Genomic DNA, 125,032 nt, shown 5'->3' on the forward strand with positions numbered 1-125,032 from the left:
CCCTGTTAAGAGATATTTTCAACCATTAGGTTTCATTCCCTTAATATGTTAAGATTTGTATTTGCTGGCAGCAACATCCACCAACATTCTTCCCCAGATTTTATTGATAGATTTTGCTGTTTTATTCTTTATTTTTGCTTACTGCACTGATTGTATTCCCAGGATAGCTTTAAAGTAAATTTAAATATCAAATCATAGCTGTTTGCTTAATCCTGGTTTTGTAGTAGGTTTTGAAGAGAACTAATATGCTATTTTTGTACTGGCAGGTTGTAGCTTTTGATGCACAAAAGATCAGATAGATATAGGTTGATAGGAATAAACACCATGAATTAAAACAAATCAGCATGAATAATCTATATGTGTGGACTACATGCAGGTGTTACATCCCACCAGAATACATGTTAAATATTTATAAATTAAATTCCTATTAATTAGCACCTTATATCCAGAAGACATCAAGATCCCAGTATTACTTGTACAATATATTATGTTTACTCTTTTGTATAAAATAAACAGATTGTAGTTCATATAGAATCTCAAGAATTCAGAGAGATTAAAAAGCAAGAAGGAAATAAAGGCTCTAAACATTCTTTATAATCTTAAACGTCAAAAGATACTAAATACGAATAGAAATTTTTAGAATATGGCCATATTCCACTGCTTTTATAACATTTCAGAATAAACTCCTCTAGTTCATGCAGCATATTTATTCCAAGAAATGTGCTCCATATATGTTCAACTGCCATCAATGTACTGTAAAAACAAAATCACAGGTATTGGCCTAAAATACTGAGCTTAGAGTTCCTAAATTTGGATAACCTCGAATGTACTTTAAAGTATCAAAATAGCATTTGCTTCAATTTTGGAAGCTGGAATTGGCCAGTCAAAATAAATGGTTGAAAAGATGGTTTCAGTGCTCTGTGTATGTAGTTTACTGCCCTTTGATAGAACTGTTAATTTTGAATGCACTATAAGATTACTAAGATTTGCAAAAGTTATGCAGATAGAGCAAATGCCACTACTGATACATATTAATTTTTTTTCTGGCTAAAGTATTGCTAGCATATATCATTTTAATAGTGCAGAATTCATAAGATAGTAAATGTGGGAAGGAAAAATGCATAGTGGATTAGATAACTGAGTTTTCTCATTCATGCTGTTACAATGCTGCTCAAATCAAGGGTAATCAATATGCAGACCCCACATATTTTTTTCTTGAAATGTTTATTCCAAAATCCACCCCATTGAAACAAAGTCTCCCTTCAGAGGCTGGTATCTTTTCTTCCCCCTTTCACTTGTGCCTCAGATCTGTGGTAATATGTTTGAGGAAAGATTCTCTAAAACCGTTATTGGCAAATGATTAGAAAATGAAAAATCCCAACTAGCTTCCCTCCCCTTTAACCCCAAATATTCCCCAACCCTAAACATGTCAACCGTGAGAGCGCAAGACTTGGTTTCTTTTATCCTTAATGCTTACATTTAATTTTGAAGCACAACATTGGAGATTGACTCTAAATTAGCAACAAAAAAATATATATTTACAATTTCTTCAAACAAACAAACAAACCAAAGAAAAGAAAAACACAAAATAACAACCAAACCCTTTTAGACAATAGTGACTTTCTTAGGGAGTTTTATTTAGGGAGCATGTTTTGTCTTCTTTTGTTTCTTTTTTAAATCACCAAGTGATTTTATATATAATTTTTCTTTCCTTTGTGTCACCACTTGCCCTCTGAAGTGATGATCAGTTTAGGCAATGAAGTTTCACAATTACTTTAAGTCTCTTAAGCCACAGTCATTTGAGGGCCATTTCTGAGAAGGCTGTAGGATAATAAAGCCTAAACTCACAAAAATACCCTCCCCGATCAGTCTGCTGATGCTTTTTCATCCCTCTTGCCGCAGGACGAGATTCCTCCCAGACTAATGCTCCTGTCATGCCAACTTGCTGCAGTTCAGCACTTCTCAGGCTGATCAATGCACATGGAGAGTTATGAAGGTGCTCCCACTTTTGAGAAAACAAAAACACAAAATACCCAGAGTGTAGAAAACTCAATGTGGGAGTTATCTGGGCAGATGTACTTGAATCTCCTATTTATGGCTATTCTCACCTTCCTCTTGGAAACAAACAAACAAAAAGAAGCACAAAAAGATTGGTTCTACAATTTTTTTTTCCACAGGAGCCAATACAACAAGGCAGAAAGTTTCCACTTCTAGGAGATCAGTGGGCATTTTTGCAGAAAAAAATTCAATTTGCAGCAAAGCTCCTGTATATTGAGGCACTCTGGAACTCATCACACTAGCATTGTCCTCTTGGCAAAGAAGCCTGCTCCTCATATGGAAGTGAGGGGGGAACCATTGGATTTCAGTAGATCTAAATGTGTCTCCCTCACCCCATCCCCAATAGTGCAGGGGAAGTCAGTCTTCCCCGAGGCTCAGTTGCCACAGCGTTCAATGCAATTAGGCTGGGCAATTTGGAGAGTTATGGGTGGATTCCTCCCCCTCCCTTATTGCTTCAGAAGCAGCAGCAAGGGTGCATTGGGTCTTCCTCCAATTCTGCAACCACTCTCCTCTTTTCCCTTGCTGCACAGACACTGGAGAGCTGCTTTTTTTTTTGCCATTTGAAGATCAGAGGGGGAGGCAAGGGGGAAGGGCAGTCCAATTTGTGCTATCACTATGGGGAAGAGAGCAGAGTGCAAAGTGTGCATTCAAACCCTGACAAACTCAGACAGCTGGAAGGAGTGTCCAGTCACTCAAGCAGGGGGAAATAAAATAGGGATCCAAAATATTACCTTTCTTTCTAAAGTGCAAAAAGCTCTCTGCTGCCCAAGAGAGAAGTTCTTTGGACCGGCCATTCATTGCAAAGGAAGAGAGGCAGCTAATGGAGCATTAACCCGTCTCCCAGCTCAAGAGCCAACAGCTATTCACCCCCCAGGATGTAGGCATTTGTTCTAGCCAGCATCTCTAAGGATGCTAATTTCAGCAGACATACGGAACAATAGAGACCATTTCTGCTGGTGTTAAAAATCCCAAAAGATGCCCCTGAAGTCTTCAAGCTATACTGCAGCTTTTTCTCTACACAAATGCTGCTATCTTTTCATAGCAGGAAAGGTAGAACATGCTTGTCTGACACCCTCTCCCTTTTCTGGGATAATCTAGGATAAGAACATGGCTCCCTTATTCTGAAAGTTCCGCCATCCCCTCACTAGCCTTACATTGGGAGATGCCTGCAAGCTGAACCGAGGGCACATGGAGAGACCCTCACCACAAAGCAGGCATCACTACTGCGGACACTGCAGCTCTGAGTAATCGGCACAATGCAGTAGCTGCCCATTCAGCTGCTGGTGAGTGAAAAAAGGAAGCTTAGCAGAATGTGGTGGGCAAGAGCAGTTACTCTCAAGTCTTAGTAAATCTGAAGACTTAGTAACAAATTGCATACCAAGACAGTAAAGAAACAGGGAGCAGAAATGCACCTGTTTTATACTATCCAGGTCACGTTTCCCATAATCTGATGAGGAAGTATAATCTGTTTTCACAGGATTTATGAGAAGGGAAAAAGGTGGAGAGAAAAGGTCATGTTCCCCCTGAAAAAGCGACTACAAAAAATTAAGAGCATGTAGCTGATGAGCAAGTACCCCAACAAGAGCAATTGTCCATCTCTTCTTGCTGCCACTTACTCAACTGCCTGGTGGGATTTTCTGGTTTACAGAAGTCCCAAGTAGAGGAGGGTCATTACAATCACAATCAGGCTGGCATCTCTCCTGACTGCAGAGATGGGGTAAACTGAGGGAGGATCTGCTCTCCAAGAGGGGTTGTCTGGGATCTTTCCTTCTCTTCAGTCTTTCTGTGGCAAATTTCTAGCTGATTTTTTGGATCAGCTTTTCATCTGACAGGCAAAAGAGGCTGTTGATTGACAGGTCTGAAATGAAGTGCTCGCAGGCTTTGCGGGTGATCTGTTTGCAGCCACGCAGATCTATCAGAGTGACGTTAGAGATGCGTCGCAGGTACAGCAGGGACTGGTCTGTGAGCTTATTGCAACCTATGGAAAGTAAGGCAGTATGATACACATAATATTCATTTCTTTGTTTTTATCCTGCCTTTATTATTTTATAAGTAACTTAAGGTACAAACACACATAATACTCCTTTTACATCATCTTTTCCCCCCAGAACAATCCTGTGAGCTGAGGTGAGTTAACAGAGTGACTGGCCCAAAGTCACCCAGCTGGCTTTCATGCCTATTTTGGGACTAGAACTCACAGTCTCCTGATTTCTAGGTCAGCACCCTCACCACTACACCAAACTGGCTCTCACACTCACTTCTTCAATGTGCAAAAATATTACAGAGAAGAAGAGAGATAAATGCACAAGAATACTGAAGCATACATTTAAAGGATAATTCTCCATTAGCGGTTCTTAATCTTTTATACAGTCTGATCCCCTGATCAGTTAAGCATGTAACAGAACAGTTCTTCAAGCTGACACAATTAACAATTAGACGAGCTGTTATGGAATAAGACAAGTACTACTGAACTCTGACCATTTTCTGAAGGATTATTTTCCTTCTGGTGTATATGTCAATTTTTATTGAATGTGGATGTGCAACAATCAATAAAATGCTTGTACTATATATAGGATTTAATTTTAACATACTTCAAATGCATTTCTTAAAAAATATTTTTAATGGAATACTATCCAAGTTCAAATACATGCAAGGTAATTTTTACGTCTGGTGACTGCTTTGCTCTATCCACATTTAATAATGCTGGAGGAAAAGTTTTTTGCCATATGAAATATGGAAGATAAGCACCTCGATCTTTCATAGGACTTTGGGTTCAGAAAGATACCATGTTTGTGACTTGGGAGTAAAAGAGATCACTATCTACTTAAAACTGCCCTCTTCTGCAACCACAGGGCAACAAACCAGATGTCATGCAGGTCAGTGGTTCTTGCCAGGGTAGAATGCAGAGATGTATTTAAAAAAAAAACAACAACAATGCAAGTGCACATACCTGCCATATTAATTTCAGTGAGTGAGTTTCGTGTGGAAGATCCCACAGCTGTTAACAGGTTGGCTGACTGGTCTGTAAGGTGATTGCAGTGACTAAGATCAAGTCGTGAGAGCGCAGGCATGTGGCGAATGATGAGCCGGAGTGTGGCATCAGTAATATCTAGCCCAGCCAATCGGAAGTCTATCATGTTACGGAGTTTGCTGCGATTGTCTTGACCTATTGTATGATACACAATAACATTGAAAGGGCACAAAAAACAACTATTGTATATTTCAGCTCCAAATTTGCCTTTTTAATTCTACTCATTATCAATCTGTCTGCCTCCCACAAGTGCTCCAGAAATTCTTGCTTTATGCAAATGGAAAACAAACATACTGGGTTTATCTGATGGAGGTGTCAGCAAGTCCCGAATCTGAGGATCCTTGATTCCTACTGCCCACCGAAGATCGAGGGTCCTGAGAAGGGGGCAGGTAGAGGTACTGAGAGCAGATACTGCTGACCAGGAGCAGCCTGCTAAGATGAGGTCTTTGAGGCCTGTTGAATGATAGACAGATGTGAAAATCTTTTAAATAATTTTCTGTATATATTTCCAGGACCCTGGCTACTGGACTTCTACTTTGAACCTTCATTCCAAATTATAAGTGTGAGGCAATAGTTGACCATTGCTGAGGTCCACAGTATAAGAACAATATCCATAGTATAAGAACAATGCTTCTTTGATAACCCATTAACATTTACCTCATAACATGTTAAGAGTTAGGCCAAGTAACAAAACTAATCTAGGGTTATCTTTGGGAAAGCAAAGGAATGCCATATTATTATATTCAGAATCCTAAACTGTATTCACAAACAACCTTAGTGATCAACTATCACAGGAGATTAATCTGTTCAATGGGAAACCTTTAATGTGAGGTTTTAATGTCATAATGCTATGACAGAAAGATGCATCCAACCCGATAAAGGTACATACCTGGTAATCTGTTGATGAGCCAGGTAAGCTGTTTTCTAGAAATATTGGTCCAGCTGAGGTCAAGGCTGACTGGTTGCCTCCTGATTACACCACCAAGAGCCATGGGTGTGATGGACTTATATCTGCTTAAGTCAATCTTCGTCCACAATCTTCTATCACCGCACCTATCAAATATATTGATTTAGATAGAGAACATACTTTCCTACATCACTTATATATACTTAAACAGTTCCTGACAAGTCTCTCACAGCTATCTTTTGGGGCAAGACTAAGGTTATTATAGTGTAGTGAATCAGTATATACTCTGAAACAAAGTCTAGACAGGAAAGTTATAGCTTAAGATATCACATGGGTATAAGTAGCTTATTTTTTCTGTCTTGGCCATAGTTACCTTCCAATTCTTCATCACATATATATCTTTATGCTTTTATTTTTTAGATGAAAGTTAACTTTTTCTATTTACAAAGGTAAGTTTGGACATGGCTTTTTACAGTAGTTAGATCACTGCTGTACAATAATCTTTCAAACAGTGCATTTGGATCTATGAAACTTTGCAATGATTAGAACAATTTTTCTGGATAATCATTGACACATTTACTCCCTCCCAATTCCTATAGACAGATGATGTTCACTACATATGAAAATATCTCATTCAAAGCACAAAGACAGAGAATCAGAAAAAAATCCAAATGATGGTTCATGCTTGCTATTTGACTTCAACCATAAACCAGTTCCTATGGCAGGCCGAGGTAGGATTTTTTTCCACAACAAAGAGACTGAAGAGGCAGGTATGAAACTTATGCAGAGACCAAAGAATTGCGTAGCAATACACACAAGATTGAATATTTCAGTTGCAGAGATTTGTAATGTGAACTCATACATATTCTCAGTGTATACCTACATATTCCAATATTAAGTGTTGTACACTTAAAAGCTCATAGTCTTTTGCACTGAAAGAAGATATGAACAAAGAATCAAAGCAAAGTGCTTTAAATATAATTTACTGATAGAACAGATCTTTACTTTGATACATAAATGCTTGAACATAAAACTCAGAATGCAGGGATTTTAAAATGCACCAGATGGCAGTTCTCTTTAGAATATTGTAACATACTTAAGTCATGCCCAGATTGTGGTGTGTAAAATATTACACCAGATCAATCCAGAATATATGCTTCCAATGAACATGATTCCATATTTAGCTATTACTAGCAAAACACTTGATTATAATCTGTACATTTATTCTTTTTCTCAAATTGTCACTTGAGCATGGAGCCAATATCTACACGCTAGACATTCTGTATAGACAAATATTGTTGCATAAATATATTTATTCCTTTTTTGTATCCCCATTTCTGCTTATTCATAAATCTGTCAGTTGAGGTCCAGCAAATACAACCTGATCTAAGTTTTTTGGGTGGTATGTAAGGATTGTGTAAGACACTGTGAAAAATAAAGGTATTGTAGAAATGAGCTGTAAAAACTGCTCTGGCAGTAATTTCTGTACACTTACCATTTGTACCAGGTTTTGCATACACGCATACATTCACAAAGCTCCTTGCGAGTAAGGTATCGGAAGACAGACATCCATACTTCCTTTTGCATCCAGATTTCCTCACCATCTGATGCCCTGCCCCCCTGTCCATTTAGCCTGGCTGCCCCATTTTCCTCAGCACTCTCTTCTTCATCATCTGCACTTTCCTCTTCCTCTTCCTCCTCTGCTACTTCTTCATCTCCACCCCGCTGGGGTGTCCTGGCTGAACTTTGGCGCATGACCACACGGGGGGAGTGTCTCAGATTAGTGGAGGCAGTGATTGCCTGCAACTTGGGTACAATTGAAGTGCCATGCACGTCTTTGGTAGGTCTTTGCAATGTGACTGTGAGATATGAACCATGAAGCTTGGCTTTTTCTACCTCTGAAAGCTCTTTCTTGCCACTAGGGTTGTTTTCCTTTTCCCGCACAACTGTACGTTCTGTGCCCTGCAGTCGAAGCATCTGTCGTCTCTTAAAGCGTTCATCCCGACTGGCACCATGATGGTCACTAGGACCTGCCCCTGGAGAGGACCGCGTCACTATACTTCGAGGTGACACGGGATCATGGATCAGCTGCAGCATTGGGGTAGGGGAGTGGGGTGGTGGAGTCAGAGGTTCCTCACAGCTACGCAAGGGACGTAGGACTTTGGCTTGAACTGTGTCATCATCACCATCATCCATTTTCCGTTTCTAAAAAAGTGAACGATATTAAGTTACCATTTAAATATCAAATAGCAGGAGTTTGGGCCTTGGAATGAATACCATAGATCAGGGATAAATATGATACTCGAAAGCTCTCTCTTTTTCTTTCTATGGTTGCCAAGCAGAAGCCTACATTTTTTTCAACTAGAAAAATAATTGAGAATGGGAAATATACACTGATTTACTACATTAAAAGGCTGACAGTCGGGACTTTCGGTGGCTCCGCGTTCCCCGAATGGACGCTCCTTTAGGAGCTCCAGCCGCGTGATTCCGTTTGCCGCTAGAACAGCGAAAATCAGCTGTCTAGCGGCTCGAAAGTCTCCCCCAGGGAAAAAGGGAGAGAAAAGAGCAGAAGGGTCTGGGTAGAGCTCCCCTAGACCCCCAGGTTTGTTTGTTTTTTTTAGCCTGAGGTTTGTAGGGTGAGAGCTCCCTGAAAGCCCTTCAGTGCTCCGGATCTGGGACGATTCTGCTTTATGCAGAACAAGGGGTCGCGACCACACCAGCAATGCAATTTTAAGGACTATGAGAAAATTTGACCCTGGATGCTGGCAGAATAAAATCAGGAGAACAAAAAATGCAAGTACTGAACTTTAACTCTGTTTAAAAGAAAAAGAAAAAAGATGGCGCTTAAGGGCGTTAAAACGAAACTTATTACTAGTGAAAGTGATAATTAAAGTTAGCAACATTGTTAAAGCTACTGGATTACACAAAAAGATTTAAAGTGGTAGTGTAATGGAAAAGACTATGGTATTGACTTCAACTAATTTATACTTCTAAATTGTGTGGAAAATAATTGGACTTATTGACCTGATAGCTGAATAAATTTAAAGTGAAAATTGAAATATGGCTGATATCAAGGATGGAGGATCATTATTATATGAGCCAACAAATTCACAAGTTGTGACTGTAAAGGTTTTACAAGAACTTTTAAATTTTCATACTTCTGTTATATTAGAATCAATTAAAAGGACTGTTCAAAATCAAAATCTGGAGAACAACAATGATTTGCTGGCTGGAAAAGAGGAAGAAATTAATCAAACTGATGTAACTTTGGAGCAGGGAAAAGACGCTGTCAGGATCAAGATGGAAGTTAGCACACTGGACACAGAGGTTTTGGCAGAGGCTTCTATGCAGTTAATTGAAAAGCAGCAAATAGACTCTTTCCTGCAGACTGATAAACTTTACTGTGACAATTTTTGGCTTTACAGTCAGAATCAATTTTTAAGGAATGAAGTGACTGATTATATAAGCAGGAAGAGTCGAAATGGAGGTTTCAAATTAAAGGAGATAACTCTTAGAACAGAACGAATTCCGAAGATGCATCAGCCTCAAATCCATATTCAAAAATTTTCGAAAATAAAAGCAGGGGGAGGAGCAATGCTGAAGAAGAAAGTATTATTGAAGAAGGACTGGAAAAATATAGAAAGAAAGGAAGAATTGAAGATTAATTTCTTTTGGGGAGGATCTTAATAATAAATTTGAAAAGCTTACTGAAATTAGTATTTTTTAAGTTTAAGTAAAAATGTTTAACTAAAAATGGATAGCTTTTTAAAAATTATCGAGGTATTAAAATGGTTAACTTTAAAGTTAATGGATAGCTTCCTGAAAGTTTTGAAATTGATATTTTGAAGAATGAACTCAAGAGTTAGAAATAATTTAACTCAATGGATTAATAGTATCTTTAAGGTTATATTCTGAAGAATGTTTTATTGAAGTGTTTTTTAAAACTTATTGAAGTATTAAAATGGTTAATTTAAAATTGAATGGATAGCCTTTAAAAAAAAAGGTTTGAAACTTATATCTTGAAGAATGTCTTATTGAAGGTATTAAGAGATTTTAAAAAGTTTAACCTAAAGTAATATTTTTTTTTCTAAAAAGATATGCTTTAAAGAAAGTTTTAAAATGTTTAATTTAGAATTTTAAAAGGGGAGGCTGATGAATAATTTTTAAAAGAGCAGTTAAAGAGTGTGAGGGAGTTTTGAATCTTGTAGTAAGTTAGTATATTTTAGCTTATGCTTGTTTAATGTTACACCCCGTTTTTGCTCTGGGAAGTCGGGGGTGGGGGTGGGGAGGGAGGGTTGAAGGTTGTTGAGGATAAAATTGTTGTCTAATTTTTAATAAAATTAAAAGATAGATAAATGTATTAACAGAGAAGTAAGAAAAGTGGGGGAAATGTTATAATAAAGAAAATGATATTAAGATGATAAATATTGGAAGAGTAAAAAGAAGACACAAAAGATGTATTCAGAAGATATATTGAATGATTATGTATTGTTTGTTTGTTTATAAAATAAAAAAAAAACTTTTTAAAAGAAAAAAAAAAGGCTGACAGTCGGAGGTCCCTGTGCAACACTTAGTGTACTAACGTCTCAGCAGAGATTGAGAACTCCTCTTTGCACTCTTGATACTTTCAAATTAAGAAAAACATAAAACGTGTCTTTTCCCTTAGGGAAAGTGCAAGCATAGCAGCATCATGTGAGATATTGAGAGCAAAAAGAGAAAAGACAGGCTGTGTCATCACTCTTCACTTCCTGTGTGGCATAGAAAGGAAGCAGAGATGAAGTTATGTGGATGGAACATGAAGAAAAGGAAGCACAAAGGAAAGAGGGCACACTACAGCATTTAAGAGGCCGGTACTGCCTCAGTGGAAAGAGTTGCCAGTTTCTTAGCAGAAACAACCTGCTAAATTACTAATTATGCAAACATAGCTGCTATAGAATTTTTAGATTTTTGAGAATGCTTGATTATAAGTACAGAAGAAAGGGTCTGTATTTTTTGTTGAGAACATTATTTTTATCCCTTTCATTCCTTAATTTTTTCCCATTGTTCCTCCTTATCTCCACAGGTTTCTACTGCAGTACTTTTTTATTTCTCTCCTCATCACTCCCCCCACCCCTGGCCTTTTTGTCTGGGTTTTTCCTCCCTTCCCTTCCTGCTATTCCCAGACAAGAAGTTAGAGTGCAAAGCACAAAATTGTTTCCTTCCTTCTTCTTTTGTAACTGGTAATATTCATGAAAGTGATTCAAGTTGCTCCTTTACTGCTTTGACCCTCTGAAATATATGTTTAATGCATTATTAAAATTGCTGTTCTTCACAAAGTTTGCCTTTCTAGCTTATATAATTTTCCTTTGTGAAATAAAATGGAAACAAATTGGACTTCCAACCTGGACTATTGATTAAGCATCAGGATGTATAGATATAATGCAAATTATGTTATTTCTGTTTCATATTAAAATTTGGCATTTAGTTCTATGGGGAGAAGCTCAGAGAAACACATTGAGATCTATATTACTGCAGTCATCATTTATTTAAAACACTTCTATAGCTGCCCATCTTTCAGCCAACTCTGGGTGGCTCCCGATCAAAAATTAAAAGGCATATAAAATCACTTTATAAACTATAAAAAAACAACAACAACCAGTCAATACATAAAACATCACAACAAGAAAAATCTGGTACCAATCCTTGTTAAAGTGCCATTATCTAATCCTCTCCCTACACTTGGGGGAAAAGCCTTACAGAAGGCTAAAAACATGGAAGCCTGTGAAACTTCAGGTGACAAGATTCCCATAGGGCAGTGATGGCGAACCTTTTTGGCACTGAGTGCCGAAAAGGGAACGTGCACGCTCATCTGGGTCAGTTTCCGGCGCACGCATGCACACCGGACAGCTAGTCTTCTGGGTTTCTGACACGCATGCACGCTTGACTGCTCATGCAGGAAAAGGGAAGACCAGCTCTTTCACTTTCCTGCACTGCCACATGCATGAAGGCCAGCTGATCATCGTGTGCGCATGTGCGCAAAAAACCTGGAAGAGGAACAGATGACGTCACATATGTTAGGCGACATGGCTCTGTGTGCCACTTTGGGCACGTGTGCCATCACAGCCATAGGGTAAGGGCTGCCATGGGAAAGACATGCTTCCTAGCTCCTATTAAATAGTATTTAGGGGAGCTTCCTGACCTATCTGACCTGGTCTGACTGGTAAATATCCTTAGGGAAAAGTGGTCCCTGCAGATAACTTGGCTTCATGCCATCTGGGGCTTTCAAGATGATGACCAGTACCTTTATTCCACCTGCAAATGAACTGGAAGTCAGCGCAGCTTGCACAATAGAAGTGTTATGTTGGCAAACCTATGAACCCCCATTACTATCCACACTGCCACATTCTGGACCAGTTGAAACATTGTGGTAATCTAGATGGGAAGTGACCAAGGCATGAGTGACTGTAAGCAAAGCCTCTAGGACTAGGAAAGGTTGCAATTAGCTTGATCATGTAGCAGGTAGCAGTACCTGTCATCTGGGATGTGGTTCTCCCTCTGAGATTCAAACAGCCCTCACTCTACTGATATTTCAAAGGGCCCCCAACATATGGCCCATTGCTCAGATCTTTGGAAAGATGGTTGGTGCTCCTTTCGTTCCTTTTCCTTGTTCCGATCCAAGTTTTTCTCTGCTATCTTTCTTTTCTTTTGTGTTTCTTGTTTTGTTACTTTTAAAATGTTTTTAACAATTTGTTAATCATCTAGTTGCTGGGAGTTGAGTGTCCTATAAATTTAACTGACTGTAACCAGAACAATCTTTCTTCCACAAACCCTTTAATCCATTTGAATGCAATATATTTTCTTCTTCCAATTGGCCTCAAATTATCTGTACCGATTGTACAAATGTGTATTTTATCATTTTAAACCAAAGTTTAAAGCAATATATGCTCAAGACTATCTATGCCAAGGTACAAAATATAACTAGGAAGTTTTAATAGCGTATCGCATACATGTACCAGAAGAAGCAGATGAGTGGATGTGAAAAGTAAGCCAATTATTCTTCCAGACTGAAATAAAACACAGCTTCTTTGAGTTGCTAATTTAACATACAGATTAGGAAGATGCTACTTTTTTGCCAAGATTTAATTCTCCAGCAAGTATTCAGGTTATGAGTCAAGTTCTTCCCTTGCTGAATAATATTTCACATATAGTACGTCATAATCAATGGCTCATACAAGGACTCCTTATTACTATGATCTGAGTTACTTAGGACTTTGCACTTTCTGCAAATTGTTCTCAATACACATAAACAAATCAAGAAACTGAGATGCTGCACCAATCTCACCTTCCCAGTCATAAAAGCTACATGAAATATTGAGCCCCTCCGCAAACAAGAGTTTGTCTCGTTACTCAAGAGCAGAATACTATGCACAACCAATAAAAAAATATCACTTCTTTACCTGGCCTTTCTCTGCTTCATCTCCCTTGTAACACTTTGGACATTCCCAGCAATTTGGCAATTCTTCATTCAGTAGCCCTTCCCCATCCATCTGCAGAAAAGAGAAACTCAGCAATAATTTCCAATGAGACTCATGTTGGTGTCATTTTTATAGCAAAGTAAATCAAGGTCTGTATGGAATTTAAATCTCCTCACCTGTAAACAGCCAGGATGAACGATTTCATTGCAGATGCAACACTCCATTAGTTTCTTGTCAAAGTCCTGGGAATCTTCGTTCTTATCTACCTCGCCACAAAGTGCGCATGTGACAGAATGGGGCAGTCTGGGCTACAAAGTTAAAACAAGAAATCATATCAGAAATTTCTATCTGGACTTCAAGTATAGCTTTGGGTTTGGATTCAGGGATATTTTCAAAAAGAATCACAGGCTTCATCCCTTTCATTTGCACAAATCAAAGTTTATTTCTTTTGTGAACACAACTGGTTTTTCTCCTGTAGCATCACTTACCGCCAAACATTGCCTTAAGATACAAGACTGTTTCATGCGACCAGGCCCTCCAAATTTCTTCATATCCTTGCAGTAATGACACAAGCCACATTCACCCTGCAGGCAGGCCTTGCATTTACGACATCGCACCCGCCTCCTTCGTGCACCAGATACTATAGGAGAGACTGTGGGTCTCACAGTTGCAGGTCGTGGAGCTGGTTTCATGGTATGGGGCTTGGTGATAGGGATGGCAGGTAATCTTAACTTTGGCCGAGTCTGAAACTTGAGCTGTCAGTGGAGGGGAAAAAACGATATTAAATCTAGAGATTCATAGAATACCAAAGATTCTTTTTTCAAAAGACCACAATGCAATAATAAGACATTCAATCGCAGAAAAGCTCTAAATATGAGAACAGAAAAAAATTATGCATGGAAAGGGAAAAGAGTTAGGAGTTTGCTCCCAAAGACAAGATGTCTAAATAACAGGATTTTATCGTTAACTAATTCTGAGTTTGGGCAATGATAATTTCTAGAAATCAGCACTTTAAAAATACTGCTATGTACATTATCCTTAATTAACTTTCTGCAATGCATTTCCACAGTCGTACATTTGTAGGAATAAAAGCAGTAGCAAGAGTCTGTTTCTTGGTTCTTTAGTTGAAATAAGAGGCTGGATTTAACACAGTGGATTTGTATTTTCAGCACAAATTTTCCAGTTATTAGAACAAACACAGAGAACCATTATTTACCTTATCCCTCTTCGGCCACTGGACAATAGGGATTCCAGTAAGTGCCAGTTTGGGATCACTGTTTGAATACTCTTCAAGCAATAGCTATAGCAGAACAGAGAAAATAAAAATATACCTTTAAACTTCATATAGAAATTTAAAATTATTCAATACATTTTTAATCATCCTTACAGTAATTTTCTGTAAAAATAGTCCCATTTATTAATGAAGATTTTGCATATTGCTACCGGTAATCTACTTCAACTACCAAAAGCATATACCATCTTCAGTTAAAAAAACAAAAACAAAAATTTGTGCAGATATATGGACTTTCTTTACAATTCAATTTTTATTGTTTCCATACTATTACAATATCCAACTCATACAGAAAGGAATGCATCAGTGCTGAACTATGGTGATTACTTACTTTTAACCTTAAAGCAGACAATTTGGTCCTAAAATTCAACAGCGGGGTATTAAGGCTATTTTTTTTCTAATAATGTTGCTTTAATGTTCATGTCTTTCTTTCTCATATACTGTAGCACTAAATAACCTGAGTCACCAGTCTGTTGCTCAGTGTTAGCAGCACGTGGCTAAAATCATAGGTGATTTTGCATCTCTTCCTAAATGTTTTTCCTCCTCGTTTCTGATGCTCCTGCTGTCCACCCCACAACCGCCCACTCTTGATTGCCGTTTCAGATGTGCTTTATTTACTTGGGGTTACTATGGTTACATTACTGGCATTGCCTTGTGCAGGGAGTGCAGTGTTTCTTGCTGCCAAGATGGAAAGAACACTGCATGGGCTGGGCTTGCTCTTGCTGGCACTTACCAATGCAAGGAATTCATATTCCCGTATGAAGCTTCTGCTGTGAAATGTCTATTAGTATGAGAGACTTTAAAATTGCCAAAAATTAGGGGAAACCAACATTGAGGATCTAAACCAAATATAAAAGTATCTATCTAATTAATAAGATTGCTCTAAGTAATGAACATATATGCAACAAAAGAAACTGAATTCTCCTACTCCTGAATCTGTAATCATGCAGACTATCATCTTTACACAATGACAAATACAAATCTATTCAAAGAAAGAATTTTAATAGCACATTTTATTTACAGATGTAGAAATAAGCAACAATTTAAGTGATGTTTAAATGCGAAGATGGAACTTCCAAAAGCAAAAACTAGAAACCAATCAGACAGAGCTATTTTCCTATGACACAGAAACTGTACATACAGTACTGTTTTGATTTAGCCCAAACCAGTAATTCTTAAGCAGGTCACTTTCCACCTAATAAAGTAGAAGACAGGAAAAAGAAACGTTCCTTTTCACCCTTGGTTGACTAGTCAAGGGGAAGAAACCTCTATCTTTTTAAAATTTTGGAAGCTCCTCACATAGAAAATTAAACATACAAGTGAAGAGCTTCAAAATTAAAATAAAATTGCACTTCAGCAACAACACAGGAACAGCAATAAAATCTGCCAATCAGATAAATAAGCATGGTGGTAGTTATCTGCTTCAAAGATGTATAAAGTATTCTTGCAACATGCATGTATTAAAATCATGTGCATGTCAGAATAAAGTTGTATCACTTGGATTGCCACACTGATAACACCATTTTACTAGTGCACATCCCAGATAGCAATTAAAGGTCAAGAATCACTACCCACTTCAACATTTGTAATTTAAATAACAGAATTGCAGCCTTTTATGAGAGTTTTATGAGACCTACAATTTTACTTTGGGTTTATTTTAGGAAGTTACAATGCAGTTGACAAGAATGCTTTATAGAATTCCTTTTAAAAGCGAAGGTAAACTTCAATATAGATCAAGCGTCCATTCAAAAAAAAAAAAAAAAAGATCTGCGTGTTTTAACAAAGCTTAATTGGGTTTAATTTTTTTAACGGATTTTTAACCCACCCTGCTTTGCAGCTGTTTCCCCACCCTTCAAGAAGAAAAAAAAAAAACCGTGGGTGGAAGGAAGTGACTGTCGCGGCTAGCCCAGCAGAACGTGCAGTCTCCAAGCCCCGCCCTCTTCCTTACGGCACATATTTAAGAGGAAAGGTCGGCATTTGAGGGCATGAACACACATGCTGCTCAGGGGGAAAAAAAAAAAGGGAGGGGGGGGACGGATACGCAAACTCCTTCAGTCAGAGGCACTTTCGGGGTAGCCGCAGAGGCGTGTAAGCTCCGAGGACGACAACACCCAGTTCCACCAATTCCCATTCGGGGAACCCATTCGGGGGCAGAAAAAGACTGTACTCGCGGAACTACTCTGAGAACATGCTACTTTCAAATACCCAACAGATCGCAGGCAAACTTGTTTAGAAGTAGAGTAGAGGGTCTTGCTGCCTTCTAAAGCCAAGCTAAGCGGCCTTGCATTTCCCCTTCAATCAAACACCCCCCCCTCCTCCTCTCCAAATGCAGACAAGCACCGTGAAAGGAAATGCCGCCGGTAAACCCCGATCAAACGCTCTCCAAGGGAACGCAAGGATCCGCTCATTCAGCATAAATCCACTTCCCGATCCTGAACCCAGCCCCCCAGTTCCGGATTTGCCTGACCTTGCGCGCTCCGTTCCACCGAAGCAGCCGAGAGTCTCGCAAGGAAGTTTCCTACTAGTCTCTTTGTTTTCTATTCTGCCCAGTTACCGCTTCGGTTTCGATCTTTTCCCCAAGGTGTACAAGTTTGTTCCCATCCAATCCTTCGTTCTCCCAGGCGAGAATCTCGGTGAAACGGGGCCACTTTTTACAACTCTTGTCAGCCCGAGCAGCTGCCTCGCCGGAGCATGCTCCTTCCAGAACCCTTCAGCGGAAGCTTCCTCTGCCTGCAAACAATGCTGCTGCGTCACCCACATGCAGTTCCCAGCAATGCTTTGCAACGGAAGATGGCAGGAGAGAAAGGAGGCCGAGCGAGCGAGCGAGCGAAGAACAGAACGGAAAGCCGTTCTGCTGCAGAGTCGGGAGGAGGGGAGAGGGGGGGGCTGGACTAAGCGGTTGGCTGCTTGCTGATTGGTCGAAACGGCCGCCTAAGCTGACGCCTTTCCCCCTCCCCCACCACTGCAATTGGAGAATCCAGGGCCAGCAGCCCCAAGGGCTGAGAGACTCTGGCAGACTTTAGAGACCAGAACAGGAAAGCTTTATTAACCCGTTCTCGGGGGTTGCTGCAGCTACGGCTCTTTTCTCCTCCTCCTCCTCCCCCCCCCACCACCACCGCCCGCCCTTGCATCACTATTTTTTGATCACAAGCAAATTCCTCTCAATAAGGGTGCCTTTGAACAGTAACAATGGCTTTTTTTCTTTTCTTCTTTTAACCGCCTAGATTAGAACGTGAAAAAAAGGTCTTGAGATCCGTGAAACGGTAATGCCGTCAACTACCCATCCGCTTCCTATTTAAAATGTGAGTTTAAAAGACTGCACGGGAAGCTCGTTGTAAAAGTGAAACTTGTACCTGATGTCCCCCCCCCCCCCCCCAGTGTTGTATAATCTTGCTCATGAATCACCGTTTTCGGAATTCAGCCCAAACTTGCGACAAGTTGGTGCTGTGTGTACTAACCAAACAGGTATTGCTGGATGCTACTCTTGTATTACTGGTTCCCTGATCTAGGCGTTTAAAATGTTTGCTGGTATATATAGAAGGCTGAAACGGATAAAAGTGATTTAACAAACATTAAAGATAAGGACTTATAAAGTTTCTATCACAACCGATAGCTCTGAAATGCCTATGTTGCAGGGGCTGATGTTCAAAATATGCAACTACGGTAACTATTGTAGTACAACAGATAGTTGGTGTATTTTACATACATAAATGTTTTAGTTTGCATGTATATGAACTATTAACAGATGACTGCATTCAAACTTACTAACATTTTAAACAGCCTTAAGCAGAATTGTGGATATATCACATAACTTGCTGAATACAAGAGAGCAACCTACAGATGCTGTAAAAAAAAGAGAAAATGCCTGCAGACTGTAATGCAAATTTTCCCATTTCAAAGAGTATATTTACACAATTGTTTACAGGTATATTGGAACAAGCCACAGCATTTTAATTAACACATAAACATTAGGGGAATAATGTTTTAACATTTTCATACTTTTATTTATTCATTTTTTTTACTATGAATTGTTTGTGGGTTCCACCAACAACATTACCTGGAATTATATAACTAAGCAGTATTTCTAACTGAGCGCTCACTCTATTTTTATCAGACTACACAATGTAATTGGACACTACCATTTCTATGGAAACTTCTGAATTTGTCACCATTTTTCAGTAGACGATCAAATGACATGCAGTACCCATAAAACACCAACTGAACAAATGGCAGCTGTTATCTCTAGGAGACATAATGGCTTGTGGTTCTATATACACATACACATGCATACTTCTAATAACTCTCCAATAAGGAAACATTTTTCAGTCTTCTCTTTCAAGTTGGATGTTGTGGCTTTGCTGATCATTTGGATTAAATAAATCCTTTCCCCCTTCAAATAACCACAAGAGGAAAAAAAAATCCAGAGAGAGAGAAGGAGCAAAAATACAGAAATCAAGTTATTGTGCTTTGATTCATATAATGCACTATACCATAATGTGATTTGACTGGGTTTGACTTCTATTATCTGAATCCAGATACTGGTTTGTAAATTAGGATTTATGGTTTAGCATATGAGGCAAATCCAGACAATTCAGCAAACTTTTCATAAGCAAGTTATAGTCTTAACAGATGGTGAATCCAGTCTTAAGAGGTTATCAGAAGTTAATGGAGCAGTGAATACTCGACTATATTCTGCTTTCTTAAAAACTTAATTGGCTTTCAGGCAAATGACAAATTACTAATTTGTAGTAATACTTCACACTGTTTTATGTTCATATGATATTTGTGCTTATGTGCTGGCTGGCTGGGAGCATATATTTAGTATTATTGAACCTAACAATGGCAACTTTTAGCATAAATAAAAGTATTTTTTACCAAGGATTCTGTTCCAACAAATCCTTCCAGAGATATACTCAAATTATTCAGGGACTCTAAGTGACAAATATATAGAAGATACATATTTGCCTTACTATAGGAAGTATTTCATACTGATAAAATTCAGGAACTTCCTTGTTTCATTTCCATGAAACAACTTTGTAACAGTAAGTATCATATATGAAACACTATCAATACATGTTATAAAACAGGGCTGTCAAACTCTCGGCCCATGGGCTGGATGCGTCACGTGCTGGCCACGCCCATGCCCGGTTTAAGGACGGGGAAAAAAGTCCCGATACGTCACGTGATGCCGCTGTGATGACATGAGTTTGACATCTCTGTTATAAAATATTACCAAAACGTAAGTTGGTAACAACTGTGCCCATATTAGGGATGTGTAAAATTTTTTGAATCTCCTCTTGGGATGCAAATTAAATGGTATGGGATATACCTTGTTTCCCTGAAAACAAGACCAATCCTGAAGATAAGCTGTAGCATGTTTTTTACGCCTGTGCCTAATATAAACCCTATCCTCAAAATAAGCCCTACTTAACAGCCTGTGCAGCTGGCCACCCACCCATTCCGTCTGGTTGTTCGTGGTGCCACGGTCACGAGGCGGTGCAGCTGCACCATGTGCCCCGCACTAATTTACTTCAGCCCCTGCAGCCAGGTCATCCACGTCCCGACACCTGCCCTGTGGTGGCAGCACTAGCAGCCATGTGCAGCAGGATCCCGTGTGGCCACTGGCCCACTATTGCTTGCTCATGGCCGCAACGGAACAGGAGGCCAAGCGGTACGGTGGTGCCGTGGCCACAAGGTGAGGCAAGTGTCAGGGCATGGATGGCCTGGCTGCGGGGGCCCTGAGGTAAGCTGGTGAGGGGAGCGTGCGGTAGCTCCACCCGCCTCACTTTGTGGCTATGGCATTGGTGCGTTGCTTGGCCTCCGTTGCAGCCACGAGCAATCAGAAGAAGTGGATGGGCAGCCATACAGGGTCCTACTGGATAGGGCTGTTGGTGCCCTGGCCGCAAGGTGAAGCAGGTGTCAGGGCATGGGTGGCTTGGCTGCGGGGGCCCTGAGATAAGCCCGTGCAGGCGCATAGGGCAGCTCCACCCCCCCTGCCTCGCGGAGGTTGCATTGATGTGCGAGCAAGCAGAAGTGGGCTTCCCATACATGGAAGAAAATAAGACGCCCCCAAAAATAAGCCCCAGTTCTTATTTTAGGACCTAAAAGAAAATAAGACTCAGTCTTATTTTTGGGGAAACACAGGTATTATTCTCAGACTGACAAATCTGCATTATTTCTAGTTAGTACTGCAGGGAAGGCAGAAACATTTTCAAAGACAAATTGAATAATGTTAGGAATTTTGATAAGTACAAAATAAAATAGCTATTTTGATTCCACTGTTAAACCAGGTTGCAGTAGTGCAGCAACCATCCAGTCTTGGTTAAATATTTCAATTTGATTATTACTGTTCCTTTGTTCGTTAACTTGGTGGTGCTATAGAAAAAGACAATATTTCCATCTTACCTTAACATCTGCAATCAGAGCATCCTCATCTTCTATGCCTGTGGGTACACACTTCTTGTGTAGAGGCAAAGATTCCAGCTTGTCTACAAGACAACGCAGACCTTCAAGCTCAAACTGTGTTAGGTGCACCTTCTTGTCTTTAAGTGAACAATTGCTGTGAGAATCCCATGCTTGGCCATTTTGGGAACCTCGACTGGATTCAGAATCCATGGAGAGAGTTCTTTTAAGACTTGGCAAACTTCGACAGCCTCTACTTATTTCATCATAGTCTAGATTAGCACCATTAGCTACTGGGCTGGTAAGGATTGACCTTCTGGTGACTGGGCGACGTGATTCCTTTTCACCCATAGCATCGTCTTCATCCACATTTCCTGACTCTGAGTTGCACAGTTCCATATCTGCATACAGAGGAAGGAATAATCATTATCAGATTAAATGTCTGATTTTTTTTTGGACACATTAAATAAATAAAGGTGAACATATAGCTAGGTTTAAGTCATACTATAATCTCTTAGATCACTTGGTGATTGGATGTGTGACTCTTTTCTGGTTATGGCATTACCTTCAAGGGTTATCTGTTAAAATTAGAAGTGTGTGTGTGTGTGTGTGTGTGTGTGTGTGTATAAAAATCAGAAAAATAAAAAGCTAAAATAGCAGCTCTTACCCATGTTAAGTGATTCCTTCTGAAAGTCCTTGGTCAAATGGGAACGGTTAGTGATGCAGTAGACATAGCGTTCTAGTACATACCAGCACATTTCATAATAAAAGGGATAACGAAATTTAATTGGGACCTGTAAAGGGGCAAGATACAAGAAAACAGCATTTCTTAGACTATTAGTTATGCAATTTTCTTAATAACCCCACCTTTTTCTCACTTAGCCCTATAGGGAAATCAAAATGCCCCAGTATGTAGAAAATTGCTATCTTGTAGCTCTCTCAATATTAATTCACTCATACTTTACAATTCAGTGTGGGGCCAGTGGCATTTTTTCCAGATCCTTAATTAAAATATAAACTTATTAAAATTAGCTTTCTTATTGAGGACTTCAAAAGAGCCTATATAATCTTTAAAAAAGATCTAGGTCATCTTAACTTCTGTCCCATATAAACTAAAGAACTCTATTAAGGATAGCTCAATGTGCATAAAAGTTAAACATTAAAGAGTGATGAAGATTTCTGACCTGAAGAGCAACCAGAGTATCAGAGGGGGAAAAAAATTCCCAGCATGGCTTTTATAAAGGAAAGGCCTTGTTTCATTAGCTTTTTAGAATTTATGCAATTGCTGAGTCTTTCTACATGGAGACACCCTTTCTACAAATAACATTGCTCTTTCATGTTCACAGGAGGCCTTCGATCCAACAGTTTTGATAGAAGGTGAACTATTTTTTGTTACTTGCCCTTGTTATAATTTCACACTCTTCTGAAAGGCTTCTCAAACATCATGAACAAATGAGATGGAAAGGGATTGTAAAACCTGTCCTTTTCTGTGTGAAAGAAGATCTTATGGATAAAACTGCCCTCGCCAGTAGAAATTATCTAAGCTTGTTAACTTGGTTGTGTTTAGACATAAAAGTTTTTTACAGACTTCAGAAATGGCATGCTAGCTTATAGACTGGTAAGTTATTGAATGGATAACAGAATCTACTAAACTACACAATGAAAAGTAATTTATCTGAAAGGATTTGTCTTGAAGTCAGTGATTATTATAAATAATTTGGAATCAAAGATAGTCCCTGAGATAACTAACTTGAAGTGAGCCTAGATTACTTAGCACAATAAAGCCTAAGCAGAAACATCAATTCGTGGCATAATACAGCAGTGAAAAATAAGGGAAAGATTTAAAAAAATCATATGGTGAGTATCAGAATTCAGTTAAACATAGACAAAGTAATTTGAACTCTGTATTTCAGATCAGTACTAGACACTGGATAATAATCAACAAAAGCTGATTACAATAATGCTTCATTTCTGACCTTTTAGGACTAGCTGATATGATAAAAACTGATTTGGTGATTACATGACATCTTGATTTAATCCAGTTAAGTGGATCATCTGTGCCTGGCCATTATGGGCATTGTAAATAAAAATCAGAAAACTATTAAAAGTATTAGAAAAGAATGTAACTACCTATTGTAGACATCTATACTGCTGTTTCTCTGATTAAGTCAGTGTTTGTCCTATCCTTGAAATTTTAGGGTTTATTGGTTTACCTAGTGCTTTTGTGATTGAAAAACTGAATTTTAATAGGGGTAGTAATATTCTGTAATATGTTAAGTTATACAATTTTGAAAAATGCTTCTGAAAACCTCTTACCCGTGTACGGTCTTCAATACTATAAATCCGTAGCTGCATAGGGATATTGAAGCTGTGTAGAAAGTTTCCTCCAAAAACTAGGGTATCCATAGGAGTATACACAGCATGGATCCAACCTAAGGACCAAAGCCCATCTTTAGATAACCTGAGTCTCCATAGCTGAAAATCTTGTATTTTTAAATTTGTAATTTACATATGTTTACATTTCCAAGAGTTGTATTTATTGAACCAAATCTTCTCAGAAAAAAATGTATTCTTAATTCCAATTTATCCTAGGATTACAGAAAGGTACAAGATCCAACCTGGCTTAAGCAACATGTCATGCAGTTTATAAAGATGCAATGACATTTTTTACCTGAAATTGGAGGAAGGGAAGGTTTGGTATTTTCTGGTTTCTTAGAATAACTGCCTATTGCCCTTCCCTTATTATTTTCTACAAGATTTGCCAACAATGCAGATTGCCCTGTTGACCTAAATGGGTAAATACTATCTAGGTCAGAATCATGTTTAGGCCTCTGAAGCAAAGGGGATAAACGGCTTACATTACCAGAGAGATATCACCAGAGACTTATGAGGCTATTTTAAACTTAATTTTATTTCCAACATCTCAGAAAATCCAAAAAGATAAATGTCAAAGGTTATGCTACTAAAAATTGGGGATTCACTGAGTGCTAAAGCAAAGTAGATAGGTTGAATTGTCCATTCAGGTTTAAGCATATCCCAGGCTTAATCAAACCGTAAGAAGTACTGTATTATTCTAATACTTCAACAGACATATACTTTTTTAGCAATTAAAAAAAAAAGATTGAGAATCTGCTGTTTAGAACTGTTTCTTAGTGGCTGTGTTTTATCTATGCAACACTGTTTATATATACCTGAGGGAATAACAAAGGTATAGCCTTGCTTTAGTTCAATACGCTGACAATCTGATACCCTGTCACCAAGGAAAATGTCTCCTTGTTTCCCTGATAGTAGCCAGTTTTCATATAATTCTAAATTCTGTGGAGTGGGTGGGATTAGCCAGAAGACCTGCAAATAATAATAATAAAAAAGAAGAGTTAAAGAAGGTATCCTTCAGAAAAATCAACTATTAAATCCAGATTAGTATTCTAAATTATGCAACACCTTGCTGAAAATTGGTAACCTACATATTCTACCTATCAGCTTCCCAGCTAAAAATTATTTCACACTGTATGTATCGCTTCTGATAATATTCATACATGCAACAGTAGATGGATTAAGTGCGGAGAAGAAGAAACATAAGACTCTACTGCATGTTCGAGAGTTTGCTAATTTATTCTAATTGTGGATGTTTAGTGGATATTCAACTTTTAGGAGAGATCACCCATCTAAACTACAATAATGCTCAAGAATTAGAGATAAATACAGTAAAAAAAAAAAAGGTAACTGAAACCACCTAGCATTTGTTCCAAGGTCTGAACTTACATGTTGCTTACCACATTCCACTAATCTGTCCATCTCTTTCTTCAAGTACCCCCCCCCCCCCCTGCATACTGGATTCTCAGGATAGAGCTTTTCTTTCCAGATAATTATTCTGAAATATTATTTATCAGCATTTCATCTGCAGCCTGGTCCTGCCCTAGCTATCCAGGGCGATACACAAATCTTTTAGTTTATAATTTTCTCTTTTACATGTTACTAGATACCAATAATCACTGCCAGCAGTTTGAATTATATGGAGATTGCAATTTGTATGATTGTTATTATACTACAAATAATCCTCAATTTATGACCATAATTGGTACTACAACTTCCATTGCTAAGTAAAGCAGTTGTTATGTGAGTTGCATGAGTTGTGCCTGTTTTTACAACCTTGACTCATGCAGTTGTTAAACAAATATGGCTTCCTCCACTGACTTTGTCAGAAATAAAGGTTGTAAACGGTGATCACATGACTCCGGGATGCTGCAACCATCGTAAATACATGCCAGTTGGCGAGCGCCTGAATTTTGATCATGTGACTGTTGGAATTCTGCAACAGTCGTAAGTACAAGGACTCCTTTTTTCAATACTGCTGCGATTTCAGATGGTCATTAAATGAGTTGTCATAATTGAGGACTACTTGTATATTATATTTAATAACCAAAACAAAACATCACATTGCATATGCAATGAAAAGCCAGTAGCTCTCAAAGATTCAATGTAGCAAAAAGATATTCTAAACCGGGCAGAGCAAACTAACTGCTTTTTTTTTGGGGGGGGGGGCGGGGGCAGAGTAGATTAATTTTTGTGTCCTCCATTTTGTAATAGTGCTCTCTGTGTTGTATATATTATTTATTTCAGTTTTAGACTGGCATAGAAAACTAACCATTTGGATTTTACTCATTTATGTATATTGTAGGAGTTCAATGAAGTATTGAAGAATCCTTATACATTCCTTAATTTCTACAGTTAATGCAACTAATCCAGTTAACTTAAATGGGAGAGATCATTTAGTGCACTTTCTCCTCATTCAGCAACTGTGTTCCATTCTAATAACTTGGTTGTGAAGTAAAATAATTGCTAAGTGAATACATGATTGAAAGAGATAGAGAGAGGTATGAAGATCACTGGTTCCTTCTTTCCTAGGGTCCTGTGCCTGATCTATTTTGGTTCCCTTACAGATTGGAGAAATTGCTTAATTGGTTAAATAACCTTTCTTCCTGGGCTGCTTTTCTCCACACAGCAGTGTTTCCCTAAAAACTGTAACAAGCTCAATTCTGTAATCTTAATTAGTTACTTAGCACTCTTAGCTGCCTAAAAGTAACATGACTTTAACCAATTTCACTCTGAAAGCTTCTATTGTCAGGCCCAAATGCATGGATTGGTTGGAAAATGAATTTTTAATCACCATTTATTATTATTGTAATAGTTATGAATGGTCACTAACTGAGGTAGTCACTAAATGAGTAATGGCTGTACAATTAGCAAAGCAAATTAAAACAAGAGAACGAAAGGAAAGTTTTGCAGCAGGATAAAACAGATATCTCAATTTTTAAATTTTCTTAAAAATAGAATATTAAATGATTCAAGAATTAGGCATATCAAAGTCCTCAAATCAGCCTAAAAACTCCTGGAAATTTCTGCTTTTTTAATAAGACCAGGTAAAAATTCTAGTAACATCTCTGTCCCAAACGGGTAATAAAATAATGCTGTTGAATAGCATGAGCAGATGTGTAAAGTGTTATTTTTCTGATCTTGAACATTTATACCTGAAAGCAAATTCTTTAGAAAAAATGGTAACAATTTAAAAAGAATTAAGTAGATTCACTGATTTTGTAGATCAGGAGTGTCAAACTCGTGGACCACAGACTAGATGTGTCAGGTGCTGGCCACGCCCACACCTGGTTTACTGAAGGGAGAAAAAAGTCGCAATACATCACGTGATGACGCGAGATTTTCTCCCCTGTAGTAGATTGATATTTTCAATCTACTTAAAAAAAAAACAATTTACTGCATATATCCTATTTTCCAATATAAGCTATTACAATCAACTGGCTCAGGTATATAATTAATAAAACACAGTTATTTCATTAACTATTCCTCATTGTTAAAATTAGCTCTCATGTGCTATTAATTACATACTGTGTAATATAAAATATATATAACAGTTATATAGTGTAAATTACTAGTGACACTAAGGAATCCTGTTAAAACAGCCCAATAAATTTGATTCTAGAGTGAGGTGTCCAAATGAGTTGCAAGTGACTCCTCGATTGAAATGAATATCTGCAGGCAGCCCTCATTTAGCAACTGCTGTGCACAGTGACCATTTGCAGTTATAACCTCTTTACTCAAAACTTCTCACAAAAAGCATGTTGCTGGAAATTCCATGATACCTTTCCCCCTCTGTGGATGTGATACCATACTGATGTGCCACCAAAATCTACATGGAAATCTGTGTAGCATCCTTTAACACTCATCAGGCAATATCTGAAATAAAACCAGAAATTATGAAAACATAAATTTCATTGAATTAAGTTGCAACACTCTGTAGATGGAATAAATGCTTATTGTTAGTATTTAGTATACCACTGACACATTGAATGATAGTATTAATTACCAGAATCTATGTACTAAGAGTACTCTCTACTGTTGAAAGAAAAGGGGACAATAAGATTAGTATCTGATTGTTTGGTTTTTATTGTATCAGAAAGCCAGTAATAGGAATCTATATCCCTAAGCAGGAAGTTCTTCCTGCTGCAATTCCTGCTGTTTAAAACAAATCTATTTTGCCATTCAACAATACAATGTTAATAGATGTTATCCATCCAATTAGCATTGTTGGAGGACTTAGGTAGGAATGATGTTAGCCTGTCTGGCCCAGACTGCTGACCTTTGACAATCAATACAAACATAGAAGGACAGGTAGCAGTATAGAAACATCTTCCTTAAAACTCACATCAATGAAAAGAAAGATCTATATACAAATTTTTACTTACTTTTGCACTTTTGGATACTGCATATCCAAAATAGCATTTGTTGATTCTGTCTGGCTTTCCTTCAGATGCCTTGGCCACATATTGTCAACCCAATCAATTAAATCCACCTGGAAATATGTATTAAATCAAGATTTATGTTTGTCACAAACAAATGTTCAATCCTTCTGCCAAACAACCCAATTCCAAAACATTAAATAAGTATCAAAGATTATACCTTAAGGTTCAAGATACAGGATATTTCACTAAGTATCAGTTAGTGAGGCTCTACTCACTCTTTCAACTAACGATCTAGTATTATTACACTGATATATTCTGTATTCATGAAGAATTATCTATGAAATAAGATATACAATAATATCTTAGAAATTAAACACACAAATAACAGAATCACAACAAATGTCACAAAACAAAACTGGTTAGTCAGGAATCTCTCACCTATACCGGTGAAATATTACCAAAAAGAAGATCATCACTTTACATGTAGTCCTCACATAAAGATCCTAATTGGAATTGGAATGTCTGTTGCTAAGTGATGCAGTCATTATGGGAAACATCACATGACTGCACTACTTAGTGTTGGCAGTTTTGGTAGTCCCACTGCGGTCTTTAGTCCAGAACTGCACTGTCATTAGAAGATTTCACACTTTTCCTTCACTGTAGCACTCAGTTCTGCTTTAGTCCTTCCATCTATCTATCTCCCCCCCACATTTTTTCCCTTTTATCCATCCTGCACTCTGCCATCCCTGCTGCCTTGCACTTCCCTGTCCCTGCCATTCCAATGGCAAAAGTCAGCTTGGGTTGGCAGGGATGCAGGATGAAGCATGGGGGATGAGTGGGATGGCAGAGTGCAGTCTCTTGACCTCCCAACATAGTTCAGTTCCTCTTTATGGGAGTGTTGTCAGTATAAAAGACTGTTGATTCATGAGGCAAATTCTTTGGCTGGATTTACTCCAGTTTCAATTGGCTCGCTTGTAAACATGCAATAAGGCCCTAATTGGCTCTCTTGTAAACATGCAGTAAGGTCCTAATGACTAGCCATGAGATGACTTTACCATAGGCCCGTGATGGCCAACCTATGGCAAAGGTTGCACACAGAGCCCACTCTGTAGGCATGCGCACCGTCGCCAGCTGCTCTTTTGGTTTTCGGCTAGCTGGTCTTCGTGTGCACCTGAGTGCCAGGAACTGGAAGATGCGTCAGCCACCTAGTCTTCCGGTTTCCGGTGCATGTTCTGGTTTGGGCACTCAGTGCCGAAAAGGTTCGCCATCACTGCCATAGGGCCTTCATTTGGGGTAACTGAGCCATTGTCTAAAGAAGAGTCAGGTGAGAGTCTTGTTGGAGGGAAAAAAAATAATCTTGGCTTGGCTTTCTCCCTCTTTATAATTTTATATTACTCCAGTCTTTAATCCTAGTCAACAATAACCATCTCTTGTGAGGGCCATTTTAAGTATTTAAATAATAATAACAACCTTCCTACCCATGTTTGTAACCATACTTCCATCCTCCTACAGTTAGTACTCTCAGCTTTACTAACTGGCTGCCTGTATTGCAGTTGGGAGAAGTGAAATGAATTTTGTGAGATAAGATACTTGGAGTTCCATCATTAGTTTATGTTTTTTGTTACTGGTGTGCTGCAGTAAATTTAGCTTGTTGTGGTCAAGCCACAGCTGATACTGAGGCTGTGTGCGTCAATTAAAAAAAAAACCTACCCAATATTTATGGAATAAAATTTAAAATTATCATTTGGAGCTCACGTACGTGCAGTCTCATACATCACCATCTCACTGGAAGTCGAATGGACTTAAATATACTTTAGTATTGCTAATGAAAGGATCATTTTTTTTATTTATTTTTTTTTGCTTCCAAGCATTTTTCCTGCAGGTACAGGATCCACTTTTTCAGACCAACCAAATGCTGACCCATTGGCTGCAACAGGAATTGACTGATTGGCTTGTTGCCTGATGTTGTGGGCTGAGAGGGAATCACTGGTCCAAAGTCATCCAGCAACATATGGATGCCTAAGGCAGGACTAGAACTCAGAGTCTCCTCGTTTCTAACCTGGAACCTTAACAATTAGACCAAATTGTTGGCTTGCTGAAGGAATCAGAATTAATACTTAAGTACAGATTGATTTCTCATACACATAAATGTAATTAATGCCACCTATACTGCAAGCTTGCAGTCACAACTTATCATAGGTTTTATTTTACAATGAATAATTTCCTCTAGGGACAATATATTGTTCTTTATACAGTGAGGGTTTTTTGTTTTAAGAATTATAATTACAGTAATGCCTAGAAATATATTTTTAGTTCGCTCCCAGTTTTCTTCTGGATGCAATTAATGGTGCTAGTTATCATCTTTAACACCCTACATGGCATGGGATCTGGTTATCTGGGACTGCCTAAGACTATCCACCCATTCCACAAGATCAGAGAGAGTGAGCATGCTCCAAGTCCCCTCCTTAAAATTTTGCCATCTAACAGGACTTTGGAAGCATGACTTTTCCATGGCTGCTCTACCTTGTGGAACACTGTCCCACAGAGGTTTGCCAGGTCTCCACCCTTCAAACTGTTTGGAAGGCTGCTAAGACTTGGCTTTTCACTGGGGTGATGGGATTGTATGGGTAGAAGGCATGGAAGGAGGATAGTTGATCCTGCTGTGGGGCATCCCAATGGGGATTACTATGGCACAGGGTATTGTTTTATTGTTTTCTGTTTATGATTATTTACCGGTTTTATGGTTGTTGTAAGTCACCCAGAGTTGCTTAAGATGGATGGCCATATAAATCTTTTAAATAAATAAAAAATCTATTGTATATAAACAGGGAGCAAACACTACTATACTCCCTAGCACTGATGATGTTACCTAATCAGATAATAAAACATCTGCAAGCAAATAACTAAACTCAGCAAGCAAGATTCGAGATATCATACTATCAGCTACTCTATAAAATCAGCAAATGTTAAGACATAAAACACATTAAAAACCCCAGAAAAATACAGCCAAAATAAAGCACACCAATATGAAGAATAATTGCTAAGAAATTATAAAGGGGAACCACCATTTTTACCATTGTTTTTTCCAAAAGCCAAATGGAATATAAGGCCTTAACTAATTTCTTAAATGACAGAAAGGAGGTGGTCATGCTAACCTCGGGGGAAAAGAGAAGCCGATAGGATCACACAACCATGTAAAAGGCTCCTCTTCACGCTCTTGTCCCCAAACTCAAGCTTAAACTGATACTGTACTCAAAGCAGATGCAGCCAGGCAGAAACACTTCCCATTCCACTTCCATCATGCATTTATTCACTCACAACTTTACTCACAAGCATCTATGCGAGCGTATTCCAGCTGCCTGTAATAACTGAGCCACACCCTGTTGTTTTCAAGGATGTCCTAACTTCCAGAGGCAGCCGTACCCCACCCAGGCTCTTGGCTTACAAAAGAAAATGCTATAACAAAGGGAAGTGATGTGCAGGAAAACGGGATAAGTTAACGACAAGCCGATAGGGAAACTGAAGCAGACAGGGAAGCTGGAGATAGGTAGCTCTTCCAGGCAGTCATGAGGACTACCAGTCAATTGCTCTTGTCAAGACAAGAGCCTTGGTAGTACAGTGGTTTAAAGCACCCTGTCATTAACACAGCTGCCTGCAGTTACTGCAGGTTCAAATCTTACCAGGCTCAAGGTTGACTCAGCCTTCCATCCTTTCTAAGGTAGGTTAAATGAGGACCCAGTTTGTGGGGGCAATAAGCTGACTTTGTATAAATATACAAAAGTATGAAGGCTATTGCTTAACGCATTGTAAGCCGCCCTGAGTCTCCGGAGAAGGGCGGCATATAAATCAAATTAAAAAAAAAAAATTGCTAGGACAACAAGCTAAGGTGAGCCATGTATCCTAGCAGAATTCCTGCCTGGATCCTGGAGCTTTCCTGGGAGCCTGATAGCAACCAGAAAAGCAGCAACCACACTGAGGCAGCATTAATGGCAATTAACGTAAGAACTTTTGGAAGAAGGTAAAGGCTGTATGGCACTTTAAAGACTTTGGGACTTTTACTTTGACTAAGTATTAAATATTAGAGGACTGAGTATTAAATACATACTTACATGGAAATATGTTACATGGAAACATCCCCTTATAAAATCTTTAAGGGGAGCAATTGCGTATTGTTGGGAAAGGTGTGTACTGCAATAAAGCATTGTATACAGATCTGCTCTGCTGTGATGTGTCCAGACCTTAGAAAGCAAAGAACCCTCACCTAGGGGTAACCCTCCATTCTTGAGTCCAAGATTTCCAGCAATCTGGAAATTCAGGATCATAGGTAGGACACTATGATCACAAATAGAGAGAAAAGCACATTATCCTCCTCCCTTCCCTTACAATGACAAATTTGATAGTTCCCATCAGCATTTCTCTCTTTTTATTGCTATTATAGTTTAGGTACAAAATTAAAAATGCATGTATGCTGGATGATGAACCTTCAGCAATAATAATATCAATTGATATTGTTGCTTTTGGCAGCACAGTATAAGTTATTCAGATTCTGAACCCATGACTTAAACCATGACCCAAGTTAATACTATGGACTCCTTAATTCGTTTAAATGACCTTCAAAATAAAATTTTAAAAAATGATACTATCAATGGAAAGAAGAAATACCAAACTAACCGTATTTGGCCTTTGCACCAGATTCTCAAGCCGGGTATGGCTGAATTCTAAGCTGATAACATTGTATAGCTTCTCTCGGTCTTCCTCTGGTGTTTCATAGTAGCGTGCCCACTGAGCCATGGTCATCTCAATATCCCTTTGTGTGTTTACATCCATGACATCCACCATCCTACGACTTCCTACCGGTTGATAAGATAAATAGATAATTAATTAATTTCCTGTAATAAATCTAGCCCAAGAGAGGCAGGATAACACATAAAACATGGTTTTTAAAAAGGGGTGGGGGGAGATAAAGGGCATATAAAGGACAAGATATAGAATAATTATCCAAGGCCTTCTGATTTAGGGGTGCTTAATCTTTAAACAAACATTTTTCATTTTTTTCTCTTCAAGACCAGGGACTACTTTACAATTAAAATTAAATTCTACACGTAAATTACATATCAGTTTTTATCTTGACATGCCTGTTTAATTCAGAAGAAAAATGCATAATTACCTACATATTGTCGTACATCACTCACACTAAAGTCTGGCTCTGGCATCCTGAAACAGAAAAAAAATGTGTAGCAGTCACACTATCAGTATTCCCTGTGCACAGTTTAATGCTGTGAGTCTTTTATCTATCTCTCTTACAAGTCTGCTTCAAAACTATCCATCATGTAAAACTAGAGATATAACCAAGCCCAATTTCTTACTTTTCTTTGAAGCCTCCAATACAATTTACTATTTTATTTCTCTGAACAAACTGAGTAAAGATGCACTTGAACTGTGGATAAGTGGTTTCATACTTCGCTGCAGCAGCTCTTGCTGAATTTTGAACAATTCTGAAATATTTATACTACCAAGCCCTGTAAAATTTCACATTATCTTATTTATTGATTGAGCACTGACAACATGAAACTTCTGCTTTATGTTCACTTAGGAATGTGAAATGAGATGCTCTTCAAATCAAGTGAAGTAGTGAAATTTTTTTAACATTCAGACAAGATTCATAGGTGGTTCTTTTTGTCAGGATGTTGAATTCAACTATTCAGGATCTGAATGCAAATCCTGTTAAAATGCATATGCAATCTTTACCCAATACACACCTCACAGACAGATTCAGCATGTATCTAATCTACTTGTTGCCACTGAATTTTACCTCTACTTCTTAGTTTTGCTCTTCTGTGTTATACGAAAGTGAAGCCTTTTCTTCCTTGTCTACTAGGGAAGAAAATCTCATTGTAAGGCAAGTGCATGAATACGGAAAAAGTATTTTGAGTGTTGAGTAACTGAAAGAGGAAAAAAATGGATTGAGGAAACATTTGAGAGTATGTTGCTGTTTCCTAAAGAGGAACAAAAAATATAACCTCTGGGATGATGATAAATGCAGCGGAGAGAAGGATTTCCTATTCATTTTTTATTTTGATATTGGCCAGTTTTGGATTTGTTCTAACTATGCCCACTGTGTACCTTCCAATAACTTTACTCTGGTGGACTGCGAAATGAACCATGAAATGTTGTCCATTCTTCACTTAGAAAATCATTTTAGCTCCTAAAAATCAGATTTCTTGTTTGATATTGTTATTCTCAACAGATAAACTAGACGTATCTCTTGTTGCTTTCTCCTGTTTAGACAGAGACAGTATGGCTTCAGTTCCCATTTATAGCTATCCTCCAAATTAGCTTACTGGAATCCGTTGCATGTGGCAGCCTGGGATGACTGTCTACTCACTTCAGTTAGTTCAGAACATAGCTAGTTAGCTTTTTGGTATGCACTAATCAGATAATGTACCCTTCACAAGGATGACAATATTCTCACTAATTATCAGTCCATTTGTAATAGACATAGCTGTATATATAATCTTTTACAAGATGGTAATGCAGTGATTAGATTGCAGTATTGCAGGCTAATTCTGCCAACTGCCTGCAGTTCAATTCTCACCGGCTCAAGTTTGACTCAGCCTTCCATCCTTCCAAGGTGGGTAAAATGAGGACCCAGATTGTTGGGGGCAATATGCTGACTCTGTAAACCGCTTAGAGAGGGCTGTAAAGCACTGTGAAGCGGTATTTAAGTCTAAGTGCTAGAGCTATTTTATAGTCCAATGTGACTGAAGCCCCAATACCCAAAGGAGTTATTGCTTTCATACTAGTTCCATGTTGTAAAATCTGGATACTTTTTCTGGATATTTTTACAAGCAAAATGGATGGTGTCTGGAAAGAGGAATTCTCATGTATGGAATTCTAACTGTAGAATTCTTTTCTCAGGGAGGCTGGCATGATGCTACTCTCTGTTCTTTAAATACTAGGTGTATATTTAAAAACATCCCAGGCTTTTAATTTGCAAAACAATCATTGTTGTGGCTCTCATTGCTTAGTTTTTACTTTCTTCAGTATTGCATTATTTAACTCTTTGCTGTTATCCAGCTTCAGAATGTTAGACTGAAGAGTGTTATTTTAAAGTAATATAGTGTACTTTAGGAAAATCTTATGGAAGCCTTGGGGTTAAAAGCAATTTACTTTGTTCTGTTTACAGACAAGTAGTTGGAGAGGCTAGGTGGGGAGCAATATCACAGGTTGCAATTTGGCCAATGCAGGTAACAGATAGGCTCAGTGGTGAAATGTAAAATTTGTTACTACCGGTTCTGTGGGCGTGGCTTGGTGGTGGGGTTTATAATGTGACTGGGTGGGCGTGGCCAACTTTTTTTTTTTCCTTTTAAAACCATTTTTTCTACAACCTCTTCGGCTGAAGAGGTTGTAAAAAAAATGCTTTTAAAAGCCTCTGATGATCCCAGTTGAGTTGCCTGATCGTCAGAGGCTTTTTTTTCTCTTAAAAACATTTTTTCGGCCAAAGAGGTTGTAGAAAAAATGCTTTTAAAAATAAAAAAGCCTCTGATGATTGCGCGGCTCAGCTGGGCATGGGGAGGGGCAGGGATTTTTGCTACCGGTTCTCCGAACCACCCGCCACCATCGCTACCGGATCAGGTGATCTGGTCCGAACCGGAAGCATTTCACCCCTGGATAGGCTGCTGTCTGGCCTTCCTTCTTTTCAGATTGCAGTCTAACTAAGGCAAGCAAATTGACAGGAGCCTTCCAACCTGAAGATCCTACTCTTCAATGCCAGATCATTTATTGGTAAACTTTGTTATCCAGGATTTAATTATGGATGAAAGTACTGGTCTGGGATATAACATGAAGAACTGCGGGTGGAGAGCTCTATCTTCTAGGGCTGTTCAATAATATACTACGCTAGGATTAGATGTGGGATGGTTGTGATTTATAGAATTCTTACTAATTATCTAGATATTCCCTTTGTCAGCCAATTTTGAGTGGATATGAATGGCCAGGATAGCATAGAGATGCTAACTGTATACTTTACATCCCACTATCTTAAAATCCTCCTATTAAGGTAATCAAAATGAATGAGCTTTCATTTCATTTCTTAAAATTCTTGTCCTGAGGATTTCAATGAATTACTGAGGCAGCCACATTAGAAATTGCTCACAATTGTGTGTCTTCCAGGATAATAAAAAAAAAATCTTTCCAAACTGATATTTGACCTTATGTTGAATGCTATATGCTGGATTTCGTATTCTGTTTGGGTGGAGCTAATGATCTGAAAGTGAGCAAAGTCTATGTATCTTGGTTGTCAGGGACATCACTCTCTAGCCAGTTTTACATCAGTGACCTGAATAAAACCTTAGCAGGGTGAACAACTGGATAAAATGGTCCAATTCTGCCATCTGCTGGTTCCTAATAGTTTCTTGTAGCAAAATCCAGTTAATGGCTACTATAATTTACTTTATTTCTATCCTGCCTTTATTATTTATATGAAGATGCTCAGAACAATCTTCACAAACTTCTAATAATCCAATTTCAAGAAAGTAATATATATCCTCAAACATTATCTAAGCTGAAAGGGTTGAATAAAGGAGAAAGTTGAAATTCAATCCAGGCAAAATGGGAGTCCTATTGACAGATACAAAACTATACTTGGGGAATTGAAGTTCAGTCTTGGTTTGGAAGAAGTTGCACTCACTTTTAAAACAGATCCCTAATCTGCTCTTTGATCCTCAATGATAACAGAAGTCAATTACAGCCAAGAGCCATTTGACAACTACAGTTATTGCATTAGCAAAAGCTCTTCCTTAGCCACAATCAGATATGGCAGTATTTATTCATGCATTGCTTACATTCTCTTGAAACTACTGCAATGCATTCAATGGAGAAATTATCCTTGAAAAATGTCTAGAAAAAGCAACAGATACACAGCGCAGCACTAAATTAACAAATACCAAGAAGAGAGGTCTACTTGAAACAACTCAACTGAATCAACAGCACGGATTCTCAAACATGCCTGCCCAATTAAGAAAGGAAAAAATAACTGCCTCAGTGATTAACAAAATGGGTTTTGATGGGATCAAAACAATGAATTATAATTGAAAATACATGCTTTTATGGGAAAATTGTTTACTTTAGCAAGAAAAATAGTCTATTATTAAAAAAATGAAATCATAGAATGTAAGACTTGGAAGGATCTTTGTCAATCTAGTTCAAGCCCTTTTCTGGAATCAACTTCTTCACTAGCAGTTTTCTTCACTGTTGAACAATTCTTATCATTAGGATATCTTAGCCTCCTGACTAATCCTGACTTCTTACAGCCTTCTCTTTTTTTTTTTTTTTAAAAAAAACAGTTTTTATTGAATATTTTACATTTTTAAAACCAAAAACATAATAGAAAAAGATTAAAAAAAACATACACATACACCATACAATAAAATACAAAACATAATTTCAAGAACCGTTAGAACAATTGTTATTAGAAACATATAATGAAGTACTGGGAAAGTCCAAGATACCAGAATCCTGGATGGAAGCTTTAATAACTCTCAACCCCAAAAACAATAACGTACAACAGAAGATTCAGAATTATAGGCCAATCTTGTTGCTAAATGCTGACTACAAAATATTTATGGCTATAATAGCAGATTGAATCAAAATTATACTAAACAAAATTATACATTTGGATCAAAATGGATTCCTACCCAACAGGCATATTAAAAAAAAAACATACATATTATCATCAATGCCTTAGAATTCTATGAAGCTCACCCTGAAAAACAGGTAGCTGTGATATTTTTGGATGTACAAAAGGCTTTCAACAACTTAAATTGGGACTTTATGATAAATCAATTGATAAAAATGAATTTTGGAGAAAAATTTACAGAAATGATTAGAGCCATATACACTACACAGAGGGCAAAAATAATAATAAATGGGGAACAAACAGAAAGCTTTGAGATAGCTAAAGGAGTAAGACAAGGTTGCCCCCATCACCTCTGTTATTCATTCTGTCTGTGGAGACATTAATGTCACAAATTAGAGACAATTCAGAAATAAAGGGACTAAAATTAAATCACAAGAATATAAGGTCCAAGCATTCGCAAATAATTTGGCATTCATTATTGAGAAACCATTAGAATCTGGACCTACTTTATTACAAGATATAAACCAATTTGGCATGGTAGCAGGATTTAAAATGAAAAAAGACAAAACTAAAATATTGACTAAGAATTTAATCAACAGACAGAATGAAGAACTAGAAGAGAAGCTGGGAATCTTGAGAGCAAAGAAAATTAAATATTTAGGAATTTGGCTATCGGAAAAATGTACCACGATAAAGAGGGATAATTACGATACACTTATATTACAAATACAAAAAGATTCGGACAATTGACCTAAATTACCAATATCATTAATTGGCAGAATTTTGACAATCAAAATGAACATATTATCCAAGTTACTTTATCTAATTCAAACAGTACCAATAACATTAGGGAAAAAATTCTTTGAACAATTATATAAAATGACATCAAAATTTATATGGTCAGGGAAAAAACTATCTATCAAATTCAAATTACTGCAAGATAGCAGGAAAAAAGGAGGTTTCGGTTTACCAGAATGGGAACTTTACTATCAAGCAGCATCTCTAACATGTCTTAAAGATTGGATACAACTAAAAAATAAAGGAATACCAACAATAGAAGGCCATGATCTTCAGTTTGGTTGGCATGGCTTTCTTTGGGATGGGAAAAATAAATCACATACCTATTTTCTAAGACACATGTTAAGAGATGCCCTACTGAAAGTTTGGGAAAAGATCAAAAAGAATCACTATAGGAAGGTCCCAATTTGGTTGTCTACAATGGAAGCAATGATACACCCAAATACCAGATTTAGACAAAATGGTGAGATATATAGAATTACTAGATACAAAAGGAGAATTAAAATCAGTACAAGACCTGAAAAAATAAGGAATAAATCTGGAATGGTGGCCATATTTACAAATCAATAGAATCGATTCTATACGTGGCTAGAAATTAGAAATCAAAACAAGAAATAAGAATGTAAATCAAAATTTGACCAACTGGAATCTAAGAGTATTGAATACTAGTAAGGATAAAATATTGACTATGTTAATAAATAGGATGTAAGTATATATAACAATTTAGTTTATAAGAATGTTCAATATGGTTATAGAAGAATAAGAGAATGATTAGGATGATTGAATTTAAAAGTAAAGGTAACAGAAAGTTGTAAAATATTATATAATGTTGTTATTTATGTTTTGAAGCCTTCTCTTCTTTATGCTAAATACACAAAGCTCTCTCTGTTCTTGGTAAGTTTTTTCTTGCAAATATCTTATAGAAATGCCAAACTTTAAAAAAAATATTTAGGTTATTTGTTAAAATTTCTTTCTCATCATCTGACTGAATGGCAAATGCAGTGTTGAGTCCAAAATACTGTGTGCTGAACACTGGTCTAGAGATAATTGGCTTCTTCCAAATTAAGACAGATAGTTGTATTACCTGTGTTATCTATCACATTGTTCCAAAATTCATGACTGGATGACATTTGTCCAACATCTTCAGACCCAGGGAAGGCATTTTAAGGACCGGATTGTACCCTTATTTCTATAGTAACTAAAAGTGAACTCACAACTTATGATCAGTAACCTTAAAATCTCTATAGATCTTATACTAAATATTGCATCTAATACATGCAATTATCTTCAACTTCAATATTATGTACATTAAAATAAGCTTTAGAATAATCAGTTGAGTCTCTTCCTACATTAGTCCCATCTCCAGTCATTGTCAGAAACTTGGGAAAGCACAAACAAAGCATTCTGGCTCAGTAACACATTATCTTATAGGGGAAATAGTGACCTTGTCTAATATCAAATTGTTATTTTTCCACCACTCACTTTATTCCAAGACCATCGCAATTCTTGAAGATCAAAGGATCTCGTAAACCACCACGTTGAATGTACTCCACATTGAAGTCTGTTCAAGAAAAAAAATGGTTTGTTAGCGAAAACTAGCAACCAAATGAGAACCCCAAAAGACAGCTGGAATGAAAAAATAAGAGTGAAAAATAAAATGATTTTTCCTACTTAATTACTTCCCTATTGGAAAAAAATGTTATTGGCACAGATAATGAAATATAACTTTACTGATAATATACTAATGAAGAACTGGCTTATTTATTAAACATATCTGCTGTGTGCTATCCAGAACTGTTTTGAAAAAATAGGTAGGATATAAATATTTTTAAGTGAATAATTGAGCTGGACAAAGAGACTTATGAAAATTCTTAACCACGTTATCCACTATAACAGAGATATATATATATATATATATAAAACCTGGGGCACCAGAGCTATGTAAAAGTCCCAAAAGCTCGTGAGACCTAAATTTCTGTCAAAATTATAACTTTTATTACAACAGAAGGAAAAATTATTCAAACATAATAATAAAAATGAACTGTTCGTTACAGTTTTCAAATAGAACTTTAAACTACTATATGGTCTGGACTTATGGCTCCTGCTCAAAGAGCAGGTGGCAGATGTGGCTAGGAGGGCCTTTGCATATCTTCAATGTGCCAATTGTGTCCATACTTGGACCAAGAGGACCTGTGCACAGTAACTCACCCCCTTATAACCTCTAGGATAGACTACTGTAACATGCTCTACATGGGGCTGCTCTGAAGACCATTCAAAAACTTCAACTAGTGCAGAATACGCCATGTGTGCGTGGTAAATGTGCCACATACAAGGTACCACTTCTGTGGATTGGTTGCCCAGTGTGTTTCCGGGTGCAATTCAAGGTGCTGCTCATTATCTTTAAAGAACTAGATGACTTGAAATTGGCGTACTGAAGAGATCTCCTCTTTTCAAGAGTCTCTACTCGTTCAACTAATTTAGCAGAATGGACTTGCAGATCCCATTAGTCAAAGAGTGCCCAAGTAGCAGGGATTTTTCCACAGGGCCCCTGTTCTATGGAACATCCTCCCTTTGGAGGGTTGAATGACTCCAACCCTACTAGGCTTTCCTAAGGCCCTAAAAACTTATGTTACCATGCTTGGAGTACTGAATGGGTTAAGGGCCCTGTTTCCTGGCTGTATTGTTAACTGCCAAATATCTTGTTCCTGTGTATAATTAATCTGTATGTTTTTAGTACTTTTTGAATTGTAAGCCACCAAGAATCATTGACTTTGATGGGTGGCTATAGAAATTGAATGGATGAATGAATGGATAAATAGGAGATTCAAACAATAAAACGAAATACCATTAGTATTCCAATCTCCTCTACTTAATTAATTATGTCCTAATAATTTTTGCCCCAGGAGTACTAAATACTAGAAGAAACTATTTCTTCTATTGGAAAGGCTGCTGTAGTTACTTATGCCATGCTTGCACAGATGAAGCGAACAGGAATGTTTGAATACTGATCATAAAATGCATCACCATAAGGGGGTTACACCACCACTGCCTTGTTAGGAAGCTCTTTACAATATATTCTTCTGATATCTATACCACAATTGTTTAAAAAAATAAACTGTTACACGTAAGCTAAAAATACCAGGGCTATGCATACTTCAAGAATTATTCAGAAGTGCTTTGGAATTCATGCATGCATTGTACCTCTTGGCTATCTATTAAAGCAGTTCTTTTTCGGATTCCTGTGCTTTTGAATAATTTTCAAGGCATGCAAAGCCTTACAAAATAAATAGAACAACAACAAAAACACTAAAATTGTCAAATAAGGCACAAGTAGGGGGCCAAGGAAGAATCAGTCAGGGAGTTTAACAATTACTACCGTAAATACTATATGGCTGTCAAAATCTGGACTTTGCAAAGAGTTCCACAATCAGTTAACTTTCAATCAGTTGTCTGGAGCACTAATATAACTGCCTCATTTGTCAGTAAGTGACACATTATTTACTTATTTATACCATTTATATGGCTGCTCAAGTTATCCAACATTACTCTGGGCAGTGCATAAAATTCAACAGAACCTAACAAAAGGAATACAAAATAGTGCCCCATAGTGCTTTACAGCACTCTTGAGTGGTTTACAGAGTCAGCATATTGCACCCAACTATTTGGGTCCTTGTTTTACCGACCTTGGAAGGATGGAAGCCTAAGTCAACCTTGAGCCAGTCAAGATCAAACTCCTGGTTATGGGCAGAGTTAGCCTGCAATACTGTATTCTAACCACTGTGCTACCATTGCAAAGCATAATTAAACATCATAGTCCAGCATACCAAAAGCCAAGGATCATCTCTTGATAGCCTTTTTCAAAGGTCAGCGTTTATTGGCTAGTTTATAAACATATTACCATCCAGCTTTAGCCTCTGAAAAAGTGACATTATTAGATCCATCATAGATTGATGTTGCCCAAAGAAATTAGTACAACTTGACATGTGAAGTTTGTCAGCATAAATTTCCCAATTTCAATGATGGATACAGTATATACTAAGAAAGTACTAATTTCTCCTTATTACATTCTAATTTAATAGATTAATTAAAGGAGATTTCAAAACTACTTGCAATCTATATAGAAATGGTGCACACATATATTGAAAGGAACTTACTTTTTTCAGAATATACCAAAGTCAAAATTTATTCATTTAGTTTGATCTCTGTATTTGCAGGGGTTATATATCAACATTGTTGTGCAAAAATTCTGAAATTCTGTGACAATCTGTCCTCTGCATTATATAGTCAGCTTTCTGCGCCAACTAAGGAAGCTCAAACTGCCCAAGGAGCTGCTGATACAATTCTACAGAGGAATTATTGAGTCTGTCATCTGCACCTCTTGTTCAGTTCTGGTTCAGTTCTGCAACCCAACAAGACAGACACAGACTTCAGAGGATAATGAGAACTGCAGAAAAAACAATTACTATCAACCTGCTTTCCATTGAGGACCTGTATACTGCACGAGTCAAAAAGAGGGCTGTGAAAATATTTACAGACCCCTCGCATCCTGGACATAAACTATTTCAACTCTTACCCACAAAACAACGCTATAGAGCACTCCACACCAGAACAACTAGACACAAGAACAGTTTTTCCCGAATGCCATCACTCTGCTAAACAAATAATTCCTCAACACTGTCAAACTATTTACTAAATCTGCACTACTATTAATCTTTTCATCGTTCCTATCACCCATCTCCTCCCACTTATGACTGTAACCTTGTTGCTGGTATCCTTACGATTTATATTGATTTTGTTTCCTGATTGCTTATTTGTACCCTATGACTATCATTAAGTGTTGTATCTTATGATTCTTGATGAATGTATCTTGTCTTTTTATGTACACTGAGAGCATATGCACCAAGACAAATTCCTTGTGTGTCCAATCACACTTGGCCAATAAAGAATTCTATTCTATAAAGAATTCTATATAGCCTTAGATGTTTTCTACACATGCTAAAGCATTTATACATGCACCTAATGTCAAGTTAAGAGTATCTAACACAGAAACCTATAACGCAAAGGTTACAACCCATCCTATTTACTATGTATTGAAGATGCATATGCCTCACCATCATTCAGGGTGAATGCTGTGAGTGGCAGCCAGAATTTTAGTATGATAAATTTCATATTGCCACAGCAAAAACAGAATGTATGGCGAGGATGGAAACCCAACAACATTATATTTTCAGGCCATCCAACTCTGAAATTATTCTGGGAGGCTTTACCAAATTAGAACAACAACATTATATAAAACTACAACTATATATAAAACAACAACTCTCTGAAAGAATAGAATCATCCTCCCGCATACTCCTTCAGCTTAAAGTGGTCCCTATCCTAACTCAAGGTTTGGGAAAAAAGCCAAATTTTTAAAGAATGGTTGAAGGTGGGTAAGATGGTGGCCCTATAAATCCCTGGAAGATAATATTCCAAAGAGAAAATGTAGTAACAAAGAAGGTCTGCCTTTGGGTTCCTCCTACATGGTTTGTTTAATCAATGGGACTGGAAGCAAGAGCACACAAGACAACTAGTCCCTCAAAAGGACTAAAAAAAGCAAAGTGCAGGATTTTATCTTCCATCCCAATGCTGCGATGAGGAAAGGAGGAACTACATGCTCCTGTATGATAAATTATTCTTGCTTTTCTGACATTACGCTAAAAGTTTATGTATAATATTTTGAATACAGCTTACATAGCAGAATCATAAACTAGTACGGGGAGAAGGAAGATAGCGTTTTATTAAAGATTGCCTATCCCATTATGTTATGTCAGTACTTTATATTTATTTAGGAAATTCTAAACTACCAAAAATATATATACTCTTATAGATGAAAAACTGTGTTTTTTTCATTTATTTGTGATTTTGTATCATTTTTGCTATAATTTTAATTTTCAAATGCTCTAGTATTATAAGAAACACCAATTAAGTTTCTAAGAAAGGGGCTGAATTTTTTTTAGAATTTTAACATTTATTGAGCCCAATAGCATCAGAGAGAATAATAACCAAAATTGCTTTGTCACAGCAGTTAGGTGAAATGCTCATATGTATCCTCACCTTGGAAAGTCAGCATGGTAGAAAGGACACTCACCTTTGCCTTCCATGAACACTACAAAGTTGGCATTATATTTGTTGGTAGAAAGTTTTTCTTCAAGGTCAAATGTTCGCTTGCCTTCAATTTCATCATCTGAGATGCCATCATCCTCATAGCGTCGTCTCATAGCACCACGCTGTAGAAGCAATTGAAAAACATAAGAACAGGATGAACCATAGGGAAGAATCTAGCAGCCAGGTAGTTCCCAAAATAAGCTATACACATTTTAATTACAGTATTTGTTTTAAAATAGACACAGATAAAACAATATAGAAAACAAATAAAATAATTAATGTCAAATAAATTACCGGATATTTATGCAGTTGCAGTATCAAAACACAAAATAAAATAAACATTTGAACAGAAAACTCCTTAAAATTAATAAGCTAAATGTATATAAATCAATTAAATATAGTATATATTCATTTAACTACAATTTATCAAATTAAGCATTAAAATAAGTATTTTCTTGTAAAATATTATGAAATATAGGTCAAACATATTGTATCAGTTCTTGATTACTAAAAACCTCCAGTTATATAAAAAATTATGTAACTTTTATTCCGGTCTTTAATATTCAGGGTAATTCCAATCTTATAGTACAGGTAGTCCTTAACAAATAATCATTTGTTTAGTGACTATTTGAAGTTACAATGGCACTGAAAAAAATGACTTATGACCAGTTTTCACACTTAAAACTGTTGTAGCATCCCATGGCCATGTAATCAACATTCAGGCACTTGGCAACTGGATATATTTATGACAGTTGCACTGTCCCAGAGTCATTTGACGATCATTTCTCACCTTCCCAGCCAACTTCCAAGAAGCACAGTCAATGAGGGTAGCCAGATTTGCTTAATGACAGCATGATTCACTTAACAACTGCAGTGATTCTCTTAACAACTGTGGCAAAAAGGATGTAAAATGGGGCAAACTCACTTAACAACTGCCTTGTTTAGCAACAGAAATTTTGGACTCAATTGTGGTCGTGAGTTGAGGACTACTTGTATCCAGTGGTGAAACCTGAACCGGTTTACTACCGGTTTGCTGGCCGTGCATGCGCGTTATACGCCAAATGTTAGCGCGCATTCAGTGCACACCTTGAGCTTGTTTGGAAGTTCTAGCAGAGGAGCGCAGCTATCGTATACCCTTGACCGAAGATCGGTACACTCCTTCCATCTGGGATGGTCATCCTCTTCCACCGAGTGCGCAGCTTCGGGAGGGACGCACATGGAGCGGTGAGGGGACACCCGCCTAGCCAGCCAGATCAGCCGAATCAACCCTGGCGATCAATGGGGTGACAGATGTCGCAGCCAGATCACCCTCACATCCACAGTGCACACCAAACGTGAGCTGTGCGCGCGCACGTGCAGTGCGTGCCAAAGGGAGGCTTGGGAAGGTAAGTCGAACAGCTGTTGTAACTCCGACCTCCGAGCCTGTCTTATCAAAGGGAGAAGACTCCGAAAGTGAAGGAGAGGAGTTGGCAAGGCCTCCCTCTCCAGAACCCTCTCTGGCAATGCCTCCTCAGGTGTCCTCCGAAGGCCAAGAGATAGGCCAGGGGACAGGCATTTCGGAGCAGCCGCAGTTGGACAGCGATGGAGATGAGTCTTGGCTGGACCCCCGACAGCGTTGCAGAGATAAGCGCGCGCAGCAGAGGAAGAGGAGTGCCAGAGATTAAGCTGAGTCACTGGACCACACCCCACAGGGGATAAAAGGGGGTGTGGTGGCCAGTCAAGCCTTGTGACGAACAAAACTGAAAGCTAGCAAGTCATTCTGCATTTCTGGAACTTTGTTATATGCTCTGCTTGGATAGATTTTTGGACTGGACTTGACTATTCTTTGGCTTTTGTGGACTTACTTTGATGTTTCGGATGGAGGAGAAAAACCTCCCTTTGTAAGTAAAAACTTTTGGCAAGCAGCCACTGGCTTGCTGCCAATTCTGTTATCAAAGGAAATTCTTGTCTGCTGGTTTATTTTAACTCTTGGTCGACTGCTGGTGTGTGTATGTGAGACGGGGACAGAACAACAGCGCTGGAGGTGTGTGTGATCAGCTGTGGCGCACATGGGAACCTTTTAAAAAACTTTTTAAAAGCATTTTCTACTACCGGCTTGGGCGAATCGGCAGTAAAAAATGCTTTAAAAAAGTAAAAAAACCCGGTTCCGACGATCGCGCAGCACAGCTGTGATCGTCGGAGCCTCTTTTTTTAAAAAAAACTTTTTAAAAGCACTTTTTTACTACCTAATCGCCTGAACCGGTAGTAAAAAAATGCCTAAAAAGTAAAAAAAAAAAAAAAAAAAAAAAAAAATCAGACGATTAGGACTTTTTTTTTTTATATAAACTTTTTAAAGCATTTTTAACTGCCTGTTCCAAAGAACCGGTAGTAAAAAAATGTTAAAAAGTTAAAAAAAAAAAAAAAGTTCTGACATAGTGCATTGCTCAGTTGATCGTCGGAACTTTTTTTTTTTAAACATGTTTTTTTACTACCGATTTGGGGAAGCAGTAGCATTTTTTACTACCAAATCGGGCAAACCGGCCCGAGCCAGTAGCTTTTCACCCCTGCTCGTATCCAAGTTATTCCTCATTCCCATCCCATAATCAATATTCCTCAAAAGGTCAGATTCCACAATTTTACTTTTTAATAATACTTATATGGATATCCATCTTATATACAACAACCTTGTTTAATTCACAGCAAAACTGACATAGAAAATATTGCCGCCAACAATCTGGGTCCTCATTTTACCCATCTCGGAAGGATGGAAGGCTGAATCAACCTTAAGCCTGATGAGATTCGATCTGCCAAACTGCTGGCAGCCGGTGATCAGCATAAGTACCCTGCAGTACTGCACTCTAACCACTCCGCCACCGCAGCTCTTATAATAGTTTCAGTGTGAAACTAATTCCTTAAAACAATGCAATCTCCATTGTGCTATTACTTAGTCCGTGAATGTGTATTGACACGTGCATAGATACATGAAGCAAATTGAACAGAGATTAAAATATTTGAGATAGAGGAATAATAATAATAAATAACAACAATAATACCAAGGTGGTGTAAAAGGGTGGTAAAGTATTATATATTGTGATATTAATTTGGATTTCATCTTGTAGAAGCCATGGGGGGAGGGGAGGGGGGTTAGGGAGCGGGGGGGGGGGGGGGAAAGGGGGAAAAAATTTGTATTTGAAAAACTTTTTCAATTAAAAAAAAAATAATACCAAGGAGCATTCAAAGGCAGTGGAATGTTGCAAGCACTTTAGGGAGCTGAAGAAGAAAAAATAGCATTGGAAGAATATCTGAAGGACACTGAAGAAGATGCACTGAAACTAAAACACCATGAAGGCTTATTAAATACCAAAGAGACCAAACTATAAGAAAGCCCAAATGAAATGTATCACCATTAATCAACTGGAAAAGGAACAGCTTTACATGGAACAGCGTATAAACTGTACCTTTATTATTAAATAGCATTTGCCTATCCCAGGTCTTTTGGAAGGACTTGATAGGTGAACAAAAATGCCAAATCTAATCTAAACGTCTGGCTGACTGTGTATCTAACCATAATACCGAATCAGATGACAACATTTAAGGCAAGGAACTGGAGCATGTCCACTTTATCTAACTTGGTGGGAATGGGCAGATATACCAGTTCTGCAAACAGCTTGGTCCTGTGACATTCATGTTTTTAAAAGAAATAACTAGCAAGTTGAATTGCACATAAAAATAAACTGACAGTCACCAGCTCTTGCAATAGCAGCAGGATCCCTAGAATTGCCTGTGCTGCTGCATTCTGGACCACTTATAATTTTTAATGATCTTCAAAGGCAGTCCCATGAAGAGCATTCTGCAATAAACCAGTACGCTCCCATAGAGAGAGGCTCCTCCGGGTGCCGTCGGCCAAACAATGTCGACTGGCGGCCCCCAGGGGGAGAGCCTTCTCTGTGGGGGCATCTACTATCTGGAACGAGCTCCCCCCGGAGATACGGAGGATCCCGGATCTGCGTACCTTCTGTCACGCGCTCAAGACTTTCCTATTTCATCAAGCTGGCCTGACCTAAGTCTTTCCCCTTTTTAAATGGAAATTTTAAATTTGGTTTTAAATTATTGGGGTTTTAAATTGGTTCACCCAAATTATTTAATTCGTTTTAGTTATTTTAAATTTTGTATCTATATGTTTTATTCTATGGCTGTTCACCGCCCTGAGTCCTTCGGGAGTAGGGCGGTATACAAATTCAATAAAATAAAATAAAATAAAATAAAATAAAATAAAATAATAAAATAAAATAAAATAAAATAAAATAAAATAAAATAATAAAATAAAATAAAATAAAATAAAATAAAATAAAATAAAATAAAATAAAATAAAATAAAATAAAATAAAATAAAATAATAAAATAAAATAAAATAAAATAAAATAAAATAAAATAAAATAAAAAAATAAAATAAAATAAAATAATAAAATAAAATAAAATAAATAAATAAATAAATTAATCAGGAAGTTATCAGGGCATGAGTAAATGGGTTCCTCCAAGAATGGGTGCCTCCAAGAATGATGCAATTGGCACAAAAGATGAATTTGTTCAAAGGCATTTCTCCTTCAGCAAGAGCCACAAGTCTAGAATGAAATTCAAATAGTGCACTAACTCTGTCTGGAAGATAATTACACCATCTAAAATAAAAAACATAACAGCTCTCCAGAAATTGTGACCAATAAGAAGCCTCTGCAGTCATATGACCTGGATTTGATCCCTCTAAAATGGCAGCCATTTTTAGTTTTGTGACCTCCCTTTGGGACCCAGAAACTGCTTGGAGTTAGAACAGGCAACTTCTGAGGCCCATATGGTCATGCAGTTTTTTTCATTTGGTCATATGACCAATCAAAATCCAGGGACTTTGCAGCCAGTGTACTTTTTTTTCCCTCCCTCACTGCTGCCAAATGGAGGACAAGAGGAGTAAATCTCTTGTTGCTTCTTTCATTGCTGTTGCCTTGAGGACTGGAGTAGTGTACTTGCCTTTGTATGTACTTTAAAATATTTTTTTCATTAAAGTACTGTGCTTGTTTCTAAGTACTTTATAAAGATAAAAGTATTTTTCATTACAGGTAGTCCTTGATCTACAACAGTTCATTTAGTGACCGTTCAAAGTTACAATGGCACTGAAAAAAGGCACTTATGACCGTTTTTCACACTTACGACTGTTGCAGCATCCACATGGTCATGTGATCAAAATTCAGATGCTTGGCAACTGGTTCATATTTATGACTATTGCTGTGTCTCAAGGTCATGTGATCACCTTTTGCAACCTTCTGACAAGCAAAGTCAAAGGGAAAGCCACGTTCATTTAACAACCATGCCACTAATTTAACTACAGTCATTCACTTAACAACTGGGATAAGAAAGGTCGTAAAATGGGGCAAAACTTATTTAACAAATGTCTTACTTAACAACAGAAATGTTGGGCTCAATTGTGGCTATGAGTCGAGGACTACCTGTACTGTGCTTGTTTGTATTTATCTTGAAATTGCTTGCAGAAATACTAGCCAGCCCCTACTGAAAGCAAATTTAGTACTGTAAAGTTCCTTTGCATTATACTGTATTGTGTTTGTTTGCACATGTTTGAGATTGCTGCACAAATACTAGACAACATCTACAGAAAGCAAAGATATTGTGAAGTTCTTTATTGCTCTACAGTACTCTGCTTTTGGTTTGAGAGTTAGTACGTACTGCTATAGATTGCTTGTAGAACAGCTGATGGGAGGGCAACAGGCAGGAGAGCCCTTCAAATCTCAAGCTCTTGCTTTACTTAACAAGGTCATTTAATAAAGAAGCAAACAGCAAGCCTGATCTTCGTTCACTTAATGACCTGGTTGATTTGCTTAACAAGCATAGTAAAAAAATGTCACACAAATGAACCCAATTCATTTTATGACAGTTTTGACATATGGTCCATTAGGGTCACACTTTGAGGACTACCTGTATGCAGGATTCATTACTTCAGGCCAATGTTTCTTAAACTTTATATTCTCAGAATCTCTTCCCATTTTTATAATGTAAGAAGGAGCTTTTGTTTGTATGGGTTATATTTAATGATATTTACTGCATTAAAAATTAAAATTCATCTATTCAAGGAATATTTTATTGTAAAATAATAAAATTAAACCCATTGGATATTAACATAAATAAAATATTTATGAAAAACATTTTAATGAATAAAAAATAATGAGAAGAGTTACACTGTTTTGTATTTTTACAAGTATCTTCAAAATCTGGCTGATAAGAGTTTTTCAGAGACCTAAGGGTCCTCACACCATACTTTAAGAAACAATGACCTAGGCAAAAGGGGTTGAAATATTTTCTTAAGTCCAGAGCAATGAGATAACATTGCTTAAACTCTTCCCAGATAACCAAACTAGTATGTGCCTCAGTCAGTTCCATAGGATCTGCACAGCTGGAGTCCAACTCTGCTCGAATAGACTTCACAGCAACTCTGCAAGGGCTCTCTCTGCCCCTCCTTATGCAAGAGTGACCTGGTAACCCAAAACAGGGTCCACTGGCTAGCTATCTGCAGATACAATAAGAGCAGCAGAGTGAACTTACTCTAGTCTAGTGAAAAGAAAGACTACGGGTGATGTAATAGCAGTGTTCCAATATTTGAGGGGCTGCCACAAAGAAGGAGGGGATCAAACTATTTTCCAAAGCACCTGAAGGCAGGACAAGAAACAATGGATAGAAACTAATCAAGAAGAGAAACAACCTAGAACTAAGGAGAAATTTCCTAACAGTGAGAACAATGAAACAGTGATGCCTATGGAAGTTGTGGGTATTCCACCACTGGAGGTTTTTAAGAAGAGATTGAACAACCACTTGTCTGAAATGATATAAGGTTTCCTGCCTGAGCAGGGGATTGGACTAGAACCAAGGTCCCTTCCAATTCTGTTATTAACTCATTTTGCTGCTTTTTTGTCACATGTTAAGTCCTAATGAAGGCTCTTACCTATATCTGGTTGGCCTCACCTTTCATCTTTCTCTCGTGTCTCTTAGGTCTGTTCATCTCACAGAACTCCTATATAGACCAGGATACTTTGCAGGATACATGATTGCAAAGTTCATAGAGGCAGAATTATTGGAATATGCTCATTCCAAGCTGTGATTAAGGCCTTGGCTAACCATGAAGTAGAGCTTGAGGAATAACTCCAGGTTTTCTCGGAAACTCAATTAGGTTCATCAGTAGCCTGGGATAGGACAATCAAGAAGTCTAGGTGTCCTAGCACTCCAGGATTAAAAAGGCATAAACTGTCTATGGCACTGGACTAATGCTAACATCCCTGAACCTCAGATCATGATGTTACTGTGGTTTAGCTTAAGCAGTAAGAGAAGCAGTATAGTATATACCCAAAGACTAATCAACAATCATTCCATACATTCTAATTCGGTTTTTATATATGAATGAAGCAAATCACAGAACAGTTCAGAACACAGCTCAAGAGATTGCCAATTTTGCGGTGAACATTTTCCTATTTCCATAGCATTTTCTATTTTTCCTTATCTGTTTAATATTTTTATTAAATGTAATAAATTTTAATAATTTTATTTATAAAAACTAAACTGTGTTAGTTAATTAGTTAAGATGATTTATTTCCTATAGGCAGCTTTGCCTATATGACAAGGTTAAAATATATTCATTCTACCCATTAATGGCCCAGTTCTTCTGCAAAATGTACTGTATACACTAAACTGTAAACAAAAGCAGTGCAGCAATAAAATATATGATATTGTATATACCTGATAATGTACATTTTATGGATTATTAAGGTATAAGAGGACATGTTATAGCCCTCTTTCCAAACCTCAGCACTTAATGCACACAAGGTTTTATTGAAACCAACAGACTCAACGATACTATACGCAGAACTGGTGTCCCCCTGTCCCATCACTTTCAACTTGAGAATGCACAGCCTGAATATCAGCAGAGAGGTACAATGAGCCATGTTATTATGGCTCATGTATCCTTTAATGCAAAGAACACATTATTAGTCTACAGAAATAGGACCCTAAGTTATTTAATTCACAATTTTGAGGTTGTCTTGTTTGTTGGGATCTTCCAGATTCCCTAGAGATTTAGAGCATCCCTAGATAGACTGTTTTATTTGCATTATGTTGCTGTAGAAACATAAGTGGATGTAAACAAGATACATTATCTCTAACTAAGCTCTGCTTTCAAAATCACATCTGAAAAAGCCTCAGCACCCAGCTCAAAAGACAGAAGACTATTTGGCTTTACTCAGCCTATGCTTAGACTGTTCCCTATATCAAAAATCTCTGGACTCCACATATAGTCCAACATGGTCCTAATATATAGTTTAGCCTATGTTTGAGTCTGTTTTATGTCCTTGTGTTGAGGAAATCAACAAATATTTTTGATCTTAAATATTTTGTCAGTAATAGCATGTTTATTTTCTCTACCACTAGCAAGCTTTGTAAAATAAATGCATCTATTCAGCCAATATTTAATCTCAGATTACAGTTTTGCCCACTGATAAAGGGGAGTAAACATCAAAAAGAGCTGGGATTGGGAACTCTCAAAAGTCCCTATTCTATTGATCACGCAGGCAGTATAGATGTCAGAGTAAAAAAGATGAAATGAGTCATCTAGCAATGCTAGCATTTCTGACCAATGCTACCAATTTTACATTTGGAAACAATGGCTGTTCTGCGCTTGCTTTAAATAGCGACTATCAGTTATTATACAAAAGGAAGGTATTAGAGGACCCCCTTTTTATTTTATTTTCACAAAAGGGGCTAAAATCTAGCAGTGTGTGTGTCATGGAAATGATAATAAAGTTTTACTCATTGTTTCTGTTGCTCCCCATGCAACCTTTCTCTCTCCCCCCCCTCTATCCCACAGATTTGGTTCTGTTATGGAATTGAAAATGTCCTTGAAGTTACTGAATTGAAGATTTATAAGGGACAGAACAAGACTAAGAGTGAATGGTGAAAAGCCTAGTGGAACTGTTGAGTGCAAATGAAAAAAAATGGAACTGATCTATCCAAACACCAGAAATGGGCCAATAAACAGCATCGTAACCCCTGCCCTTTGGAATACCCATCTCCCAGAAATTAGATTGGCCTGGGACCTGCTGGCCTTTCCCAAGGTCTTAAAAGACATAGTTTTGTCACTGGGTGTTGCCATCTCGATGTGTGGCAGAGCCTATGCAATGGTTATGTTGATTTACTGCTGTTGATTCTATTTGTCTTTTTTACTCCGGCTGTTAATCATGTGTGTTGTTTTTAGTGTTATGTGATTTATGATGTTTTTAATGGTTATTAGCCATCCAGAGTTGTGAATTTGAGAGAGGCAGCCATATAAATTGAAATAATAATAATTAATTAAAAATGGATATCTAGCAATGGGTTGATCATGTGGAGGGGAAGAACTTGAGGAAAAGCCAGATAGTTTCAAACAACAAAGGGAGGGAAGAATTCTTCTTAGTAATGATACTCAACACAATCAAATTGCTTTTTAAAAAGAGGCACTGAGTAGTTTGCAGTTCCTGAAGAAAAAGAAGTTGCAGGATAGTTAAGAGGTTTCTGACTACAGATACAGGTGGTAATTACAGATAAATTTGAAGAGTTACATTTCAGAAAGAAATGTTGTTTTTTGAAGCAAATCTGACCAAAGAGAGGTTAGGCTAAGTCTTAATGGCAGTTGAGATAAAAAGGCAGCACTCCATTAGTCCTCACCATCATGCTGAAGGTAGAGTTGAAAAGTAGCATTCCAAGTATTATGAAGTTACAAAACTGTCAAGTTCAGGCTGTAGCAGAAGGGAGGGCAGGGTTAATTCATTTTGTGCCCTCCTCAGTCAAAAAGCCAATTATAAATCTTATGTGGGATTAGTCTGTGCTAATTTCTCCAGGCTTCAGGCAGACTGTGTAAGATACACAGAGTGAGGAATATCATAAATTTGTTATTACTCCCATATTAGTCAAAAAAAGAAGCGGGATGCTAGTGCTTAAGAACTGTTGCTTCTGCAGCTTCTTTAGCAGCTGATCCTGAGCTGAGGGCAGGAGTGGCAGGCTGGGACATATTCTTACCCATCTGCTCTAACTGATTAAACAATTAAGTCCACCACAACTGCCACCTATTCCTGATATTGTATCACTTGATTCTGATACTCGAGCAGGATATTTATTTTATTTATTTTATTGAATTTCTATACCGCCCTACTCCTGAACGACTCAGGGCGGTGAACAGCCATAAAATAAAACACATACATATACAAAATTTAAAATCGAATAAAATGAATTAAATAAATTTGGCTGAATTAATACCCATAATTTAAAATACCCCTATTTTAAAATACATTAAAATTTGAAATTTGCACTTAAAAGGGAGAAGATTTAGGCGAGGCCAGCTTGATGAAATAACAGAGTCTTCAGCTCGCGGCGGAAGGTGCGCAGATCTGGAATCCTCCGTATCTCTGGGGGGAGCTCATTCCAGATCGTCGGTGCCCCCACAGAGAAGGCCCTCCCCCTAGGGGCCGACAGCCGACATTGTTTGGCCGACGGCACCTGGAGGAGCCCCTCTCTGTGGGAGCGTACTGGTCGGTGGGAGGCTATTGATGGTAGTAGGTGGTCCCGTAAGTAACAAATTAGCAACTTGATCCATTGTCAGCCAATCTACCAAAGGATCACACATGATAGTCTAGGAAGTCTGAAGTCATTTTTTTTCTCCACTGAAGCAAGAGAAATTGAACCTGGTACCATGGGCTGCCTCAGGCCAATGAAATAAATACTTTCTTAAGGAACTTGGTGTTCTTATGAGAAATCAAATGTTTCATATCAGTATGTTTCGTATCACTTCTTTATACAAAATATAAGATTGCTTAAATGAATAATCAATCTTATATATCATAAAGATCAACCTGTATTGGCTAGAATCTGTATGTATGCATGTTCAAAGATTACTGGTAAATCTTGAGTTTCTTTCTCTCACTTTCAATAGTTGTTGTTGTTGTTGTTGTTGTTGTTGTTGTTGTTGTTGTTATTGGATTACCTGCTGCAATTTCTTATGCTACTTTACAAATTACAGGTAGTCCCAGGGTTTTGATTTTGTCTCTTTCCAGCCCTTGCAACTCACAACTTCAATTTCAATCCTACCATTAAATATGTGATTGGCTAATATAAATTTCTGAAAACAATTTAACTAAAAATTGAATGGTTCTCTTTTTGCCTCTGTACAAGTAGTCCTCGACTTATAAGTTTGTTTAGTGACCATTCAAAGTTACAACAGCACTGAAAAAAGTGACTTATGACCATTTGTCACACTTATGACCATTGAAGCATCCCCATGGTCACATGATTTACATTCGGATGCCAGACAACTGTCTCACGTTTATGATGGTTGCAGTTTCTTGGAGTCATGTGATCACCTTTTGCAACCTTCTGACAAGCAAAGTCAATGAGGAAACCCGATTCACTTAAGAACTGTGTTACTAATTTAACAACTGCAGTGATTCATTTAACAAATGTGGCAAGAAAAGTTGTAAAATGGGGCAAAACTCAACACATTTCTCATTTAGGAACATATACTTTGGGCTCAATTGTGGTCGTAAGTTGAGGACTACCTGTAGTTGAAATAGATTTTTGTCTTATTTTCTTTTGACCCCCGAAAAAATGTTGACCTGCAGGAGCTAGATAAAATTCTGATGGGTCAGGAAAAGGGGGTATGTGGTGTCTTAATTCCCCCCCCCAATTTACCAGTATGAGGCGGGGGAAGCGAGCTGGGCAAAAAGTGTGTGGCAGTTCAAGCGATGAAATGTCTTTCGGGGTGTGTGTGTGTGTGTGTGTGTGTGTGTGTGTGAGAGAGAGAGAGAGAGAGAGAGAGAGAGAGAGAGAGAGAGAGAGAGAGAGAGAGAGAAAGAAAGAGAAACAGCAGAGGGGAACCAGATCAGGGGACGGAGCCTCCCCCGCCCAGAAGCAATGTGCAGCCTCTCACAGTAACAAGAATTGCAGGCAATTCTGGAAGATTGTGGGGAGCATTTGTGCCTGCAATTCTTGTTACTGTGACGGGCTGCATGTTGCAAAGAAAAACGAAGCGAGGCGGGGGGGGGAGGACGAAGCAAAGCAGGGGGTGCAGACCTGCCCCATGCACCCTGCACCAGCTTACCTGAAGGCCCTTCAGCCAGGCCTCCCATGCCAAACCCTCCCCCCCCCCAAGGCAGCCACAACCCTTCACTAACCTGCTTTCCAGCTCTGTTTTCTGCTGCGCGTGCAGGGCAAGAAAAGTAGTTTGTGGGACTATGGTTAAAAAAAAATAGTTCAGACCTTTCAACTTCTCCCCCCCCCAAAAAAAAAGATCTCGCGAAGTTGGAAGGTCTGAACTACCATATTTTTTCAAACTACAAAATGGCCCATCCTGAGACAGGGAAGTGATTCCTGTCTTTTACAGTCAAACTAAAAATATTTGTTTCATCAACCTTTTAAAACCGGACTGGGTTAAAAATTTTAATTGGGTGTATTTTATGGGTAAGGGGTTTTAAATTGGAGAAGCCAAAGATAATTTAATTTTGTTTTTAATTGCATTTTAATATTTGTATTGTGTGTTTTAATTTTGGCTGTTCACCACCCCGAGTCCTTCGGGAGAGGAGGCGGTATAAAAATTAAATAAATAAATAAATAAATAAATAAATAAATAAATAAATAAATAAATAAATAAATAAATAAATAAAACAGTGATTTCCTGCTTTAAGATACACTATAAGTCTTCAACCTCTGGAGCCCAATGGATACATTTGGAAATTTGACAACATGTGAAAAAGTTATCAGATTTCTAAGTGATAGCTGTATGTGGAAATCTCACAAAGTGCTGTAATTTTTAATACATATATTTTTTTCAATTTTTTTTTTTTATGCTAGCAGAACATGGCTTCAGAAAAGAGGACACAGATCATATGAATACAAATTAAAACTTAAAATAGATATCCTATTCTAATACCTTCATTATGCCCTAAAATATTAATAGGCTATTTTCAACAATTTTTAGAACTGAAAATTCAAAGGCAGAGAAAAATGTGAATTATATAGACCTCTACAGAGATATAGCAAGAAGATGTCTGCCCCTGGGAGAAAACTGTCTAAGAAAACCTTATACACAGAACAATAATATTAAACAGTCCTCAAAACAGGCAAAGTTGGATTTGACTAAAACAGCATTGCAAAACAAATCAGACCCAAGCTTATTTTCAGTGTAAGTTTCATTCCTGGAGCAAACAAACAAAAAATATGCCTTCCTGCTCACTATTCTACACCAATAACCAGCTGCATTTTGCAAAAACAAAAGAAATTAGAAGAAATTTCTCTTAAGAAAATATAATCTTCAGACAGCTGCAAAGTGTAATAATTCTCATAGTACTATAAAACAAATATGTAATGTATTTTAATGAGTTTAAGAATCTATATTTTACTTATAATTAAAAATAAAAGGCTTGTTTTACAGTCAATTGTTCTATTGTGCTCTTCAAAATACAAATGTTTGCGTGACGAATGGAAAATTGTACATATATACATTATTGATAAGTAGAAATTATGCATGTAGTCCACTATGATTTATAACACAAACTAGTAAAAGCCCTACTTAAGAATCTTTCTTGAACATACATTCCCATACTTCCAAGATACATCTCACCTACAATCCCTGTTTTTAATTTACAGTGGACAAAGATATAAACAGCTTTTTCTCTTATTCCCAAAATTTTATACAGTATTGACTTCCTCATTCTTCTTCTCCTTAAGAAATTTTAGTCTTAAAGTATTCCAACAGCCAATATCATTCTGATTGTTTTGTTACAGATCTTTACCTAGCAGCATCATTAGTGTTATTTGTCATAATTTCCTAGGCAAAAGGTATGATTTCTGTTATATACTACCTTTATTATTTTATAAATAACTCAAGGCAGCAAACATATTGATTTATCCTCCTATTTTTCCCACCATAATAACCCTATGAGGTGAGTTGGGCTGAGAGAGAGTGACTGGTCCAAAGTCACCCAGCCAGCTTTCATGCCTAAAGCGGGATTAGAACCCAGTTTCCTGGATTGTAGCTTGGTGTTAAAAAATTCAGGATAACCGATATATAGTTTATATATATAGTTTAATATAGTTTAAAAGTATTTATGTAACATTTAAACTAATTCCTGTTTCATGATATAATGTATGTATCTACCTGACTTTTCCACCAAGCCCTCTAACATGCACCAAAATAAAGGACAGTGTCTGATTTTTGGCTTTCTGCAAGACAAATACATTATTATTTTTAATACTGAAAGAGGTTTACTTTCAAAATAGCAACAAAAATGCAAAATTAAAATAATAAGGTATCTAGCATGTTTCAGTGAAGAAATTCTTCAGGGCTACTAGAATATTGTTTTCCTCATACTGCATCTTGAGAGACCACACTATCAAGCTATTATGAAACAACCAGACTAACAGATCATAGTAATCTACACTGATATTTTCAAAATAGAACAGTGCAGGTCACTCAGTAATAACACTTAAAATGCCTGAAAGAAATCAAGGACACCAGTAAGTGAATAAAAAAACTGAATTAGCTGTATTTAAACCAACAAAAGCAGTTCTGGAAGAGGTATGCATTTTTTCTAAGCAATTACATATAATTTAAGTTAAAAGCATCCTGAATTGATATAACATTCATAACAAAGAAAATTTTGTGAATTACAAGTATGGTAAGTAAGTGTATTAGATGTATAAACAATTTTCAATGTAGTTGTAAAGGAAATACAAAGGAATAAATTCCATCTATTTCTTCTATTCTATACAAAAGTCTACTAGACTTCTTTTAATTTGATAGTTATCATGCTTTATTGGAAATTGAGTCCCAAATCCATATTTGCACAAAACTGGAGCTTAACTGTTAATATGCACAAAAACATTTACTGGGAATACTAGTTTCCAAATATGAGGACTCTCAGGGACTTAATAGTTGATCCTTAATCTCTATCTTAATGAGCCCAAATGATAGAAAGACAGCATCCATCCATCCATTGCATGCATGAATGAATGAATGAATGCATGCAAGCATCCAATGTCTGGACAAAAGAGAATGTCCTGTTTTATAGACTAGGTTCAAGAACTTGCTAACTCTAAATGATATATTTATTATGGCTTAGGTATGTTGTGAACCTATCCACTCTGGTCCTTAAACATGACTTGTGGTTATGTTGTACAAACTCAATCAAGTCAATATATATGTTTTTCAATTCATAGTTAAGAAAAGCTTTATTATTTTTTACTTTAGAGTTGCTGTTGATGCACAAATTTATTTTTCTTTTTATGACCCTGTAATCCCTTTTATTAGGGCGGAGTCAGGACAACTGAATGAAGCTGAACTTTTACTGGCCGGATGCCCTTCCTTTCTACATGGAGTTCACAGCAGATAGATTCTCTTTGCGCTATGACAGAGAAACATCTGTTGGGCTGCCTAGGATTGAACTCTCAACCTTTGAGTGGCACGAGAGCATCTTCACCTCTAGGCCACTGAGCTGCTCTAGCCATATACACTGAAAAAGCAGAACAGTTAACAAAAAAACAAAATCCCAGTTAAACTGGCCAGGTTTAAAGTTAAGTACTTCTTTTTCCATTTTTCAGGTGAAGCATATGAAAACATATTTTTACACATAGGACCCCATATACTAAAACAGTACTTTAATTATAACTGAATAAGAGACAAGACAATTTTCTATTGAAAACTGCTTATAACTTGATACTTTCTTTTTTAAAAAAATCATTTTTGCCTTTAAAAAAGAAGTTTTATGCAACCACTGTTTTTGGAAACTTGTGTATTTCTGTTGAATCAACAAAATCTATTGTCTTTCAGAAAGTATTCTCTAAAATTTTGTAGTGATTCCAATGAGTGAGCAATGTGAGGCCTGTAGGCTTCATAATACCTTGGTAACCATTCTTTAATCCCCAATTGCACCATCAAAGTTCAACAATGTGCTTTTTCATTTTTGTTTTTCTTTGAAAACATGCAAATTAAGAAAAAGTCTTAACAAATGAATTTAGCACTCAAATGCCTCCTCCCCCAGGAAACAGATCAAATATTTTCAGATATGACATTATTATCAATTTATTCCTCCTTCCAGGAGACCACAATAATCAAAAAGAGATATAATGCAGTCTTTTTGTACAAAATATTGTTCCCTCCTGTTGTAAAGGATTATTTAATAAAATTACTAATCTGTCTCTAGTTGTCAATAAATATAGTTCTTTGGGATACAACTTTCATTATTTGCAGTTACTATGACATAAGTTGTATACATCTGAGGAGTACTATATTGTAAAAGTCAGCTCTAGCAAACAGCCAAAAAAGTAATGTCAAACTCTGTCAGCCAAGCAGTGTCGACTGGCGGCCCCCAGGGGGAGAGCCTTCTCTGTGGGGGCACCCACTATCTGGAACGAGCTCCCCCCAGAGATACGGAGGATCCCGGATCTGCGCACTTTCCACCATGCTCTTAAGACCCTCCTATTCCAGCAAGCCGGCCTGGCCTAATTTTCTCCCCTTTCTTTTAAATTTTTAAACTGAAATTTTAATTTGTTTTAAATTATTGGGATTTTTAATTGTCTTGGGCTAAATTATTTAATTTAGTTTTAAATTGTTTCTAACTTTTGTATTTCTGTATTTTATTCTGTGCCTGTTCACCGCCCTGAATCCTTCAGGAGTAGGGCCATATACAAATTTAATAAAACAAACAAACAAACAAACAAACAAACTCATAATAGGTTACAGTTTCTGTGAATACAGTTAATGAGAGAAATCATGCCATGTGAATTATACAAGTATTTCAACATTAGAGCCTCTTTAAATATTTATGATCTCTTCCTCTTCATGCTCTTTATATTGTACTTACTACTTAAATAATGGTTATGTTCACATAATGAACTAATATATGATTTGTTTATATGTTTGCTGAATAAGCAATAAGCCAGAAACTTTATGGCTCAGAGCAGAGTTTGTAGCCATTCACAATTATGTGTCTGCAGTGTAAGTGTGCAGGTAAGAAATTATATTAAAAATGAGTCTGCTCATTTGCAGTATAAAAAAATGTACATGGATAATAAAATCTTAATTTTACAGAATTTCATTCAGTAGAAATCAGATGCAACAGATAAAATTTGATTTCAGTCATTCCCCCAGGGAGAATTCCATTTTTTGGCTAAGTAATTTACATAAATTTATATATGATTCGATACATTTTAAGCACACTCAGATTTAACATTAGAAATTTTACTACATTCTCTGATCTTGTTTGAATTGGCTCTATTTTAGATACATACATGCATACATACATACATATTATTTGTTGAATTGCTTGCCTTGTGATTATATATTTTCTATAAGGTTCCCCCCACCCCAGTCCACTACTATATTAGATATTACATCTGTAGTAATATCTTAACTTGTTTTAAAGTTAGTGCTAATAATGCAATGAATTTCATTGGCAGGCCTGAAGGCCCAATACAAAAGATGGCTTCCAGGCCCAATACAAAAGATGGCTTCCAGGTTGGGGGTGTTACTTGGAACCCTGACATTCTTGTTCAAACACATAAAATAGATAAACTATAGCAAATTGTACAACAAACAAATCATTTTGAAGAAAAGGTTTTCTGTAACTAGTTTCCGTACCAATGGTCTACATTTACCCTTTTCAATCATGAGCTCTATCTGCAGACATTGTTCTCAACTTTTTCACATTAAAATAAAATCTGCTCCCTAAACTCAATCCATACAATATACCCCTCCTATCTTAAACTTACTTTCTCCAAACTTCTGAAACCTAGTGAATTTTAAATTAAGGTTGGGCACCAAAAGTTTTGTTGTTCCCATTAGATATAGGCGATTTAATACAATAGCAGAGTTAGAAGGGATCTTAGAGGTCTTCTAGTCCAAACCTCTGCTCGATACCATTTCAGACAAATGGCTGCCCAATCTCTTCTTAAAAACCTCCAGTGATGGAGCACCCATTACTTCTGATGGCATGGTATGCTATCTATGAAAAAAAAAAAAAATACAGGTGGGATAAAAGGTCTAAAACAAAAAGTATATCATAAGGCCCCAGGTAGAACAACAGGAGGAAAAATTACCAAAGATGGAATTGCTGCTTTATCTTAAGCTCTGCCAGACTTCTTGTGACAGAGAAAGGAAGAACTGAGATTTTACTATTCCTTTTCCAATATTCCTCTCCAACTGCAATCGGTGAGAGGAGAATTAGCCACACTAGCTACAGGGCTTTGGTCATGCATGGGAATTGGGAAGGGCAAACGAAGTTGGATAATCTCCAAGAACAGACCTTGCTCTCTTGCTGTCCTCACATGGGGAGATCTAAGATATCCTAACATTTCTGAGATATGGTCTCAGGGACACAGAGCTACAGCCAAAGGATGCTTTTTAACTATTTTTGGAATTCCAGTTCTTTATACTTCAGTAGTAACTGATATTGCTTCCTCAAAAAACCAATTATTTTCAGTAGCAAATATTCTTTCTTCCCCTTTATATTTTTTTCTTCATTCTACAAAGCTGGAGGATGAATTTTGACAGCATATAATAGAATGTATGAAGTTTGATAAAATAATTATAATATAAACAATTCTCCTTCTGTGGGAATAGAAATAGTTCTTGAGTATTACAAAATTCACACAGAACTGGAGGGCTAATTTCCTATCTCTTGGTGCTTCAACAGTCCAGATGTATTTAATTATTTAATATTCCAGATGTATTTAATATTCCACTATGTATAAATGACATAACATATAATCAAGATACAGTGATATTTCAAAGTCTTGAGTAGGTCCTTTAAATGCCAGTCCAAAAGTTGTAAAACTGTTTTTAAAAATAATTAGAATTCACATTTGTATATTGCATTTTTAATAAAAAATGTGCAATACACAAATGTGAATTCTTATTATGTTTGTTTAAATCAAGCTTTCAATTCAAACTAATTGCTGATAGGTAACTCCCAGCACACCGAAGTCCAAATATATATTTATTTTCAGCTCACCTACTCATTATAATAATTTATGTGTGAACCAGTCCAGTGTTATTAGCTTAAAAACAATTCTAAAAATCTTAACTTGTATCTGTATACATGCAATGAATTTATATATTAAAATTAGTGAGAAAACCTGTAGTAAAAGGTTATTAGAAAATACAATCACAACAGTGTTGTTTTAAACTTTAATCTTCTATCTTTAGTACCTACAAGAAAAGTCAAGATTCCTACAAATTTTAAAATGTGATGATGCTGACAATTAATAGCAGCCAAACAGGGCCAGCATACTTAACACTAACTGATATACATTTTTTAGGAAGAGAATGACAATTATTTATTGTTCAGTATGTAAGTTATTCAAAATTACCAGCATGTAACAAACTATACTTTTCTGAAATTTGGCAACCCTCATCTTAACCTTTAAGTACATACACCTACTTTGTTGGAAGCTCAACTTGAACACGTATCTTAAAATATGCACTCCAACTTTGCTTTAAGATTATTTGCTTATAACTGCAAATTACCATGCAGTGACAAATACAAATAATAAAAATGGAAGAATAGTAAACTCTCCTTCACAACAGAGTGCAGTGCCATTTACTGGGGATGCTGTTGTCACATTTTCCTTTACCAGACAGAGGATTGCTCTAGATAACCTGTAGGGAACCTTATGGCTTACGGTCTACAGTTCTCTACATGACTACTCTAAAATAAATTATTTATGAGTAAACTTTTACAGCCCTTGTGGATAGATTGGGATTACTTTTCTTCTGCAAAGTAGTGAATAAACCTTAGGGATTCTTAACAAAGATTCAAGAAAAGGCATATAAAGGTTGCCTCATAGATAGAGGCATAATTACAATGAATTGCATATTATTTTCTGATAAATAATTTCCATTACAACCACTTTATCGATTAACCTCTTATCTGAAAATATAGTCATATTCAGTTTGAAGTATACAATGCATACTTTCACTTTTCTCCCAAAATATCACAAACTTAATAGGACAAGCAATAATCACAGTTCCATATGTTATTTCATTTGTTTCCTGAACTTATATTCAGGAATATAAATTCTCTTATTAAGGTGTTACACCAGTACTCTTATCCCAAAAACTCAGATGAATTAACATCTAATTCTTAATTAATTATACATTGGAAATGCTTTATTAGAATGTAGATTATTCTATCCTTTTGTAACTCTAGCACTCACAGCCTTTCTGCTTTTAAAGGATGTAAACTGGACCTGAACTTTGATTAATCTCCAATTAAAAGTCATTTCACAGATACTGGAGTATCCATCAAGCATGTGTTTGGGGTCTGTAAAAGTATAATCATAAGAAGTCTTTTGAATTATTATAACAAGTAGAATGCAGAGGAAAAGTGCATGATTTTTAGAGTTTAAAGCATCATATTACAATATTCCTAGAAGGTAATGGAACCACTTAAGTACAGCATCCTCTCTGCAACACATTCAACTCAAGAAAATAAAATGCTGCATATCAAATCAGTTGCAAAGTTTCAGTTTCAAAAGCATAGTAGTCTAGCACAGCTGGACAGTAATCAAATCATAAGTGAAGAGTGGGGACACAGATACAGCACCTTTTGTCAGCTCCTTAAATCAACTGTGTCTTTCTTTAGGACTGTAAAGAAAGACACAATTTCTTAAAGAGTTATCATGAAGTGTTATGTGAACACGATACATCCTTCCAATCACCTTTTCTCCTTTGATTCCAGATCACTGCACACTCAAATATAGCATCAAGACTCATCAGATGGAATCAAATCATTCTGAACACAAATACAATCAACTTCTAAGGAAGGCTTTTTTGACTTCTCAGTCTAAAACCCTGAGCTTTCCTGGTAGTTTCTTTTTGAAGTATGAACCAACATAACCATGCTTAATTTTTTTCCAAGATAAGTTAACATTCCTTTTATTACAACTTTTTCAAAGGTCTGAAAAGTGTGAGTATTTTAAATTGAGAAAAGTAAGCATCATGCATTGCTATAGTTTTATTTTATTCCTCATACTCTACCAAACACTGTGACATCAACTTTCCCAGTATTCTTCAAAAGGTACACCTAAACCATTTATTTTGGTAAGTAGAGTGCAAGTTACGTTAAAGTGATCTGACTAATCTCTAGCAACTATAAAGCCACCACATTTGAAAATGAATGTATGAACATCATAGTATATATATGTAAATAAACATAAAAAGAGCGCACACTTACCAGTCGTTTGCTATAACGGATCCGTTCTTCTTCAGGCTCCATCTCAGACTCTTCTGATGAGAGTGAGAAGGATATATCAGAACTACTATCTTCTTCCTCTTCCTCCTTGAGATAAGAGAAAGGAAACAGTATATCAGAGATTCCCCTTCAATACTTTCCTTAGGCCTTCCAAAACATGTCACACCTTCAGACGTTTTGAATTTTCGTTTCCATCACCCATATTGATCGGAAAATATTTTAGTAGATTTCATTCAGATAACTACAGCATTTGCAATCTAGGTATGATCTGGCAGTTGCATAACAGAAGCATATCAATGTATTTATTACATTTGTAAGGCCATGCAATTATATCATGACTCTGGATGGTATAGTTTATACCACTAAAATGGCATAAACAATAAAAACAATACTGTCTGGTCATAGCAACAAAACATATCAATCTATCATACAGGTCCACCACCTACCATAGTCTAAGGCCTGAGAGAATAGCCATGTTTAAATCACCTGGAATCTCTGGGAATCTGGTGGCATATAATTTTAATAAATAAAAACAGTCATTTTTTAAAAAGGTAGGATAAGGGCCATATGAATTCATATAGCATGTACTCTGACAGAGAAGACCTCCTTTCCATCAGGTGACACTGATCAATGGGAACTCAGAGCATGTCAACTATGTCCACTTGCACAAGAGGGGCAGAAATGGCTGAAGAAGATGGTTCTCAGATTACCAAGTCCGATACCATGAAGACTTTATAAGTGCCATCAACACTTTGAGTTGCATCTAGAAGCTTTCTGAAAATCAGTACAGCTTATGAAACAGACATTTCATTCTGCCTGTGCTACTGCATTCTAAATCAGCTGCTTCTGAGAGGTCTTCTATAATTTGTCCAGTGCTAATGCACAGATGTATGTTGATCTGTGGCATACAATAAGTTCTGTTTTGTAAATGTGTTGAAAAATCAATTTAAGAATACGCCCAATTTAATTCAAAAATATTTTCATTTATTTATAGAAAGCATTTCAAAATACTAATACTATGATAGTTCTTATAATTACCATGCTACCTGTAAAACAATTCCAATTTGACTTATAATGTATTGTAATGATTTAATACTAGGAGAGTAACTTTTTTCAGCTTGAGGAATATTTAATAAAGCAATTTTTAATATTATATCAAGTGTCGTCAAACTGTGAGTCAGGATCACCAAGAGAATCAGAAGCAACTTAGAGGGGTGTCTTGGTCTTTAAAAAACTTCATCAGGCTTGCTCAGGCAAAGGAGAACACTGTAAAAACTTGTTCTGGGCTTTGCTCCTAATTTTGTCTATACAAGCTCACAGTGGGAAGCTGCAGTAACTGCAAAGTATGAGAACCCCTACAATAATGGATTAAAGCAATGAGTAAAAGCAATACATTTATTTCATGTCCAACCCTAACATCACTGTAATTATTTTTACCCATGAGGACAAAATTGCACAAATTCACATATTCTGATGGGGGTTGCTATCATGCAAAGCTTGTGATCCATTGACTTATATTGTTCTATAAACTGAAAGTGAGCCGCCTGTTGCCCTTCTACTCTTTAAAGCATAACTAAGGTGAGGAATCTTAGGAGTTATATTTCGGAGAGCCACATGTTATCTAACCATGATTTAAATCCATATTGCTGTAATATATTTAGAAGATAGTTACAGTCAAAACAACAACAGCAGCAACAAAATTCTTTTTAGTACTTTAAGATATATCAGACTAGTCACAATTTATGATTTCAACCATTATACGTGTTGCAATTTGATGTTTCTTTACAGCACTATTGTGAAGCCTATGTACCATAATCATAATTTTGCTGCATAATTATAAAATGACTCCTGTAATTAAAAGTTTATACAGCTGGCTAAAGCTGATATTACAACTGCCTGACACTAAAAGCCTAGGTAAGAATAATAATGTATAAGCCACAAAACTGATGAATGAAGAGAGGATTCATTATTGTGTAAGTAACACAGGAATCCGTCTTTGGAAACTCTATAATAGTAACTTATATAAAAATTGCTTAAATAAAAATATACATTAAGACAAACTGCCTAACTTGTTTTAGTCAGTTTGAAAACTAACAAGAATTAAATTCTGCCTTGGTGATTTGAAGTATAAATAGCAAGAAGGAATCGGGTGGAGTAAGGGAAATTCGGAGATGTCTACTTGCTCCCAACACCAATCTCACTTGTTGTCCCAAGGTCCCAGAGCCAATAAAATAGTTCAGAATAATACTGTTAAAAGGAGTCAAAAATTAGGGAGAATAATTATCTGGATTTTAAGCATATTACATAATTTGCACTGACACAAATGCAGACAGACACCTTGGTTTTCACCACGGAGAAAAGGAAGTATTAAATACAGCATTGTTTACAAAACTACAGAATATAAATAAAGTTAGATCTTACCAGGTCTCTGATTTTCCTTTGCCCCTTTCTAGGGCACGAAAAAAAGAAAAGAAAAGAAAGAAAACCAGTAAATTCCCGATCGTCTTCACAAGCTGGAGAACTTTCGTATCCAGAAAGGGCAGGAAGCCTTCAAATACAAAGAGTAACCAACTTCCTTCTGGGGAGTGGGGGTTTCCAGGGGGATCCTGGAGGGCATACTATACCCGGGCTCCTCTCCACAAGGCCGGGCTTAGAGGGGGAGGATGTCCCGAGAACTGTAACCTCTCTTCACCTTAGCGCCCAAAACGATAAACTCGGCGCAGGGAAGAAGGGGGGGGGGAACTCCCACAAAGTCCCTGGCTCGACATTAAACTCTCTCCCAGGTCCGACTGATAATAAGATAAATAGGCTTTCCCCTATCGATCTGGCCCCACAATCCCTGGAAATCCCCCATTCAAGACCAGTCTCGCCCACACGCACCTTCAGCTTTCCCAGTCTCTCAACTTGCCTCTCGAGCCTCTGCCCATCCCTCCGATCCTCACCTCAGTAGCCTTGGCTCATCTCAAATGGCTCCAGCGAGCTTAACCCGGACCCCTACCCCCGTGACTATCGGCCCCATCCTGGGCTTTTCAGGGTGGCCCCGAACTCGCACCCAAACCTCAAGCCTTGTCGCTTCCACTTCTATCACCCCCCCCTCCCCGGGACACAGCCACAGCCTCCCACTACAAAAGGCCACTAGGCACCCTCGCGTCGGTTCTCGAGGTCTGGTAGCGCCCCACCGGTCAATCACTCAACCCCACCGTCATTCGCCCTCCTTCCCTTCCCGCCGCCCCCAGATTCTTTCCCTCACATAGAAGCAGGCGCCGCCGCCATTTTGAACCCGTCAGACTCTCACATACACACATACTCGGCCGCCATACTGCGCCTGCGCGGCATACCCTTCCCTCTCTGACCCCTCCCAACAAGCAAGGCCTCCCCAATGCGCAGGCGCGCTTTTCTCCACCTGGAGTTGAACCCTTTTTAACTGCGCACGCGTATTAGCGGAATCTACTTTTGGCCTAGACTTGACCAGTGGATACGCATGCGTAGTATCTATCTCTCTATCTCTCTATCTTTCTATTTTATCTATCCCTTCCTCGCTCTATTCTCTCGTCCTCTGATTTGGCCGGAGCTTTACGTAAAATTGGGGTTTTCTGTTGCGCCACCTAGCGGAATATTACAATTTGCGAGGCATGCGCAATGATCGTCTCCTGGCTTCACGGAGGGAAGAAGTGCTGTGAGGCGAACGTTCGATCTGGTGTTTATACTGCATAAGAGTTATTGATCTCCGTGGAACTGATCCGGAATAGGGAAATTAAGGATTCTGTTTTACATGTTACGCCCGCAGGCTAATTCTCTCGCACTTTATGTTAACTCAGAGAAGCTTTATCTGACGCGGTTACCAAGTGAAGTACGATGAGGGGCATTAAACTCATTACTAGGCCTATTTAGCAAAAAAATGTGCTTGGGGTTGTATTCTATTAAGAACAGCCCTTAGTGTCTGTCTCCTCATCTTTACCGAAGAGTCGAGCGGGAGGGCGGGACAGCCGCTCTCTCCAACTTTTGCTTTTCTTTCAGTAACTGACAAATAACTGATTCTACCGCATCGTTTTAAGTTCTAGGAGACAATTTGAAAATTGCTACACTAAATGAAGAAGAAAAAAAAATGCTCTGGCTGGTTTGCATTCGCTACCCGTTCTCTTGCCCAACAATCCTGATCGGGCATAGCCGTTTTTTTGTCACAATTCTGGATCGCAAATGAGCGTAATGAGGACCTTTGCTTTGGAGTCGGCTTTCAGAAAGTCCTACAAGAAAAAAAAATGCCTCACGTTTCAAAATCTCTACATAAAGCGTTTTAAAGAAGGGGGGTATATAGACTGACACCTATTTAACAAAGCTAATTAGATTTTGCTGATAGCTGTTATTGCATAATTGCTTTAGAATCAATGTTTTGCCTTTCACAAAAGGGAGATGTTACCCTAATATTTTTTGAGGCAGAGTTGAGAAAACCTTACTGAGCAATATTTCAGTTGTAGATAGTCCACTACTTATGACACATTTGAGCCCAAAATTTCTGCTGCTAAGCAAGACAGTAGTTAAGTGAGTTTTGCCCCATTTTATATCGTTCTTGCCACAGTGAACCACTGCAGTTATGAAGTTAGTAACACAGTTCCGTGAATCTGACTTCCATATTGACTTTGCTTGTCAGAAGATAGCCAAAGGTGATCACATGACCTCAGACACTTCAACTGTTATAAATAAATTCTATTTGCCAAATATCTGAATTTTGTTCATGTGACCGGGGATGCTGCAACAGTCGTTAAGTGTGAAAATCATAGGTTACTTTTTTCAGGGCTGTTGTAACGTCGAATAAATGTTATTTATTCGTTTGGTCACTAAACAAATATTTGTAAGTTGAGGACTACTTGACAAAGTTAATTTCAAAAAGTTTTTAATACTGTCCAAATTTGAAATGAATTATGTATTAATAGAGCTTGGTAGTAAAAGCAAAGATTGCTTAACTATTTTTTTATGAGCAGACTAATTTTATGTTTCTCCAATCAGAAATATTTTTCAATAGGCCTAGATGCAGATAAATATGCATGAAATTGGATTGTCAGTATATTATTTATTTTAAAAATCTGAGTAAGATGCATGGGGCTGAAAAGCAATATGCTTACCGTGAACAATTTCACTGTAATGAATGAAACTTAATCATTGTAGAAAGTATATTTCTGCTAAGGTTGAAATGATTAATGAAACATGCAATCATACAAAATTATTACTTCCATTTTTAATCCCAATTAGAAGAACCAGTTTGGTCTAATAGTTAGGTTAGAAACCAGGAGACAATGAATTCTAGTCCTACTTTAGGTATGGAAGCCAACTGGGTGAGTTTGAACCAGTCACTCTCAGTCCAAGGCATCAGGCTTTGATGACAAGCTTGTCTGTCAATTCCTGCTTTAATCAAATGGATCAACATCAGTTAAACTGGAAAAAGTGGACCTTGCATTTCTGGGAAAATAACAGGAAGAAAAAAAATCAATGAACAGTTTATGTTGAAAGAAAGTGATATGAATATAGGATCAGTATTTAAATAACTGAACACGATTGATGCCTAGAAAACCAGGATCCCCATTCATTGTACAGTAATATTGTTTTAGATAACTTTAACCAGAAATTTATAGTCATCTTTAAAAGAACATTTTTGTATTTAAATCATTTTTAAAATCATAGTTTCTTATTTAGAAGTCTGTTGGGGCTTAGCAGCATGCTGCGGTTTCTCAGCATTAGGATGTTTTCTGCTTAATTGCTCATTTTGCAGAATAGATATCTAAAAGAAGGACATTTTTACTTTTGCCTCATTTCTTTTGAGTTTTCTACTTAATGAACGTGCCTCAAATTAAAGAGGGACAGAACTAAAAGATATTTGTCACCCAGTAAAGCACTTGATTCAAATCATGCACAACAGACTTACAACAGAGTTGGCACCATTCCAACCATCAAGAAGCCTCCAATCACCAATGAATTCCAGATAATTCAAATTTGACATAAGGTATAACACTTTTGAAGGGTTGCACCAAGTGTTGCTGAACTGCAAAATGAAATGTCTGCAAAAAATGTGATCTCTGCTTTAGTATTTATCTCCCTAAGTCTAGAGAACTCTGACAAAAGTTATAGACAACCAACATGGGCTACCATTTTTCCAAAATTTGATTATATGTCATCAAATGGTTGCTGATTCTTAGTGACCATATACAGTGTAGATTAATTTTCAAGATGATCTGGCCTTAACCTAGTCCTTCAGCAATTCCATGGTCCACTCATCGCTACTGTAAGCACCACCTTGCTGCCAGAGAATGCATAATGTGTCCAAAGTAGGATAACTTATACTACAATAACTAGAATTTCAAAGTGCTCTACCAACATTTTTTTGTTTCGTTCATTTTTGTTTTCAGATTTCGCTTTGCTTGGTTGCATTTGAAATCCCAAGCCATTGGTATAGACAGCCAAATCCACGATGCATGATATGATAGATATGATATTTTTTTCTGGTATATTCAACAACTGGGTCAGCCCAGCTTCTTCAGCCTGGCGCCTTCTAGATGTTTTCAGTTTCGACTTAGAGTAGACACAAGCAATATGAAGAAAGGCATCAGGTTAGAAAAACAGAAGAATCACATTCATTTTTATGAGTCTCTTCTCTGACCTCAAATTGTAATAACTAGTGCTTGAAGAAAAATATTGTGAAGGTTACTGACATCATACACATTGTGTTTTAAGTTTTTAAAGGATAGAAAAGAAAAAAAAACATACTAGAATTTAAAGGTCGCTATTAGCACTTTCTGACTTTGAAGATTTCCCTTTTTATCCTACGAGTCAGGACTGCCTGTGAAAAATTGGGCATTCTACCCTTACTGAGATACACTAAACGGCTATCCCCTTCCCCCAAGTCCTGCTCTGATGCCTCATCACGGTGGAGGATAGGGATGATGTTTCTAGGAGGGGTGAGCGAAGAATGCCAGGAATATATGCCACGTAGTCCCAGCAGGGCCATTCAAGATGTAAAAGTCCATCTGCCCAGCTAAAGCAACTAGGCTTTATGATATCAGAAGATGCTGAAAGTGAATGATAGCTTTAATGGCAAAGACATCATTTCATATTGAATGGGAGAATGTAATGGTAAACCACACCTTTTTCAAATAATTGTCTGTCTGGAACATTTGGTCTGAGGGGTATGCGCCAGGTCCCCTCAATGAAACGATGTCATTGTGTGGGTTTGAGGAAGCATGCCTGCTCTATTGCTGCTCCTGACCTCTGTACACGCAGTGTCCACTCTCCTGTGGTTCCAGAAGGCACTGGAGATATACATGTGTTCCCAGGCCTGGGATTAAGGTGTTTATGGCCCCAGTCATGTTTTATTGTTATGTTTGTTATTAGTCTGGACTAACATGTAATTTATATTTTTAATTGTTTTAATTATGTACCTGGATGTTGTAAGCTACCCAGAGTCCATTGAAGAAGTCATCATAAATGTAAACAATAAGGAAGCTGAAGAAACAATGGACCACCGAGTTAGCTGCTGCAAGCAAATTGCAAAGACTGATTACAAACAACGGCTTCACAAAGTACTGTGGTAACAATGTGTTGGAATACCTGCAAGAAATAGTGTTTGCCTGCAAGCCAAAAGTGTTGGGACCATAAAATAGACAAAGTAATAGAAAATGAAAAGGCTAAGATGCTCTGGGACATTAAGATTAGCAGAGTTTATTGGAAGAAAAATTTGTGTAAGTCCTGAGGAAGGTTAAGGAGAAGATAGGAAGCAGGCTATTTTGGAAATAGGGTTTCTTGGCTGGAATCCTTAACACCTCCTATCCAATTGTTGTTTTACATGTTTTATGATACACCGTATTGGAAAAATAAAACTTTATGTTTCAGCCAAAGCTCAGAATGAGTCCTCCACTGTGTTACAGTTTTTCTCCTAGCAATGAAATTATTTGTTAAGCAAAGTTCTGATGGTGAGATTCCTTCTTTCTCTGTTAATTTTTTCAATTTCCCCACAGCACCTCAATTTCCCTCTTCAATAACTGAAGAGATAGAAATTCCAGATTTTGGCATTCTTTGCACTGGTTGGTAGTAGTGGTCATGGCGCTGAAAAATACAATTTGTGTTATTTCTAGTTCTGCATAGAAAATAAATCTTGACTTGTGGTGATGAGTTGTGACATTGTCCTATGACAGTCTTCCCTAATCTAATGGCCTGTAGATAAACTGAATTATATATGCACCACAATACTTCCTTTCTCTTTGTTAATACATGTCTGTGAAAAAATAACATATTCAGGCACATCCAAAACTGACGTTCTCTTGAGAGTTTATTGTATCTTAAAGACTAATTTAAGACTAATTAATTTGAAAATGCTGGACAAAGGTGCAGCTAGATAATTTTAAGTCATGTGTTTCAAGGCTTTTTAAAAAATGATTCAACATCTTTTTAAAAAATAAGCAGCATATTTAAAAGTCACAGGAATAAAGCAGGCTTCTAGCATGATGTACTGTATACCCAGTTGCCCCAGGATTAGGTGTGCAGCTGGGATGGAAAAGTACTCAACTTGAAGAACCATGTTTGCAGGCTGGGAGGGTCCCTCCTGGCTTTGCTCCTAGATTATCAGATATAGTCTGTGGTTGCATTTGCTGTTCTTTTCCTTAGAAAAAGCAAATCTAGTTCTGTCATATCTTCTTTAGTCAATAGGTAAATTTAACTAAACAACAACAACTCACTTTTTTTTACGACTCTGTAATCCCTTAATTTGGGGTAGAGTCAGGGCAACTGGATGGAGCTGGGCGTTTACTGGCCAGATGTCCTTCCTGGCACCACACAGAGTTCGCAGCACATATTTTTTCTTTGCGCCTTAGGAGAGAAACATCTGCCACTATCTAGGATTGAATTATTTCTGAGTGGGAGGCAAGCGTTTTTCCCACTAGACTACAATGCTCCTCTAACAACAACAATACATACAAATAGCATTTTGGGCAGCCATTCAATTTACAAATGTGGGTAAAATTACCTATTTCTAGCAAATTGCTCTATCTGTAAAAGATTGAGCCATCATACATACAACACTTAATGGCCAAATAAGATTAATAAGCCAGTCTGTGTTGCAACTGTTGTGAATATGAAATCATAATTATATATATTGCCTAGGATGATCAATATATTACTTGTGTAAATGGCCATTAGAACATGTTAACTATATATATTGAATATGTGGAAATGAAGATCCAATATAAATGTCTCCAGCATAATTTCTTGCTGCAGGATAATACCACTATTCTTCTTTTCTTTGATAGATTCCTTTACTTTTCTATTCATTTCATCCAAAACACATGGTTTTGGAATTTTCCTTTTGTGTGCTATTGAACATTCCAAACATTGGAATTGGAATAATGGTAATAATGCTTTTAGGAGCCACCTTAAATATTGGAACAAAATAATATTTCAGAAATACATTAGAATTACATTGAGCAATTCAAATCATATCTATTTGCAGCTTCTTAGGAAACACTTTAAATAAGCATAGTGTGGATGACCAGCGAGTAAGACATTATGGGCAAACAACTTGAACAGGTCTAACACTGAAAAAAATGTTTATTTTCTGAAACTAACCACTACAGTGAATTGCCAGGTACTTAATAAATACTATTTTTCCAGTCTTAGTTAGCAAAATAATAGAGTACTATTGAGCTCTGATATGTAGCATTAAGCATTGTCAATATTAGATGGGGTAGGCCTAGTCTAATGTAATCAGTGTTTGAATATCTGATGAGTTTTCTATATGATAATTGACAGTATTCCATTTTGATTTAAATATCAGAATGATCTTCTGATCTTCTTTACTATTGAAGGTGAACTGCTGTGCAGTAGTTGGAGTATTGAACCACTAGATCCAGGAAGCTTGATAAGTTTGCTTGATATGCAATCTTCATCTATCTGTTTGCATATTGGTCCATCTCAGTTGGGGAAGTCTCCCAACATCTTTATTTTTTATTTATTTTTTGCACAACTTATTCTAAGGGATTTCGTCTCTCTGGGCAGATAGGAAGTTTTGCAAATTTTCTGGAGTCACTCAAAGGATGTTTAGGTAAGGAGACAGGTCCTTTTGAGTCTTTGACTTTGCTGTTCTTTCTTCATCCTACTCAAAGCTGCTCTTGAAGCCTCTGTGAATATGTCGGTAATATTTTCATGATAAAGGGCTGAACACTCAAAATATGCAACTGCATGGAGATTCCGAGCCAAGGCCTCTCCCTACAACAAAAAGAAGATGGAGGGGGAAAAAAGAACAACATTGACATATCTTCTTAAAATTAGGGCAGGATCAGAGGTGGGTTTCAGCAGGTTCTGACCAGTTCTGGAGAACCAGAAGCGGAAATTTTGAGTAGTTCGGAGAACCAGTAGTAAAAATTCTGACTGGCTCTGCCCCCATCTATTCTCTGCCTCCCAAGTCCCAGCTGATTGGGAGGAAATGGGGATTTTGCAGTAACCTTCCCCTGGATTGGGGAGGGAATGGAGATTTTACAGTATCCTTCCCCTGCCACGCCCACCAAGCCACGCCCACCAAGCCATGCCACACCCACAGAACCAGTAGTAAAAATTTTTGAAAACCACCACTGGACAGGATAGACCATTTGTGGCTTTCTAGGCCTTAGATTGCAACCCTATCATCTTGTACCACTGGCCATTCTGTTCACAGGTAATGAGAGATGGAATTCAACAACTGAATGAGCCTTGGTAGTACAGTGGTCTAAAGCACCCTGTTATTAAGACCAGCTGCCTGCAATTACTGCAGGTTCGAATCTCTCCAAGGCTCAAGGTTGACTCAGCCTTCCATCCTTTCTAAGGTAGGTGAAATGAGGACCCAGTTTGTGGGGGCAATAAGCTGACTTTGTATAAATATACAAAAGGATGAAGGCTATTGCTGAGCACATTGTAAGCCGCCCTGAGTCTCCGGAGAAGGGCGGCATATAAATCAAATTAAAAAAACAAAACAAAAAACTGCTGCTGATTTAAGGAATGGGTAGAACCGGTAAAGGGCAACATACTTGCAATACTGAGCAACAACAAAGCACAGATGGTATTTCAAGGTGAGGATGAAATGGTAACCATTTGTCTATGTAACTTCCAGCTATCAAGCCCAACTTGATGGGATTTGGTTGAATATTAGGATAAGGAAGTGTTTTAGATTTGGTTCCAAAAATGTGCTTCAAAGCACGGAGGGCTGTAAATCTACAATTCTTCGAAGTAGCTGCATCGTTTCCGGGGATCACATGGCAGCTGCAGATAGCATAACATGCAGTCAAGGGAAAAGAAGAAGCAGCCCTTAGGAGTTGTAGACATGTTCTTTGTACTTTCATATATTCCAAAGCATATGTTCTTTATTATTTCTGAAGTATTGTTCAACTCTGCTATTATCAATACTTTTTGTTAGCTTTGATGAAACTAAATGTAGGCAGAAAGTCACCTCATATATTATGTTTTTTGGAGGTAGAGCTTGTGGTTGGATAGCGCAACATGATAACACACCCACACAGAACAGTGGGTGTCTGATTGTACTACCTTCTGGTATGTGATGGGTTCCAGTTGGTTTTGATGTAACTTCCTTAGTAGAACTTTGTCCTTCCTTAGGTCAGTTTTGCAACCAACAAGCAAAATTGGAATCCCTTTGCAGAAATGGTTTGCTTCAGGATACCACTAAAATGAGAGACATATGGGGTTAAAAAACATCAAAGGTAGACAGTTGTCAGGTATATAGAATCTGTTTTATTTTTTTTACTACATCTCTGAAAACTAGTAAAAAGCCTTCTATAAAAGATGCATATCTAGAATGAATGAGTTTTTACTCAAGGAATTTGTTTCCATCAATGGTCTTTCAGTGGGAACATACAGCTGTGAAAGCTGGACACAGAGAAAGAACAAGAGAAAGAAACAGACACTTTCAGATTCTGGATTTGGAGATGGTTGCCAAGAGTACCATGGATTGCAAGAATAACTAATCAGTCTGAATTCTGGACCAAATAAAGCCGGTCTGTTCCAGCATTCAACAAACAAGGACTTAATACTTTGGGCATGTGCTAAAACCAGATGATGGATTAAAATGAAATGATTATGCAGGTCAAAATGGAGTGAAATAACCCTGTCTTATATTTTTTTAGAACCTTGAAATAAGCGCTTGGCCTTATTGCCATGCGCTCAAAAGCCCGATTGGGCTTATTATCAGGGGATGTCTTATTTGGGGGGAAACAGGGTAGAAGAAAAGGAAGCAAACCCAAAAGCTGCCTGGGTATCCTTGGAAGAGCTGCGAGTTTTTCTTGTATAACAATTTGACTTTTATTTACTGTACGATATTACACCTTTTCAATAAATGCCAGACCAAGCAATTTTCATTTCATGAGTTCACATATTACTTTGAGGTACCTGTTGGTCTTGTTACCTTTGTGAGGATGTTGTTGAAGCTGATGGGATTGGTGACATCATAGCATATGATAATTGCATGGGCCCCATTATAGGAGAGAGGGCGGAGTCTGTCATAATCTTCCTGTCCTGTATGGAATAATGTTACATATATTTGCATTGACCAATATATATAAGCATCATTTACAATATATGCGTAAGTGTTTATTCAAGGGCTTCCTCCCAGTCTCTCAGCACATTTCAGTTCCCATAATAGGCACAAATAGCCATATTAATGTATAAGGTGGTATATCTCCATCCTATATGATCCCTAAGTAATTTAAAGTACATGAAAGCCAAACTGGATGACTTTGGACCAGTCGCCCTCCCTCAGCCCAACCCACCTCACAAGGTTGTTACTGTGGGGAAAACATGAGGAGGAACTGGAAGGAGTATTAGGTACCTTTGCCATCTTGTATTATTTATGAAAACAATAAAGGCAGGGTAAAAACCTAATACATTAAATAAATAGTACAGTCTAATATACATTAGAGTGGAGTTTGTCTCTGGTTAAGTGTGTAAAAGATGTTAATTTTATATACTTGTTGATCACAGTGTAATTCCAAAAAACAATCAGGAGATGAACTGGCCTCCTGTTATCTTCAAATCATTATAGCCAGTTGATCATATGAGCATATGTCCATGCTTGAGTTGACTGCTAGGCTAAAACCCTAGGTGACAGTCTACTTTTACGAGGCCTTTACTTAGATTTCTTTTTTAGAAATTCAAAACTGGCAGAAAAATCACTTGTTCTCTTATTTCTTCTCCTGTAATCTATGAGAAACACAACTGCAACTGTTGACATGTACTGTGCAGTCTTTTGTTTTCTCTATAACATAATCTCCAGGATTCAAGGTGTGGAAGTGGTAGATATTTTTTCTAGAGATGAAAGAAACACTGTTCTTTCAGCTCTGTTGAAAATATTTCTTTCATCTCTAGAAAATAGCATCCTGTATCTTTGGACTGATATTCTAGGGAAATTTCAAGGTTCTAGAAATGGCCACTTTGAACTCTTGAGAGATTGTCTGAGATTCTCTGTAAGGATGGTTTTGACATTTGCTCCTTCTCCACCTTTGTTCATTTTTATATATTTTAATGAAAGGAAGCATTGAAAGGGGCTTTTTGTTATAGGAGCATACTTGTCTGCTTCTGAAATACAGTTTCTGCAGTGAGATCTCAACATTGTCAATAGATGGGGCAGCAGGGGAAGTGGGGCAACCAAGACTGTAACATGTATAAAAGTGGGGGCAGCAAGCTGTAAAATGTAATAAAAGTGACTTGCTTGTTATGCAGTGACCTTGGAAGGGAAGGTTACAGGATATCCTGACTGACTTACCTTATTTGTAAGAGCCAAAATGTTTGTTTCACTGATATAGAGGAACTTGTGGGCAGTCTGTCTCAACAGATGTGTAGGCTCACTCTCATCATCTCTACTCAGCATGTAGGAAGTGAAGCCCAATACATTTGAGGGACTCCAGCTTTTATAAGGCAAGGTGATCATTGTATGGTACATCATCACAGGTTTTACAGTTTTCCCTCTTGGCAAAACATTGTGATGCATAAAGAGATCAGGGGATACTACTTTCCCAAAGGAGCAGAAAGCCTTTTTGCTTTACGGGTTGCCTATTTCTGTCCATATGTGGATCAAAGATTGTGATGTGTTTTACATACTTCCTAAAGAGAGCAACTATATTTGAATATGGTTCTATGTTAAAATAAGCTAATGCAGTAGTGAAAGATAATTCTGTGGGATATTTTATTGGAAGAAATGTCCATCTGGGTTCAGTTCCAAGTGGGGAGAAAGACACTGGAAACATGGAGACTGCCTGGAAAGATGGTTTAATGATGGACAGGACCACATGGGTTTTTTGGGTCCTGGGCAAAATGAGCGCATGGGTGAGAGAAGGAGAGAGATTTATACCCTCTCTTGGGCCCAGCTTGGAGCTTCCTGTTCCTGTGGCAAGCCATTGGCTGCTATAAGGGTCATAGCTCACTTTGTAGGTTTTCTGAGTCTGGTTGAACTGTTGGTTGAACTGTGCTGGGTGATGATGTAATGAAGGGGCTTGGGGCAATTCCTATTATGGCTTAATGGCTTTGTCCTGGTTTGGGTTTTGAGTGAGGGCTAATCCTATCATGTCCTGAGGGCCATCTCTTTTGTGTTAAAGATAAGCTGGCTGAGCTTTTGCCTTGTAGATAGGTTGGCACCAAAATATCTGCTGGGGGGGGGGGGGGGCAGGGAGCTGAGGCTCTGAGTTTGTCTTTAGAAACATGTTTCTCCTTTAGGGAAAATATAATATTCTGCTTTTTAAACATTTCCTAGAATATTTCATTTTCCTAGGAGAGGGGTGGGTGCTAACTTCCCACAATTTCTTCCAACAATTCTTTAAATTAAATTCATATCATCACCCCCACATAGCTATGTTTTAGGTTGCTTTTTTTCAAGCAAATAATTCTGCCTGACTAGCTGGTGTTCAATCAGTCGCCAAAAATTGTTGGCAAACCGCAGCTGCATTTAACTTCTTTCTGGAAAATGATGTCTCTGTACAGTCAAAAACATGTTCATTCCTCAACTAACGGAATCTTACAGGAAAGAATTTCATTTTGCTAATGCATCTGTCCATAGAATAATTCTGCCGTTTTGACCTAGGCCTTACCTGCTGTGTCCCAAAGACTGATATGGACTTGCTTGTCACTGATGTGAAAGGGAGCAAAGTATTTCTCAAAAACTGTTGGGACATAAACCTAGAAGATGAAGAAAGTTACATTTTTGCTTAACTGAACATCTTTTGAAGGATTGATTGATCTGATACCATTCCTGCAGAGCTTTTTCTTCCACAGCATCTATTTCTTTTCAGGTTATTTGTTTAAGAATTTGTTTAAGTAGGCTGCTTTTCCAAACAAATCTTTTCCTACAAATTCTTCAAAACATTTTGAAGAACGATATCTAACCCCTCTGAAAATTTTTTTTCTAGCATTAATTAACAGCTTCAGAAAACAAATCCCCCAAACAGCTAATAAATACACAACACATCTACTGAAACAATATGTTGACTAATTAAAACAGCCAGTAGCCAACACAAACAAATCAGTTAAAAAGCTCCATTGGAGTGTGACAAAAAAATTAGCATTAGAAAGTCTGGAGAAGTAAAAGCGTATTTTCCTATATTAAAAAAATGTAATAAATACATAGCAAGGAAATTTGAGTACAGGCAACAATGAAAAGGCCCATTCTCAGTTGGCCCAACCTGATTAATATCTCACTCTGGGAGGGTGCCTTCAGGAGCACCTTTAAGTGGTCCATATCCCAGTTATTTTCTCAACCGTGGCTTCCCTTCCACTAGAAAAGCTCAATCCTTGAGGGAGAAAGCATATTATCCACTTCTGCTGAATTAATATGAAAAATCTGGAGCTAATCTTCATCTGACTCTAGGTTACATTTGGTAAAGCAAAATCTTCAGAGATATAGAGGCAGATATTTCCAGATATTCTTTCATTTCACAAAGCTATAGGGAAGTCATTTCTTTGTTTTGTCTTCTTTTCTATCTCTGCCACATTTCGCCAATCCACATTGACTTATTTTTGCCATAAAAATGATTCAGTTGTCAATGCGACTTATAGATAAAAGTAACCAAGATAGGATCGTTTCAGCTTATACATACAGATGCTGATTTGTGGAGTCCTTGGTGTTCTCTGAACTTGATTGCTTGCATTACTCAACTAGATAACAACATCAGTACACTGATGAGACGTCTACAAGCAAACAACCAAGCTCAGAGTGTACCAAGGACTTCACAATTCCACCCTGACCTACATATATTCTCTTCTATTGGAGACCTAATTTTTTGGTGGTTATTTTTAAACAAATAATTTTCAAGGGAGACTCTAATATGAAACTGTCACCTACCATCTCTGTAATAATAAATAATAAACTATTCCATTGATGCAGGCTATATAATTTAATATTGATAGTTTATAATGTGCAAAAAATGTATTGCTAATAGCTAATTGAATGATAATGTACATATATTAATGCCAAGGATATTGAATTCAGTCCTGTGGGTCAAATCTGACTTCCAAGTTATTCCACTTGGCTGGCAGGTTCTGAAATAAGGCACTGCATGCCCCGCCCCCCATGAGTGCATCACTCCCCCTAGAGGAGACCTTCACCATAATAAAAATGGGCCAATTAGAGAACACCCACAGAACCATCAATAACATTTTTAAAGGAATCCAGTTTACAAGAGAAGAAGAAGAAAACAACAACTTGACCCTTCCTGGACATCTTGATCAGCAGAGACCACAATGGCAAACTAGAAATGCAAATCTACAGAAAAACCATCCATACTAATCAGGTGCTCCCCTACCTAACCTCCCACAAGAGAAGCTACATAAGGACTTTATTTAGACAAGACCAAACACACTGCAGTAACCTGGAACAGCAGAAAAAGGAAATAGAGTATCTATACCAATGATGGTGAACCTTTTCGGCACCGAGTGCCCAAACCGGAATGCATGTGCATGTGCGTGCATGTGTGCGCGCTGGAGCGCTGGAAACTCAAAGACCAGCTGGCTGGTGTGCATGCGCGCCAGCCAGCTGGCCTTCGGGTTTCCAGCAAGTGCATGAGTGTTGGCCAGCTAGTTTTCGCGCACGCTGGAGCACCAGAAACCCGAAGACCAACTGGCTGGCATGCACATGCCTGTTTTTGGGCCGTTTTTGGCCATTTTCCAGGCCATTTTTGGGCTGTTTTTGGCTCAAAAACGGCCTGAAAACAGCCCCAAAATGGCCAGTTTTCAGGCTGTTTTTTGGGCCATTTCAGGCTGTTTATCAGGCTGTTTTCAGGCCATTTTTCTGGCCATTTTCAGGCCATTTTTTGTGCTGGTTTCAGGACAGTTTCTGGTGCTCCGGAAACCAGAAGAGCAGCTGGCAATGAAGCACCTGCCCACAGAGAGGGCTCTGTGTGCCACCTCTAGCACGCATGCCATAGGTTCGTCATCACTGATCTATACAATGTATTCCAACAAAATGGATATCGACACAACTTTATCAAAAATTCCCTGACCATTCAGCCCAACACAGCACAACCAATACAAACCCTAAAATGAATTACACTGCCATATATCAAGAATATCTCAGAAACCACCAACAGACTACTACAACCACATGGAATCAGCATAGCACACAAGCCAACTAAAGCCCTTCAAAACATCCTAAGCAGACCAAAGACCTAACAACCCCAAAAGAAAAAACAGGAGACATCTACAATATACAATGTAAAGGGCTGCAACAACCGCTATGTAGGACAAACAGGCAGAAGACTGGCAGAATGCATCCACAAACACCAACTAGCAGTCAGAAGACATGATGAAAATTCTTTAATTTCACAACATATAGACAGATTTAACCATAGTTTCAATTGAGAAAATGTGACCATCCTACACCGAGCCAAGTCCAAAAACACCAGGGAATTTCTAGAAGCCTGGCACTCTGGCATATCAGCCATCAGTAGACACATAGACATTAACAACATCTATAGACAATGCAAAAGAGATGATCGCCTAGCCCAGTGATGGCTAACCTTTTTGCCATCGTGTGCCAAAAGCGGGGGGAGCGCGGTGGGGTCACACGCACACACGCACACATGCCCACAACCATAATTCTATGCAACCCCCACGTGCTCCCCCTGCTTTTGGCACATGATGGCCCGGTGGGCCCAGTAGGCCCATTTTTTGCTCTCTCCAAGCTCCAGAGCCTTTCTAGGAGCCTGGGGAGGGCAAAAACGGCCTTCCCCACCCTCCCGGAGGCCATCCGGAGGCCAGAAACAGTGTGTTTCCCAACTTCTGGTGGGCCCAGAAGGCCTGAAAATCAGCTGGCTGGCGCATGCATACGTGCTGGAGCTGAGCTCGCGTGCCCACTGATATAGCTCCATGTGCCATCTGTGGCACCCGTGCCATAGGTTTGCCATCATGGGCCTAGCCCAAAAATCAGTGGTAGTATTCAGCCGTTCTATCAGGTTCATGTGAACTGGTAGCAGCGGCTGCAGGAGGCTCCGCCCACCCACCCGGACATCATCACGTCCCATTTTTGACCTTCTGCACATGCTCGGAAAACACACGTGCACTCACATTTGCGAACCGGTAGTGAAGGTAAGTGAATACCACCCCTGCCAAAAAGGAACAAAAAGACCCAAGCACTTCTCCACCAGCAATCAGCACCAAGATCAGCATAGATTAACTCCAAGGTTAACATCAGACCAACAATCAAATAAACAATACCCAAATCAAGAAACTCTCAAAGAAGCCAACAGCAAATAGTCCACTCAAAGAATCTCTAAGATCACCCTCCGCAACACTGATAGGGAAGCCACTAGAATATAAACTGACAGCAAACAGCACTCCTTACTAGCACTGATGATGTTACCTAGTTTGGGTAATGAAACATCTGCAAGGAAACAAGCAAGCTCGGATAGCACCAAGGACCCTTCATGTCAACCCTGAGCTACAAATATTCTCCTTTATTAGTATCACTTGCCTCTGTTCACTAAATATGAAGCCACACGGCTTTAAAGGGTTTCTGCAAGGCTTCACTTGCTCTATATTTTTGCCCTTTGAGAAGTTTAATGATATGTGAAACAAGAGGAAATTGGCTCCTAATTGCCTGAACCTAGAAAGCATTGGCTTTGGCCACTTTTTAACAGGTGAAAGGTAGGTATCTGGATGGGCAATAAAAAGAGCCATCAGTTGTGAAGCTGGACATGTTTTTAAGTATAGCTTGCTGGACATCCTCCTGCCCTGCCTCTGTTTTCTTTGGGGTGGGTAAAACTAGGTGCCAGAGAGAGCCACTTCAACCTGCTTCTGACAACTGGAAGCCACTGTGTCTCAGAGTCAGATAATATTTGTAACGAGATATGGACTAAGTACTTACCATTTTCTCATCACATATACATGTAGCGTATATGTCAATGAGCCTAATGAAATAGTTTTTACTCCATAAAACTTTATATTGTAACAAATGAACTAATGTTGAAATCTCACAAAATTCTTATTTCTTTGATGTAAGCAATGCAAAGTCTAACTTTAAATATTACAGGTTAATCTATTTGCCCAAAGGTTCTAAGTCCATTCTTAAATAAAATAAAGGCAACTTGATTGACTTTCTTTCTTTCTCTTTTCTTTCTACAATAACCAAATCTATTTGTACGTGTCAAAATAATTTTATGTCAGGATGTTTTCAGTCAAATATTTCATTTTCTATCCAAATCTTGTTCTGCTGTACTTAGCATATCACTGGCAATTACCATGTTTCCCCAAAAATAAGACCCTGTCTTATATTTTTTTGAACCCTGAAATAAGTGCTTGGCCTTATTCCCATGCACTCAAAAGCCCGATTGGGCCTATCATCAGCAGATGTCTTATTTTGGGGGAAACAGGGTAGATAAATACTGTAGTTAAGTAAAGTGAATTTAGTAGTATTATTAGTACACTAGGTTAGATATCTACAGAATTTATATCTACAGGGTCTATATCTACAGAAAAACTCCAGAAAGATTTGCTATCACAATGCTTCAGTTATTCTTCCATGACAAAAGAAGAAGAAAATTTCTAGTATATCTGTTATGAGAATTTAAAACATGGGTAAATTTCAAATGTAAGAAAAATAGCACCAGAGGCTTGATAGGGTCTATTCTATAGAAACTATATTTGAATAGTTTGTCTTGAGTAGGAAAGATCTTGACAAAAGAAAGGATCTGGCAGTAGGAAGGGTGAGATTGATATTATGGTTAAAAGAAACTTACCTTAGGGAATTCTCCTTTTGCAAAGACTATGAGCATGGATGTTTTCCCACAACCTCCGTCTCCTATTACCACCAGCTTGATCTCAGTAATTCCTCTGGTCTCTTGTTTGGACCCTGACTGCCCTGGAGCCTCTTGACTTCTTTGCATGTCGACCAATTCTCAGGACAGTACAAGATCTTTAAGAAAATGAGCCCTAAAGATGCCTTTTCTTTCTGAGTAGTTTTCTACTCTCACATTTGTGCTTATTTCCTGTCCGTCTACAGCTGAAAATCAAAGTCTTCAGCATAGCAACTATAGGTCATAGAGGCATAAGATTAGGTGTGGTTGGAATGTGAAAAGAGTGGCTGACACAAGGAAGAAAAAGCAAATAGGAAGGCTGTTACAGGAGCAACCACCCATTGTGTGACAAAGCATGGATAACAAAGGATAAAAATGTGCTATAAGATAAGACCTCATAATGCTGCCTTGAATTTCCCCCACATTTTAAGTCACTTTAAAATGTTAAAAAGGTCATTCGAATGCAAATAAGATATACTAATATTCGCATGTTACCATGTGAATACATGCTACCATGTGAATGCAAATAACATGCACACAGCTATACTGTGTCTTGGGGGACATGTGTAATTTATGAAATAGTACTTCCCATCTGGTCATTTGTAATTATTTACACCATAAGAAGCATTTCTAATTTATGTATGTATCACATATTTGTGATTACCCATAAGCGCCACTACAATACTCAGTGGAATAAGAAATGAAGCATGGATAAGAAATATTCAATGTATGTACAGAGACCTCACTGAAGTGGGAGTGGCGTACATTGAAAAGGGGCGCCAAAGGGAAACAGTGCATATGCAAAATATTATACAGTATTTAGAGATCTATGCATGTACATGATATTAATCCTATGTCCAAATTTACACTTGCTCATAGTTCTTCAATCTTTTGATCCAAAATTTATTTTTTGAGAAGAACTGATTGCTTCAATATTCCCTGACAGGGTGGACAGAAGCTTGTTGACTTTGCAGACCAATGCTCTGGGCAGCTATTCCAGATACAAAGAGATACCAGGTCAAAGGTGGTTTAGCCTTCCTTGATCTCAGTGCTTTGTTTGATGAGGACCTGTAGACCAGAGGAGGTTGATCCAGGAGAATTTAGTCCATTTCTGTTCTTTCTCTTGCATTCTTCTTTTGAGTTCAGCAAAAATGCCCTGCTCTGTTAATCTTAATGGGCCATTAATCTCGCCCCCAAGGCAAGAAGTTTGCTGTTATCACAACCACAGGATACTCTGATCCTCAAAACCAGTCTTAAAAAAAAAGGCTTGCTGAATGGAAGAGGCAGAAGGAAATGTAAAATTAAACTTTTAATTTACACATTTTAAAAACTATAAGGGCACCTTTTCTGCTATAAGAAACTCAATAACTGAAATGCATCTAAAACAAAAATTAAATAAGTATATTGGGTAGCAAATAATATTGTTCAGAAAGCAGCCTCTCTAGTGAAATGCTATACGTTGTCTGATTACAATTGGTCACACATTCAGGAAGAAGTTTAGATTCGATCTGGCATTTTTATCCACCTATGAAGTCCTTCTCAAGAACCTAGGATGTTGTTTGATGGTATTTACATCTCATGATGTAAACTACTCCGAGTAAAACTATCTTTTACAATTGACTAATGGTGATTTTATCAATGCTAATTATTTCCAAGGTATTCCACAGGATAGAACTGATTTGTTTTGTAAAGTGCCTTTTATCTTGTCTCTTTAATATAGCAGAGAGGAACCTCACTAGTCCAACTAAAACTAGTTTTATTTGTGGAGAAAGTTTTATTTATAACACAGCTGTATGACTAATAGCATTTAATATGCATTTTTTACAATCAGATCTGTAAGAACTGACAAAGAAGGAGACTGAGTACACAAGCCTTTGACATGGTATATCCACAACATGATGATTATTTTTTATTTTTTATTTTGAATTTGTATACCGCCCTTCTCCCTGAGGACTCAGGGCGGTGAACAGCCAAGTAAAAACATCAAGTACAAATATTAAAATACAGTTAAAATATACATATATAAATTTGGCCCCATTAATTAAAAACAATAAACAAAACACTTAAAAACACTTAAAAAAAAAAAAAAAAAAAAATTAGGCCAGCCCGGCTTGCTGGAAAAGGAAGGTTTTAAGGGCACGGCGGAAGGCACCGAGGTCTTGGATTCTCCTTATCTCTGGAGGCAATTGATTCCAGAGGGTAGGTGCCCCCACAGAGAAGGCCCTCCCCCTGGGGGTCACCAGCCTGCACTGTTTGGCTGATGGCACCCCGAGGAGGCCCTCTCTGTGGGAGCGCACGGGTCGATGGGAGATTGTCGGTGGCAGCAGGCGGTCTCGAAGATAGCTAGGCCCTATGCCATGGAGCGCTTTAAAGGTGATAACCAACACCTTGAAGCGCACCCGGAAGACCACTGGGAGCCAGTGCAGCTCGCGCAGGAGCGGTGTTACATGGGAGCGCCAGGCTGCTCCCGTCACTACCCGCGCTGCTGCATTCTGGACCAGTTGGAGCCTCCGGGTGCTCCTCAAGGGGAGCCCCATGTAGAGAGCGTTGCAGTAGTCAAGGCGAGAGGTGAAATATTATTAAAATAATGTATGGTATGGGCCAAGTAGAAATGAAAATGCATCTCTCATTCTCATAAACTTGAGCCTTTTATGCAATTGAAACTACATAGTAGAAGACAGGCAAAAGAAAAATAATCCCTTTTCTCTTTCAACTCACAGCAAGACTGAAACCTGTTGCCAGAAAATATGGTGAGGACTACTGAAGAGGAACAATCAAATTAAAAACAAAACCAACAACACCAAGGCATTTTGATTTCATGAATTCCAAGAATTAAAATCAACATAGGGCTGGGATACAATCAACAATTAATTTTCAAGGAGACTACTTATTAATATATAGTCATGATCAGGGGTGAAATGTAAAATTTCTTACTACCGGTTCTATGGGCGTGGCTTGGTGGTGGAAATGTGACTGGGTGGGCATTTTTTCTAATGCTTTGAAAAGCCTCTGCCGATCAGGCAACTCAGCTGGAATCATCAGAGACTTTTCAAAGCATTTTTTAAACCACCTCTTCAGCCAAGAGGTTGCAAAAAAAAATGCTTTGAAAAGCCTCTGACGATCCCAGCTGAGCCGCGTGATCATCAGAGGCTTTTTTTTTTTACTTTTAAAAGCATTTTTTCGTCGGAAGAGATTGTAGAAAAAATGCTTTTAAAAGTAAAAAAAAAAAAGCCTCTGATGATTGTGCGGCTCAGCTGGGCATGGGGAGGGCAGGGATTTTTGCTACCGGTTCTCTGAACCACCCACCACCATCGCTACTGGATCGGGTGATCCGGTCCGAACCGAGAGCGTTTCACCCCTGGTCAAGGTCTAGAATAGCATAGCATAGCATAGCATAGCATAGCATAGCATAGCATAGCATAGCATAGCATAGCATAGCACAGCACAGCACAGCACAGCACAGCACAGCACAGCACAGCACAGCACAGAATAACAGAGTTAGAAGGGACCTTGGAGGTCTTCTAGTCCAACCCCCTGCTTAGGCAGAAAGAAAACCCTATACCATTTCAGACAAATGTTGTCCAGTCTCTTTTTAAAAATGTTCAGTGTTGGAGTATGTTCACCTAGACATACAGTAATTTACAATGCAGATGCAGTTCCTTTGGGCATAGGCAATAGTGACTGAACTAGAATTGTCAGTTTGTAGCCTTGCATTTCATTTCCCTTTGAAAATTATGAGGTAGCAGGAGAATTTATAGTAGCTTCTGCTGCTTGGGAACTCCAATCAAGTAGTCACTTATCCTCTTCCTTCGCTTACTGTAAAGCAGAACTGGAGCCTACAGCAAATTAGATCAAGATGGTGGGAAAGGAAAAAAAAAAAGCATACTCTCTATCAGGGTTGCCATGTATAAAAGGCAGCACAATTTTTCTGAGTTGCAACCAGCCATAGAATCTATAATCACCAAAACAACAAAGTTAAAGGTGGAACTTGTAGTGTCATGACTCATAGCACAACATAGCTTATCAGATGGAAGATTCTGGATCATACCTTGGTCCCTCCCAGTACATAAATTGCAGGGTTGATTTATCATTCATCAGCATGGCCAATCCCAGATGAAATTATTTACATTTTTTTTCTGCTTCCCTCCCTTCTACCTTGTGTCATGTTTCAAACCTCCAAGGTTAATTGGTTTTTATGTTGCAGTTGTAATAAATTTGAAGGATCTAAGACGTATGGTTTGGATTTGCTTTTTCACTGTTTCATTTTGATTTAATATTTCTATTTTTATTAATAGGATATTGAGAAGTGAATTTAAGATGCGAAGGTAATGTTAAATTATGTATCAGTAATTTGGAGTCTGTTGATCTGTGATGGAACTTTGGGTATATCAATTTTAGGGTACATCAAAGAAAATAATAATGTGCAGATAAAAAGAAGCTACAATGCTAGATATAAAATTTCAGATTAAAGAAATACATTCATTATCAGCCTTTGAACTGGCCCTGTAGAGATGCAGCAAAAGACTGATTGATATGCAGTACCTTGTTGAATTTTACAGTAATATGTTGTTCAAAAAAAGACCTACTTTCTAATGTTACTATCTTCAAGGTGTGCAGATTTCAGTTCCCAGAATTCCCAGTAATCATGCTGTCTGGGAATAATGGAAATTGAAATTCACATACCTTAAAATTGCCAAGTTTGGAAAATCCTGCAATAGGGAGAATCCTGTTCTGACCTAGGCTTCCCCAGCAGCACAAGCCTCGTCCCGATAAACCCCTTTTATTTAATTTACGGTGAATTCCTCTCCAGCAAAGCCTTTCCTCTCCCACAGTCTTTCAAGATAGTTCACAATTACCAACCGTTATCAGGCTTGGAGAGTGGCTAGGCCGATATCTTTCAGACGCTGCAATACTTGGCAAGAATGCAGGTATGAACTCATTGTCTCCTGCAAATTCTACTCCCCTTTCGCTCCTCTTTTATTCCTTCTGGGAGGGGCCATTCATCGTCCACCTGTGGCCTTACTCCCAAGTCAACCATTGTTCTTTAGCTGTTCCCTTCGTCTGACAACTCTGCACATGCGCACACTGGGAACAGGCTCCAGCTGTTCGTCTGCCTCACTGATGTCTGACTCCAAAGCAGCTGATAATTGGCATATGGCTCTGGCCCCCTCTCTGCCTTTGATGCAGAGCCCTCACCAGAGCCTTCCCTAGACTCTAGGACTGACTCTGTTCCTCCCCAACCTCCTCACTGTCCGAATCTGCTGCCAGATCCGCTGGCGGGCCACAATAAATCTAGACTTCTTGTTCTGACCCAGCTCTGAAATACGACAAGCCCTTTGTAGTTCACAAAATGTTCCCTTTATTAGGAATGCCAGCAGCCGCTCTCTCACAGCAGGCTACAAAGTCTCTAAATCCTGTGGAAAGTGATGCTCACTCCCTTTCCCCCTGAACCGGCCCACACACCAGGAGTCTCTCTCTCTCTCTCTACCCACACTTGCAAAGGAAATCCTGGATGGTGCTCTCGCTTTCTTCCAGCAGCAGACACACACACATACACACATGCTCAGAAGGTGCTGCAGATTTGAAGAAGAATTCTGATAATTTCCAGACAGGATTCAGAAGTTCAGGCTATCAGTGGCTGACTGGCAGGGTGATGAATAGTTGTCTGCCACACCTATTCATCTCCACCCCCTGCCTTTTATTCCCAGAGCTAGGGTGGGGCTTCGCTAGCAGTGGTAGCTCTTCTATCCCAAGGACTGGTCCATAGATTTCCACTGCTCCCCTCTTCTCTGCCTTCTACGCATCAGGGCACTGGACCCAGTTATTCCTCCTCTTCTTCATCAGCCACCTCCAGACCTGGGAGCTGTTGAGTCTCCATTTGAGGGCTGATGGACGACCCAGGCTCTGCTCTGTCTCTATCTCTGCCAGCTCCATTCCTTCTTCCCCTTCGGAGCTCTCATATTGCCTTGTTGCTGGCCCTGACTCCCCCGCTGATTTGTCTGCCAAGGGGGCTGGCCACAACACTTGTAGGTACCCAGGCCCCAAGCCATATAGAACCTTATAGGTTATGTCAACCCTTAGAATTGCACATGGAAACCTTGTTGGTTAGTGGGGTAGGGCTAAAAACACAAATGTAGTATGACTGGGACAGTGTTCGCATACCAACATGTGGATTGCTGCATTTAGGGCCAATTGTAGATCTTCATAGGCAGCCTTTACAGTAGTCCAGTTAGGAGGTAACAAGGGCATGAGATACTACCCTAGTTACCTCTATCTATACTTGATCAGCAATGCTTAACATCTTAAATGTTATATTTTTATACTCTTAACATTTGTGAATAGATAATATAGTTTTGCAGGAAGATCTGTCAGAGCAATCCTTTGTATGACTCTTTTTTGAGTTTAAAATGTATGAGGGGGGGGGGGGCTCTCACTCATGCATATGAAGGACAGAAAACTCCTGTAAACTCCAACTTTATTTATCTTTAAGGCATTGTATAACTATTGTTAATTGCAAATCTGAACAGAGAAATTCCTGCTTTGGAATTAAGTCGATGTCCACATGATGGCAGCAAAGCCTTGAATATTGGTCATACCATCACTATGAAAGGCTTACTACAGGTTAGTTTTCTTCCTTCTGCTGAGAGTTTCCCAGATGTTGCTGTTAAATTAAGATGTTGCAATAGTGTCAGATATTTGCTGATGGGATCTAACACCTGAGAGTAGCAGTTTCATGAAGGAGAATTACTCTATTTTTCCAGCGGTGAAACTGAAATATTTCAAAATGATGTGTGTACTCTACTGTAGCAGTAAGAATGATATGTCCCCATGCTTCAACATTTGCACATTAAAAAAGCTGAATTCTATTTCTAATGAAGAAATTAAGAAAATTGAAATAGATTCCATTTTTTTTCATGTAAGTAAGTAGACAGCTGACTAGTACAGTGACCATATTTACTTTATTATAAAGGATAGTCCTTTATTTCGGAAAGCTGTCCTTTAGATTTATGTCATTTCATTATTCATTTTGAATTTTCCCTTGTAAAGCAAAGTTATAAACAATTACTTTTTTAATAACCCTTTTGAACATCTTTCAGATTTGCCCCTTTTTCAAGTTTGTCATTTATTTTTTCCAAAAAAAGTTGCTCTACTTATTAGCAACTGCCCTGTTCAAGAAGAATTTGTTTCCACAAATAAAAATGTTCAAATATTGACACTCAGGACTTCAGAAGGGAGGGCAAAAGAATTATGGAATGGCTGCTTAATTGAACTCCTGCTTCTTTCTTACACATAAAAGGGCTGGGGCTTATCGTGGCTGCCATCTTCACTTTCCATCGTTTGTTTTTACAGATATCTTTATTATATTTCATTAACAAACATTAAATTAAAAACTAACATAAAGGAGAAAAGGGAGGGGGGGAATAACAGGACAGATTAAAAAGTGACAACAAAAATCAAACAATTATAAAACAAAAGTGACCTCCAATTTTTTTCAGTACAAAGATAATAATATAACAACCTCCCTCTAATTTAAATGAATATTCAATATTTAAACTATCTTAAAACACTCTAATAACCCAATATTCATATTCTAACCCTCACAATATTTCTCTAGTCAGATCAGATTTAATTCTGAAATCCCAAAATCAAAAATTGATTTCTCTCTTTATCTTGTAAGAAAGCTAACAGTGGTCTCCAAATCATAAAATTCACATTATTTAGGGCTTCTCTCCCTTCTTCTCTATCCTTGATTTACATACAGTACTGACTTCAACTACTGTATGTTTAGTGGGAACTAAGTATATTTTAGTATACTACAGTATATCTGGAGGGAATTAGATTGGGGAGGATGCTTTAAATGAGCACCAAATATATCGGAACAGTAGATTTTGCCATATGAATATGTATGGAAATATTTTCTGTGATTTTCTCCTGGTACGAGAGAAGGTCTTCAGCTACAGTTTGGTTTCTTATTTATTTAATTCAGTTTGCTTCCGGTCTTTACTGCAGTTTAATAATGAAGATGGCTAACAACACAAATCTGCATAAATATAAGTAGTATAAGAAATGCATCTTAATTGCTTTTCTAGAAGTGGAGGAAGCACTTATATTATATTAAGCAGAGGGTTCAACCTGGCTGCTTTAAAGAAATCCTGCTAAGATTTTTACAATGTAAACCCCATGGGTTTTCTATAATATAATAGGTATAATGATTTTAGAAAGGTATAATAATAGATGAAGGTGACTGCATAATTCACCCAGTGTTATTTGGGTTGTAAAAACCTACACAACTGTCAATGAATGCCAGGATAGAGTCACTTTGCTGCCATTTTGGATTTTGTGATCCAGATTTAATACTGTAGCCTTAAAGGAACTTTATAACTCTAAAGGATTTTTTTTTTCTATGTGCTTTGCAAAGTATTCAGGGTTGCTCGCTACTATAGAAGAGATTTTCTTCGAACAAATTCCCTGTCATCCACATTTCTGAATAGGTGAGATTAAAATTTGGCCTGTAGGGGAAGATCATCCAGAAGGCTCAGGTTCAATAAACCACCAAAGTTTTATGGTCTGTTAGCAAAAATAGTTAAAGTTGACTCCTTTTAGTTTTAATGGCATTGGTTGCCATTGTCCTCCTGGGAGATGTCTTCTTGACCTCCCAGCCTAACCTGCAGCTTTAGTATCACTTAATTGAATCCCATTCCAGGACTAACCAGACTTTATCTTGCTTAGCTTTTGAGCCCAGAAATGAATCAACTTTATGCTGCTGACTTGCCAAACAAAACTAACATTCATAGCTCAGGTGCTGCTACCTGTTGAGACGTAACGTAACAGAACAGAATATCAGAGTTGGAAGGGACTTTGGAGATCTTCTAGTCCAATCCCTTGGTCAAACAGGAGACCCTATACCAGCAATGGTGATCCTTTTCGGCACCGAATGCCAAAAAGGTCACGTGGAAACATTGTGCTCGCGCTCGCTTGTCACAACCACACTCCAGAAAAGCCAAACTTCGGGTTCATGCATGCCTGATGATCAGCTGGCCACCGCGCATGCACACACCAGTTTTTGGCATTATTGCAAGCGCAAAGGACAGCTGATTGTTGTGCACGCATGCATGCCCACCTGGCTTAGGACAGCCCCCGACCTCCTCTCCTTCCGCCGCGAACTGAAGACGTGGCTCTTTCATCAATTGAACTGACTGTCTACGGGCTTTTACATTGTAATAATTTTAATTAATTTTAACTGGATTTTAATTTACATTTAAATTTAAATTGTTGAATTTTATTCTTTGTAAGCCTCCCTGAGTCCTTCGGGAGAAGGGTGGCATATAAATTGCATGAAATAATAAAAAAATAATAATAAATGCCAGAAGTCCAGAAGACAAACAGGCAAGGCCGAATGTGCCGGCGACATGGCTTTGTGTGACACTTTGGGCACGCATGCTTTAGGTTCCTCATCACGGCCCTACACTATACTATTCAGACAAATGGCTGTCCAATCTCTTCATTAAAAACCTCCACAACTTCTGAAGGCAAGCTGTTCCACTGATTAAGTGTTCTAACTGTCAGGGTCTTGCTCCTCAGTTCTAGGTTAAATCTCTCTTTGATAAGTTTCCATCCATTGCTTCTTGTCCTGCCTTCAGATACTTTGGAGAATAAATTGACCCAATCTTCTTCCTTAGATATTGGGAGAATACTATCATGTTCTTTTCTTCATTAAACTAAATATACCCAGTTCCTGCAACCATTCTTCTGCAACCGTAAGTTTTACTTTCCAGTCGTCAAATAATTTTTGTTGCATTTCTTCACTCTTTCTAGAGTCTTAATATCTTTTTTTTTTGTATTTTAGTGACCAAAACAGGATTCAGTATTGCAAGTGTGGTTCATATAATCTTGATTCTATTCCCATCCAGCCTAGGACTGTGTTGGCTTTTTTGGTGGTTGCAGCATACTGATGGCTCATATTTAAGTGGTCATCTACAAGAACTCCTAGATCCCTCTTGGAGTTTCTGCTATTGAGCCAGGTACCACCTATTCTATACCTGTGCATTTGGTTTTTCTTGCCTAAGTATAAAAACCATACTTTCCCCACCATTGAATTTCATGTTATTTATGTTGGTATCTAGGTATAAATGAAATTCCCTTCCGTTTACCTTTACCCTCTGATTGGATTTAGATAAGTATGGTTCTTATATGACAGTAACTATATATATCTAACAGTAGATATCTAGATATATATCTAAATATATATTTAAGAGTAGCTTTAGATATATGAAGAGATATTGTATCTACAGTTTCTGTTATTTTAGATACAAAATGAAATATTAGATGAATAAAATATCCTATTAGTGCCATAAACCAGCATAGCAGAAAATGCCTGAAAATCCAGACATAGTTGAGAGATTTTATTTTCAAAGCACTCTGGCATAGACCAAGAAATCAAATGGAAAATGAAAAAAAGAAAAGAAATAAGGAAGATAATATTCAGCATAAATATATGTCAAAATCAAATTCGTTTATTCTTTTGGCCAGTATGCACACTTCCTTGTTGAATGATATTAAATATATACAAGTAGATTTTCCTACTAGAAATTTATCTATTTATATCTCACCTTTATTATTTTTATAAATAACTCAGAGTGGCAATGTTACTAATACACCTTCTTCCTCCTATTTTCCCCACAACAACAATCCTGTGAAGTGGATTAGTCTGAGAGAGAATGACTGGCCCAAATTTTTCATGCCCAAGGCAGGACTAGAACTCATAATCTCCTGGGGAATGTACCACTCCTTGTCCTTTTAAATTTTTTCAGTGGCCTTCCATACAATTAATCATGATATCTTTCTGGATTGATTAGGATAGTAGGAGGAATTGTGAACTTCGTATTGCAGGGCTCCATCTCTTTCTGAGGAGGCAATCCCAGTTAGTAGTTGGAAAGAGGTTGGTTGGAAACAGTTGACTGGAAGCAGCTGGTAGGAAGCAGTTGGTAGGCCGTTGGGTGGAAGCAGTTGGAACAGTTAGAATCAGTTGGTTGGAAGCAGTTGGAAACAGAAACGGTTGGAAGCAGTTGGTTATTGATGTCAGACTTCATCTTTCTCTTTTCTGCTGCTCAGCATCTACATGACACCTCTGATTCAAGGCAAGGTATTGTTTGATCCCAGAAGACTATAAAGAACTCGATGAGAAGGAACAGATTGTGTACAAAAAGCTATATTTCTGCAAAGTGCAGTTGCTATTTCTCCAGAAACCATCTGGCTCTGTAGGGCTTTCATGACTCTGGATGTAGGGACAGTCCCTCAGTAGGAATAAGCTCATGAGTTCCTGTCCGGCTTCAACTTGTATTCCAGTTGTGGCCCATCCTGGAGTGGGAGGCTCTGGTAACAATACCTTACACGAGGGGTGGGTTCTAAATTGTTTTACTACCGGTTCTGTGGGCGTGGCTTATTTTATGGTCATGGTTTGATGGTCATGTGACAAACAATTATTTAGGATTTAGCAGAGGTACTGGTCTACCAGGCTTTTAACTTCTTGCAGAGCCGTACCGGTCTATCCATTTTTTTTTGGAGTGTTCCGGTCTATCCATTCGTTTTTGGAGCACACTGGTCTACCACCACACTGCCTTTTGCCACTGATCAGCGGTAGGGCAGCCCTTTGAAGCGCTGCGGCAAGAGTTTAAACAATTTTTTGCTGCTCTGCCACCACCGAGAGCATCGGAAACCACTTTCAGGCAGCTTGGCCTCAATTGCCAATCTACAACCACTGAGCGGTTTACAAGGAGCAAATTGGTTCTAGCCGATCAGTTGGGAGGCTTATTGGCTTCTCAATTTAAAGCTAAGGTGTCTTGTTTTTTTCCCCTCTTCTCTGTCAAGTGAGCCCTGATTTTTTCCTTCTAGCCGATCGCTGGGACTCGGGAGGCAGCGTATAGATTGGGGGCGGGGCCAGGCAGAGGTGGTATTTACCGGTTCGCCGAACTACTCAAAATTTCCACTACTGGTTCACAAGAACCGGGGAGAACCGGTAGCAACCCACCACTGCCTTACACCCGTGATGGCTAACCTATGGCACACATGCCAGAGGTAGCATGCAGCACCCTGTCTGTGGGCATGTGAGTCCTCACCCCAGTTCAGCTCTGCTATGCATGCACGCATGCCTCCTGCTGGCCAGCTGTTCTTCGTGTCTCTGCTTTGCAGGGGGCAGGGCGCATGCAGAGGGCGCACATGGCCACATGCATTGCAATTTTAGGGGCTGGAGTGCGCACGCTTACGCTTTGGGCACTTGGTCCAGAAAAGGTTACCATCACTGCCTTACACCCTATTCACTTATAGGATGTTGTACTGCACTGCACTCTGCTTGATATTTTCTTTAAAGGCTCTCTGAAAATTACAATTGATGTTAAAAAAAGCAATCTGTTTGCTGATGACTTGAAGCCCTTGCAGCCACATAACACTAATTCTTTAGGTATTGCACTGGCTACTAGTAGGCTTTTGAGTACAATTCAAAGTAACTTGTACATGTTTTGTGACATGTTGCCTGAATGCTTCTATTTACTTCAAATAGAACAGATCCTTCTGGTGTATTTGGCTCAAATATGGATGTTGGAGGTTTTCCTCTTTCTGCGATGTTCAAAACAAGGGTGTTTTTCTATTATTTTTCCGTCCCTGAAATCTCAAAGGTACTCTTCCTGATGGCATTTAGGAAGGCAGTTAAGGCAGTGGTGAAATGTAAAATTTGTTACTACCGGTTCTGTAGGCGTGGCTTGGTGGGGTGTGTGTAATGTGACTGGGTGGGCGTGGCCAACTTTTTTTTTTTAACTTTTAAAACCATTTTTTCTACAACCTCTTTGGCCGTAGAGGTTGTAAAAAAATGCTTTTAAAAGCCTCTGCCAATCAGGCAACTCAGCTGGGATCATCAGAAGCTTTTAAAAGCATTTTTTCTACAACCTCTTCGGACAAAGAGGTTGTAGAAAAAATGCTTTTAAAAATAATAAAAAAAGCCTCTGATGATTGAGTAGCTCAGCTGGGCATGGGGAGGGCAGGGACTTTTGCTACCGGTTCTCCGAACCACCCAGCTCCATCACTACTGGATCAGATGATCCGGTCCAAACCAGGAGCATTTCACCCCTGAGTTAAGGCAGAGCTGTTTCACAGAGCTTTTAATCTATAGCTTTAACCCTAAAGTTGCTGCTAATCAGGGGACACAGCAGGTAGACAGTTTATGGATTTTACAATATGTAACAGCCTTTATGATTTTGATCAGATATATTGTAAGTGACTGATAGTCTTTTGAGGAGCCTGGCGGCAAATAAATGCCACAAACAAAAAGCAAACTGGTTTTCTGTGGCCTCTAAATCAACTAAAAAGGATTGTACAACATGTTCATTTATAATTGATCTTTTTTATGTTGGTTTCAAGAGCATCCCTAGCAGGAATAAATCATTTCACTTGAAAGCTGTCTCTTGATGAAAGCATTTCATCAGCATTAAGTGCATGAGTTGTTTTTCCTTATCATTTTCTTTTTAGCCACATACTGTAATTTATATTTAGGAATTTTTGTTTTGCTACCAGTTCGTTTATGTCAAGGCTTTCTTGAATTTCTTTCAATAAGTGAAAAAAATATAAAAACTTGAGCATATATCAAGGACTATCTGTAAATTGTGCAGGGCCTTGCTAGTTTAATGAAATTTATCTAACTGTTCTAGAAATAAACACTAATTCCATGATTTTATCCTGAAAAATTCCAGTCTATCTTTTTGTATCTATTAACATTGGTATATTTAAGAACATCAATACATGAACCATACTTCTCTGATGTGATTGAAGTTAAGTTTGCATGCACTCTTTTTTTTTAGTTTACTGTAGAATTTAGTCCCAAAAATACTTGAACATTTTGTAGAGGCAGAAAATAATGTTTTTGTTTCTGTTTCTCTCTCTCTCTCTCTGTATTGCACAATAGATCTACTTTCTACTTTTACTTTATTGATTAGCTCTTGGGCCATATCAAAGTTCAGGGTTCCAGACACAAATTATTACTAAAGTCTGATAAAGGCAATTTAAAATGGAATTGGATAAAATACAATTTAAAATGAAATTTGAATAAAATACAGCTTGAAATGATAGCTTTGATTAGCCTATAGGCCATATCAAAGCACAAGGTGCAAACATATATCGCCAATAAAATCTTATACAAACAATTTAAAATAAGAGTAAGGTAAAATACAATAGTTATAGGAAAAGATATAATATAATTTAATACATAAATATACAAAATAGAATAAAATGACATAAAATTATATTTTGGTGTCACCCTTTCAATCTACCCTAATCAGTCCTACATATGCAGATCTCATCCGAACCATTTTGTTTAAGTACTGTGCTGAGTTAAATGTTATTTTCAGGTTCTGGCTGCACATAAAGTAAGTTGTTTTGATATGGTGATCCCAATGGGTCATTCGTTTGGTATATGGACCAAGTACCTGTCTCTCACCCCCTTATACAAGCAACAGTCAAATAGTATGTGAGCCAGGTCTTCTACCTCTGCTGCTCCGCAAATGCAGAGATGCTCATTGTAGGGTATAGAATGGAATCTCCCATATCTGACCATTGTGTCAAGCTGCTCAAATCTTGCTCGCGTAAATATCTCTCTAAGATATTTTGGCAGTTGTAACTTCAAATCAGTGGTGGGATGCTACCAGTTCGCCCCAGATCAGGCGAACCAGTAGCGGTGGTGGCTGGAGGCTCCGCCCACGCTCCCAGATATCTCTGCGCATGCACAGAAGCGTTGTGCATGCATGCAAGCGCAAGCGTGCCCACAAGTGAACCGGTAGCGGCCAAAATTGAAACTCACTACTACTTCAAATAGCTGTCTGCTATTATTTTGTGCTTCTATATCCTTAATTCTTTGGGCAGCTCTTTTTTTGAATTGTTCTCCTGTTACGCAAGAGACAAGAAGGCCACAGCTTCTTACAAAATATGTTAGTTTGGTGATCCAGGAGATTTGTGATTGTAACTTTATTTGCTCTAGTAGACATAACTTGGGGAATCTATCAGTCTCCATTTCATTGACTTTGCACCAGTAGTTATACGCTCTAATTTTGGATAGTGCATGAATTGTATGAATTCCCAGTTCAGCTCTAACTGCTGCAGCAGATGTTCTTGGATCTACACCCAAAATATGTCTACAATGCTGGGACTGTGGTTGTTCTGGGACTGTGGTTGAATATAGACTCCAAATCTCTGCTCCATACAAGAGCATAGGGGCAACCTTAGCTTTGTATACTCTAATTAATGGGGCTAGGGACCCTGGGTAACTACGGTTCTTTAGTTTAAACAGTAAATTCAAATGGGCGTTTGCTCTGAGTGTACTCCATTGATGATGGCAAGCCCAAGATCCAATCTTGGAAAAGCTTACACCTAAATATACAAAGGTGTTAACCTGTTCAATTGGTTCACTGTCTAATTGCCACCTATGTCTCTGATGCTGTTTTCCAAACACCATTATCTTTGATTTAGATTTACTAATGATTATTAGTAAATAATCATTATTATTTACTAGCAAAATAACATTTTTCTGTGCCTAGGCAGCAATCTACTACAGTGTGGCTAAATAATTTAATGAATATCCAGCACATGATGTGTGATTCAGTGGTGGGTTGACCCCGGTTCGGACCGGTTTTCAAGAATCGGTAGGAAAACTGATGGGAGGCCCCACCCACCACCCCAGATGTCGTCATTAGCGATCTGTGCATGCAAAGTGAGTGCGCACGCACAATCCTGATGCAAACCGGTAGTAAAGGTAAGTAGAACCCACCCCTGGTGTGATTGTATGTATATTTGTATGTGTATGCATGCATGTATGGATAGATATTTTTTTCCTGGAAGTTTTTGATGCATGGCTTTAAATCTTTTTGCCGTTTTAGCAGCATTATCACAGGACACCTCTCTGCATTTATTGAAGTCACTAACACTTCTGACTCTACTTTTCCTTAATTTTGTTGAATGAAATTGTCTCCAAACAGAACCTAATTTGGTTTGTGAATGCCTATTTTGATTTTCCAAATGAACCCTTCCAATGTTGACTCTCCAGGAGACCTTTCTGCATTCAAAATGAAATACCTTCTTTGCTCGAGATACTCTACAAATGTATAATCACTTCTGTATAATATATATTACAAGGAAAAGTAAATGTCTGTAGCTGCTGTGAAACTCATCAGCTAAGAGTATTAGGTATCTTCCTTTTCACTGTAGTGACATGATTATTAATACTCAGAACTTTTCCTCTTTAAACTGATGCTTCAGTGTTTTAATGCTGTGTTTCAATACTACCAGGTAATTTACACAGGCAGAATGCAACTATAATTGAATGCTGGTGGGTGAGATATGTGTTCCTGGAATTATGATCTCTCCACTTCTTAGAAATTGCCTTCATTTCTCTTCCCTACTATATTTCTGGGTCAATGGCAAGCTGTTGGTTTGTTGATGAGAGCGCAGCATATTTATATTATTTGCATAGGATTCAAGAGGCAAAAGGGCATGTCAAGAATGTCCACACCCAAATGAATATGAATTGGGGGGGGGGAGGAAATGGACATTGGTCTTACCTGATACGTCCATTCTCTGATGAGAGGAAACGGCAGTCAGGTTGGGGGAAGTCGCTCTGTCTAATGCATGGGACTGAGTCTGCTGATCAAATTGGCTCCGCCCTCCTGGCCTTCTCCAGTTGTTCGGCGAGGGCGACCTGCAGACTACCGGACGTGTCTTCCTGGAATGATAAATAATTAGCATACCACCCGCCTCCATGAACCTCCAGATCCAGAGGAAGAAGGGTGGGGCTGACTGCCATTTCCTCTCATCAGAGAACGGATGTATCAGGTAAGACCAACGTCCATTCTCCTGAGAGGAGGGAAACGGCAGTCAGGCTGGGGACATACCAAAACCTCATGTCATCCAGGGAGGGAGACTCCGGATCCGGGCGGCCGCTAAGAGTGGTGCACCGCCTGCAGAACTCGCCGACCGAAGGATGCTTCAGCCGAGGTGAAGGAATCCACCTTATAGTGGCGAATGAAGGGACTGATGGTGGTCCATGTGGTGGCGCGGCAGACCTCTTCCAGGGAAGCCTGAGCGGACCAAGCTGCAGACGCGGCGCTCCTGGTTGAGTGGGCCATGATGCGTCCTGGCACAGGAATACCCAGATGACGGTAAGCCATGGCGATAGTGGCTCTCAGCCACTGGCCCAAAGCGGGACCCGAGACTCAGGAACCAATGTTCGAAGGTTGGAAAGCTACAAAGAGTGCTTCTGTCTTGTGGATATGAGCCATCTGAGAGATGTAGATCTTCAAAGCCTGACGAATGTCCAAGGTATGCCAGGAACGTTCGAGTCGATATAAAGGATTCGGGCAGAAATTAGGAAGAACCAGCTCTTGGGAGTGGTGAAAGGTAGAGTTCACCTTCGGGAAGAAGGTGGGGTCGAGGTGGAGAACAATTCTGTCCTCGTGAAAAATGCATAGGTGCCCCCGGATGGAGAGGGCCGCCAGTTCGGAAATACGTCGAGCTGACGTGATTGCCACCAGAAACAGAACCTTGAAGGAAAGAAGACGAAGAGAAACCTCACGAAGAGGCTCGAAAGGAGGAGCCATCACAACGTTGAGAACTTTGTTAAGACTCCAGGTAGGAAACCGGTGGATAACTGGAGGGCGCAGATTGGCCGCCCCCCAAAGGAAGTTCTGGATAACAGGATGCCGAGACAGGGATTCGGTGGAACCAAAGGCCAGAACAGACGCCAGGGCTGCTACCTGCCGCCGAAGGGTATTAGGTGCGAGACCCTTCTTGAGACCGTCCTGGAGGAAGGATAACACGTGAGCAATGGTGGCAGCGGTGGGAGACAGAGAAGCTCTGGTGCTCCAAGAGGAAAAGGAATGCCAAGTGGCCTCGTATATACGAGTTGTGGAGGAACGGCGAGCAGCCTGGATGGTGGCAATGATGTCCGGTGGAAGATTGGCAGCCGTCAAGATGAGCCGCTCAACCGCCAGGCGGTCAAGCGAAGCCATGTTGGATCCGGGTGATGTAGAGACCCCTGGGTTAGATCCATCCTGGAATCCGGTAGGTGCCAAGGAGGAGCCACAGAGCGGGACATTAAATCCACATACCAAGGCCGCCGAGGCCAGTAAGGGGCGAGGAGAATGAGCTCTGCCCTGGTTTCCAGGAGCTTCCGGATTACCTTGGGGATCACCGGTATGGGAGGGAATGCGTATAGCAGTCCCACTGGCCACGGGCTGCGGAGCGCGTTCGTGGCTTCGGCCCTTGGATTCAGGTACCTGGAGAAGTACCGGGGAACCTGGTGGTTCATCGATGAGGCGAAGAGATCCACCAGCGGAGTCCCAAATCTGGCTGTTATGTTGAGAAATAGATCCGACAGAATGCTCCACTCCCCGTGATCTACAAGGTTCCGGCTGAGGGCGTCCACCTCGACGTTTGCTGACACCAAAATGTGATCTGCCTTGATGGAGTTCAGGTTTTCCTCGGCCCACAGGCCCAGTTGAAGAGCTTCTGCCATGAGGGACCGGGACCGAGTGCCCCCCATCCTGTTGATGTGAGCCTTGGTGGTGGTGTTGTCCGTGAGGACTAAGATGTCTTTATCCGCTAGATGACTGTGAAAGTGATTGAGGGCGAGACGAACGGCTTTCAACTCCAGTAAATTGATATTGAGGAGTCTCTCCCTCTCAGACCACTGACCTTGCACCATGAGATAAAGAAGATGGGCGCCCCAACCCGTGAGGCTGGCATCGGTGGTAAGCTGAACGCGCTGAGGTTCCCTGTAACAAGTTCCCCAAGAGATGGTGTCGGAGGTCCACCACTGAAGGGATTGCAGGACTGGCTCCGGCAACTTCAGTCGCGAGAGTGACGTGTCGCGTTGGGCCTTCTGGTATGGAAGGAGAAGCCACTGCAGTTCCCTGCTATGTAAGCGAGACCGCGGGGTAATTCCAAACGTGGACACCATCTTGCCCAATAGGCAAGACAGCTCACGCATGGAAACTGAAGTAGAAGAAATGCATTTGCGTGCCAAGGCCCTGTTGTGGCCCCGCCCTCTGAGCCTGTCCCATCGGAGGAAGAAAGCTCCGAGCATGAGGAAGAGGAGTCAGCCAGGCCTCCCTCTCCAGGCCCCTCCCCTCTGGCATTGTCTCAAGTGCCGGCCGAGGGAGAGTAGACAGCTGGTTCAGATCAGAGTGATGAAGAAACATCATTCCTGGACGCACGCCTCCGAAGGCGTGATAAACGTTTGCAGCAGCTTAGGAGGCGTGCTAGGGATTAGAACTGAGTCACTGGACCACACCCCAGAGACTATATAATAGAGGGTGGTGGTCAAGGATCCTTGTGACGAACAAAGCAAACCTTGGATAGTCACTAAAGCCTCGTCCGGAACTGCTGAGAGAAAGATTTAAAGTGTCGGACATTTGGACTCTTGAGTATTTATCTTTCTGTTTTACTTTGAAAATAAAGTCACTTGGCAGACGGTGTGTCTATCGCTGCCAAGTGGGAGATAAGACCTGGGTGCATTCCAAAGTGTTTCCTTAACCCTCGACTGGCTGTGTTTATGTGTGTGTGGGTACGGGGACAGATCAGGCCCTAAGACTATCCTGCCTATCGGGCGATAAAGAAACATGAGAAAGTTCGGTGTCAATGATTGCCCCCAGGTGGCGTATGTGGGTAGAGGGGGTGAGGTGTCTTTTGGCCCTATTGATAGAAAACCTGTGCTGCTGTAAGGTAGAGAGAACCCTGGAAAGGTCTCTGTGAGCCTCGGGGAGAGACGAAGAGAGAATGAGAATATCATCCAAATAGAATTGGACGCTGATAGAGTGAGAATGAACATGGCCAATAAGGGCGGCCATAATCTTCGTAAACACTCTAGGGGCCGAGGAGAGGCCGAATGGAAGGGCCTTATATTGGTAGTGTGTCCGAGAAAACAAAAACGAAGAAATTGGCGGTGGGCGGGAAGAATGGGTACATGGAGATAGGCCTCTGTCAAGTCGATGGAGGACAGAAAATCTCGGGGTTGGACAGATTCCAGAATAGTAAAGAGGGATTGCATCTTGAACCGGTGATAAATTATATACCAGTTCAAGGATTTTAGGTTTAAGATAGCTCTCCACCCGCCTGAGGACTTCTCGATGAGAAAGAGGCGGGAGTAATACCCTTGACCAGGTTGGGAATGTGGGACCTCTTGAATGGCTTCGATGAGAAGCAGGTGGGCAATAGCAGCAGAAAGCAGATCCCGCTTGGCTCTATCGTGTGAACAAGGGCAAGAAAGAAACCGGGGGGGGGGGGGGAGGAGGAGAAATAAATTCTAAGGAAAGACCAAAGGAAATGGTGCGGAGCACCCAGGAGTCAAAAGTGAAAGACTCCCATTGCTCAGAAAATAGGGCCAGCCAGCCCCCAATGGGAGGAGAGGGGAATGCAACCCTGAAGTTGCTTCAGTCACAGGAGAGCAGCCCTGTTGAAGAATGAAGCCGAGGTGGCTTCAGTTTTATGTAACGGTGGATCTGCACTTTCCCTTGGTCCTGGGGATGGCCTGGCTTCGGGCGCACGACCCTCAGGTGGCGTGGTCGAGAAACGCCATCTCGTTCCCGAGCCTGCAGTGTGTCGACCACCTTCGCCACAACTGCGCCGGCCAGGACGTCTCTGCCCCAAACGTCTCCTTGCCTCCGGAGCTGACGCCCTTTGCCGACGTGTTCAGCGAGAAGGAGGCGGACCGTTTGCCCCAGCACCAACCCTACGACTGTGCGGTGGACCTAATGCCCAACATGCCCCTGCCCTTGGGACGCCTGTACTCCATGTCGGAGCCCGAGTTGGCCGCCTTACGGGACTTTCTGGAAAAGAACCTGGCCCGTGGGTTCATCCGGCCTTCGACCTCCCCGCTCTCGGCCCCGGTCCTCTTCATTAAGAAGAAGACGGGGGACTTGCGCCTGTGTTGCGACTACCGGCGCTTGAATGCCATCACAGTGCGAAATCGCTACCCCCTGCCACTGATTCCGGAGCTGATGGAGAGGTTGCGGGAGGCCTCGATCTTCACTAAGCTCGATCTCCGAGGGGCCTACAACCTGGTGCGCGTGAGAGAGGGGGACGAGTGGAAGACGGCATTCGGCACTCGGTACGGACACTTCGAGTATACCGTAATGCCGTTCGGATTGACCAACGCCCCCGCGGTCTTCCAGCACTTGATGAACGATGTGTTCCGGGACATGCTGGATCGGTTCGTGGTGATCTACTTGGATGACATTTTAATCTATTCCCGGACCCCGGAAAGTCACCTCCAGCATGTCTGCCAGGTCCTGCAGCGCCTGTGGGAGCACCAGCTCTATGCGAAGTTGGAGAAATGCTACTTCTTCCAGACTTCCATAGAGTTCCTCGGGCACATCATCACCCCTGAGGGCATCGCGATGGACCCGCGCAAGGTGGAGGCCTTGCGCAGTTGGGAACCCCCGCGTCGGGTGAAGGACGTCCAGCATCTGTTGGGATTCGCCAACTACTATCGGACCTTCATCCCAGGCTTCGCCACCCTGACCTTGCCGTTGACCCAGCTCCTTCGGAAGAAGGTCCCGTTCCAGTGGGGGCCCCCGCAGCAGCAGGCCTTCGAGGTCCTCAAGCAGGCCTTCCTCACGGAGCCAGTCCTGAGGCACCCCAATCCACACCGTCCGTTCGTGGTGGAGATGGACGTGTCCAACGTGGCGATTGGGGCGGTGCTGCTACAGGCTCCAGTGGATGGTGGCACTCTTTTTCCCTGCGCATACTATTCCCGGAAACTCAACCCTTCCGAGCTCAACTACACCATCTGGGAAAAGGAGTTGCTGGCCATCAAGGCCGCGTTTGAGGCTTGGCGACATCACCTCGAGGGGGCCCAACACCAGGTGGAGGTGCGGACGGACCATCGGAATCTGGAGCACCTCACCACGGCCCGGAAGTTGAACCAGCGGCAGATCCGGTGGTTGTTGTTTTTCGCCCGGTTCAACTTCCATGTCACATACATTCCGAGCAACCTCAACCAGAGGGTGGATGCGCTATCCCGTAAGCCGGAATACTTTTGCCCCAAGGACTCCCTTCCCCCCCCCGGACAGTGCTGCCAGCGGACTCCTTGGCCACGGTCCAGGAACCGGTGGACCTGCGGGCTCAGGTGCTGGAAGCGCAGCGACGGGACGACTGGTCGCAGCAGCGGAGAGCGGACGTCGGCCCCGCGTCCCCATGGACCGTGGAGGAGGGCTTGCTCAGACACCGGGCTCGGCTGTACGTGCCCACGAGTCCGCTCTGAGCCCTTGTCATGAACCAGTGCCATGACAACCCCGCGGCGGGGCACTTCGGCTTCTTTAAGACTTTGAACTTGGTGACGCGGACTTTTTGGTGGCCTCGGGTACGGCACGATGTGCACCCCTACGTGACGTCCTGTGTGACAGGCCAAAGCCGCATCCGGTCCCCCTCCTGGACTCCTCCAGCCACTGCCGACACCGGAGAGACCGTGGGGAACCATCTCCATGGACTTCCTGACAGACCTGCCCCTGTCCGCTACGTACACGACCGTCCTCGTGGTGGTGGATGCACTCACAAAGATGGCACATTTCATCCCGTGCTGCGGCCTGCCCTCGGCCCGCACCACGGCTCGCCTGTTCCTGCAACATATCTTCCGCCTCCACGGCCTGCCGGACCGGGTGGTTTCGGACCGCGGGGCCCAGTTCACGGCCCGCTTCTAGAAAAGCCTGATGGCCGCGCTGGAGGTGCAGGTGTGCCTGTCGTCGTCGCACCATCTGGAGACTGACGGAGGCACGGAGAAGGTCATCGGCATACTGGAGCAGTACCTCCGCTGTTTTGTCAACCAGCAGCAGGACAACTGGGCCAAGTACCTTCCCCTGGCGGAGTTCGCTTTTAATAACTCCCAACATACCTCAACCCAGATGACCCCGTTCCATGCCAATGTCGGATACCATCCACGGCTTTTCCCGTTGACCATCATGGACTCCCCTGTTCCCGAGACCCGGGACTTCCTCTCGGAGCTGCAGGCGGTGCAGCAACTGGTGCGACGGCAGCTGATCCGGGCGAAAGAGGATTATAAACGGTTCGCCGATCGCGCCCGCCGGGCGACGCCACCGCTGGAAGTAGGAGATCGGGTGTGGTTGTCCACGAAACACCTCCCCACGGACCGGCCGGTGAGGAAACTGGCCCAACGCTTTATCGGCCCCTTCCCTATCGAGGCGGTCATCAATCCGGTGGCCTACCGGTTGACTCTACCCCGCTCCATGCGGCTCCACCCTGTTTTTCATCGGTCCCTCCTGGTCCCTGAGGCCCCCGCCAGCCATCTCCGCCGCCCGCCGACGCCTGCCCCTCCAGCCGCAGCCGACGAGGACGATGCCTCGACGTACAAGGTGGACAGTATCCGGGACTCCCGTTGGCTGAAGGGGCGCTTCCAATACCTCATCGCCTGGAAGGGGTATGGGCCCGAGGATTTCACCTGGGTGGACGCGTCTGCCGTTCAGGCCCCTGACCTGGTGCGGGCTTTCCACGAACAGTTCCCGTCCCAACCCCATCCCGACCGTCAGACCCAGGGGAAGGGCCCTGCGGTGGGGGATAGTGTTGTGGCCCCGCCCTCTGAGCCTGTCCCATCGGAGGAAGAAAGCTCTGAGCATGAGGAAGAGGAGTCAGCCAGGCCTCCCTCTCCAGGCCCCTCCCCTCTGGCATTGTCTCAAGTGCCAGCCGAGGGAGAGTAGACAGCTGGTTCAGATCAGAGTGATGAAGAAACATCATTCCTGGACGCACGCCTCCGAAGGCGTGATAAACGTTTGCAGCATCTTAGGAGGCGTGCTAGGGATTAGAACTGAGTCACTGGACCACACCCCAGAGACTATATAATAGAGGGTGGTGGTCAAGGATCCTTGTGACGAACAAAGCAAACCTTGGATAGTCACTAAAGCCTCGTCCGGAACTGCTGAGAGAAAGATTTAAAGTGTCGGACATTTGGACTCTTGAGTATTTATCTTTCTGTTTTACTTTGAAAATAAAGTCACTTGGCAGACGGTGTGTCTATCGCTGCCAAGTGGGAGATAAGACCTGGGTGCGTTCCAAAGTGTTTCCTTAACCCTCGACTGGCTGTGTTTATGTGTGTGTGGGTACGGGGACAGATCAGGCCCTAAGACTATCCTGCCTATCGGGCGATAAAGAAACATGAGAAAGTTCGGTGTCAATGATTGCCCCCAGGTGGCGTATGTGGGTAGAGGGGGTGAGGTGTCTTTTGGCCCTATTGATAGAAAACCTGTGCTGCTGTAAGGTAGAGAGAACCCTGGAAAGGTCTCTGTGAGCCTCGGGGAGAGACGAAGAGAGAATGAGAATATCATCCAAATAGAATTGGATGCTGATAGAGTGAGAATGAACATGGCCAATAAGGGCGGCCATAATCTTCGTAAACACTCTAGGGGCCGAGGAGAGGCCGAATGGAAGGGCCTTATATTGGTAGTGGTGTCCAAGAAAACAAAAACGAAGAAATTGGCGGTGGGCGGGAAGAATGGGTAGCAGCAGAAAGCAGATCCCGCTTGGCTCTATCGTGTGAACAAGGGCAAGAAAGAAACTGGGGGGGGGGGAGGAGGAGAAATAAATTCTAAGGAAAGACCAAGGGAAATGGTGCGGAGCACCCAGGAGTCAAAAGTGAAAGACTCCCATTGCTCAGAAAATAGGGCCAGCCAGCCCCCAATGGGAGGAGAGGGGAATGCAACCCTGAAGTTGCTTCAGTCACAGGAGAGCAGCCCTGTTGAAGAATGAAGCCAAGGTGGATGCTTTGATGGACCAGGCCTTGGCCAAATGACCTTTTAGTAAGGTTTTCTCAGCTCGCTTGTCCTCTGGGCGAAGCGAGTCCTCGGTGGGGCCCATAGGATGCGAGGCATTGGTGAGGGCCATTACGGGCGGATCCACCGCAGGCGGTTGGAGAAGATCGGACAATGGAGAAGCAGCGTTGTAAAGGCGTTTGTCTAAGCCGTTCGGGCTCGGTCCTGCCCCAGGAAGAGACCACTGGCGTTGAATCACATCCGTAAACAGTTTAGGAGCTGGACTAGTCTCTGGATCAACAGTGGGTTCGGCAAACATAGCTGCCATGGCGTCAGAGGAAACAGAGGCCAAGGCTGAAGAAGGAGGGTTGCCTAATCGAGTAGTGGCGATGGCCTTGAATAAGAGAGATCGGAAAAGCTGAGGTCAGAAAAGGCCAATAATGGAAGGCTGGTCCGGGCCAAGGCCATCATCATCAGATAAGACCTGGTCTTAGAAATCCTCGACATCAGAGGCTGAAGCCTGGTCCCCAGAATAGTGGGATTCAGCACGCTTCTGCTCAGATAACGAATCCTCCGCCTCCGGTTGGACTTGCTGAGGAGCAGCTGCAGGAGCAGGGGCCGAGGCCTGTTGCAAACACTGAGCGAGGCTCTGTCGAATCGCCCTTGATATTATATCCTCCGAGTTTGCCAAAACTGGGGGATGGAGAGCCTGAGGCGATGGAGGCACTGAGGCAGGAGCCTCTGCAAGAACCTGATCCCCCTCTGAGGGGGCCTCCTTAGGCATGGTCTGAAATATGAGCTGGCTATCTGAAGTAGGAGCAACAGAGGCAGCTGTGGAGAAGTCAGGGGATAATTCCCTCAATGACCTAGGAGCACCTGAGGCTGGATTACTGGCAACAGAAGGAGCCCTGGAGTTGCAGCCAGGATCACTGGTTGCTGCTTGGGCTTGAGCCTTAAGGAAGGCCTTCTCAATGGCTTTATGCCTCCTTTGTTCCTCCTTAGAGGAAGAGGCAGAAGGGAGCGCTGGGGCGGTCTTCTTCCCCCTGGTCTGTTTAGGAGGAGGAGTCAGAGTCAAGGAGGAAGACCCTTCAAGAGGGTCATTGTGGTGCCGGCATCTGCCCGAAGCCTTCTGCCCTGCTAAATCAGTCGAGTGCATGGCGGCTGCCGTTTTGAATCGCCTGAAAGCTCCATGCGGCGATCGAAAAAGCAAATAATAAAGCACTTACGGAGACCCCCTGGAACGATGCCGGACCCAATCAGCACTGATGAAGAGGGACGAGGGTCTGGAAAGTCGCTATCCCTCTGGCTATTAGTGCGATGTATGGCGCTCGGCAAGACTCCACTCGAGCCGAGGCAGGCTGCTGGGCAAAGGCCATTAAAACGCAGCAATAAACTCCCCCGATCTTCTGGGGAGCTGAAACGACAGGCTAGCCAGTTTAATGTATCTGCCAGCCGGCAGATACAAGTAATAAGGCAGTTGTTGAGAGAAAAACTCCTGATAAGGAGAAAAAATTCGGAGAGGCTGGAAGACACGACCGTCTAGCAAAGACCGAGTAGAACAACTGGAGAAGGCCAGGAGGGCGGAGCCAATTTGATCAGCAAACTCAGTCCCATGCATTAGACGGAGCGACTTCCCCCAGCCTGACTGCCGTTTCCCTCCTCTCAGGAGAATATCAAGTGCAGGCCCGTATCCATTTCCCCAAGGGTCACTTCAACTTTGCTATGTCCGTTGAGGTTCATAGAATTTCAATACTGTACTCCACAACATATTTGTATTTTAATTGTGTTGTTTTATAAATACTTTATTAAAATTACAATAACTAAACTGTTCAGACTTCTCTTTAACCAACTGGTTGAGCATCCCCCCCCGCCCCCCCGTTTGTATGCTGGCCTTTGCCTGGGCTCTTTTTTCCCTAACTATAATATTATCTCTTAAAACAGTAATGTTTTTAACTGTTTACATTACAGCCTCTTGAATTTTCATCATTCTGGGAAGCAACAAATTGATTGGAAAAAAATAAAAGGAAAAGAAGAAATGCCATGTGCTAATATGTTTTCTCACCTCAGTTTTACTCTATGATTATTTTTAAGTAAAGTAATGTTGTTCTCAGTGAAGAGACATGCCTCCTCACTGGTACATTGAAAGTTTGTGCAAAAGAAACAGAAAACCTTTGCCCTAATGTACACAGACAAGTGAAAATAATTCCATTGTAGAAATTTTTGCATGCCTATTCTTTTATCTCAATAAAACTTTATAAAGAGAACTTTGTGATATTTGGAAAAGGTAGTGCCAGTCTTAAAACACCAACAATACCATGAGACAAGCAGGGCTTCCTTTCAGAGGAGAATAGAGGACAGAATAGAAACCTGGGGACAAATGCTGTCACTCTATAGGAGAAAGGAGAAAAAGAACCAACGAGGATTGGTGAGGGAAGTCCCATCACTGGAATAAGAGACTGGCCACAGGTTAAACAAAACTGCGGGGCTCCAAAAGGAAACTCCATTTTAAATAAACTATCAAAACTCATGTGTTAACATTTTTATTTCTCTAATACACTTTCTTGGAATACTTATGATCCTTAGTAATTTTCAAAATAAACAAAATACATTGTTTTTCTCTGAACAACTTGACCTAGGTGGAAAAATAAGTCCAACAGATCCCATAGTAACAGTTCTGATAAAGAATTAATGGTTTGCTTTGTTGCTTAATTATGGAATCCCCTGATCCTCAGAAATCAGTCCAAATTGGGATTTTGGAAAGAAGTGTATTGTTAGACATATAATCTGATATTCTCAAATTCTTGACTTGCAGGAAGAACCTATTTGTAGAAAGCCACTAAGCTGCACTGAGTCTTTTTCTCTAGACAAGCGCCCTGTCCATCCCTTTGTTGGGTCCAGCTTTGGTGGTGGTGGTGGTGGTGAAACTGAGGACAGTCTCTTTTTTCCTGTCTTTTGTGGAGGTGCATTCTTTCATATGATGTCTTGTTTCCCTGAAGTCCACGTATGAAATATTTGAAAGGAAAATCCAAAAGTTATATCTTCTTCCTAGGGTTTCTTCACCGAGGGGAGAAAAACTCAGAGAGAAGCAATCACCTCCTAGAGGATCAGTGTCTGCTACATGTGGGAACATTCTGGTTCAATGTTGGAACAGTGCTTCACTTGCTTCTGCTCTTGAAGTCAGTGTGGAAACTGCTATAATTGTTTCAGCCTCTCCCAGATAGCCAGCTTGTTGAAGATAACTGTAGCTCCCATTAGAGAGGGAGCAGAACACTGTGACAGTGACTTTGGTGATGACCACCACCTTCTCCCCACATCTATCAGGTCTTCTTTAGGTCAGGTATGCAAACAGAACCTTTTCTATCTGCCCGAGTGACGTCTACTAACTGGCTAGAGGACGGTGGACCCAAGGAGAAGTGGAACGGCACTTACCTGCCTTCATTCTTGAGATCTCTGCCAACCTGGCCCACTCTCACAGAAGGCCTCCAGCTTTTTTGGAAGAGAAAGTTGCAAATGTGGCATTGGGGATGAGGAAGCAAGCCTCAACTGTTAGATGTATGGTGGCATGAACAAATTTTTATTTCATTTTACTCTAAAGAGCTCAAGGTGGTTCCTTCTCCTACTTTCCCCCACAATAATAACCTTCTGTGATAGATTGGGCTGAGAGGGAGTGTCAGATGTAAATGCCTTATTCTCTAATGTGTAAATAATGTATATATGGAACATCAGGGGTTAACTTATTACTTGAGCTTTAATGTATTCATAATTCACCACTCCCATTCCTGGCTCCGCCCCTTGTATATAAAAGGAGCCATCCTCCCCATTTTCCTTGCTTCTATCTTGAATATTCAGCGAATATAGAATGCCTATAATGATTAAAGAGAATTATATTTAAACCTATAACTTCTATTATCTTTATTGAGTCTGATCCTGAAAATATTGCAACAAGCTGGTAGCAGAGGATGGTTAATTGACTCAATAAGTAATTAAAAATGTCCAAGAAAGATAGGCCCAACACCAGGGCCTACAGCAAAGAAATAGAAACTGATCAAGAGATGATCAACGAATCCACAAATGCGATTTCGAGAGAATCCGAAGAATACACCACTGAAGAAGAAGAACTGATGAGTGAAAATAACGACCAGGAAGAAATCGAGATAGAAAATAACGAACTCAGGTCAGAAATATTAAAAATACTAAAAAGCCAAAAGAATGATGAAAGCCTCATCGCGGACCTCCAGGAGATGCTGAGGAACAGCGGAGCAGCGAGAGAGAAAAACATCATTAAAGAAAAACCCAAAGATCAAAAAACTGTGAGTGAAATGACTACTGAGAAAATAGTTGTAAAAAAGAAAAGATGTGACCCCGCGCGAAATTTTGAACGGCAGCCATCTTGGTTTCAACGAACTTCAAAAGAGAGTGAAGCAGAGCCAATCAAAACGCTCAGTTCAAAATTTCTGGCGCGAAAAACGCTATCAGACGAAGAAAGTGAAAAAGAAGTCTCAAACTCTTCAGATGAACCAAAATCAGAAAGTGAAGACGATCTAACAAAGTCTCAAGTAGAGTCAGCAATGAAAACACTTTTTGCTGCTTTTGGGCCAAGATTGAAAATTTCTAAGACATCAACGAAGAAGCAAGCAATCAAACCGACAACTCAAGACCTGCACACTCCCATCCTGACTTCGAAAACGACGACACCCGAGCCCAGAGAGCCATGCCGATTCCGTCCTACACCGCAGACAGAATCGAGTGCCAGCACACACAAGAGAAAGAGAAGAACCGCCGCCATCACCAAAGCCCCAAAAACCGAGCCAGAGACCGACTCATCTGAAGAGGAGCGGATCGAGAGAGCTGAAATGGAGAGAACCTTCCACAACGGCGCCAAAGAAGAAATGAGCAACGCGCATGTGCAAAACTACGTAGACGGCCCCGAAAGACTTGAACTGGCCAGAGAACCGCGCAGACTCGTTACAAGCATCCCAATGCCGTTCTGTAATTTCCTGCACTTGAGAGACCACGGACTGCCTCAGGTTGTAAGTAATGGACAAAATAATGTGGGGAACTTACCCAGTGACTTCCCAAAACTTAGAGTTGATGGCATTAATTTACAAGAGTGGTACCAACAGCTTCAGGTTATTTTTATGAAAGAAAATTTACTATTCTTTATAACTAGTCCTCCAAGAAGACCTTGGACTTTAAAAATAGACTGTTTACATCATAGAGCATTTTTCATAATAATTTCTAGCGTGTCTCCTGCAATGTATCATAGCATCAAACCAAACCTAACTGTATCAGAAATAATTCAATGCATGTTTAATCTATTTCACAGCGATAGCGTAGCCACAACCACAAGAATGTCTAAGGATTTCTTTTCTTCTAGAGTGAAACCAGGGGTTTCTATAAGTGAACATTTGATAAATCTAAACAAAATAAGAGCTGAGCTGCAATTGAGGGGGGAAGTGATTTCAGATCAAACTATGAAAAGTGTTATTATCAATTCACTTGATCCATCATGGGATAGCTTTATGTCACACTTAGATACCATTAATTTGGGATATTTATCAATAGAAAGTCTATCTAACAAATTGATAGCAGAAGACAATTCAAGAAAAAATCGTTCCAATAACCAAACAGAACACAAATCTTTTAGGAAAGTAGTCTTTCAAGATAAATATAATGAGGCCTTTAGATGCCACAATTGTGGATCCAGGGAACACAGTAGAAGAGACTGTCCCAAAGTCCCAAGGGAGAGACATAGGCCAGAATATAGGAGCAAATACAATTACAGACAATCTTCCACAGATAGACACAAATATAGAAGTCCACCAAACTACAGAGAAAGTAGAGGGGGTAGAGAAAATTCAAAAGAGAGAAAATCTGGGTCACTAAATGGGCTAAATAAACAAGACAGCACCAAAACACAACAAGATGAGAACAACAATTGGCTTATTGATTCTGGTGCAACAAATCACACCACTAATAACAAAAGTATATTATCTTCATTTACAGAAGATAAGTTTGTGATAAAGGTAGCTAATCAAGAAAAGGTTCAAGTATTAGGCAGAGGAAATGTGACCTTGCCTGGTTTAGGGAAAATAGAGGGGGTATTATTAATCCCAGAAATACCTCACAACATACTAAGTGCTATAAAACTAAGCAGAGAATCTGACATCAATATAGTTTTCTCAAAGGGGAAAGCAACTATAGAAAAGAACAAAACAAATATAGGCACTGTGATGATAAAAGGGGGTCTACCCTATCTGATAACCAAAGAAAGATGGTTACATAACATTGATTCAAATATGGAAGATTGTATTGAAGCAGATGATGAAAATGTCAGTAACAGTGACAATGATGAATGTAAAATAACTCATGATAACAAAAATACACACAATGAGAAGAAACCAAAAATAGGTAAACCAATTCATGATGAGTGTGCTCATATCTTACATAGGAAGTTAGGACATGCAAGCTTTCCTGTAGTACAAAAAATGACTGAACACGCAGAAGGTGTAAAAATAAAAAATTGTGAAAATTATTTAGAATGCTCAGTATGTAAATCCACCAAACTAAAAACCAGTCCTAGACCAAAAAAATCTAACAGATCAACTAACAATATTTTTGATTTGGTACATATGGACTTAGTTGGTCCATTAACTCCATCAATTACCTATAGAAAACGTTACTTCCTAACAATAGTGGATGATTACAGTCGCTATGGTTTTGTTTACACATTAAAGCACAAGGATGAAACCTTTCAGAAATTTAAGGAATTCTACAAACGCATAGAAACACAACATAATATCAGAATAAAACAAATTATGACAGATAGGGGATGTGAATTCATGTCTAAAGAATTCTCCCAATGGTTAAAGGATAGAGGGATGCTACATTTCACGTCCAATCCATTTTCTGCCTTTCAAAATGGGATTGCAGAGAGAAAGAACTCCACACTACAAACCATGATTAGATGCACATTAGAGGATGCTGGTTTAGGCAAACAATTTTGGTCAGAAGCCTTACATTATTCAAATTACACTCAAAATAGAACATGGTCCAGTATTGTGAATAAGACACCATATGAGGTGATGTACAATAGAAAACCTAAATTAGCACACATGCACATATTTGGAGTTACTGCAGACGTGCACATACCTAAACAATTGAGGAGAAAGGGAGAAAACGTATCCAGGAGATTAAGATTCATGGGATACGAAACTGGAACCAAAGGGTACAGATTCATCGATAATAATAACAAATTTATAGTATCCAGAACAGCTGTGTTTCATGAGCAGGCCAATTGGTCTAAGTTGCACCTTAATGAAATTTTTCCTAATAAAAGCAAAGATAATATATCTTGCGAGGAAGGAACAACAGAAAATCAAAATATTAGCAAAAGTAAGAACAAAACCAAAACTTGGACAAATAGTCAGCATAAAATAAAGACAGACACATTAACAAAAAAGGAAGCCAGATATTTGCATGACAACCATAGCAAACCTGAAAGAAATATTAGAAATAATAGAAACCAAATACCAAATAAATACAAAGATTATATTATGCATATGGATGGGGAACAAATAACACCTAATACATATGAGGAAGTATTGAAACTTCCCCGTGAAGAAAGAGAAAAATGGGAACTAGCTATGGAAAAAGAAATGAAAAGTTTACAAGGATTAAATGTATTCACACCTGCGATCGCACCTAAGGATAAAACAATTATAGGTACCAGGTGGATTTATAAAATTAAGAATTTAGAAGGAGGTAATACCTTATACAAGGTCAGACTAGTTGCACAAGGTTATGCACAAAAATATCCAGAAGACTATACTGACACATATTCACCCACAGTGAGAACAGAGAGTGTCAAAACAGCTCTTGTAGTAGCATCTGCACTCAATCTAGACGTGTTTCAATATGACATACAGACTGCATACTTACATGCAAAATTAGATAAGGAAATATATGTAAGAGCACCACACAGTCAATACACTAATAAGAACGAAATTTGGTTACTAAATAAGAGTCTGTACGGATTGAAGCAATCTGGCAAAAGATGGTACGATTGTTTGGTAAAAGTACTAAAGACCATGGATTTCAACGCCACCACTGCTGATAACTGTTTCTTTGTAAAAAAGAGTAATGATCATATTGAATTTGTATTAATTTATGTGGATGATATTTTATATATTGGAAAGCATAAAGAGAGCAGGGAAATCTTTGTAAATAAGTTAAACGAACACTTCTCATTGAAATCACTAGGTAGAGTGAATAAATACCTTGGTGTACAAATTAACAAAACAAAAAGGGGATTCAAACTTACTCAGAAAGATAAAATCATTGAACTCCTAAACAAATGTAACTTAAATAATGCCAAAACATGTGACACACCTATGCAAACTGATTTTCTTAGAAACAATGATGAATCTTCCCCTGAGTTTAAAGACAACACATTTTACAGATCAGTTATAGGTTCACTCCTTTATATATCTAATTGGACTAGGCCAGATATTGCATTACCTCTCAATTTATTGTCAAGATATGTTAGCAAACCAACCTTGTATCATTGGGAAGCTGTCAAAAGAATTTTAAGATATCTGAAAAGTACATTAGATTTTTGTTTAATATTGGAACCCAATAATGACAAAGAACCAAAAATTACTTGTTATGCTGATGCAGATTGGGCCGGTGATACATCATGCAGAAAGAGTACCTCTGGTTATGTTTTTCTATTGAACGATTGTCCAGTTTACTGGTATACTGGTAAACAAGAACTGGTAGCCACCTCTACCACAGAAGCAGAATATGTTTGCTTGTCTAAAGCTGCAAATAACCTTGTATGGTTCAATGATTTGATCACAGATGTTTGGAAGAAACCTACTTTACCCTTTATTATGCATGAAGATAATAAAGCGGCCATTGAAATTTCTAGATCCGATGCAATTGGACAAAGGTCCAGGCATATTGATATAAAATTTAAGCACGTGAGACAACTATCTCAAGACGGATTCATCAAAGCAATACATTGTGATACTTCTGAACAATTAGCTGACATATTAACAAAACCCTTACCTTCTAAACAACACAAATATTTAACTTCTAAATTATATGTATTATATTGTCCTGAATCTGAATGTAACTGGTGTTGTATAACGAACCGGCATTTAGAGGGGGATTTGTCAGATGTAAATGCCTTATTCTCTAATGTGTAAATAATGTATATATGGAACATCAGGGGTTAACTTATTACTTGAGCTTTAATGTATTCATAATTCACCACTCCCATTCCTGGCTCCGCCCCTTGTATATAAAAGGAGCCATCCTCCCCATTTTCCTTGCTTCTATCTTGAATATTCAGCGAATATAGAATGCCTATAATGATTAAAGAGAATTATATTTAAACCTATAACTTCTATTATCTTTATTGAGTCTGATCCTGAAAATATTGCAACAGGGAGTCCCTGAACTCTGTAACTGAGGAAAGACTTAAGTCTGGGTCTTCCTGCTCCTAATCCCTCAAGTATAGCTGAAGCCTTTTCAGACCATGCTCTGCTCTGTCTGATCAAATACTTGTCTAAGCTGAATGGGAAGATATTTTGGTAGTGTTCCTGTTTTACCTGTGCAAGCTTGAACAATTTCCATCCCTCTTAGAATTGCTTATCACCCCCAGGAGGTCATGCCTCATAACCTGAGAAGCTGTGACTAACGTTTTTAGTTTAGCAGTGTCTGATTTTGCTCATTTGCTTTATCATCACAGTTTTTGCCACTATTTTGTCAGCTATCACTTTCTGTAGCAGTTTCAAGTAGAACTGTTTTTATATTGCCTTAGCACACACTTTCTAGCAGTGTTCATGCTGTGCCCTTTGCTCATCCTGATACCTTTCTCAGCATTTCTAGCAGTCACCAAGTGTTGCCTCAGCATTGTTGCAGACCTTTGCTCCCCTTCTTTCTGAATTCAATTACTCTTTAAAGGAAAAAAGAGAACATATAAATACAGATAAAGCAACTGCTGTTGTAAATCTTGTGACCTTTGCTCCATCATGATTCTGTCCAGTTTAATCCTGTTCATAAAGGTAAAATACTATAGAACACCTCTATTTTCTAGGCTCTTTTTTGTATTGTTGGTTGCTTTACTTCAAAACAGATGATTAAAGGCCTGGAGGCTAAAACATATGAAGAACAGTTGCAGCATATGGGTTTGGCTTGTCTAGAGAAAAGGACTAGGGGTGACATGATAACAGTATTCCAGTATCTGAGGGGCTACCACAGACAAGAGGGAGTCAACCTATTCTCCAAAGCACCTGAGGGCAGGACAAGAAACAGTGGATGGAAACTAATCAAGGAGAGAAGCGACCTGGAATTAAGGAGAAATTTCCTTACAGGGAGAACAATTAACCAGAGGAACAGCTTGCCTTCAGAAATTGTGGGTGCTTCATCATTGGAGGTTTTTTTAAGATGAGACTAGACAGCCACTTATCTGAAATGGTATAGGTTCTCCTGCTTGAGCAGGGGACTGGACTAGAAGACCTCCAAGGTCCCTTCCAGCTCTATTCCTATTCTACTCTACTCTACTCTACTCTACTCTACTCTACTCTACTCTACTCTACTCTACTCTACTCTACTCTACTCTACTCTACTCTACTCTTATTCAAAGATAAATGTGATTTACACAGCTACTGCTTTTCTAGGAGACTATGGGAGTCAGAAGAGTCACAAGTGTGAAATGGGCAATTTTAAATAAATAAATAGGCTTTTCTTTGAACAGATTCTTCTGTACGTTCAATTGCTTATATAAATACACCCCCCCCAAAAAAAAGCTGGCTTAAATAGTTGCTCAAAGAAGATAGCAAATGGGTCCTTTGCAAAGAATAGTTCAGATTTCTCAGCAAGGATTTTGGGAGAATTTTAGGTAGGAGATTCCCTATGTCCCTCTCACTGGCAATAAAATGATGATGGTGATGATGATGATGATGATGATTGGTTGCACCATCAGCTAGATGTTTGGATGGGATTGAGTGCTTTTGTCCACTTACTGAGTCTTTCCCAAGAACCTCAGATGGGCAGATATTTGTCCTATGATGTAAACTGTTCCAGGCAAAGCTGTCATTTGCAATTGACTGATAGTGATTTTGTCAGTACTGATGGTGGTCAAGTGGTGCTCCAGATGTTTTGGGATTGCACCCAAGGTCCCTATTACCATTAATACTATTTTTTCTTTCTTGTGTCACAGTTGTTTTATCTGCAGATATAATAAACCAACACTGATCTGCTAGCCTCTGTTCTCTTATTATTGTGCCCTTCCCTGGAACTACAAATCAGATGCCTCAGGCAACTATATTATTTTGTTTAATGCATGCTCTGTTGCACACACTTTCTTCTCCTCTCCTGACACACTTTGCAAATGAAAATTGAAATATATTTTGTGAAGCTGTTGTGAATGTGCTGCCATATTTAACATGTTATTTTATTAATGTGTGATTCCAGCATGGATAAAATATCCATAAATAAAGGAGGATTTTCCCCTGCAATTTTTCAAATGGAGATATTCTATCATGAGTCTGAGATCTATGAGATTCTTAATGTGAAATGGTTGTGGAAAAATACCAAAATATGTATTGTTTATAAGCTGGACTTAGAATCATTTTCCCTTTTTCATACTAATTTATTTCATCTATAAATATCTGTAAATTCAGACTTGAACACTTGAAAACTAGTATTAATATTATATGAAGAAGCAATATAGATCACGAACTGGATGTGTCACTGATTGGACACTTTAATTACTTTAATTTAATTCGGATAGAATCAATGTTCCTTCAAACCAGCAGATTTTCTATTTAGTGTAACAATTTCTAGGTCTTTCACACTTTTGTGATGTGCTACCTTGCCCATGATGATTGTTCACTGCAGTGGTTCAATTAGTAATACAATTGTTAAGTGAATCTTGCTACTCTATTGACTTTGCTTCAGTGGTGGGTTGCTCCTGGTTCTTGTGAACTGGTAGTAAAAGTGGCGGGAGGCTCTGCTGTCATAATGAACAATCTGTGCGTGTGCAGAAGTCTGTGCACACGGAGCAAAGTGAGCGCGTGCATATGCTCCTGTTACGAACCGGTAGTAAAGGTAAGTAGAACCCACCCCTGCTTTGCTTGTCAAAAGTTCATAAAAGGTGATAGCATAACCCCAGGACACTACATAAATATGAGTCATTGCCAAGTGTCTGAATGTTGATCATGTGACCATGGGATACTCCAACGGTTATAAGTGTGAAAAATGGTCATAAATCACTTTTTTTCAACGCCATTGTAACTTTGAATGGTCACTAAATGAACTGTTGTAAATTGAAGACTACCGGTAGCAATCTATAGGATTAATGAAGAATAGTATATTACTGCCTCTTGAGTGGCACTAGACAGATTCTCTAATTTTTTCATTAACAATTTGGTTATTCATCCCTTCCTCTTTTGACATCAAGCACAGGCATCTGACTCTGCACCTTCTGCTTAAATATACTATAGTATCGTCATCAACTCAACTGCTGGTGATTTCATGAACATGATGACTTGGGACTTTTGTGTTTTAATGTATTCTTCAGCACTATGCTTACTAGTATTTATGGTATGTTTCATGCATTCACATTAACTATCATATGGTCAAAAGAATTTCAGGAGCTTTTATGTTGACCATGTAGTGTCAGTGTTAGTCTATAGCATGTACAAAATGCAGCTGCTCATTTTCTAACTATTCAAAACTTGTATAGCAAAATAACACCAATATTGCAGGAGATGCATTAATTGCCAGTTGGTTTCTGAGTTCATCTTAAAGTAGTGGTTATTACTTATAAAGCTCTTTGCTAGCTTTGAACTGTATGATTTTATTCATTTATTAAATTTATCTGCCACCCATCTCACCTTCAAAAGCAACTAGAATCTTTCTGCCTTCTACACCTTGGCTGTTAAGTCATGGGCACAAGGAAGGACAGGACACGTAGTAAACTCCAACACCTTTATTAGCTCCGTAAATCGCAATGGCAATCCTAGCCACGGCAGCTCCTTTTATAGCTAGGAGCTGTCCGCAGCTACAGCCACTGACGGTCCTACGAATTTCCCGCTCGTGTCCCTGATTGGTCCGTTCAAATCTGCCATTCAATACTCAACATTGGCCAAGAGAGCAAAATTTCTCTCATTATGATCAGATAAAATTGTTAATGATTTCTTAAGAAAATTTCTATTACAGGAGGGGAAAAGAAAGGAATGAGACAACTTTTTAATTTTCATATGAAAAGATGAAAAGTAACTCCCTGCCTCCCTCAGTAGTGCAACACTGCCAGCATCTTAAATGATTCTCTTTCCAGAAATAAACATAAAGATGAAGCTAGGATGCTAAAAGAAATCTTTAAACAAACTACCAATACTTATTTGAATGTAATATAAAATTTAGCTCCTTCATTGGCTCCTCCCCTTGCTGCCTTTCATTTTGTTCCTGGGCTCTTATTATCTTGGTTTATGATTTTGTATTAGTCCCTGACTCATATGTCTGTTCAAACTCTGCAAAAAGAATAATAGTGAGATATTCCAGCTCCACCACTCACCTCCCTAAGGATTCTATCAATGGACAAGTTTCATTCAGTAATGACCAAAGTTAATAACATTTTCCAAAACCAGAAATTTTAAAAATACTCTGTTTTCTGAGAACACTCCAAGAAAGTTAACAACTTAAGGGACATTGATTGTATGTATCCCACTGGCATTTAACTTATGAGTCATTATATTAATAGGACAGACATTTCCTGGAGCAGCAGAATACTGGTAAACTGCTTTTTTGAAGGACGTGGTGCCAGCAAATATTTAAGGTATAATTTAGAGATTATTCATCCAGTAGCATAAAATATAGGGCTTTGTCTAAGCCTCCTTAGTTTTTATGTGCGTTTTGCTTTTCAACAATAATATCAGATATCAGGGCATAAAAATTAATAATAAACATGGTATGCTATTCTGGAATGCATTTCTTTTTAAAAGATATATTGTGTCTTGACGTATGTGTCAATTACTTCCTTTCCTTTTAAAACAAAAACAAACAGGTTTCCAAATAATTCCACTGTAATCAGTAAAATCTAAATGAGCTTTTTGTCCACTGATTTAAAACTGCATGAAAGCAATATATGTTCGTGTC

At 39.3% G+C, this 125,032-nt stretch overlaps 2 protein-coding genes across 3 annotated transcripts; both read right to left on the bottom strand.

Annotated features, from left to right (window-relative positions):
* Positions 1 to 1,516: 1,516 nt before the first annotated feature.
* On the bottom strand, positions 1,517 to 69,057 carry KDM2A (lysine demethylase 2A). 2 transcript variants are annotated; one of them, XM_070957264.1, is made up of 22 exons: positions 69,029 to 69,057; positions 68,200 to 68,227; positions 65,761 to 65,865; positions 44,464 to 44,602; positions 39,816 to 39,894; positions 33,066 to 33,112; positions 32,570 to 32,748; positions 27,902 to 28,008; positions 27,299 to 27,392; positions 24,335 to 24,488; positions 23,460 to 23,575; positions 21,811 to 21,937; positions 21,147 to 21,544; positions 14,667 to 14,750; positions 13,939 to 14,205; positions 13,627 to 13,758; positions 13,433 to 13,522; positions 7,492 to 8,201; positions 5,979 to 6,142; positions 5,384 to 5,542; positions 5,009 to 5,224; positions 1,517 to 4,036 (listed from the first exon to the last, which is right to left on the bottom strand). In XM_070957264.1, exons 1-22 carry the CDS (start codon positions 69,049 to 69,051, stop codon positions 3,855 to 3,857), a joined length of 3,600 nt encoding a protein of 1,199 aa, XP_070813365.1. In that variant the 5' UTR covers positions 69,052 to 69,057; the 3' UTR covers positions 1,517 to 3,854. The 2 variants fall into 2 exon arrangements, with proteins under 2 accessions (XP_070813365.1, XP_070813372.1); XM_070957271.1 differs by lacking the exon at positions 69,029 to 69,057 and adding an exon at positions 68,659 to 68,813.
* A 6,798-nt stretch (positions 69,058 to 75,855) lies between these two features.
* RHOD (ras homolog family member D) lies at positions 75,856 to 86,165 on the bottom strand. Its single transcript, XM_070957196.1, has 5 exons — positions 86,019 to 86,165; positions 80,880 to 80,967; positions 78,206 to 78,315; positions 77,332 to 77,466; positions 75,856 to 76,023 (listed from the first exon to the last, which is right to left on the bottom strand). Exons 1-5 carry the CDS (start codon positions 86,163 to 86,165, stop codon positions 75,856 to 75,858), a joined length of 648 nt encoding a protein of 215 aa, XP_070813297.1.
* Between the last annotated feature and the right edge of the window lie 38,867 nt (positions 86,166 to 125,032).

This window comes from Pituophis catenifer, unplaced genomic scaffold, assembly GCF_029215685.1.
Source record: "Pituophis catenifer annectens isolate HBS135680 unplaced genomic scaffold, rPitCat1.0.hap2 SCAF_1, whole genome shotgun sequence".
In the NCBI taxonomy this organism is placed as follows: domain Eukaryota; kingdom Metazoa; phylum Chordata; class Lepidosauria; order Squamata; family Colubridae; genus Pituophis; species Pituophis catenifer.

Excerpts from the sequence above, each read along its gene's own strand:
- KDM2A (XM_070957264.1), bottom strand. The coding sequence starts at position 69,051 with ATGGCGGCGGCGCCTGCTTCTAT. Across the intron at positions 14,751-21,146 it reads CTCTGATTGCAGATGTTAAG|CTATTGCTTGAAGAGTATTC; the intron begins GTAAGATGGAAA and ends GTTCTGCTATAG. Across the intron at positions 14,206-14,666 it reads AGTGGCCGAAGAGGGATAAG|CTCAAGTTTCAGACTCGGCC; the intron begins GTAAATAATGGT and ends CTCCACTGACAG.
- RHOD (XM_070957196.1), bottom strand. The coding sequence starts at position 86,165 with ATGCAAAGAAGTCAAGAGGCTCCAGGGCAGTCAGGGTCCAAACAAGAG. Across the intron at positions 80,968-86,018 it reads CAAAAGGAGAATTCCCTAAG|GTTTATGTCCCAACAGTTTT; the intron begins GTAAGTTTCTTT and ends TTCATCTTCTAG. Across the intron at positions 77,467-78,205 it reads TCAACAACATCCTCACAAAG|TGGTATCCTGAAGCAAACCA; the intron begins GTAACAAGACCA and ends CTCTCATTTTAG.